Source organism: Perissodus microlepis, chromosome 17 (genome assembly GCF_051167445.1).
Source record: "Perissodus microlepis isolate ML-2025 ecotype Zambia chromosome 17, ASM5116744v1, whole genome shotgun sequence".
Taxonomy (NCBI): domain Eukaryota; kingdom Metazoa; phylum Chordata; class Actinopteri; order Cichliformes; family Cichlidae; genus Perissodus; species Perissodus microlepis.
In genome coordinates this window covers 26,242,476-26,364,450 of record NC_140477.1, presented here as the reverse complement: position 1 = coordinate 26,364,450, position 121,975 = coordinate 26,242,476, and the positions used below count along the sequence as shown (strand labels likewise).

Genomic DNA, 121,975 nt, shown 5'->3' with positions numbered 1-121,975 from the left:
ATTTTAAAGAGGTCTGTTGACTTCCAGAAAGACTTTCGTGTGTAGAATACATTTTTTCAAGCATAAAAGTTGACATTTTGGGTTTTGCTTGGTTATTTTTTTGGAAATGCCCTGCTGTTATCAGCCAATACTATCAGACTTGGTTAGCATAAACTGAACAGGTGTAGCATTCATAACTGCCACCTAGTACTAAGTAAGAAGACAGGTAAAAATACTACAGGATATAATTTGTGGACAGGCTGTACCTCACAGATCACAGTGTCAACTAACTGAGTTGGTGAGCCAGCAGCACAGTAGCAATATAAGCTCTGGAGATTTGGTCTCAGGACTTGTCAGAATTTCTTTTAACTGATTGTTACTAAAAGTGGATAAACTCTGTTAGTTAATTCACTCAAGACGCAGAAAGTATTTATGTATTAGAATCATCAACACTGGTAGACGACCTGCTTCCAAAAGAAAACAAGTTTGCTGTTGGTGCACTGCAAATGCATATTTAATAGCTCAGCATGCACACACAAAATGTGAGGCTTTACCTGTCTTCCACAAACAAATCCACCAATTTCCACTGAAATTAAATTCTATAAAATTATATTAAAAAAATAATAAGGGTTGGGCCGCCCAGCCCTTATTTTATTTGATAATTTTATACAATAGGCAGCTGCTTTGAGTTTAAGGGTTGGGCACACGTGTGCCCAACCCTTAAACTCAAAGCAGACTCATCACTTACATAAAGATGAATGGAAACACAGAAGAGCATCTGTCTCCTTTCCTGTTAGATGGCCCCCTTACTCACTTTCAAATTTCTAACTTTGGCATTTGTGGCCCTTGATGTTTACGAGAGATTGTTTTCTGTAAAATTAACCATGCCGTAAATATCTAAAATATTTCAATGTTTTAGTTAAAAAAAAAACAACCCAACATTTTAAATAATGGAATTCAGCAGCAAAATACACCTGATGTTTAGGCTCATCATACTGTGGAAAATACATGTTGCATTGCCCCAGGACCTAAAGGTGAATGTTGGGTTGTGGAGAGGTTAAAAGAGCAGCAATGCAGGGAAGGAGCAACACTGACAGTGAAAGGGACAGATAGGAAACTCTGAGAAATTGGAAGGTTGAAATATGAAGTTTATGAAGTGAGAGTCAGGATTTTTTTCAGCTTGAATGTCCTGAACTAGATGAGGTCCCACCAGGAGAATAAAGATCAGTGGAGTTGTTATGGTTTTAAAAATGACAACATGAATAAGTTTCTCAGGTCAGACTAATTACTGAAAACGAAGTGTCTGCTCTTTGAATCTTATTCAGATTTAAGCATCTTTATTCTTTTTTTAATGTTTGAGCTGCACTGACTCGTTTTCTAGGATTACACCTTTTTTTTAACATGCTTCTACATATTTTGGCTACCGTAGAAACTTTTTATGCAAGCCTTGTCCTGTCTCCAGAAATATGGAATGAAAGGAGATAGAGGAGGGTGGAAATTCTCACCACGCCTCAGAAACATGCCCTAAAATGATTTCACTGATTCACCCAGAGGACAAAAAAGGATCAAACGCTCACACAAAACAAATGCGGAGAATTTAGTGGCTGACTTACAGAATCTTACATGCCTTTCTTTTTTAAGAAAATTACCATGGTCACGCACACCTGGGGTTCTATGAATTATCATTATCAGTCAGGACTTCTTTTCTCTCTTTTCCTTTATCCTCACCCACAGAGGTGAGGCTGATGACAGTGTTTCCTGAGCCTGGTTCTGTAGATGGTGTTCTTTTTTTTAATACTGTCACCAAAGAAAATCTAGTTTCTCTCTATAATATTGTAGGGAATCTTCAGATTACTGTTCTTGTGAATTAGACCTACACAAATAAAGTTAATTCACACTAAATAAGTGACAAATGAACTTTCAGGGCTGAAAAGGGTTAGCTTTAAAGATAGGGGAAGGGTAGTGCAGGAATGTCATTTTGGCAAATCTGTGTTTATGTGCAGGCAAAGGTGTGCTCTTGAATGTCATTCGCCAAAGGGAATAACATGAAGTTAAGGTGGGACTTCTTTCTTTTTTTTCCCAGAGAAAATGTTAGACCAGTTCATTACCTTTGAGTCACTCACAGAAAGGCAAGCGCACATAAGCTCTGGGAGTTGTAAGACCATCCTGGTGTGTCATTGGTTCCCAAAAATTCTTTTCCACTCTATCATCAGCACCAAGTCTGCAATTAGACTTGAGCTAATGGAAAACAAGTCTTTGTAATAAATCATACCAGCAAACAAACACTACTGTTCGCTCTCGCTTGCACTTTCCCTCCTGTTTGCTCGTACATAACTCACAATCCCACACATTTCCAAACACATACATGCTACATTCCGCAAAGGTTGCTGAGTTTATAAGTTAGTGTAGGGAGACTCTCCTCAGGCTGTAGGGTGCCAGTCCATATCATCAGTATTTATGCTTGCAGACAGCCTTAGGTCAAAGTCATTAGGATGTTCTTTCCTATGAGTGAGCTCCTTATGCACAAAGACATATTTCTGAAACATGATTGTCGTGGCTCAAAAACTGCAAACCCACTAAGTGGCTCTCTCTTCATTGTTGGTATTTCTGGCTTTGAAGAGAGTTTTTTGGTCATCATTTCTATCTCATACTAAATTTTCCTTAATGCATAAGATTTTTGCTGCTGGCTAGGCCTCCCTTTAAAAGACTGTGATCTGGACAACCTTAATTTAATCAGGGGAAACTGAATCTGAGGAAAGAGCACTTTTATTTTAGTGTCATGTGACTAGATTACAGAAACACACACATATATATATGAAGTCTATAAAGTGACACTGTGTCGTTACATTAGCAGAAAAGCAATGCAAAGGCATTAAGAAAAACAAGAGCATTCAGTATGTAAAACATCTTTAAACAGAAATTTTAAATGTTTCAAGGTAACACAAAACCTGTGGTGACCCAGGACAGTTGTTAAGCCTGCTTCATGTGTCAGGTACAAAATTATTAAATACAATTTCCAAAATAATGAATTTAAAGTAAAGCAGTTTAGCCAGATGAATAGACAATAGAATAGAAAGCCTTTGCTGCTATTAGATTACACAGAAAACAATTAAATCAGGCGTGCTACACTTGATTGTATTAAAACACACAGTAACTTTACACAAATTCTATGTAAAAATTAGATAAGTATATAAACTAAGAAATATATGCAAAAAGTCTCAAAAAACAAAATAGGCATCTGCAGAGCTACAAAAACATATTATAGTGTTTATTCTATAAAAATAAAAAGGGAGAGGAATGCTTTAACACTCTTGATTAGTTTATAAATGAAAGTCTATGATTTAAGAAATTTCTTTGCATTTATTCACAATTTTCCACTTTGCTAACACATTTAAAGCCAAGGCAGGTCACACCGCCTACTTTTGAACAAAGACTGTACATTAGTAAAGAAAGAAAACGTGAGCAATGAGAGCAATTTGTATCTCTGCTGAAACTCCACAGCAAAGAGTTCAAAAGGCTTTAAGCTGAGCTGGTGAGTCATTTTGAAAGAAAAGAAACTTACAAAACCAAAGTAAGCAGCTTTGTGGAGCACTGGCGATTGTGCAGATAGACTGGGACTCAAAGTGACCTGTAATTCACTGTGAATGCATCTTTAAAATGGGGAAATGTGGGTATTGCTTGAAAAAAAAAAATATTAGTATATTACCAATAACAGCAAATAAGTGACTTGTTGGGAAAAGAAGTACACAAGGTGGTCCGACTGTGATTATGGACATCCCAAACACTGATAATAAAATTTAGTGTTACTGTCGTTACTGAGTGGCTGCTAAACCTGTTTTTCCAGTGAGTCCCACCCATTGCCTGCAGGCAGTTGTGTGAGCAATGTTAAAGTGTGTGTGAGAAAGAGTGAGTTTCTTCTCAGTTGAGGACGCAGACTGAAAGCAGATGGGAGGGGCATGTAAAGACTTAAAGACACCTGTGGAGAAGAGGAGTGAGCGATACCCCGGCAGCTGTTTTAATTTAAATTTCAAAAGATGCATCACCTGGTGTACTGGATGTATTATCTGTACTTTAAGCAGTTTGCCTTTAAGGCCTTTGATTATTACAGCCATTACTTTACTAGTTTCTGCTTAATATGACAGATGTTGTTAAACTAGGAATGTAACTAAAAGCAGTTGTTTTTATATCCTAGGCACATCTGTCAAGGGAAAACCATACTTAAAAAAAATAAAAATCTAAGCACTGATCGCATTAGTATATAGTCCTATCTAGTCCTTTTACTGAATCATGTATTGTATGTTGAGCATATTGTATATACAATACTTTTTTTTTTTTTTTTCAAATAATCAGTGTGTACATTTGAGCTATCCTGGCAAATACAAGCATTTCCTTCTTCTGCTTTATAATTGTGAGGATGCAATCGACTTCATTCCTTAACTAGAACTGCCACCATGAGTAATCCATCACCTTGACACTAACTAACAAGTTGTAAGTTTCCAGCTTCCAATTTGGGATGATCTCTAACTCGCTCTCATAATCAGTCACTTTAAAAATATCCCCACTTTACTAAAGCACACACATAACCTGACTTTTCAGAAACATCGTTATTTTAAAAAAGAAAGAACTGCATCACTTTCCAAATGCTGATCGCCTTCTGTTCAAATGCTATCTGATCCGCTTTCTCAAACTGTGCTTTTAAAACTGTCGCTGTTTGCCAAATGCTCCTCTCAGACTCTGATTTCCATAACCGACCCATGCTTTCCAAAAATGAGCTGTCTTTATTGAAGCCTCCTCATCATGTAAAAATGTCATAATGTTTCAAAACGTCCTGCATTTGCGAGGTGTTCAAACCTGTGGACCTTAGGGTCTCACACACACACACACACACACACACACACACACACACACACACACACACACACACACACACGCACACTGTCTCCAGCTGAGTAGACAGGGGAGTGGCAGAAAGAGAGATAGAGAAAGAAAAAAGTTTTTGGCTGACAGACGGAGAGGTGTGGTCACAAGGCTCCAAAAACGGTCCCGTCCTGCTCTCGGTTTGCAGTCTGCACCGGAGGGACCAGGGCGGACAGGGTGGAGAGAGAGAGAGAGAGAGGGCGGCAACCTGTCAGGTTGTTTCCGTCCACTTAGTTTCGTCCACTAACTTCTGTGGAGCCGCCGAGGCTGCCGTTCTCTGGTCACCATGTCAGCGGACGGGTCTCAGCAGGCCCTGAACATGCTCCGCAGGGCCAACTCCAGGGCAGAGTTGACTGGAGAAACCACCTACCAGTACGCACGGAGCGACGGCTTCCACGGAGGGGGTAACGGATACGACCAGTACGGATACGACGGACACAAAACCTCCACCCATTCAAAGTCCGCGAAGGGAGATGGGACCACGATAGGACTGACGTGGCTTGAGGCCAGCATGGTTGGGGGGGCGATGAGCGGCGCCGGCCGGGGGACGACCAGCGGAATGGGGTATGAATTTAAACTCTATCTTCCACAAGTTTTGGGTTTCTTTTTGCACCTGTGGCCAATGTGTGAACTGCAGGGCACGATAGCTTATTAAATATTAACCGTGACAGCCTGTGTTGTTTTTTTGGGCCCTGCAAACACTAAAAACACCCGATACTCACTGGGCTTTAAAAAAGTGAACAAAGCAATTAAATGCACATCAGCCCGCAAGAGTATAATTGCAGGGAAATGTTCTTGTTCTGCAAAGTAACAGCATTTCCACTTGTTTTGTAACACTGAAGCAAAGCTGGTGGTAATTGTGTATAAAACAAAATAAAGTGACGTTTAATTCAGATTGGTTTGCAGAGTCACGTCAGTGACATAACTGATCATACACACTGATAATGCGCAGTGATACACGTCGTGATGCTGACATACAGCTGTTGTCTTTGGCACATCTTTTCAATTGTTCCTCAGCTTCTGCTCTGCACAGGAGTAAACCTCCCCGGGGAGAAACGAGATTTACAGTCCGCGTTAAATTGCCGCCTTCCCTCTGCTGCTTCACAGACCCACGGACACGCGTGTCGGTTTAACGCATGCAACTCTATCAGCAGCACAAGGATTGTGTTTCTGACCCTGCACTTTGAGGAACGTGCAGATTTATTTAATTCGCAAACATAAGTTGTGAGTCAAAGCAACTTCGTTTATGGCTTTGATAGTTTTATATCAGGGAGTGATGTTTGAGATAAGGTACTCATGTAAGCCCTGTGATTAAGGGAAAAGTGCCTGGGGCAGCTTATGGCAAATATAAGTACATTTATTACATTGTTTATTATAGCTGGTAGCACTTTTTTCTGGATGGTAAGTAAAACAAGAAATACAAGTGTAGAGATGACAGAGATATTACAGGTGTTATTTGGAAACAGTGCCCTCATTCATAGCTAGTTAAATAAGCCAATGTCAGCATAGATTTTTAGGGCAATAGTTATGATATATGTGATAACACAAGTATATCAAAACTGGTCAATAAAATTGATAATAGAGATACATAGAGTGGGTCTTTATGCATATTTTAGAATGAGGTTAACATTTTAGTTTATATTGTAGCGTCCCTCGACAGAAGACACAGACGATCAGCGTTCCAGTTACCGGTGTTTATTCAGAAGAGTAACACGGGCTACTGTGGGCCGTAGCCAACGCCAAAACAACAGCGAAAAAGTGCGCTCTCAGCAACAGCACAACCCCCGACTCTCTGTCATTGGTAGCTGATCTGATTGACAGGCCAACCGGCCTCTAGACTACTGCACATTCAAGGACACTCAGTAAATCACCATGCTGCGGGTGTGGTCCAACTATGCCATAAGTAACTGGCAATTCTGAACACAAAACACTGATAACACAACAGTCAACTAACTTGTAACCCAGTCCGTTACAATATGTTTGTTTGTGAAAACCAGAGCAGGTTCCAGGAAAAGTGTCTTTTGTAGAAATTTGGATGCTTATCTGAGTTTCAGCTCAGACTGTACAAAACATTTTGCCCATATACAGCCAGCATAAATAGTTTAGTACCTCAGAATTGAAAACACGTACGAAAAGCAGCAGTGATAGCTGGTTATCTGGGGTGATAGCTTTTTTCTGTCTCTATATCTTCTTGTTTCTAGGAAACAGAGAGATCTCTATGATAACAACACTTATTTTTCTAAATTTTTAGATTTGTGGCTGCTGCCACAGCTCGTGTGTTTGAGCCCATATACCAAAGGCCCCACTAAAGATCTGTGTTCAAGTCTGCTCCAGACTTTTGCCCTCACTTTCCTGCGTGCCTGAAGTGTTTTCCTATCAAATTAAGCCTAAAATAATATTAAAAGAAAATTGTAATGTTTATAATAGCAGTGAAAAGAGTTTCTTTGGCACATTGTGTATGAATGTTGACTATACATACCAGCTGTTGAGCCCGTACTGATGTAATCCGTTGCAGTGTATTTTTTTTAGCTAATGTATTTGAAAAATCTAGCCATAACCATGACCATATCTTTTCAGTTTGTGGATTATGATGATATACATATACAAGGTTCCACACCTGCATGATGATACAATCACAATTCCCAGATTGCTTGTAAATGAAATGCATGTCTGCAAACTTGCAACAGAAATGAAGTTAAAGGTTAACAGAATTCCCTGTCTTGTCTTTTTTTTTTTCAGTTTTCTAAATTAAAACAGGTGGAAAGAGAGGCGGGAGTCTTTGCCCCTACTTAGACTGGGGTTAGGACTTATCCATGAAAAACTTTAACATTTATTTAAATAACTAATGTACAGTTTTATCTTTTCCTAAAAACAGCTACATTCAAATGAAACAATCTGAGAAGGGAAATTCACTCTTTGATGATATTTTGACAAAAAGGGCAAAAGGAGACACTGCTTTGTTTTAGGGGAACACACGGTGAAAAAAACTGGGAACCGCTGTGGTAACTGGGAATATTTTGGTAATAGTTAAAGCTGAAGATCTTAATGTTAATGAGTTTACTTCACTGCCCTCCACAGTGGCTCTATACTTACTTCTACCAACCAGAAGGCCGCTATCCTGCAGAGCCAGTGCAACGAGTACCTGCAGAAAGCCGAGTACTACATTCAAGTTGTGAGTTGTGTTTTCTTTTCTTATTTGTGTTACTTATTGCGCTTTTACTGCTAGAAGTGCAGATAAAAGTCAGTTAGCCGAGTCAGGAGGGTTTTTATTTCACATGAAGAGTGTAGTGTTGTAGGCTGTCCTCTGAGGCAAAAAGAAACAGAAAGAATGACAGAAATGTTGTGTGGCTGTAATTGGAGTAGCTGGATGTGTAGGCTTTTGGTGTACGGTCAGAATCTGTGACAGACACCAGATAGATAATGTTTAATTTTTGTTTAGCTCCCTGTTGGATGTGATTTTTAGAACTGGCCCCTTGAGCAGTATTGCAACTGTCAGTCCACTTTAAATTTACACCCTTCCTTAGTTTAGCTGTTAAGCAACCTATCATGAATTATTTATGTTACTGTGAAGTTCATCGCAAGTGCAAAACTCAGCTTAAAATTTGTGGGCGTGTGATTTATTGTCTTGTTGACTACTTATATCGGCAGACTATCACAACCGCGTTGTCCTTGTCATAAATCATCTTCTTCCGTGGGTTGTAAAAGTTGTTTTTCTGAAGTTTTAACATTTTTTGGCACTTCTAAATGGAAATAATTCAATCTAAAGCACAGCAAGGACAAAAGACATCTATACTCCAAATGTGCCCATTCAGTTTTCTGGATTTGTACACCTCCCTCGGGGTTGTGTCTGTGTATTGCAGGGTGGAAACCCGAGTGAGGCTGAGTACTTCATGGGGAAGGCCAAAGACGCCATTCAAAATCTGAAGAGCTGCGGGGCCGACCTGAGGCAGATGGGACAGCCTAATGAGAACGTAATGAGAAGGTAAGGAAGGCCAGATTTCTCTCTCTGTCTTAATGATCTGTGTTCTTTTACTAGAACAGTGCCCATCCGAGGTCAGTGTTAACCATGATTTTGACGCTGAAATGTAACTGTCTCTTAAATGCGTCATATGCAGGTAATTAAGTAATTCAGTTGCTGTTCAAAAGGATAGTGAATGTATCTCAAGCTTTAAACTTAGTCCAAATTTCCTCAGGCAGTCAGTAATTAATCTCCCATTTTTAAAGCAGATTGGATGAATGTTTGTTGACCGGACAGATGGATGGACAAACAGAGATTTCATGAATTTTTATAAAAATATATTCTTTGTATAGCATATGCTGTTCATTCCAAGTCTCATCTTTTTCTTTTTTCTAATCCATAGTGTGGAGATGTACAATAGCCAGCTGAAGGGGGTCCACATGGCCATCTCAGGCACCACGCAGAGAAGGAAGAGCACCAGGGGGGGCTCCGTTGGCTGGGAGGAACCTGGAAGGAGCTATCATGATGCTATGGGCTGGATTGCACAGCAAAAGGCGTGTATAGACACACCCAACTTAATACCTAACGTGCACCTGCAGCTGCTTTTGAAGATCAGTCTTCTGACATTCATGAGCCCTTTAAGGAAACCTGTGTTAAGGTGTCTTGGTAAAGCTTGAGGGGCATTACTACAGTGTGCATTAAACTGTGCGTTACCTGCAGTAGATGGTGGTCAAGCACAACCCCAACTTGGGGGAGTCGAGAAGAATATACTTAAAGGCTAAGAAATCTACTAAAAATCAATATTTGGTGAAATTTAGGCAACATTTACATTTTAAAAGATTTGTTGGAGGCTTGTTTTTTTTTCTTTTACATTTTTTACAGGGTTTTTTGCGCATTTATTTCAGTCTTAAATACCCTAAAATTGTTGCATTTTAATCACCTGATTTCGGTTAACACCAGCCTTCATTCTTTCAGATTAAGAGAAGTTGATGTAATTTGTCACATTCGTAAGTCAGAGACGTTTGTTACACACAACAGATAATCAGCTCATTTCATATCATAGCACATTTAAACACAACGGAAGTTAAAATGCTCCACAGTATATTTAATATATTATAGTTCTTTAAACACACTAAAAATGTGAACAACTACATTAAAATAATTAAAATTGTTAAACAGTTCAAGAAAAAGTTTTTTTTATGTTTAACTGGAGAAACAGACACTTTACACAAAAGAAATCTTTGTGAAATAAACCTAAAGTGAAAGAAAGACCTACTTCTTCAACAACAAAAGTGACATTAATACCCACTAACTAGATGGTTAAGTGCCGTGTCACTTTATGACAGTGTAATAAAAGGTGCCAGTAAACCAAATGACAGATCTCGCTGAACCATGATCGCTATGATAACACAACATTCACAGCATTTAACACAGAGCATAGAGAAGAATGCTCTGCTATGTTGGTGTAGACACAGTATTAAGGGATCATGTGGTCATTGTGGTTAAGTACAAATAGAAGCTAAAATGAGCTATTGTTTTACACTCAGTGCTAAATAATTTCTTTCTGAGTGGATTGCTGATCTTTGACCCCAAGTGGTGCATGAATTTACCAGCAAATTGCTGGTTTAACTTGTATCTCTGCCGCCACCTGCTGGTGACATGAAGTGCCTGTGTCTGAAGTCCTCTCTAAAACTCGATCTACTCCGTGCAGCGTCTGATTGAAACAGCTTCATGGGGAGACGATCCTGCAGCCATCGAGCAGCAGCTCATGAGCCACCAGAGGTTTCACAGCTCCATCCAGAGGAGCGTCGTGTTCGATCGAGCCAGAGATGACCTGGTGGGTTCAGTCAGCAGGTTCAGTATCAATGCTGTGATGATGAGACGATGCTGAGATTCACTGTTGCTTCAAACAGAAGCTCCGTTGATCTATTGTTTGGGATATACAAAGTCACAAAACTAAACCAGTGTTAAAGAAGATCACAGGGTAAAGAGATAAATAACCTAAACAAATAAAAATGATCCGCTATTGGTCAAATAGCAATTTGTTATTATTGGTATCTGTTTTAATTATTAGCATTTGCAAATATTGACACATCACTTTATTTTGAAACACATAATTTGACTCATTCTCTTCCCCCAGATGAAGACAGGAGACAAAGCCAATCTTAAGGCTCTGGAGCAGGAATGGGACAATCTCCAGGTGAAGAAACTAAATATTATCTCTGTGTAGTGTATTTTCCTGTTAATCGCTAGAGATTTGTATTAAATTGATTCACTTTAACCCTGTTTAACCCTGCTAGAAAAAGTCCCATGGTCGGACCCAGCAGCTGCGAGAGTTCCAGCAGATCATTCAGGAAATATCCAAAGAGATCATGTGGGTGAATGAGAAGGAGGAAGAGGAACTGGTGTTTGACTGGGGAGACAAGAACATCGACCAGTATATCCCCAGAAAGCAGGAGAGCTACTCGGTTAGTCAAACATCAGATCACAAGGGAACAAGAATAGAGCTGGATTCAGTAGATGCTGCAAAAAATCCACTTTTTAATTTCCAATTTTACGAGCTTCACTTTAGGCAATAAACATTCTTGGCAATCCCTTGAGCCTAAATGGCGCTGATGTCTTTTATGTAGTAATCTGCATCTCATAAGGGAGCAATCATCTGGGGTAGATTGGATTTTGGCAGCTGCAATTAGTCATCCACTTACAGCGAAGCCACAGAACTTCCCTCTTGCTGCATCCTGATGTTTTTCCTGTGTCCCCTGTGATTATCCACCTCTTCTTATATAACAGAAACTGATGAGTGCCCTGGAAGTAAAAGAAAAGGATCTGAATAGGCTGAAGGCCAAAGTGGACAACCTCCTGAAGAATGACCACCCTGCATCGGACAAGATCGAGGTCTGGAGCGATCACAAGTAGAAATCTCAGTCCAAAAACAACTATTTATAAACCTGCAAATGTAAAGCTTGACTTTTTTCGTCTTTGTGTGCTTGTGCATTCTCTACAGGCTTATAGTGACACCCTGCAGACTCAGTGGAGCTGGCTCCTTCAAATAACAAAATGCATCGACACTCACCTGAAGGAGAATTTAGCGTACAGCCAGGTAACTTAAAGCTACTCTAATAAACATGAACCTGCAGGAGTCAGTCACACTGACGGACACTGTGAATAAGAGTGCATGGAAAAGATGCACCATGACACCTCTGTTCCTCTGATTTGTTGTTGCTACATTAGCATTTTGATTCGCTTTCAGCTTTTCAGTTGTTATGTACACATAAAAAATGCTTGTTTACTTATCATAATGAGACTGGGAAACTACAATTAACTTCATGCTAGATTTCACTCAGTATTTCACAAATTGTGTGTGTTTTCTCCTGAAACTCATATCACGTATGCTTACACACGTGTGCATTTAGTTTTTCAAGGAGGCCAACGAGACGTACAGTGCTCTGCAGAAGGAACACGAGACGGTTCGTAAGAATTTCATCTGCGACAAGAACACTTCTCTGGAGACCCTGCAGGAGCTCCTCAGAAACCTGGAGGTACGACAGCGTCATTACAGCAGTAACACATCAGCTGGGCATCAGGAGCTTGATCACGTGTTTAGACGTTTAGCATAGCGAGATAAAACTGATTAGACTGAACATACAATAGATCTTTCATGTAGGATGAGCTTTTGAAAATTTCATGTCTCAGGCACTACAGTAAACAACAACACAAAGCCTGAAATATATAAAGTTAGTGGATTATTTAGCCAGATAACTCATCAGGAGAGTGTGCTCGGAATAAATTGAATGTAAAAAAAGTTTTCTTTGAATTTAACATTTTACTTATTGTACTTATGTTATAAAATCACATAATTGCTAATAGTGAAGCAACTCCAATACCATTGGATAATACCTTCGAATGATCATCCAAATGTTTCTTTTACTCATTCTGGACCAAACCCCCAGTTTTTACAGTCCAGAAGAAACACGCATCTTAGCCTTCAAACTTTTGCCAAACAATAGAAAGTACTATTCTGTTGGTGGCATCTTGTTACGGACATGCTCAAATTCAGCCCATTCTTTTAAAAGAAACATTATTTGTACTGTAAAGGCAGACTGCATGCCTAGTAGTTATGGCGTTAGTTACAAAAATGGAAACAGAAGTCTCAAAACTAAAGTTTTGTAACGTTGGCATCATTAAATCAACTAATCTTGGTCTAGAAATATCTTCCACTCTTGTATAATAATGTTATTGTTATTGTACCCAAACCAGTTCTGGATTGCAGGTCATATGTTTCATACAGGACAGGCCATTCTGTGTGACTTCATTATTTACAGAGAGACAAAAATGTTGGCGAATTAGAAAAGTAAAGCAGTTGTTAATGGCTAAACAGTGGCAGGTTGACTGAAACCTTTTTTGTCTTCAGAGGGAAAAGGAGAAGATTGTGGAAAATAGGAGGCAGGTTAAACACCTGGTCAGCAAGTCCAAGGAGATCGTGAGACTGAAACCCAGAAACCCTGAAGAGAAGAACACCAGCGGTGTCATTGTCAAGGCTCTGTGTGACTTCAAGCAGGACCAGGTCAGTTTTCAGATGTCAAAGTTAAACACATAATATTATTTTTATTTTTTACTTTACGTTGCACCGACATTCTCTCTTCCTTGTATTCTAACTTGTGTTTCATGTGTTTTATGTGTTTTATGTGACCTTTGGGCTCACAGAAGGTGATCCTTAAGGGCAATGAGGCTATCCTAAAGGACAACAACCAGCGCAGTAAGTGGCTGCTGACTGGCCCGGGGGGTCTGGATATGTTGGTGCCCTCTGTGTGCCTGATTGTACCGCCACCTAATCCAATCAGCATCAGTCTTGCCAACAAGTAAGAAACAAAAAATGCTTTGATTTGGACATATACTGTTAAAGATGATTGTATAACTCTTGCTCTGGCTGGAAAGATAATCCTGAAACCTTTAAATTTCACGTGCAAAGAAACGAGCAGTACTACGAAGCAATCCTGTCAATCTGGAGCCAGCTTTATATCAACGTCAAGAGTCTCATGTCCTGGCAGTACTGCGTCATGGATATCCAACGCATCAACTCCCTCACCATCCCCATGGTAAGCACCGACGAGGTCTTGGAAGTCGGCCTCTGCTGTCTGTAAAAAAATATTTAGTCATACGTCAAAGTCAAACTTTTGCTCTCTTGCAAGGTATCAAAGGAGAAAATGAATGGTCATAATAAAAGTTGTGACATAGTGTTAATTAACTTGTAATTATTTGGTTTTAAAGGTGGGTTTTTGCTTTTACAGTTTGTTCTAAGCCAACAGCTGTAGTCTTCCATTTAATATGGGCTTAAAAAGTGTGTAAACGTCTCTCATCCTGAGCCACCTCCAGATGCTGGGAAACAGCTCCCATAATTGCACACTTTGGAGTGCTGCATAACTCTGTGGCATTCAAACAGACATTTAAGCATCTCTCAAAACCAGCTGCTCCAAACCAAAGTCCCTTTTGCAACTTTTTACTGCTCCAGTTTGTACTTTGTGTTAAAAAACACACACAATCATTTTACTGCACTGTTATTCTTCTAACATTTGATGATTTATTGGTGGAAAATTAATTTATAAACATAGCCTTAGAACTTAGAAACTATGGTTCTTACAAGTGTGGTGAGTATCGTCAACATAAAGAAGGTACCAAAGATTTAAAATATCATGTCACATTTGACCTCTGACCTCTCCTTTTCGGTGAAAAGATCTGTTTGGGTCCAAATTAAACTTAATGTTTCTGTGTCTTTTCAGTTGGCCAAGATGCGCCCAGAGGAGTACCGGAAAATGATCAAGAGCATGGAGACTCACTATAATGAGTTTATATTGAACAGTGTAAATTCCCAGATGTTTGCTGATGAGGACAAGAGAAGCATAGAGAACCAGGTCAATGATGCCCAGTCCCGCTATGAACAGCTAGTGGTGCAGATACCTACTTACAGTAAGTGTTTGTAGTAATGATCACCTCGCAAGTACACGTTCTGTTTGTTCTGTACATTTCTATTCAGTCTCATATATCAGATGGACCTCTTGCGCTCATTTTCAGCTCCATATGTTTATTCTTGCACTTCTTGGCTTTTGTTTTTTTAGCCGGATGTCTCTTAGACTTGTCTATCACTTTGATAAACAGGGTTGTAAAATGTCCATCCAGAGAATGCATTTATGGGAGCATGAAAGAAAAGATAAAATTTCCCAATTACTGTATTTGTATAGTACTGTATAAAGATTTAAATGCTACACTTTACCAGTTATAGTGTTTGAGCAATATGAACATTGCTCAAATTCAATATTTTTAGTACGTATTTCAGTATATTACAGTAAAGTACAGTATACAGTATGCATTTGAGTCTGTATGCTTGATAATGGAATAATTGAATTGAATAAGTGAATCTAGTGAACTTTTGAAAAAACTTTTATCTGTTTTTTAAAAATCGTTTTGTCCACAGTTGTCCAGCAGAAACAATCACAGCAAACAGCTGGGCAACAACACCAGCTGATTATATTACAGCAAGTACAAGCTGCTGCTGCAGAAGACACAAGGAGGCTTGAAGAAGAGGCCAGGATGCGCCAAGAGGAGGCCTGGAGGCTTGAAGAAGAAAGACGGAGAGCAGAGCTCAGAAGACAGGCAGAGAAGAAAGCGGAGGCAAAGAAAGAGGTGGTGAAGAAGGAAGTGACAAAAGTGACCAAGACAGATGCAGGAAAGAGGAAGGTATCCACATCATCATCATCATCTCATAGCTTATTAGAGCTGCACTCGCTCAGATTGAGGCTGGAGGCCGCTGAAGACATGCTGAGTCAGCACATCCATGTCTGCTTCAGAGACAACGGCGTGCAGGACTGTAGCCTCAAGATCTCTCAGTTAGAGGTGAAAGCATAAAATATAAGAATAACAGAAATGCATGTAGAATGAAAACAAAAACGACCCTGTATTTATCGTGACACATATATGTGCATCTTTCAGACTGTGCAGCGTGATGTGGACTCGATGGGTGCTGAGTACTTACTTTTGAAGGAGCGCATTCTAAACGAGCTGGAAAGCGTGAATGATTCAGACAAAGCTCAGTTCCTCCGCAGCGAGATTGGAGTGATTAACCAAAGACTGGGCAGCCTGGAGAGCAGCTCATCAGCTTATGTTCAGCGGTACGTAACACAAGGCAAAACCTCAAAACGATGGCGTAAAGCTTAGTGTGTTCTTCTGATTAATTTAAAAGTACAGTTAATAACTGTGCACTGTAAGATCAATTATTATCTGCAAAAAAATATACTTTTACATACAGATAATCTACATTATGACAAACACACATATGCCTTGCATATTTGCATATTTGATTATTCCATATGCTGGTTTTAGGCTACGAGCTCTAAGGGACATGCTGGAGAGTGTGGCACGAGCCGAGGACATTGTGAAAGTTTATGAAGCAAGAATGACAGAAAAGGAGACCACTTCTCTGTCTCCTGAGGAAGTGGAGGAATATATGTCGACTCTGAAGGTATTTTTGCAAGATAATGGTGTTTTCCTACTCTTTGATAATAGTAGACAAATCATTTGTGAATACTGCCCTATTTTTCTTATATCCTTTGTGCTGTGACATATGCTTTAATTCCACTTATCAGGCTGATTTTTATTATACGGTGGATCCAGTCGTATGATTGATGTTGTGTCGTGTGTCGATGTGCAGAACATCAAAGCAGAGCTGGTTCAGAAGAAAGATATTCTAAATGCTATGGAGGCAGAGTTGTCCAAGGCGAGCCACTGGAACAGCCAGGTGGGCGGATCCTCCCACAGGTGTGACCTGATGCTAACAAAATACACAGAAGATGTGAACATGCTGTCAGACCGCTGGAGACGAATCCAATTACAGCTCGATACGAGGTATGCTGCTCTGTCAGTTTTTAATAATAACTGTCTGTTAATGTCAAATTGAAGACTTTGCAGTCATGCAGTAAATAACTCATTCCATATTCAACCATATGAATATGAGGCTGCCAGTACACATGTGAATCTATTTTTAAAACATCTTATTCACATACACATATGTCAATTTGTGATTGGCAGAAAATGATCAAGCAAAGCACAAAACATTTGTTGCTTCAGTATTTTAAATGTTATAATAAATAATATAATAAAAAAACAATATTAATCTGTAAACTTTGCATGAGAGCGTTTGAGTAAAAGTGACATAACTCACTTATGCTGGTGGCCTCTTCCACTTGCTCAGAATGCAGGACCTTCGATCATATCTGCCTCAGCTGCAACACTACAAGCAAACCAGCACTTCCATTCTTGAATGGATTGAAGCCACTCGGAGAAAACAGGTGGCTCTACAGGCCACCAAGATAGAAAATGTTCAAGCACTGGAAGACCTCATTAACAACCAGAAGGTAATATGCTGAACTTTTGCTATTATTAGAGCTACTTCCAATAATTTTCTGTGAAGGCATCAGATACCTGACATCTGTACTTTGTGGGTTTCTCTAGGCTCTGAATGCAGAAATCAAGGTGAGGAGGGAGACAGTAGATAGTGTGCTGAAGGACAATGAGGCCTGTGTGAACGCTATCAAGGTAAGTAGGTCAATAATCGAGTGCATTTGGCCTCAGATTCATTAAAAGATCAACTTCCTCTATTTATTTATTTATTTTTATTTTTAACAGGACTATGAAACAGACCTTGCAGCTTACACCTCTGGTTTAGAAACTTTGCTCAACATCCCAGTGAAGAGGACAATGCTGAAGTCGCCGTCAGTGGATCTCAATCATGAAGTAATGCAACTGTAGTAAAAACATTAGACATGTAGTAAACCATTAGTATATGACATGTTTTTTCTTGTAGGTTAGAGTTGATTTTTCGGATGTTTTTTTAAAATTAAATTTAAATTTGTCTCTGTTCCAGGCTACCCAACTGCAGACTCGTTATATGGAGTTGCTTACCCTTTCTGATGACTACTACAGATTCCTAGGAATCTGTAGTAGAAACATGGAGGAGCTCAAGGTACGGATCTCCAATGCTGAACATCCAAAAATATCTTGTTGGATGTAATCATGGTTTTCTTTCTTTTTTCTTCTTCTTTTTCTTTCTTTCTGTTTATGACATCTTATCATCAAACTGCCCAGGGATTATGAATGAGAATTTGGGGTAAATCTGTCACCTAATCTTTGATATAACGTTAAAGTTAGAGGAACTCCTTTATACCTTCCACCATTGTTGTTAATAACATCACCTGCAGTGAGCATTGTGTTGCTCCCATTTACATGCGTCTTTTGCTCATGAACTCTGTGTATTAATATCCATCAGCTAAAAGAGTATTAAGACACACATTGCATGCAATGCAATGTTACTGACTGTCCAAGAACTGACAGACTACAGATGCTATATACATGAGTTTCAGTATAAAGAGAGTAAAGTTCACTTAGATATTTTAGATATGACCAATGCCAAGGACATATGTTGTGACTAAGTTGCAACTACCCATAATAAGCAACTAACTATCCACAAGGAGGGTTGGGTCTTACTGTGAAACCACACAACCACACGTCTTATGATTGATAACCTGTTAGCCAAGTGTGTGGTTTCATATGGATAACCTTCTATAGTATGATCAAGATTTTGAAAAAGCAGTTTTTTGTTCAATAAGACCTAAAAGACAGAAAAGTTGGTGGAGAACGCAAGAGACGTGAGATAACTATAGTTTTTTTTTTTAAAATTCAATTAATTATAATGGCAAATGAAACTCTACAATAACACAGAAAAACCAAACGATCCGATGAGATGACAACATCTCGCCCCCTCCCCCACTCCCCATAAACAAGCATTTGGTGACAGTGGGAAGGAAAAACTCCCTTTTAACAGGAAGGCATAGGTATCTGTCAGAACTGGTTGGGGGTTTTCGATTTGCCTCAAACTGAATGGAATGTTTCTTCATGGCAACACGATATGAATGTGGTGTTAATAGGGTTGTGCTAAGCAAATGTTATGCTGGATACTTGTTAACCACAACACAAGTGGGTAAAAAATAATAATGAAAGCTTAATTTATCATTTTTAAAAACACATTTGTCTTTGTCTTTCCTCCAGATTCGTAACACCAGGATTGACCTGTTAGAAGAAGAACTTCGCCTTCTGAGAGACGATATGAGAGACCGCAACGCCAAGAACAAATCACTGGAAGATGCTCTTACTCAGTATCAATGGGAGCTGAACCAGTCAAAAGAACAGTTGCTGTCAATGGAGGCGGTGAAACAAACTGCATCGCATGCCACCAAGGAGAACCTAGATAACACACAGAGCCAGCTGGCAGGCCTCAGAGATCAGGTGGAACGTCTCAACTACTTGCTGGATGAAGAAAAGAGGAAGAGGAAGCTAGCAGAAGAGCGCTACACTCAGCAGCAAGAAGAGTATGAAGCAGTGCTGAGAAAGAGGCAGAACGAGCTGGAGATAGTCAGTTGGTCCAAGGTGGAGGTGGAGAAGACTTTGTCAAATAAAGAGCTTGAGATTGAACAGCTCCGGCGACAGCTTGCTGACGAGACAGCAAGGTTCATGGAGCTGCAGAAGGAGATATCAAAGGTAAGGAGCCAATACAGTACGGAGATCAATAACTTAAAGCTCAGCTACGAATCTCAGATCCACGTCAGCCATGCAGACATGCAAAGGCTGGCAGCTGAGAGGGACGAGGATACAGTGGAGCTCCAGCTGCAGTATGACAGGATGGAGGCAGAGAGGAGGAATCTTGAGGAGGAGCTACGGAGACTCCGAATATCTATCAGCCAGGTTGAGGAACAAAGGAAGGCAGCAGATGAGGAAGCTCACACTCAGCGGGCTGTAATCATCGAGGAAGGCCGCAAGAGAAGAGAATTGGAAAGTCAGGTGGAACTGTTGATGAGGCAGAGAGACGAGCAAAGTAGTCAGTATAGAGCAGAGCTGGCTGAGGTTAGGAAGGACCTGCAGGAGACGAGTGACCGACTGGCTTATGTCACACACAGTCTAGAGGAGGAGACCCGCAGAAGACAAACTGCAGAAGAAGGTCAGGGTGTGCTTGAACAGACTCTGTCCCAGCTGCAAGTGAAGCTAACTAATTCATCAGTGGCTGTAACCCAGGGGCGGGAGTACAAGGAGGAGCTTCAGAAACTGCGATTGGAGCTGGAGAGAGAAAGCAGGGAGCGAAGCAGAGTTGAGCAAAATACGAAAAGCTTACAGGGACGCATCAAGGACCTCCAAGCTGTAAGAGATGGACTTGAGAGCCAGGTGGAGAATTTGCGGCAAGCTAACCAAGAAGAAGTAGCCAGAAGAAGGCAGATCGAGTCAGAGCTAGAGAAGACCAATATGACCCTGGCAGAACACAGCAGCACTATCGTTGCACTACGCCAAAGCCAAGAACAAGCCAGCAATTCCGAAAAGAGAGGTGAAGAAGAGCGTCTTCAGTTGCAGGAGGAGCTAGAGAAAAGCTTGAGACAGAAGAAGACCTCTGCAGAGCACATCACACAGCTGAGCTCTGACCTGAAAGCCCTTCAGCAGCAGCTGCTTGAGGAGCAGCTCAAAGTCAAAGAGGCAAACCTCAGGAATGAAGGTCTTTATAAATCTATAGAGGAGAAGAGCAAGATACTGAATGCGAACTCAGTTGAGCTTCAAAGGCTGAAGGAGCTGACAGAAGCTCAGACCAAAGAGAGGCTGAGCCTGGATGAGGAGCTAAGGACAACACGACATGAGAAAGATGAACTCTTGAGGGCCAAACAGGGAAGTGATGATGAGCTCTCCTCGCAGATTACTGCGCTGGAGCTGCAGCTACAGGCCAGTGAGCGCGGTAATTTAGACTACCGCAACCTGGTCTCCGAGCTCTCCTCTGAGAGGGAGAAACTCAAAGTGGAGACTGAGAAAATACAAACGCAGGCCACCGAGGTACATGGAAGTTTGGTGCTTAGTCCTGGACTGTTCTCGTCTTTCCAAATCAGAGTCTTCACCACTTGAAGCATTCAAGTAGCAACTGTAGCTCTAGCTAGTCTGAAGCAAACCCTTTCCTTGCATGCTGGAGTGCCTCTTGTAGATGCAACTCTGATTTGAACACATACCGTCTGTATGTGTTTGAATAAACTTGCATGTGTATAAACTCGCATGCAAACATAATCTGCGCCTCTCTACCTGACAGCCTTCCTATTCCACTGTCTCCCTGTACACACTGTGGAAAGATGGGGAGTTAAGGGTTAGAGTTAGTGCAGTTCGCTTGCTTTTTTGGGGTCACTTTATTTGCCCAGAATGATCAGCACCATCACTGCCGCTGGTTTCCTGGTCTACTAGATTCTGATCATTGTTTCTTATATTTTTAGTACATCTTAATGGGCTTAAAGACACCTTTTGGAATCTTGTAAAACAGCACTGGCATGACTTCAGAAATTTACAGTTTCCAAAAATGCTTATGACAACTCCTCTTGCAAACTAAAATCAGGTGATCACGATTGGCCCACATCTATTGGTTTTATGTATCTGTGCTGTTTTGCAAATTAGTCTTGCTTTCTGGTTGTTAAATAGAATTAGCCATTTTTTGTTATATCACTAGTATAGCAAACCAAATGACAATTTGGCAGAACAGGCACAGACTTGCTTTTTATATTTCAACTTTTAACACTATTGCCAGCTGTTTTTCTTTTACAAAAACGTAAAAAGGCTTGAGTTGTAACGACAACAAAAAACTTTTTTTTGAGAAAATGCTTTTATTGTTTCTAAATAAGCTGTGCACCCAAATATTCTTTCCGCAGAAAGAATTCTTGCACTGTGAAAGATTGAAAAGAGCAAGAATGTGCGCTGTCCTCAATAACCACTGGTTGTATACAAAAAATGAAAAAGAAATAAATGAGGTTCCTCATCTATACTGTTAATATAGGAGTATTTTTGAGTTGAGTAACTTCTCGTCTCTTTTCTCTCTCTTTATTTCCTGCAGATAAGAGCCACCATGCAATCCCGTCAGTCCCAGTATAATGAAATTGTAACCGAGAGAGACACTCTGTTGCTGAAATTGCAGTTGTCAGAAAAGGACAAAGACCACATCTCAAGACTAGAGGAGGAACTCAGCCGCATTAAACTGTCCTTAGAATCTGAGTATCGCAATAAGCAGCGTCTACAGGAGGAGAACGAAAGAGTGAAGAGGGATTTAAGTCACTGGACGGACCAGTGTGATAGCAAACATGGCCTGATTAGGCAGTATGAGACAGACAAAGATATTTCGGAGAGGGAAAAGAAATCTTTGAAAAGTGAGATAGAAAGGCTGATGAGAGAGTTACGTGAGCTTGAAGAATCATATAAAATTAAACTGTCAGCCACCCAGAAAGAATTACATGAGGTCACCATTGTCAGAAAGAACATAGAAACTGAACTGAAGACTGCCAGAGAACCCCCAACCTTGGATCCTTCCACTCTGATTTTTGATGGAGTCCGTAAGACAGTGACAGCAGACCAGTTGCTCAATTGTGGTGTTTTGGATAAACAAACATGTAACCAGCTGGTGAAGGGACATAGGACTGTCCCTGAAGTGTCTGTTGACAAAAAAGTCAATTTAAAAGGTACAGGCCCAATAGCCGGGGTGGTAGTTGAAGGTCTAAAAGGTCCAGGCTCCATTTCTGGACCTCAGTTTGCAAAACTGACTTTCACTGAAGCCAAGAATGAAAATCTCCTCCCAGCAGATGCCGTCAATTTGCTTCTGGATGCTCAAGCCGCTACAGGACACATCATTGACCCCAGAACTAATCAAAAGTTGACAGTTGAAGAAGCATGTAATCATGGTGTGATTGATGATAAGGACAGAGAGAGGTTGCTAGCAGCAGAAGCTGCAGCTGTAGGATATAATGGACCTGGGACAAATAAACCTCTTTCAGTATTTCAGGCCATGAAGATGGGACTAATTGACAGAAACACAACACTGCGTCTTTTACAAGCTCAGGAGTCTGTGGGGGGCATTCTAGATCCAGTTCTCAGTGTGTTCCTTCCCAAAGACACAGCCATTGAGCGTGGCCTAATTGATGACAACTTATGCCGTGCTTTGAGTCAAAGACCTGAGCTCTACCTGGACCCAGAAAATGAGGACGGTGTAACTTATATGTCAATGAAGAGAAGATGTAAGGTAGAACCACACACGGGCCTTCTTCTTCTTCCTGTCACTGAGAAGATAGATCCCTCCAAACTTATTTTTGATGGTGTTCGAAAACCTGTCACAGCCAAGCAGCTGCTGGATTGCAGTGTCCTGGACAAGCCAACATTTAAAGATCTAGAAAAGGGGAAGAAAACCATCCCAGAAGTGTCTGTTGATAAAAATGTCAATCTGAAGGGGACTGGGCCAATTGCTGGGGTGGTAGCTGGGAAGCAAGGCAAAATGTCCTTGTCAGAAGCCAAGAGACAAATGTTGCTACCTGAGGATACTGCAGATTTGCTACTGGAAGCGCAGGCTGCAACTGGTCATATAATTGACCCTCAAACAAATCAGAAGTTGACTGTAGAAGAGGCATGCACCAGAGGAGTAGTGGATATAAGAGATAGAGACAAATTATTGGCAGCTGAGGCCGCTGCTGTTGGCTACAAGGATCCTAAAGTTGCCAAGCCTCTCTCAGTGTTTGAGGCCATGAAGAAAGGATTGATTGACAATAAGACTGCACTGCGTCTACTGCAGGCCCAAGAATCAGTGGGAGGAATTCTAGATCCCAATCTCAGTGTGTTCCTGCCTAAAGACACAGCTATCAGGCGCAACCTTTTAGATGAAAACCTTCGCCATGCTCTGAAACAAGATCCTGAATGTTACATTGACCCGGAAACTGAGCATGATGCCAGCTATGAGACTTTGAAAAAAAGATGCAAGATAGAGCCTCATACTGGTCTGCTACTTTTGCCAGTCTCAGAGAAACTAGATCCTACTAAACTGGTCTTTGATGGTGTACGTAAACCAGTAACAGCAAAGGACTTGCTTGATTGTGGGGTGCTGGACAAACCAACATTTAACCAACTACTGAAGGGGGAGAAGACTGTCCCAGAGGTGTCTGCAGACAAGAAGATCTCTCTAAAGGGGACAGGAGTGATTGCTGGTGTGGTGGCTGGACCTTTAGGGAAACTGTCTTTATCAGAGGCCAAGAAACAGATGCTCATGCCCTTAGACAGTGTAGATTTACTACTGGAGGCCCAGGCAGCGACAGGTCACATCATTGATCCCATATCCAATCAGAAGCTGACAGTAGAAGAGGCATGTGCAAGAGGAGTAGTGGACAGTAGAGATCGAGACAAACTCTTGGCAGCAGAGGCTGCTGCTGTTGGCTACAGAGACCCTTACACAACCAAGCCTCTTTCAGTGTTTGAGGCGATGAAGAAGGGAATAATTGACAAAAAAACAGGACTACGTCTGCTGCAGGCCCAGGAATCTGCAGGTGGGATTCTAGATCCAAACCTTAGCGTGTTCCTTCCGAGAGACACAGCTATAAAGCGTAACCTTGTGGATCAGGAACTCTGTCGTGCATTAAATCAGAACCCCGATTGTTACCTTGATCCAGACACAGAACGTGATGCCAGCTATGGGGCTTTAAAGAGAAGATGCAAATCAGAGCCTCACACAGGCCTGATACTTTTACCAGTCACCGAGAGGAAGGACCCTTCCAAACTCATGTTTGATGGTGTTCGCAAACCAGTCTCAGCACAGCAGTTGCTTGATTGTGGGGTTCTTGACAGGGAAACATTTAACCAGCTAGTAAAAGGGCAGAAAACTGTCCCAGAGGTCTCTGTGGATAAAAAGATCTTTCTAAAAGGGACTGGTTCAATTGCTGGTGCAATAACTGGGCCTTTAGGCAAGATTTCTTTAGCAGAAGCCAAGAAACAGATGATCATGCCCCCAGATAGTGCAGATTTACTTCTGGAAGCCCAGGCTGCTACAGGTCACATTATCGAGCCTACATCAAATCAGAAGTTGACAGTAGAGGAGGCATGTGCAAGGGGAGTAGTGGACAGTAAAGATCGAGAGAAACTCCTAGCAGCAGAAGCTGCTGCCGTGGGCTACCAAGATCCTAACACAGCCAAGCCTCTTTCAGTGTTTGAAGCAATGAAGAAGGGAATAATTGACAAAAAGACAGGACTTCGTCTGCTGCAAGCCCAGGAATCTGCAGGTGGCATTCTAGATCCAGTCCTTAGTGTGTTTCTACCTAGAGACACAGCTATAAAGCGTAATCTTCTGGATCAAGATCTGCTTCGTGCATTAAACCAGAACCCTGATTGTTACCTTGATCCAGACACAGAACGTGATGTCAGCTATGGGTCTTTAAAGAGAAGATGCAAATCAGAGCCTCACACAGGCCTGATACTTTTACCAGTCACCGAGAGGAAGGACCCTTCCAAACTCATGTTTGATGGTGTTCGCAAACCAGTCTCAGCACAGCAGTTGCTTGATTGTGGGGTCCTGGACAAATCAACGTTTGACCAACTACTGAAGGGAAAGAAAACAGTCCCAGAGGTCTCTGTGGATAAGAAGGTCTTTCTAAAAGGGACTGGATCCATTGCTGGTGTGGCAGTTGGGCCTTCAAGGAAAATGTCCTTTACAGAGGCAAAGAAAATGAAAATTCTGTCATCTGATAGTGCTGACATGCTACTGGAAGCTCAGGCTGCCACAGGTCACATCATTGACCCCAGAACTAACCAGAAACTAACAGTCAAAGAAGCATGTGCCAGAGGAGTAGTGGATAAAGAGGATGAATCAAAATTGTTTGCAGCGGAAGCTGCTGCTATAGGCTACAAAGACCTTACTACTGGCAAACTTCTGTCAGCTGGCCAGGCCATGAAGAAGGGGTTAATTGACAAGGACACAGCTCTGCGTGTGCTTCAAGCTCAAGAGTCTGTAGGGGGTATATTGGACCCTGACCTCAGTATATTCCTACCCAAAAACATTGCACTAAATAGGAATCTCATAGATCAGGATCTATACCATGCCTTGAGTCAGGGTCCTGACTGTTATCTGGACCCAGACACCAAGCAAGGAACTCCTTATATATCCCTGAAGAAAAAATGTAAAACTGATCCAAGCACAGGTCTTTTGCTTCTCCCTGAACCTAAAAAGCCAGCAACTGTCCAGGGGCTTAGAGGCCAGGTGTCTGTTGTGGATCTAGTGGATGCAAACTTGCTGCAGCGGTCTGATATTGACAAGTTGAATCAAGGTAGACTGACTAGCCAACAGGTTGAAGAGCGTCTACGCTCCTATCTGAGAGGTTCCACCTGCATAGCAGGAGTTTATGATCAGGCCAGTGATAAAGTACTGACAATTTATCAGGCAATGAAAGATGGACTGTTGAAATCTGGGACCACTCTTGAACTGCTTGAAGCTCAGGCTGCCTCAGGTTTTATAGTTGATCCTGTGAACAATCTCTATCTAACTGTTAGTGAAGCCTACAATAGAAGACTGTTTGGGCCAGAGTTTAAAGATAACCTGCTAGCGGCAGAAAGGGCTGTGACTGGTTACAGACTGCCTGGTACAGACAAGACTATCTCTCTCTTTCAGGCCATTGAGAAAGGTCTAGTGGAGAAAGGCCATGGCATTCGTCTACTAGAGGCCCAAATTGCCAGTGGTGGTATCATTGATCCGGAACACAGTCATCGTATTGATGTGAATGTAGCCTACAAAAGAGGCTACCTGGATGACGGAATGATTAAGATCCTCTCTGATCAGAATGCTGATACTAAAGGTTTCTTTGACCCTAACACGGAAGAAAACCTAACGTACACGGAGCTTAAGAACCGCTGTATCCCAGATAAGAAGACCGGCCTCATGCTTTTGCCTATAATCGACAAGAAAAGTCAAGAGTCAACACAGAAGAACACTCTGAGGAAGAGGAGAGTATTGATCGTGGACCCAGACACCAATAAAGAGATGACAGTCCAAGAAGCATATGACAAAGGGTTTATTGACTACGAGACCTTCCTGGAGCTGTCCGACCAAGAGTGTGAATGGGAAGAGGTCACTATTACTGCTCCAGATGGTTCTGTAAAGTTTCTTATTAATGACAAGAAAACTGGAAGACAGTATGACATTACAGAACTGCTTGAAAAGCGATTAATTGATGAATCAGTTGTAGCTCAGTATCGTGCACGAGCCATCACCATTAATGAATTTGCTGATATCATCACCAGTAAGACCAAACATAGCTCATCGTTTGGACAACCAGCTGCCTTGGGCACATCTTCAGTGAAATCATCATCATCATCAACAACTTCAAGAACACCTTTGGGAATATCTTCAGTAACATCATCATCAACAACTACAAAAACATCTTCATCATTAAATTTAAGAACATCAGAAGCCTCAGTTCCCTCTTTGTTGACATCATCCTCACGATCATCCTCACTGGTGTCAAGACCCTTATCTCCCACTCTCGCTAAAATGACCACAACAAAGATGACCACTGTCACAGAGCGAAGCGCCAAGCTTAGCAGTGTTTCGCAAGATTCACCTGATTTCCATAAACATATGTCCAGTGTATCTTTCACTCTGTCCTCTCCTGTTGAAATAGTGGGTGAACAGGAACCTATTGGTGCCATTTTTGACACAGACAACGTAGAGAAGATATCTGTCACAGAGGCATTAAATCGTGATCTAGTGGATTCCATCACTGCCCAGAGACTGCTTGAGGCCCAGGCGTGCACTGGAGGAATTGTTGATCCTGCAAGTGGCAGAAGGGTCAGCATCCAAGAGGCATGTCGTATGGGCATAATAACTGAAGACATGGCCACTAAACTTAAGCCTGCTCAAAAAGCCTATATTGGCTTTGAAGATGTAAAAATGAAGAGAAAAATGTCAGTTCCTGAGGCAGTTAAGGAGCTGTGGCTGCCATATGAAGCAGGACAGAGATTCATGGAGTTCCAAGTTGTAACAGGAGGTCTGTATGACCCAGAAATGGGTGGTAGAAGAACCATAGAAGATGCCTTGAAAATGGGTTGGCTGGATGGGAGAGCAGGCCAGAAGCTCCAAGATACAAAATACCACACAAAGAACCTAACATGCCCCAAAAGTAAACTTAAGATCTCTTACAAAGAGGCTCTGGATAACTGCCTGACAGAGGAAAGCACTGGCGTTAAAATGCTCCAGGCGTCATCTGTGTCTTCGAGAGGCATCAGTAGTCCATACAATGTTGCCTCTGCCCCAGGATCCACCACAGGCTCCCGGAGTGGCTCACGACGAAGCTCCCGCAGGAACAGTTTAGACTTAGGCTCTCCCATATCCTCATCAGTCAGTCGCTACAGTATTTCCAGCTTCAACTCCTTCCAAACCAAAAGCTAAATTGATAAAAGAAAAAAGCTGAGTTTGTGCTTTTCTTGCACACAAATCAGAATTTGTCAAAACTATTTTCAGTGTTTTGGAAAAAAGTTGTGGAAAAAATGAGTGTTCTGTGTGAGGAGAAAATTTATATTTAGCAGTCTGAATTGTTAAATGTTCGCATATTTTTAGAGTAAGCTTTGGTGTTGATGTGCTTAAAAATCTATAGTTCAAATTATACAGAAAAACTGCAAGATGTTTGTTTGTTTGTTTGTTTTTTAATGGACAAAAGTATTAATGGTTTCTAAAATAAGGTGTGTGGATTAAAAATATAGTTCATGTCATTTAATTTGTTTTTCAAAAATTAATGAAAATGTCATTTTGTATGCTTTGCATTTGAAAAATGATAGAATAGTGTTTACAGTTATTTGACATGTTGTGTGTTTGGTTTACAGGGAGGGATTTATAGTTGGGTTGCATTGGCTTAACTGCTGTTTTTCATCATTTTCATAAAGTCATCATTTATTCATTCATTGGTTTCTTGCCCAGTAGTGCTTCCACTTTTGTAACGTTTTTTTTTTCAGTATCTTAAAATAAAAACTTGAGTTTTTTGCTCATTACTGACTGTTCTTATTTGTGTTCATCTAAAATACCCTTTGTTGCTGCCATGTAAGATATGTTTGTTCATTTTATTTGTTGTTTTTTTTTTGTTTGATTTTCAATTTGCAGCACAATACATTTGTGCTGTGGTAATTTCATCTATATAAAATGCTAAATGAAAGATTAAAAATTAGAGATATTTGTATTTTATTGCTTCAGCCTTGGCATTATCACAAGTAATCAAATGCATTTTTCAGATTAAGGTTTGATTTGAAAGAAATAAAACTGAGCAACTGGTGTTAGGGCACCCAAAACAGTTAACACAGCCAATAACATGGTAGATGCATAAAGTAGAATAGTATGATAGAATCTGACAAAACAAAATGGCTCGAAAAGGCAAAAATGTCTCAGAAAAGTTCAATAAAATAAAATAAATATAGGAAGTCTAAAAAGTAGCAATCTAAATCTAAATAGTATTCTAAGTGGGTTATGAAAGCTGTGACACACCTTTCCCTTAAAGAAAGAAGCTTGTTGATTTTTCTTTATTAGTTATTTGTTTATAAATAATGTAGTATAAATAATGTAGTATAAATAACCTGCAAGATAAAGATCAAGAAATGCAAGGCAAGCAGAGTTGAAAGTGCAATCGTATATGAGGCGTAGCATGGTAATATATATTTGCAAAATAAAATTATTTTCATATTTGGAACGTTGCTACGGATTTTATTTTGATAGTATCACCCGGAAGGGTTTTCATAACAACATTGTATGGCATCCGGAGGAGGTTGTCAATATATCTGTAGAATTTTTATCTGTTTAAATTGTTCTCATCACTAATTGTGACGGCCACTTTAATACTATTTAGTAGTATCTCAGATAATTTTTACTTTAGAGTAGTTATGCTTTTAGCTGGTTATCTGTTCCTAAGCTAACACTAGCTTGTTTGCTGACGTTATGTAGGAAATAGCTGTGGGGCAGCTGTCTCAGGGTCGCGGGAGCCCGAAACGCTTTGAAACGTCAAGGCAGGAGTCTTTGTGTTCACTGTGTTTGTGTTCCAGCAAACTGCAGGGCGTCGTAATTAACTTTTTTAGTCAGCCAAATTAAAAACATTCTTCTGTTTTCCCCCAAGCTGCACGTCTGGACGAGAAACTTTGTCTTATGTCCATGCAGGCTAAAACGGGCTAATACTTAAAGTTTGCTTTTCTTTAGTTTGAAATGCACATGTTTAACTGTCCAGGCGGCACCATGGCTGACGACCCACAGAGAAATTTTCGCTCTGCATACTACGAGAAAGTGGGTTTCAGAGGAGTGGAGGAGAAGAAGTCCCTGGAGATACTACTCAAAGACAATCCTCTGGGTGGGTAACGGAAATTATATCGTGCTAGCATAGGTAGCATAAGTGTAAAGTCTCTTGCTAGCTAAGCGTCCGCACTACCATGACAATAACAATATACCTGTAAGCCAATGCTATGCTATAATGTAATCTTACGAACACTTTATTAAAGACACCTGTTCAGCTACTCATTACCGCAAAGATCTCATCAGCCAATCACGTGATAGCAACTGAATGCATTTAGGCATGTAAACATAATCAAGATTACCTGCCGAAGTTCAAACTGAGTCTTGCAAAATGAAGAAAGGTGGTTTAAGTGATTTTTGAATGCGGCATGGTTGTTTGCATCATCTGATTTGTCATCATCGGAGTGGCACAGGTCACTCAGGGGTTTGCAGAGAAAATATGCACTGTGCAGCAGTTCTCTTGGTGAAAATGCCTTGTTGATGGCAGAAGTCAGAGGAGGATTGCCAGGCTGCTTGAGCTGATAGGGAGGCAATAGTAGCTTAAAGAACCACCCATTGGAACTAGTTATGCAGAAGTGCCGATATGAATGCACGGCATGTAAAACGTAGAAGCAGATTGGCTACAGCATTAGAAGGTGCCACTCCTGTCAATTGATAACAGAAAACGGAGACTCTAATCGTCATGGGCTGATTGGAATTGAACAGTAGAAAACATTGTCTGATCTGATAAGTCTTGATTTCTGCTGCAGAATTCAAATGGTAGACGGATGAATGGTTAAAATATGGTGCACATAACATGAAAGCATGCATCTTGCCATGTGTCAGTGGCTCAGGCTGGTGTTGATGGTGTGTAATGGCTTGAGATATATGTTCTTCGCACACTTTGGGTCCCTTACTAACAACTGAGGAACGTTTAAATGAAGGGCACCTTCTTGGTCATGTTGCAGGTTTCCAAGGAGGAAAAACATTCCAGTCTTAACATTTTCCTCTTTTACTGCCACAGATCTCAAACTTGAATGAATAACTGAGCAGGATTGTTTTCCCGAGTCATACACTGTAAAATGGAGTATATCTTTCTCCTTCTCCCTCTCCCTTATCTTTCCAGCTTGGCTTCTCGTGTCTTTTGTATAGTCTCGCTTATTCTCTAACCCTAAGAGAGTCTCCCAGACTTGTTCTCTAAAAACCTTACAGAAGAATTATGGATTTGGTCCCTTAACGAAACTGACAACTCCTGGGCCTGGGAGAGCCCGATTGTCCTGTGGAGACGTTTGCTGCCGGGTACTCGATGGTTGGTTGCATCATGTGTCTGACGACACTCTCGATGGAGGACATTGAACGACATCTACCAATTTGGAACCACAATAGCAGAGTTCTGGCTGATTGGAGCTGGCTCGGGCCTGGCTTATTGAAGAACAAGAAGCGGCTACAGCTGTTCAAAATCCCACAAGGCTGGTTGTAAAATTGGAAGCTGTTTGTTCCGCTAACCAAAACAACTACCATCTTTATCTCATGCGGCCCCCCCTGGCACCAGCTGGATGCTCAAGGCAAAAGCTGATGGAAATAAAAAAATTCTCCCTTAGATAACAAGACTGTGTTGTGACTGCCTCCCCCCTCATTCAAGACCACCTGTGTCGACCAAAGATTGCTGACTTTTGCCTAACTGAGTGAAGGGACACTTTCTCTTGGCTGAACACGGAACACACACACACGCACACATATGCATGTACACTGACACATTTTTCATGTTTTTTTGGTCTGGAAAAAGCCAGACCAAAAAAAAAAAAAAATGTATTTTTATATATATTTTTTTCAATTTCCCTTTTTTAAACTTCATACCTGAAGAGTTTTGCTCTCTTACAGATTTAGAAAAGCTAAGCACCTTCAGTCAGAGGTTCCCCCTTCCTTCCATGTACAGGATTCATGTGTGGAAGGTACTGCTGGGTAAGAATCACATGCGATCAGGTGTTCACCCTGTCACCCTCTTCAGTTGTGCAGATATGACTAGATGGGTAGAAACAAAAAATACGGGAGAGAATCACTTAGCTATTGTACTGCACTAGTCTTTAAAGATTTTTTTAAAAAACTATATTTAAAATATTCATTTTCAGTAATTGTGATTTGCAGTATAGACATATGCAGCCATGTGCAAGGCTAAGAGCTGCATGTAAACACATGTTTCGTTTACTTCGATTTCTCTTGTTTGGAACGTATTTATGCTAAATAGGTTAATCTGACCAATACAACTGAACACTGCACTCCTTTTTTAAAATTAACTCAGTTTTGTTAAATGTGTATGTATACATTTCTTAACTAGAAGTCATCTGTGCCTGCAGGCATCCTACCTCCACACAGTGACTCTCATGCTCTGGTTGGGGGCTACAGGAAGGAGCAGTATCAGGATATCCTGGAAGCTCTGGAAGTGATGAGATACATCAACTCCTCCACACCCTCCACCCATGTTTACTTGCGCATGTTCCAACTGGAGAGCCAGACCCTCCCACGATGCTCTGAGACTTCACCCCCGGTAAAATAAAGTATATCAGTCGATAATAAGCAAAAAGTATGGAAATTTGTGTTTTGTCACATATTTCTTTCTTGTAACAGTGAAGAAATAATTCTCACACTGTTCGAAAGCCTGTTGTTTCCCCTTAAATGGTGCCACATTTGTAAAGAAAATGCATTTGTGGGTTGAGCAGCAGAGTTCAAGATCAAACAAAAGATCATAGCAACAAAAAGTACATCAAGCAAGAATTCACAAGACAAAATAAGCAATTGAAATTATAATGTCATGCGTATAACATCTAAAAATTGGAAAATAAAAAAATGTGATGATATCAAACTACAGAAACAAAAGTCTGGATAGTGACTAAAACAACTGCCCAAGAACAGTCACAGGTATCACAGATGGTTTATTTAACTGTTTTTTTTTTTTGGGGGGGGGGTTTGGGTGTGTGGGGAGATGTTGACACGCGGAGTCTTGGTTTTGCAGTGAACGGGGCCAATCTACAGGGGTGGCATGGTGTGGTATGTGCCACCCTAAAATAATCTTTTGCCACCCTAGTTTTACTTATGACAATGCTGTTGATTAAAATAAGCTAGCGTTAACAATTTGAACTTAGCTACAGTTAACATTGAATATAAATTCTAAAACTGAATTTATTCCCTCTGGTAACTTTTTCCTACTAGGTTTTTATGGGGAGTTTTTTGTGTGTAATTTTTAGATCAGTTGTGTTAATACAGTATGTCAATGAAAAAATAGCTGTAAATTCAGACATGTGAGATTGAAAATAATGATACTAACCAAGGCATTGTCAATAGTATTACACACATTGTGTCACACACATTCCCTGAGTAGATACCCCTAAAACCTATGCCTATTTTTATCTTCTTCTCCTGTCCTTAAACAAACTGAATGTAAATCTACATGCTGCCAACGGAGAGATGCCAAACTGTGTTTCATTGTTCTTGTAACAGTGACAATAAAGATTCTGTTCTATTCAATGAAATTGTTGTTGTATAGCTGTTTGATCGTTAAGAAACAATGACCACATAAAAAGTACAGATTTTATTTTAAGTGGTTTTTTTTTCTTTTTCTTTTTGTTTCTTTTCTTTTTTTCTTCTTCACCAGGATGAAGAGAATGAAGACTTCCTCTCCATCAGCCGAGCCATGGAAGAGATTGTAGATGATCCTGTTGACTGCTACTGGCTCGTCAAGTGTTTTGTCAATCAGTACCATACAAAGTTTGGAGACTCAGTACCTCACCTTGTAAGTGTTTAATGTTTAGTTTTCATCATTTCACACACTGTACACCATGCCGAGATATGCCAAGTTTCCAGCTGCTAGCTCTTTGTGAAGCACCTTTTTGGGGCAAAAATACTATAAGCCTGTCAAACTGTTTGACATTGTTAATAGATTAACTAAAAGAACGGGAATAAATTGGCGTTAGTGCAGCTTTTAGATACGTTTTGTGATAAAGGTACATATGCAGACACTGCGTCGCTCACAGACACACCACAAGAAGATTGTTGAAAAATGACAAAGCAAAAACTATAACAACATAAGCCTCATTAAATGGTTACATGAAGGTGTTCAGTAGTCAAATGAAGTAACCCAGGCTTTAGCTATCTAAGTGAGCCCATAGTTTAAATTGGAAAAATATGAAGAGCTTTAATGCACAATGCAGGTGATACAATAAATCTAAATCCCTAATCCTGCTTCATAGTACAGGCCTCAGATGTTGACCAGAAAAAAGACAATGGTTAGAAAAATTTCTTCAGTTAAACTAAATCATTTTCTGGATAGTTTTGGTCACAGAAAGGATAAATTGCAGTAAGAATTGAGGACAAATGATAAGAACTAGGTGATGAAAGTGTGTTTATGTAATTTCTTTTCCTGTACGTCAGTTTTTAATGAGCAGTGTGAATAAAAGACTGCTCATCTTTGTGAAGTTTAATAATGTTGGAGATAATGCTGCACTGATAATGTTGTTATAAATAACCCTCGCAGCTGTGTGCATACAGACAGCTGTTCTGCTGAGTCTAATGAGTTTTTTTAAAGGCTGCTTACTTTCTATTTAAGGCGAACTGTCAAAGTAGAGCTGAGGCCCATGCACGTGTGCTCCGTTTCACACAGTTGAGGATTTTAAAACAGTGACAGCTGTACTTACATGCAGTGTTGGGGAGTAACAGAATACATGTAACGCCTTTACGTATTTAAAATACAAAATATGAGTAACTGTATTCCGTTACAGTTACCTTTTAAAAAGGTGGTATTCAGAATACAGTTGAAATAAAGGGATTACACGGCGGTCTTTTCCTGTTTCATATGTTAGGCTATATCCTCTCTATTTTTGGTAATTCCACGCTGGTGGAAACGCAAACAAAACACCCATTAAGAGGCTCTAATGCCTGTGTCTCAATCTCGTGGCTCACGTCATCTCTACTTGCAGCCCACATAATGACGTGAAGAAATATTGTTAAAAATTATTGTTCAAAAAATTATTCAATATGAAGGCAATAGACAGAGTGTTACAGGCATAGGCCTAAAGAATGTAGCCTCATGGGCAGTGTAGCCCAGTTGTAAGTAAGCTATTAAGAGTCGACTGTAGACTCGCCTCTCTCTGTCTCTCAATAGCAAAGTTGACCTAGACAACAAAGTAAAGCTAGTTTTCGGCTACGAGCCCGACACGAACCCGACGTATTAGCCAGAGGTCCCTTTACTACGGTTCGGAGCTGTGGACCTGTTTTATATCCGCGCGATTAGTTTTCTATACGAGATCGCTGCAAAAAGTGCAGCCTTACCTAATGTCCACCTACTGTTACTCATTTATATTAAGATTTAAACATCTAGTTGGTATTGGTATGGTGAGTAACCTTCAGTAATAGTAATAAATCACACAGCAATAGTACATTCATGTAGTTGTAAAAAGCATGATAATATATTAAGTAATCCAAAGTATTCAGAATACATTCCTCTCATTGAGTAACGTAATGGAATACGTTACAAAATACATTTTGGGGCATGTATTCTGTAATCATGTAATCTGTAGTGGAATACATACACCTTCCCAACACTGCTTATATGTTTATAAATTTGTGAATCTACATATTTTGATCTATTTTTGACAGAACGCTGAGACACTGAGTGAGAGTGTATCTTGGTGTAACTTCAATTTGTACAATCTGTATAATGCATAATGGTAAAGTTCTCATGATCCAACAATCTGGATCACAAAGATCTTAAAATAAAGACTTTGTTATTTTCCTCCCGGGGTAGCCAAAGAGCCTGGAGCATTATCTGAGTCAGGAGGAACCTCGACTGCTAAACCATCTGAAGAACAGCGGAGCCCTGCATCAGCTACCCTACAATCTCTGGTTCAGATGCTGCTTTGCTGGCTGCTTGCCTGAATCCAGTCTGCAAAGGTCAGTTAACTGTTCACTCCCGAAGCTGCTCATTTCACCATCTTTGGATTGAGCCAACAAAACAAGGATAGCTGCATTCTCATAAGCTAAAGGGCATTCTTGCATTTCTTTAGCATGAAGTCATGGCAGCATGGCAGAAAACTTTTATATAGGGTTCCACATTGTGTCTTACTCAGAAGGCTGGCGGCCATCTTTTCTTCATCAACCAAAGCCACAATTTACAAAGAATGGCATGGCTCAACAAGCCGTGTAGCAACAGCTGACTCTACCCAAATGTCCATCTACAGGAACTGTTGAGTTTGTCGATTTCAGTGTTAATGAATAAGCAAACATTGTCAGCATAAAGGTGCATGAAAGCGGCACTTTGTCCAGATTGTCTTAACTGTTTGTCAAAGCGCACAGTTACTGTGTCATAGAGGTCACCTGAAGGCCAATTCATGGTTTCCACATTCTCAAGGGTTTGTGGAGTGTAGCCCAAAATTTACTTCCAGCATAAAATGGATTTTTGTGTTGAGGACAGATTACACAGATTTTGGAGGTACTTTCTCATTTATATACAATTTATTTACAGACCCAGAGAATAATGAAACACATCGAACAAATTCCCAAATTCCATAGCTCTTGGCTCACCTTGGGAATAATCTCCACTATCCTACAGCCTTAATTAGTAAATGTGAAGTGACAGCCAGTCTTTTTAAAGCATGTGAAGTATTAAAAAAAAATTCTAGTAATTGTATTAAATTTATGTTTATCAAACTTTAACTTTAAGTGTGCTCTAGGACGTGCTGGGTGGTATGTTGTTAGATAATTGGGAATTTGGGGGGGGGGGACCGATGTAAATTCAAATTCAGGCTCTTTTATTGGTCTGATTGTGGTCTTCCCTTGTCTTTAGGGTGTGGGACAAGGTGATCAGTGGCTCGTGTAAGATCCTGGTATTTGTGGCCCTGGAGATCCTGCTCAGCTACAAAATTATTTTGATGGGCATCAACCGGCCAGAGGGCATGGTCAAATTCTTGTGCAATGTAAGTATAAGAGACAACTGTGTCTCACAGTATGGGTCCAACAATACCTGGATTCTGATAAACAATAAACAATCCAGCCTTGGTTTTTGAGTTAGTACAGTAAATCAGATGCAGATACAGCAGTTACAGTTGGCAGGATTTGTAGGCTTTTTTCTGATGATATAATTTTGGATGAAATAACATTAAGATAAAAAGAATGTACAGGCGATTAGTTGTTCCTAGTTAATATTGTGCTAGCCTAATTTGGCCTCAATTAACATGCCCAAAATCTGCAAATTCATTTTTGGATAATTAACCAACATGTTTTAAATACACAAGTGAATTTGATTGATGTGCACTAATACAATTTAGTTAGTTTTTTTTTTTTTTAATATCTTACTTTATAAAAATGCAGTTCTGCAAGTGTGTGTTGCTAACTTCCAGCTCTGTGATCCATTATTTCTGTAAAACAAAACAAAACAAACAAACAAGAAAACTGTCCACTGGAGTCAATGGAGATGATCGGACTCTTACCAATCGGGTGCTCTGATTCAACCCATTCAAGCAGACGTTGCAGGTTCTGGTTGTTACTGAATGACACTTAGAATGTATCGAATGAGTGAACACATTTTTTAATAAATCTGTGTTTCCTTGTGCTGTAGTTCAGATAGGTGAGAGACATCAACTGGTGCACTGCCAAAACACCTGCTGCAGTGTCAGAATGTAGATGTAAGACTAAACTGATAGCACTTGTTTGGGTCACTGGGTGTATTAAACTGAACGAGTCTCATGGTGAACTGGACGTCCTTGACCTAACAGGACAGATAGATGTACAGTTGGACCCCTACGTTGTAGCTTTTCAAGTCCAGACACATATTCTCTCCTAGCATGTTCTTTGTATGATCTTTCCCTTCAATCTCTCTTCCAGATACCGCAGGAGAACACAGATGCCATTGTCACTAAAGCCATTGATTTGTGGCATAAGTACTCCGGCACCCTGATCCATGCTATATAGCAACACTGAGCCAGACAAGGAAAATATCTGGAACCAGAAGTAATCTTCTTTCCTGAAATCCACCTGGACTCGCAATGCTTCACTAAGACACTGCGGCACTCGCCGTCCACGGGGCTTTGTCTCTGCATAACTGAACTGAACTGAAAACTCATCATGGCTGCTTTTGATAAACCAGGGGACCCTTTTCATACTGTTGATTTTCCAGGTTTCCCCTGCGACTCTGGCAAACCATTCTGGTGAAAGAGACTTGAGTTGGTGGTGGGTGGGGGGGGAAAAAACAGACGAGGCTGTAACTTATTATTTTTTTAATAAGTTTCTTTCTTTAAGAAACTGCATACATCATAGAAGACTCACAATAAATTAATACCCACATGCAGGTCTTTCTGCTTTACAAAAGAACATTTGAAAATCCTTTTAATTTATGTACATCCTCTTAGAATTCTGAGAAGAGTTTTCTCAAAACATTTTTTTAAACACGTACAAGCGACAGTAATATTACTGACTCTTGCATACGCACACACTCAGATACACAATCATAACCCACGCAGCTCGTTCTCACCAATAACATGGTAAAAACCTCCAATTTATGGACCCAATCTTAAGTGTAAACCATTAAAAAGGGAGAGAAAAAAAGGCAAATCGTAAGGTGGCAGGATTGACACGTTTCGTACCAAAAAGGCTCATGTCAGACAATAAAAGGTGAAATGCAAACACAGTCCTTCTTGTAATTCAGCAGAGAGCTCAGTAACGTTTTACTGTGTCTACAGATAATATTCTGTATCAAATAAACAAGGTTATTTGGCAACTTTGAAATCCCTGTAAACACGCCTGTAGGCACAGCGACACAGTGGGTTACTGAACTCTCGATACTCGTCACTCCAGAATTCTCCATTCAAGGTCACGGCTTTCACAACAGGTCAAGTTGCTTTGGTTTAAAATGGGAATCTGAAGTTTGAAAAGTGTTTGAACACTCGAACGCAGCCCACAATTAGATTGATGTAAAAGAGAGAAACTGACATTATTGCTCAGTGGATTGATGTGAAAGTGTTTGGAGACAGGAATTTCCTTTTGTTGTAGAGAGCACTCTTGGACTTTGATTAGAATTTTAGGGCAATTTGGCTTAAGCTTCAGCTGCCTGCAATAGTACACTTGTGGAATGTTTTCATGCCTCTGGCAAAGAGAAATGATTACTGAGATGTCATACGTGGAGTAAAATCAAGCTAACACAAGCATACTCAAAGGAAAAATTCTGCCCGATGAGAATATGGTACAGGCATGAAAACAGTGAGAGTGAAATAAAGACCCTGTGTTTCATCTTTTACCGTCCCCATCCTGTAAAATTGGCACAGATTCTGTGTTGGACCTCCAGGAGCCTTGTTTAAAAAAAAAAAAAAAAGTGCTGCAAAGTAAAGATATCACCACCTCTTCATCATAAAAAAAATACAATTAAAAGCTTTTGAATATCAAGAAGTCACCAAAATCTCCACAGAGGGGAGACAGTCATAGATCCGTCCATCTCAGTGTTTTTCTCCTGTTTCCTGTAATGGCTCAAACTCGTGTGATGAAGCCAACCTATCAGTTCGAAGTTGATGTTGGAAATCTGTAGCAGTCTGAACACTTGAGACTTCTAAGGGATTTTAAAAACATGGCTGAGGTCTCTGAGCCGACTTACGGCCTGTGAAACCTGTAGGAAGAAACCAGGAAGAGAAAATGAGCATGTTTGAAGAAATGTTCTTTATTCTGACACAATGAAATGATCTAAAAGGAGACAAAGCAGTCAGGACATCCTCATCTGACCTCCAGCATCAACAAGGCCTTTTCTTCCAGAGCACTGCTGCTCACTGGATATTTTCGCTTTCTCAGACCATTCTGTGTAAACTACAGAGATGATTGTGCAGGAAAATCCCTGAAAATCTGAACTACTCATAGCAGCCTGTCTGGCACCAACCATTTAAAGTTACTTAAACTACTTCATTCATGAGCCTGGAAGTTCAATCTTCAACGTCCTTTGTCCAACGTATCCACTATCCCTCCTATGAAGATGTCAAAACCATCTCAGCTGCAGAGTAATTTGTCGATATCCTGCTAGGTAGACTAAAATTCAAAGCTAGGTTCTACCCCTAGGTGCAGATAACTAGAAAAGCATTTATACAAAGGGCCGAAGGAAGACTCAAGGGATTTGGCTGATCGTACCCCGGGTTCAGATCGTAAGCGACGAGACTCAATCGGGATGTTTGATGGCTATGACAGCTGCAGCGAGGAGTCCACCAGCAGCGCTGGGTCAGATGACAGTGAGGATGAGGTGGCACCCTCCATCCCTGCCAGTCCGCCCATCAAGAACGTTGGACAAGTCCACACCTACCCTGATGGAAAGGCTGGAATGGCTTTTTACTCCGAAACCATGAGTTTGTACAGTGTCCCCTGTTCTAGGGAGTTATTCTTCAAATTTGTAAGAAGCTAGCATCTTGGCAAGACTCCAGGCCAAACCAGCAACAAAAAAGGCCAACATGGTGAAGGCCCCTGTCAACTTTTTCAAGCATGGCCCAATGGGAAGCCTTGCCTCCAATTTTGTCTCCAAGAAACTCAGCTTGAGCTTTCCCTCTGATATGCTCGCTTCTAATCCTGTCCAGTCTGGCCACTCCCAAAGAAAACCTCAACATATTTAACTCTGACACCTCCAACTCAGCCTCCTGTCTTTTTGTCAGCGCCACCATCTCCAAACCACACATCATAGCAGATCTCACAGTGTGTAAGAGCACAGCTCCCCCTCTTTTCTGCCATTGCTCTCGAAAACTGAGAGTAGGGAGACAAAAGAAGAAGCCAAAAAACCCAAATGACGAATTAGAATTTTTCACTGAGCAAATATTTGACAGGATACCCTGAAAGGAAAACCTTTACTTCCTTCCACTCAGCCTATATTTTTAATGGGAACACCAGATTTTAGCACCTGTGACTTCAGCATGATTCTACCAGTATGTTAACACCTCTGCTGGTTTACTTGCAAAGTAGGAGATATTGCATTTGCGTCAAAAAAACAACAACTAGGAAAGTAATTTGAAGATTTCACACTTGGCTGCTCATAATTATGGGCTTAACAATCTGGAGGCAGCGCAGCATGGTACAGCTACAGCTGACAACGTGATGCTTTAGCTGATAAAGGCTGAGGCAGCTATAAAAGTGTAATCAGACTTCTTAAAACTACTGCTGTCCATAGCAGAACTCCACCATGACCTTTACTTTGGCACCTTCCCCAACACACATCATTTAACAAAAAAGCAAAACAAAGAGTGCTTTGCTGTTTCGTAAGGCAGCTCATTAGCTGTTCTGTGCAACTTTTCCATACCTGGTCAAATGACGGCTCGACTCATGCACCTCCATCTCTGTGCTTTTAAACTCATTTAGTTCCTTTCTAATGGCAGCCTGAACAAAGAAACACACACTTAGATAAAGCACACTAGTACAGATTACTTGAATCCAGTCTTTGTGAGAAATGAACCTTATCTGTAGCTGTTAGCCGAGTCCACGGCTTGTCTGCTCTCCTGTCGTAGTCCTGAGCCTCGGCGACCTCCACGTAGTCACTGAAGCGGATGAGGATCTTCGCCTCTCTCAGCTCCTCGACTGTGGGTCTCTGGCTGAGCTGAAAGGTGGATGAACAGATGGGTGCTGTCCAATCAGCATTAAGTAACTTGTGCTCCTCAGTACAGTTAACTTTGTCTTTTGTACAGTTTTGTACAATTTTATAAAAAACTTTCCCTTTTTTTAATACCAGACCTTACATTCTTACGAACCAGGAGGGTAAGTGGCAGCCAGGTGCTGCTAATCAGATGCACCCGATTAATTAATTATCAGTAAGTGTAAGGATGTCTACAAAAGCAGAAGTTTTCGTAGTTTGCTGGTCTGGACTTTCAGGTGTGTACAAACAAGGACAAAATGATTAGCCCCAACTTACAGATTTCAATTTTTTGATGTTCTTTAACTTCATAATTCTTAAAACACATAAAATCATTAAAACTGCGGGTTGCTGTCCAATTTACACACAGTATAAAAACTTCAGCCAACTTGGGAAAGCATCATGCATCAAAAGAAATCAGTTTACACGAGAAAAAAATGTTTATGCTTACTAAGGAGCAGATAGACATACAAAGTTATCACAGTGTCAAGAACTGGAGTGAGAAATTTACTGAAATTGAAAGCCACACAGCACATAGCAAGCCTGGCAGAGGTAGGAAGTGAACGACTTTAAAGACTCTGGAAAGAAAACTAGTGAGAGATCTGCCTGATCCTCAGAACAACTGCCAACAAGTGACCGACTTAGCCAAGTGAGGAACTGTTGATACTTCAGTGCGTCTGGAACTGGGAGTCTAGTCAAGGAATCATGAGGAAAGAAGGATATATGAAGATTTTCAAAGAAAACCTCAAACAGCAGCAAAACTGGATCTGCACCAGTGCTTTGTTTTCCAACACAACAACAACCCAAAATACATGTCACTCCTGTGAAGATCTACCTCCAGAAGACTGAAATAAAAATTACTGACTGGCCTGCACAAAGCCCTGACTTGAATCTCATTGAAAATCTGTGTGGTAAACTGAAGACCAACAAATCTGGAGGAGCTTGAGAGATTCACCAAAGAAGAATGACCTGGGATTGCTCAGAAGATGTGTGAGACTTGTTGAAAACTACAACTCAGTTCAATTTTATTTATATTCACCAAATCACAACAAATGTTGCTTCAAGGTGCTCTACATTGTCGAGGAAAGACCCTACAAGAATACAAAGAAAACAGAAAACCCCAACAATCATGCGGCCCCCTGTAAGCAAGTGCCTTGGCTACAGTGGGAAGGAAAAACTCCCTTTTAAGAGGAAGAAATCTCCAGCAGAAACAGGCTAAGGGAGGGAGTGGCCATCTGCCACAGCAGGTTGTGGTCAGGAGAGAAAGACATGACAAAGATGATTAAATGATTAAACACAGAGTGGTGTATAACCACGTAGTGAGTGAATGACTGTAGGCTGTTTTTAAAAGGATACACAGCTGATTGTTAGCATCAGCTAATAACTTTCAAATTCAAATTCACCCCCAGCTCAGATGGTGAAATACTTAGATACATTGTCAAAAACCCTAGAGCTACATCTCAGACTCTACAGGCCTCAATTAGCATGATAATGCTAATTATGCTAAAATGCTAAATGCTAAAATGTATGTCAGAAGAAAAAACCTGAACAAGTATGGCTTGTTTGGAAGGGTTGCTGGGAGAAAACCTCTCCTCTCTTTAAAAGAACTTGTGGAACAATGTAAGTAGAGATGTTTGGAGAAAAGCAAACACATATCAGTACACACCAACAGACCAGGACTTCAGTCCATGGAGGTCACACTAAAACAAACCCACAGATTTATGTGCTCGATAATCAGAATGACTGTTGCTGTATGGTGGATCATCAGATATACTCTAATTTGACGTTTACTGTGTCAGGTGTTCTTTATTATTCAGTAACAGAGTTGTGAGATGTGACTGCGATGGAGATGATCTAAGACACACACAAAAACTACTTCTCAAAGGGTTGCAGTCTGAAGAGCGGTAGGTTAGTCTCCAAGGCAACCATGTTCATATTTCTAGTTGGGGTTATGAACCATCTCAGCACTGATTGATCAAAGACACGCTGTCCACATCTTCTTTGCCTTTACCTTTCTCGACAGATGCCTCTTGATCTCCCTCTTCTCCTCCTGCTCCTCCAGATCATTTCGAGCTGCAGGAAACCGCACAGAAAGCACACACACTCACACACAAATCATTTTTATCTGTAGTTTTTTTTCTCCTTTTCCTTCATGTTATGCAAAGTGACTTACGTTTCAGAATGTTCCTCTGTTCTAGCTCCTCTGCTGTCGGCCTTTGACTCAACCGTCTGAATAAAGGGAAGGAAAGCATCTATTTTAGGAAGGCTATTTTTATATGATTTTAATGTTTATCCGTGCAAGCTTTCAGATCATGCTTATTGCTCTCGACATATGCAAAAAGAGATTTTACTCTTGTGGACAGAAGAGCTGGCTGTGCACGGGAAGTCTTTTTTTTCTTATGAAGCAGTATTTTGTGAATTTATTGAGTAGGTACTGACTCAGAGGCACTGGAATAGCAGGATGACAGATAGTGACTGAGAACAGGAGGATAAGAAGCAGAAAAGTTGCCAAAAACCCTCCAAAAAAAACAAAACAAAAAAAAGAGGTGGACAGTGCAGAGAGGCTCAAAACATCAGCCAGAGGAAGATAAAGATAAAGATGATTCCTCCAGAACAATACCAACTAATGTTAAGATGTGGAGTTCATTAAGTAATACAAGCAGTTGCACACTACAAGTTGTCCTAATATTGTAAAAACCTATTAAGTGGGACCAAAGAGCACAATGAATATGTAGGGTAATGGCCCCGGCCATATATTACAGCGAGTGGTTATATAAGATGGATATTTACTGCAGTAATGATGTAGCTAAGTACTGTGTGTGTGCTTTAGATTTTAGATAAATTTCAGTACATTTCATATATAAAATATGGACTTGCCACTATGATATCAGACAATATTAGAGTAGAATTTTGCAACAGCATGGATTGCGATAGAAATATAACCAAGATGAACTCCTTTCTGCGACTGAAATTAGCTACACGGGCTGTAAACATGGTTAGTTTTGCTAGCGAGGCAACCTCTGGTCATGAAGGAAAAATGCTTGTTCCCAACTGGTTGGTGGAGGTTGATGTCAGTCACTGAGAAAATTACTTCTAACACAGACATACAGACCAATCAGTGAGCCCCTGGCCACCACCTGTCATTAGAGGAAAATGTGTAGTCCCCAGCCGGCTGGCAAAAGCCTCTTTATGATTACTTTGGTCACCAGCATATTGCTGCAGTCATAGTTTGAATGGAAGTGACGGACTTGTCTACAAAGACTGACAAGCTGCTCTTTGAGCCGTAGTGGAGCTGTGAAAACACAAACTGGAAATGAAAACTGGTAAAATAGGATTGTTTTCAGCTACAAGCTAAAGCGTTCTAAAAAATTTACAGGGCTCCTCTTGGCAAAGCAAAGTGTTTGGCACAACCTGATTCTGCTAGCTAAAGCTGTTGTACAGGACAGGGTAAAAAACAAGAAGAACTACAGGCAACCCTGGATATTTCCTAGCTACCAAAGTAATCACTCAGTTTTCTCACAGGTTTTTGCAACCGGAATAAACAGGAAGCACTACTAACGACTCAGGGAATACTCGCATTTCCCAAAAAACGGTGGTTGTGTGATGTGATATGATGGACAACTCTTGAGCAGTGGGCGTTTTTATTAGAAACCTCATTAAAAGTTTGGCACTTTAAAATAGGACTGTATGTGACCTCAAGTGGCCATTCATGGAACTGTAGCCTTTAGCATTTCTGCACTGGCTTAAGTTGCCACTTGGCACAGTAAGAATGATTCAAATGTTGTGTGATGATTTTGACAACATTTTGTTTCTGTACACATCTAATGTAGCCTGCACTCACCTTTACAGTCACGACACTATTCTCTTTTTTCCGTTTTATTTCGTTTTACACCCCCTGCTCTTCACCTTTAATCTTTCCCTCTCTGCTTTGCGTCATCCCTTCTTCTATCATCTGCTCCTTGCAGCAGCCAGGTCGCCTCTATCACACCTCGCATGGGTTGAAACACTTTGCAGGTGACTCGATGTGCATGTGATGAGCGATGTGGGCGTGTGTACCGCTCCTCCGAGTGGCTCGGTGCCACATCAGCATGTGTGCTCTTAAGTCGGAAGCTCACCTCGTCAGTTTGGTGGCCGTCTGTTGCCGGGATTCGAGCCGCTCCTGATCCGAATGCAGTGGCAGGATGTTCTTCTCCTCCAGCTCTCTTTTGGATGGACGGTTGCTCAGCTTGATGGCCAGAGAGTCTTTTCGTAAGACCTTCATGGCCAGTGTGCCTTTATTGAACATATTGGCAGAGGAAATCGTATCAAAGTTAAGCAGATTGAGGCTGTCGCAGCCTCCCAGTAAGAGGCACACAGTATAGATCTTCTTCTGCTGTAAATATTTTTGTAATTCTCATTAATGTACACGTCTCTGTCCTCTTTATTGTTTTTCAGGGTTTCAATGTGACCTTGAAGACCATGGTGGGTGTAAGCCAAATTTTAATAAAGACAAAAAGATGCTTACTTGTAAACAGTGTATCATCCTCATCCTCTTCTTCGTCTTCCTCTTCCTCCTCCTCCTCATCGTCCTCCTCGTCTTCCTCTTCCTCCTCTTCCTCATTCTTGTACATGCCCGGCAGGTCCTCGTAGTCTGCCTCGTTAGGGAGGTTCTCTTTGTCATCGTCGCACTCGATCATCACCGTGGGAACGGCGTGCATCATGGAGCTGCAGTTTCAGAATGAAATGGTAAACGTGTCACACAAACATATTCACATATACACGTTCACTGCTGTGTGAAGTGAGTTTAAGATGCAGAAAAACACATCGCATTTTTCAGCCACACAGTTTCAACAAAAGAATTGCCATCCAATCAGTGAAGAGAGATGATTCCAAAACAAAAGAAGGGTTACACAAAAAACAGGCACTTTCCAAAACAACAACAACAACAAACCCAAAAAACACACAGAACAAACCAGCCACCTGAAGCTAATGTTGCCTTAAGTTCTGTTAGCAAACCAACCAACAACCCCTGTAAACTGGAACAAATTCACTTAGATGTTTTCTTGGGTTTGGGACTCTTTAGTAGTCTTTTAGTCTTTACCTGCTCCTTTACCTGCTCCTGTTCCCTTCCTCCATGGTTATCAACTGTCTGTATGGCTGACTTATCAGTTCAGTTCAGTTGCCTTTATACAGGGTTATGGTTATGTCTGAAGGCCTCCACCATTATGGCATAGACAGTGTCAATGGAAAATTGTACTTATTAGTCAGTATAATCTTTCAGTGATATAAGTTCGCATATGGTAGAATACTGCATGTAGTTATTTGTATTAGGAAATATTTAACCATGTATGCTTAGAGGCGTATAATCAATTGTGCAGTGACAGGATGTGTGATCTCTAGCAGGCTGCAAAAGGCTTGGTGTGCATTCCAGGAATGCACACCTACATCCTGGGAGCATGGGAAGAGGTCGTACCTTGTTTTATTGTTTTAATGTAGCTATGTCTGTTTTAGTCTAAGTGCCTTTTGTTTAGATGAACTGCTCGACTTCCTCACTGTGTTATCTAGGGTGAACCATCTAGGGTGAGGGGGAGACTGCCCTCGTCCTGACCAAGGATGTTCCTTTTATGCTGTCATGTTATATGACCCTTTGATCAGCAGGACACACACACACACACACACACACACACACACACTGAAGTATAAATAAAGACCGGGGCAGTTTCTCAGTGCGAGTCTCAGTTCTGGAGGCTGCCCTTGCTAGCAAGAAGTTCTGTGTGTTTCTCTTCTCTGAGTCTCTACTGAAGAAGTGTTTTAGAGTATATTTCTTAACAGACAGCCTCAATGACTACAGACCTGTAGCCCTCTGTAGTCCTGAAGTACTTAGAGCAGATAGTGTCTCAGCACATCAGAGACTGCTATCCCCTGCTTTGACCCCCACCAGTTTGCTTACAGAGCAAATCCACATAGGATGTCATCACCATCACCCTTCACAGAGCGCTGAGCCATCTGGAGAACAGGAAGAGCTACGCAAAGATGCACTACAGCTCAGCATTCAACACCATAATGACAGACATCTTCATCCCCAAACTGGACCACCTTCAGATCCCCTATTGGAACCTGCACGATGGTTGGGCTCATCTCTGATATAGATGAGACAGCGTACAGGGTGGAGGTAGAAAACCTGTCCACTGGTGCTCAGAAAATAACCTGAAGCTGAACATCCTTAAAACGAAAGAACTCCTAATGGGCTTCAGGAAGCACAGACCGGTCCACTCCCCTCTTATTATAAAAGGAGAATGGGTGGAATCTGAGAAAGAATAACCTGAGGCTGATGCTGGTCTTCCTCCACTCCTGAGTGGAGGGCGCGCTCTGGATTTTTGGAACGCAGGAGCCACTACTGAGAACAGAAAGGCTGCGCAGAGGTTAATTAACACTGCCCAAAAAAATTATTGGCTGCCCTGTCCCTCCCCCATCGTCCGATCCTTCCCTCCTGCCCCTGGAAGATCGGGTGATGGTCTCTTGGGATGGGATCACCGGGCCATCACAGGTGACCCCTTGGACCCTGCTCACCACCTGTTTGACCAGTTGCCCTCTGGTCAGTGCCTCAGGCCAATCAGGTCACACACCTGATTGGCCTGAGGCACCTGTTAAAAAACATTCTCCCCCGACACCTCTCCCCTGCCCACCCACCTCACCAATCTGAGCCATGGTCTGAGTAACCCTCATCACTCAGTCCACTCACACACCGACTCTAATTCAGACTGTGAATAGACAGACTAAATGGTGATACTTAGACAGTGCAAAGACAAGTCTTTTCTTTGCACTACCTCCAAGCACTTTGCTCTCCAATGTGTGCCTCTCTATTGTTTTGTATATATTCCTCTAGACCAGGGGTAGGCAACCTTTTTGATGACGAGTGCCATCTAAAATTTCCTCAGAAGTCAATGTGCCATATAATTGCATTAGCAATAAATTTAATAACGATCTATATTAACAGTTGCTGTGCTGAGCGGAGAGCTCCTGAAGCATTTGAAGTGTCGGAACGTGGAAATTTCAACATCGCTTGAAAAAACTGACAGCTAGCAACGTCCCTCTCACCAGTAGGCTAAGTGATTTTTAGCCAATTACAAGTTGAATCTGGTAGTTGGGGTTGTTAGCTAAGATGCCGTCATTAAGAAGCGGTACAACTAATGTGTCTATGCGAGCTAATTTGCGATGTGCACCGCTGGCCCGGCCATTTATTTTTTAATGCACCCTCTCAGATTAATTCACTGCGTGTCGTGCCCAGGGCTGGACTGGGACAAAAAAATCGGCCCGAGCATTTTGACTAGAGACCGGCCCACCAGGTATTATAGGAAAAACCATAAAGCCTTTGAATGAAAACAAACGCTGTTGTGACAGTGATGTACACTGTCTTGTTGGTATGTGTATGATTTCTATACGTTGTACATCAGATAAAAACTTTGGTTGTAAAATTCAGATAATTATTTTTTAAAAGCTAGACATTTTAAATGAGAATAAGAAAGAAAAGTATTTCTTTGTGCCCCCCTTTCCCTGTTAATGCCCTGCCTGGCCCCCTGGCAAAGCTTTGCTAGACCCGCCCCTGCACAGTTACCAGCTGTCAGCTACTTAGAAAAGGATCCTGGTGTTATTTGTCTCTCAGAAACAGTTCATAACTTCCCTTCAAGTCATTCATGTCACCTAAAAGGTAAACCTGTTTCTCCATCACCTGTTCAGCTCTGATGATTCATCTTCATGTTTCCCTCTCACCACATATCCAAACCGATATCATGACCAGCAGCTTTTACAGCTGTGGCTCCAGCAAACATCAGCTGATACTAGAAATTAATAATAATAATAATAATAATAATAATAATAATAGATTGCATTTATATAGCGCTTTTCAAGGCACTCAAAGCACTTTACAATGCCACTATTCATTCACTCTCACATTCACACACTGGTGGAGGCAAGCTACAGTTGTAGCCACAGCTGCCCTGGGACAGACTGACAGAAGCGAGGCTGCCATATCGCGCCATCGGCCCCTCTGGCCAACAACAGATATCAAATACATTCTAACAACAGCTGATCAAGCTTAAACGCGCTGCTATTGTTTAGCGCGACATCCGCTGGTTTCCTCTTTCTGGCGCAAAGTCAGCGATAAACAAAGGAGAGACGGGATTTGCGTCAGAAATACCGATCAGCTGATCATTGATCAGTTTCATGATTGAATGAGAGAAGAAGAGGCAGCTGACAGCGTAAAGGCACAGGATAACTCCAGCTTTGTGTCCTTTTCCATCCTAGCTGAAGTACGGGACAAACCATGTTCCTTTTCAGCTCAATACGAATCGCGTGATATTTTCTCTGAATACGGGACGACTCTGTTTTTTACGGGATGGTTGGCAACTCTACTAACTAACCTTATGAATACAATAAAGTTCACTATCAGTAAAATCATAGCACCCACCCAGCTGTATAGAAACTCCGTCATGTAAAGAGCTACACCTACTTTGAAGAAAAACAACTTTTCACTGTGGACTACAGGCAACTATGGAAAGACCAGAACTCAATCTAATCTTTTCTGAATGTGAATCCTTAAAATGCCCATTCGGGTGGGAGCAGATAATACACACTATTCTGGAATCAGACACTCCATCCAAATCCAGAAAGACCTTTGAAAGCCAAACAGATGTTTCAATTTGTTTTTGTAAAAGGAAGGAAATACTCTGCCTTACTAAAAAAACAAATAAAAAAAACAAAACAAAACACAGCTCCTGTGGTCGTGTATGTGCTGCGCAGCCATATTCTTCCTAGACAACTGTTAAAAAAATAGGAATATTTCCCTATAAATTACACATTTGTGAATCTTAAAATGGCGTTGTGCTTTCCGTGGATGACTTTTGTGAGTTGGTGTGAAGGATTCCAACTCAGATCGTGATTCTATAGCAAAAGATCATCATAGTCACTGTATGAGTTCTTAAAACATTCGCATTACACGTCTCAGAGTATCACAACCTAGCCTGGATAAATGGGAGGTTATCTGGCTTCTGGGTCAGTTGGATCTGCTTGGATCCCTGTGATGTAAATTTCTTCATCAGACAGGGAGCGATGGTCCGTGTGGACATCAGCTTGCCTGTCTGTTTTTACATTACAACACACTACCTGTGTGCCCGGGCAGCGGACTTTAAAGAAGTATATAAGGAATGACAGCTGTCCATGTCCATGGTCAGAACAGAGTAGCATCTGAGCTTTCAACTTGGTGCCAAGTCAACATACAGAGCCATCTGCTTTTGAAATAAGGGGGCCAACACTCTTCCCTACTTTTTGTGGCACGGGGGTTGGTGCTTAGCAAAGTTGCCCAGGGCTGGATTTAGTACAGAGGGGACTGGTTGATTGATCAATTGGTCTTTCTCAGTTTTGTAAAACTACTATATAATCAAACAATATTTTTTTAATCATTTTTGTAATTTTTTGTTTAGTCAAAAATATGATTGTCCCAACTTCTTTATGTTACAGGCTCGTTCTAAACGATCAATTTAATGAGCCTTTTGACTTTTCTCTGATATTTTCTTGACTTTCTGGCGTCTGTGGTGTGATTCTCACCTCTCAAACCTCTGCATGGTGAGGGCCAGGGTTTTGTTCAGCTCCTCTATGATTCGGCTGGGCGGGTGGAGAGGAACAGGCAGGGTCCCGTACTGCAGTGAGTGTGCACCCATTGGAGCATGGCTGGGAGGGGCGGGGCACTTCTGGAAGGCAATAGAAGAGGGCTCCATGCTCCCTGTAGGTACGGAGATCATGAGCTTCTTCGGAGGTAGAGGAGGAGACAACTTAGCCGACATGCATGGCAACTTCACGGGGGCGCCGTCTGCACGAGGAGGTGGACGTGGGAGGATTAGGCACACGCGCACTAATGCGGTTGTGAGCACGCATGGAGACACACTCACCTGTAATGTGATTGGGTAGCCTGTTGAAAGGCTTGGGTGGCAGAGCGGGAGGTTGTTTGTGTAGCGTTGGAGGTCTGCAGAGGGTTGATTCAGCACCATCAGCCTGATATACAATAGACTTCTTTGTGGGCGGAGCCTGACTGGATTTCTGGGTGTGGTCCTGTTGAGCATCACTAGGCATTTGAAACTCCAGGGAGCCTGGGGGAAACAACAAAGGAGTCAGAGACCACTGTGAATCAAATACCTAAAGAGGTTTCAGTGGTTCTGAGGCTGTGCTGCCTACCTACAGCTGCTCCTGCTGCTCCCTCCATCAGCTCACTACCTTCAGACTCCGACAGGCTGGAGCCAAGCACCGAGGAACGACCATTCTCTATCTTCACCTCCTCCCGGATGGTCAGAGATGCACCATCTGCACAGAAAGATGCACATTGGTGTTCAAAAGTAGGTAAAAAAGGAAAAAACAGAGCAAAGGATCTCCTTATGTAGCATTTTTTAAAATTTTGCTTAGAGAAAATATGAATCACGTAACAGTGTAGTTTTCAAAGATAGATAGGGAGAATACACCCAGGTAGAGCAGCTGGATGTGAGGGAATGGTGGTAAGGATCAGACAGGCACACATATTCCTAAGCTCAGTCTTGTCATGATAAAGCTGACTGGTGTGCTGTAAGTAAACTTGTCACTGGATTTACTGACACTTAAAAAATGAGTTACAACTGTGCACAAGCTTGCGTGAGTCTTTGGTGCGCTGCAGCACTTAAACAGCACCACCCCACTGATGACAGAACAATGTGAGAGACTCAAACCAATCAAAGTGCAAGAGAAAAGGCATGAATCACAACTGAGAAGCTGCAACCGGAAAAATCTTACTTTACATTTTAATTTGAATCTAAAATCAAAATCAGGCCACAAACAAAGAGAATAACTACTACATATAATATAATACTACAACACTGGCCACTTTCTTTCTCACCTTCGCTGTGTGGAGCCTCACCTTTCTCATAGACCTCCTTTAGGAGTCCCTTCTTGATGAGCTCCTCTCTGCTCTGGCGAGTGGACATCTTCCTCTCCAACACTGAGGGAGCACAGAGGAGGAGACGTCAGAAACGACTAGAACAGGAAGAAAGCTGCTGCGCTGGATGCTAACAGAGTTATCAAGATCGAGGAACGAGTCAGCTGCAGCAGCTGTTTCTTTGGACTTGCTGCTGCTTCCATCACTGCTGCTGTGTGCCAAGGAAATATCATGTGACTGACCCTCTGAGCTGTGCGCACAAACACAACACTACCAGTTCACTGATCCTCTGACAGAGATGCCTACTCACCTCCTCACTCCTAAACATTTCCCGTAAATAACACTTTTTCATTTTCTAGCATATCCAGCATGAGCTGTGAAAACGTATCTTTTCCAATGCCATTTTGATTGGTAGGGTTTGAGACAATATCTGTAAAGTGTTAGGGTGGGGGAGTTAATAAAAGCAATATTACAATACTACAAGTCTTTTTTTTTTTTTTTTTAAACCCCGACATACAGTATATCTAATGAAGTCATTTAATGGCGTTTGTAATGCGTTTTTCTGTGTTGCTTTCTAACAGCTCAGTTTGGTAAACTGATATCTACACATCACCCACACACATAGTAATGCAGGATTATTGTCTAACTGATGCATTTTGTCTTATATAGCCTTTATCGAGCAAAAGTCTTGAACCACCCCGTGGAAAAGAGAATCAACAATTTATTAAAACGTGCACAAACACTCATGAAAATACAGAGTTTGTAAAATTCTAACGACCTTGAATGTCAGTATTTGGTAAAACCACCTTTATTCTTCAACAAAAGCTGAACTCTCTTAGGGCAGCTTTCTAGTGACTTCTCTTCTAGGAGTAACCCTTGAAGCTCTTTTCTGAGTGGTTTCTGTCATATTTCAGGCTGTATATCACAAAATCACTGGGTTTTCATTAGAAGTTAGCGAGCGTGGTCTCTGCCTATTCAGCTACCCATGAAAAAAAAACCCAAAACAATTCTAATGGTCGTCAAGCCACATCTTTATTTATGTATACACTGAGGTGTCGACACTCATTGTTAAGGGTACAGAGGCGCTGGTCTAATGTTGTCTTTATGGGAAAAAGCCTCGAGTAGTCTTCAAGAATAGTTCTTCAGGCTTTTTAAAGGACATTCAAAGCTCTTCTTTGGATGTTGCCCCCCCTTCTGTTCCGTTTCTGTTCCCACGTTGTTTGAGTCCAGGCTGTGGGGAGGCCAATCCATGACTGACAGTTCCATACAGGTATGCTTTTACTGGATTGGCAGTGTGTTTGGGATCGCTGTCATGCTGAAAATGAAGCTGTTGTAAAACAAATGCTCTCCATTCCAACGTTTCTTTGAGAATCACCTTGTTGATGCAATAATACTATTTTATGTCTGTCAAACTTTGTGAGATCTTTAATATGTTTCATAGATTCAGCTAAAGAAAGTGGAGAAAAAGTGCCCAGGGATACAATGTAAAACTGGTTCTGTATATGTTGCCCCAGTGTCAATGTATTGTAGTCATAACTGTCTGTGTTTCCTACAGTAAACCCTATTCAACCCCACAGCTATATTTTTACTTGAAGCACGAAAATCTGGATAATCCAATGCACCTTGACTGCATGACAGCAGGGTGCAGCAAAAGCACACGGTACACGCAACGTGTAGCACCTGTGCGCACGTACACATGCTATAAAACGTGTACTGTTCATTATCTGGGTGCAGAGAAGGGAGGAAGGTTTTCAGCAGGGTAAAAAAAATGTGTAACTGCTGTGACAGCTGGGGGAACAGCTTGGCTGCAGGAAGCCTCTCTTCACCCCTCTGCTGCGTGTTTGCGTCGCTCAGTGAGAACAGGATGTAAAATGATTCAGCCAGCTGAGAAACAACAACAACAGCGGCTATTTCGGCATCCAAATCCAACACTTTCCTTCGCTTCACAGCTTAGTACTCGCTGAATATTGTAGCCCCGAGCCAGACATATGAAACTACTTTCAAATTTGCTCACTGCTTTGAATGAAGTGTTAATTCCCTGTTAAAGAGACAACACGTCGGCTGGCAAACTCCATTTGAAGCTCACTTGTTGCTACGGCCAACATTAATGATCAATTCTTCCACAGCTGCTGTGTTGGCATCTCTGAACAGCAGTGGAATTAACAGCTTTCAGCAACAGCATTTAAAAAAAGTCAAGTATAAGTTCATTGTGTAAGAACACGAATACACTGATGTCTGGAATAGCAGTTTGGCTGATCCCAATGTTTATTGCATTTATGCATTTCATCACACCACCTGAGAAAAAGCACAAATTCAGTCATTCTGATTTATGAGGCTGGATCCCAAATATACAGGGGCACCAAAACTGAAATAATACAAATCAGTTACTATGTTTCCGCTGTGCTGACTATTCTTTATCTGTAGAAAAGTCTTTATGATGAAGACGGAGCCTGTAACAGCTCACGAATTTGACTAAACAAGTGGGAGGTGACGTTTACCTTCTTGCTTCCAGCTGTTAGCAGAAGTCTTTCTTCTGAGTTTATTACATACCTGCAGAATCAGAAAGCAGCAGGACCCTCTATTGAGTGGATACACATGTGAAAGAGCAGCCTCATTAATGACTGACAGAGATGGCACTACTGAGGATCTAACAGCAAATGGAGTTTTGCACTTTTCTTGACATGGATGGGCTGTCACACAGGTCAGCCCATCCATGTCACAGGTAGTCACAGGTCCAGTGAGCTCCATCACAGCTGTGAGGATGTTTAATTTTCAAAAACTCTTTTCTAAGGTCTACTAAAAAATGTATAGATAAAAACATGTATAATGTGGTCAGAGATGCACTGACCAAGCTCAAATATATGGCAAGTATCACAAAGGTCTGGCAGCAATCAGGACTGGGGGTGAAATTAAATCCACCTTTAACTGTGGTTAATTACAGTTAATTCATGAGAATAATTAATTCATAGGGCCAGGTAGGTTTGGATAACCTTTTCTCCCTTTATGAATGAAATCATCATCATGACTTAAAAATACTGGAGGCCATCAGTGCTGCCCCTCAGCTTCCCAGTAGAAGGACCTAAGCTATAAGTTTGAACATCCTAGGTGACTTCCTTCGTGAGTTATCGCATTCACAAGATTTTCAAAAAACTTGACCTCTGACTTGAGGTCAAGGTCACTGAACTTCAAACTCCAGAGTTTTAGTGGATGCACCTATGGTATCAATTTGAAAATTAATTATTCTTCACTTGGATTTTAGAGCTAAATAAAGATGCTGCATTCATGGTCTAATGGAAATGTCCAGGATTCCAATCCAGCTACAAACCTTTGCATTCACATTATGTATACTTCCAAAATTGAATTCAGTGGACAAATGAAGGTTAATATTACTTGTTCCTGCTTAATATCTACATACAGCCATTCTTTGCTTATATGACGTATCAGACTATAATGACTGGACTCATGAAATCTCCCTGTGCATAGCCAGACACAACCATGCACAGTAGACTTTTGGTGCTGACATTTTAAAGGACAGCGTCTCTCAAGGCTGTTGCTAGGTGTCAGAGATGGGAGTGAGGCAGAGAGGACAGAAAGGCGCAGAGCTGGCTGCCGACCTGCAGATGTGCTGTTTACAGAGATTTGGTTCTCACCTGCAGACGTCTGCTTAAACTTCTCACTCTTCTTCTTCCTCCACTTCCAGGGTTTGAACAGACGACCCAGGGTGGCGAATTTGCTCCGCCGCCGGATGGGGGGCGTGTGCGTACCCGGTACCAGCGAATCAGAGCGCATCGCTGCCAACCTCTCCACTTCCTCAGCTGAAAAGACAACATTAACAAGCAGATAAACAAAATGCATAAAAACATTGTTTTTGTGGTTTTGACTCACTTAATTATGCACTTTTTATTCCAACGCTTAGCATAACAATGTATTTGTTTGGATATTTGGCGTTATGACGACTGACAGTTGGCATCTCGGTGATTGATATAGTCTGAGTTCTTTTTTAGGAAGAGTGTAGCACAAATTTGAAAACCTGATGCCTTTTCTCATATAAACATCGCCATAAAAGGAAGAACTTTGGGTAATGACCCAAAAAATGTTTTTTCCAAGAAATCATTCTGGATAATGATCTGATTAATGACCATTTTATTAAAGCCTCAGCCAGGTGGGCACAAAGTAAATGAGCTATTATTTCTATAGCTTATTAACTGATAATGGGCCCCTTTTAACCCACAGTTAAGTAGAACAGATGATCGCTGCTCTCTGCTTCAAATGTCAGAGGACATTTTCTGCCAGGGGGGTTTTGCATAATCAAGTCAGGTAAAGCTTATTTGGATCGCTTTCAATCACAGCTAATGTGTCAGGTGGCCACAGCAGCAGAAACCTTATGTAACAAGGAGGAGAGAAAAACTTGGACAGAGAGGAGTTAGCCAGCTACAACACAGACCAAAAGGGGGGTTCGGTGGTGAAAATCTGATAGAATTATAACCTCTTCAACTGTGAGCCTTCCCTTTCCCATGTTTTCCATTAACCCTCTTCCTCTGAGCTACAATTCCCCCCACCCCACAGGGACTTTCCTCAAAGTATGCTGGAGGCCACTCTATACAGCATGCTCCGATTTTCCATTTGAAATTACACCTTTCCCATTACACACACACACACACACACACACACACACACACACACACACACACACACACACACACACACACACACACACAACATCCTCTACAAAACAAGGGCAGAGCCAGCAGCAATAGAGGGGGGAGGCAACATTTCAGCAGGCAGCAGAGGATGTAAACCTGCACACAAACACTGGCCGACAGAAGCATGCAGTGCAAGCAGATACTTGTCAGACAGATGAATGGAAAGATGGAAATGAATCCAAACACATGGAATGTTTCGAATTTGGGTGAAGTAAACTTAATTCAACTGGGAATGTTGTACAAGTAATTGAGGAATGACAGGGAAAATCTGGCAGTAAAACATAGGAATGTTTTGCAAAATCGTGTAAATATTTCATATCCAGATCGCGAAGAAGAAATCCAAGTGCGGCTCAGAGTCAAAGATGCTTGTTTTCCACATCAAAAGCAGACAGATGTGGAGGTTCTGGACGCCTCCTAGGTGAGGTGTTTCAGGCATGGCCAAATGGAGGCAGACTGAGGAGAGATTACATCTGTCAGCTGGCCTGGGAAAGCCTGACTGCTCCCCAGAATGAGGTGACTAAGGAGAGAGATGTTTGGACATGTGTGTTTAGATTGCTGTCCCTGTGATGTGGACCCCGATAAGCAGGAGACAATGGATGGATGGATAAAAGACTGTTGTATATTATCACTGCCTTCAGCTCTATTACAAAAATACAGTACGACTTGACCATCAGTCTACCTTTCAGTCAAAATCTTTGAAGCTGTGTTTTTGCCAGTGATTTCTCCTCTATTTGAAACATTATCAGCAGTTGATGGACAAACCAGCCATGTGTAAACTGGTAGGCAGCTGCAGACGGGAGGCGATGACATCCTTCAGGAGGCCTTGTTGGAAGAGAGATGTCAGTTCAAATCTGCACCAACACTGTACCTGCCATTGAGAGTTCCTTCAACAACATCCAGTCAGCCCCCCCCCCCCCATCCTCCCCTCCCTAACCCCTCAGTAGACACTCTGAGTCTGTGTAGCATCCCTGTGTGAACGTCAGAGCTCACGGAAACCTCCCTTGCACAAAGGCTCTCTCAATGAAGCGTCTCCAGCACCTAAAGTAAATTAGTGTTTCCAGGACAACAGTGACATCATTCGACTGCAAAAAAAACACCAAAACTATGCAGATTTTGAGGTGATGACATACTGTGTTTGTCTCATCTTTTGTCTCCTTACACAAAAGGTGTCCTCTCCCTCCTGGTGTAGTCCAAGCCCCCCTCGCCACAAGCAGTGGAGCGAGAGCAGCAGTGAGTCAGAGGGCTCAGACTCACACTGCAGGGAGACATTCTTTCAGTCTGACCTGGGGTCTGTTATCTCACTGATGCCTCAAAACACTGACTCACTGAACAACAAGCTCGAAAACAACTCGGTTCAGCCAAAACAACGATGCTGGAAGGCCCGTGTTACGACTGAATTTCTTAGCTGATTCATAGTTTTAGTTTTTGTTTCTTTCTCTCTCTTTTTTTAAATGGCCTTGTTACTCGGCATCAAGCAAAATAAGACTCGCCCCCCCAAACTGCAGTTCCTCTGATGGCCACTTGAGGCTGGCTCCAAAAGAGTGTCAGTCCCACAGACCATATAAAAGATGTGAGTAGCTGTTGTGATGCCATCCACTGGTTTCTTGACAGTGGATGGCATTAACATTTTCACCATCACTAACTTAGCCAATGAGCAAATGTTTTTGAAACTAACGGCTTGTTAATCACAAGGCATGAAATTCACTGACCAGCAGTAGCCACTGTCATCTTTTTATACAGTCTATGCTGGCACCAGCTGTTGCATCAATTGACTTAACTTGTGTTGATTTGTGGGGGAAAAACAAGAACGCCAACAGTCTGAAACATCTTCAAGTAAACAATAAATGAATAGGAAATGTTACCGTCGCTGTAAACCAGTTTCTTCATTACTGAGTTTACTGAAAAATGACGTTTTTCATCATCTGTTGAAGATCCTCTGTCAAGAAAACTCCAAACAAGTTCTGGTTATCTCTTCTCAAACAAATCGTGCCAGTAAAACCAGGTTTTGAAAGGGCTGCTCACTAAATCCCTGGTGGCTGATTAAGCAATTTAAATCAAGTGACTGGGTTTTATTAAAGAACAAAGCCTCCACTGATCCACACGCTAAGGTTTTCAAATAAAACCACAAGCTGATTAAATGAACAGATTCCATGATTAGCTATTGATCTCTGTTATTTAAGCCAGAGCAACTATTGACGTTGTGTGTGTTTGAGATTAACTGCTGCAGTGATGGCTCCATAAATTGATTTCTGTATTGACAGAAAATTCATCAGCATCAGTGCAGATAATAATCCACCGACAGTCTGAACTTGAAGTGATCGTTATAGCAGTTAATAAGGGAAAAGACTAAACCATACGATGATGTTTGGTTTGTGGAATCCAGTAAGACAAAACCAGAAAATTTCCCAGCTCTCTATATTAACTGAAACTATAGCGATCCGTGCGTGGAATGCCCTGAACTTCTGCTTTCACGATGCAAACAGGGAAGCAAAACAAAAACTGGACTTGAAATCATGCGCTTACAGTGAAGATCCCAGCCACACCACAGCCCCGTGACAGCGAAGAAGACTCAGCAGAGGCTTTCAAACAACATCAGCTATTGTTAACCTCACTGTAAAGTAAAACAGATTCAATACAGGGATCTGATCTGAGCGCTGACCTCGACCCCCACCAGCAGGCAGGGAGCGATGAGCACAATCATTTAAAAAGCAGGAGTACTCCTCCTCCTGCTCTCAAAGCAACCCGAAGCGTCTCACCGTCCAGCGGCTCGGCTCCTCGGCAGTTGCTGCAGATGTGTTTGATCTCCTTGCAGTGGATCATGAACGGCGTGTTGTTGTTGTTGTTCACGGCGGGCTCGTGATGATGCTGAAGCTGACGCTTCTCGGAGCTGTTACGGGACTTCATCCTGGTCAGGCAGAAAGCTCTCCTTCTCTTCCTCAGCTCCCCCTCTTCGGACGCCGGGGTTGAGGATGTGCCGTGGGTCTTAGGTCCGGACCACGAGCACATCACGTCTCCTCCACAGCCCGCCATGTTTGAGCTGGACTGCAGGAATAGACCCTCTCGCCCTCTGCTCCGCTAGAGGGGATTTCAAACGGTTTGCTGCTCTGTCCACCCCCCGCAAGTCAACCAACATACGACGCTGTTTCCCCTCAGTTCCTACAAAATAAAAGCCCACCAGCTGTGCTCTTCTTTTTCAGATCTGCAACCAAGCTGGTACCTTCACAAGACATGAAGCCACTCCCATGTCACCAGGTTACACGCGTCCCCGGCCACAAATCTTTCGGTGAACCCCAGCCAGCTAGTTTCTACGATCCCCCCCCCCCCTCTCTCTAATCAGACACATAAAGGAATGTGTACACAGGATGAAGAGTACTGACTGTATCCTACTGAAAAAAGTAACCCTCACAACACACCTTCACTCGCTTCTTCTGCTGGGAGCTGCAGCAGGTTGTCCTCTAGGGAGGGCAGCTTTTGGCACCTTCAAAGTCTTGTGATATAAATCCACTGTGATAGTGAGCTGCTGCTACTATGTTTTACCTCCCACTTAGCTTGAACATCTGAACGTCTCAAAAACTAACTGCAGTGTTTTCATCCTAAATTTGTTGAATAAAAAAATGCCAATTTTCTGGCAAAGTACTGGAAGTACCCAGCCCACACTAGCCTCAGCAGTGTAGGTGAGAAAGAGGCAGGAAAAATGAATGACTCCTGGTTGAACCAACTGCGCATGGGCCCCTGGACATGCCTACTGGATAATCCGGCCCAGGCCACTTCTTACACTTTATTTAAACAGCTGTAGCATCTAAACTTGTACTTGTTTTTGCCACAAGTTTGGGTCTTGTGGAATCTTATATTAGTCCATGTTTTATCCTTTGAATCCCCTCTTGCATTTGCCATTAAATTGGGAAGGGAGACACAGCAGTGTCAGAATGAGGCTCTCTGTGTTGTTGTACTTGTTTTTGCCACAAGTTTGGGTCTTGTCTATAGTCAGGCTAACAGAGAAAAAAAACTCCATTATGCCCTGACCATGCACCCCACCTGTATCATTTCCTATTCTTCCTAGGATAATCTCTCTCTCTCTAATCTTAAACAAACTGGAGCTTTCATGCAAAATATTACAGAAATCCCTGTTTACAACATGTACACTACAAAAAGCAATAAATCACTGAATGCAATTCAAGGTATCTGCAGAAAAATTGAATAGTGACATCAAATAGGCGTTACTGTAAGTTGTCATCTTTATGTGGAATATGTATTTGGTGACAACAAAAATGTTGCTCCACTTCAACCTAGAAAGACCAAGAAAAATAATCAGCCACATCGCCCCCTTTACCTATTAACTAAAAAAACAAACAAGCAAACAAAAAAGAGTGTTAAGTAGAAGGTGAGGTGGAGGTGAGCTGCAAAGGAGCTTGCAAGTTAAAGCTGGTTAAATAGCACTCCCTATATGGTATTTGTCAAATGGACGAGTAGAAGATTTGGAAGAGGAAAAGACGCATATCTACAGGCTGAAATGTTTGTGGCTCCACTGACTGATACTCAGTGTTCCATTTACTGTACCCACCAATGAACCATTATATGAAAATTCAAAATACAAGATGATTGTTAAAGCACATGATTAGCTTGTGTGGACAAAAAAAAGAAACAGCATTGACAGCATGCTTGCAAATGTCCATTGCTGGCTTACATAGCGTAATATGTATTAGTTTACTACTGATAAAAGAAGCCAGACTTTTAGCAAATAGGATTAAAGATCCAGGTAAAAATGGCTTACTACATTCTGAGAAACCTAATGCAAAATACATCTAAAGCTGCTTTTTTTGTTGCAGCTAATGAATTTCAAACAAAACTGATTGGTGGCGGAAAAATGACAAGGTACTCTGCATTTTTAAAAAAAAAACCACAATGTAGGCTTAGATGTGCTTTATTAACAAGAAAGCCTATAATCCTCTAGGCATCGTTAGTCTGGATATCATTCGTTTTTCATTATTTTATTTTGAAGGTCCACTTCCTTTCTGGGTTCCACCTATTTTTCCAGGCTTAGCTTTAAGTAGCTCCAGCCCCCATCTCCGCAGCCAATCACAGTCTGCACGCGGATCAATGACGCGCATTCGAGTCGCCGCTTTAGCCAATGAGGTTGAAGCACGGACATTAACGATGTAGTATTTTAAACCAAAGAAGGAAAACCTGGAAAACCAACCACTTTTTACATTCAGAAGCAAAGCCACGTAGTCTGCCTGAGTGTGACACGAACAGCTGTCCCTTTTATGTGTTTGAATATACGCTTACTGGCCATTTTATTAGACACACTTTGCCAGGACCGCGTTTGACCTCCTTTTCCATTCAGAACGGCCTCTGAGACAAAGACTTAAAGTGCTGGAAACATTCATCTGAGATTTCTGTTCATGTTGACATGACAGCATCACACAGTTGCTGCAGATTTGTCAGCTGTTATGCATGTAAGCCATGATTCACATCTTGCGCTTCATCACATCCCAAAGATATTGGATTGAGCGTCTAGTGCCTGTGGAGGCCACTGGAGTATAGTGAACTTATTGTTATTTGTTATGTCAAGATCAATCAATCAATCAATCAATCAATCAATCAATCAATCAATCAATCTTTATTGATTTAAACCAGTTTGAAATGATCTGAGCTTTGTCACATGGCATGTTATCCTGCTGGAAGGAGCCATTAGAAGATCAGTGAGCTGTGGTCATAAAGTGATGGAGATGGTTACTCAGGTCTGAATATTGCAACAGAAATCAAAACTCATCAGACCAGGCAACATTTTTCCAACCTGCTACATTCAAATTTTGGTGAACAAGTGCAAACTGTAGCCTCAAAATCGAATATATAGATATAATATAGTGCTATATTATCCCAATAGATCATTTCATCATACCAGTGCAGGGTACACTTAAAATGGAGTTCTGCGTTCCCACCATCACCTGATTATTGCATGTCTGATCATTGGGGTTTACCTCTATAATGTTGTAAGGTTGTTACTTTACAATATAACGGTCCTTTAGTCAGTGTTAATTTGTAAATAACACTGAATTTGAAGTGGTATGAAACAAAAATAAATCCACAGTTTTACTGGAAGCGACTAACCCTTCCAGGTTGCAGATTGAAATCTTGAAATGTTCTTGAGGTTCACAGCTGCATAGCTGTGTGTGAGTGTGTGGGTGGGTGGGTGGCTGATCAGTAAAAACAACAAGAAAAAATGACACACATAACAGATCCAAGATTTAAAAGATGAAAACAAAAGTTAAATTTAGAAAGCCTTTTAAAAATAAGCATGAAGAGAGAAATTTGCATATTCTCTGTGGAGGCCAAGCAAGGGTCACAGCCTGTAGCTGCGACTCTCTGCCAGCAGGTGGCGCTCATTTACAACAAATAGGTAAAATAAATTAATCCATCTCTTTCTGAAACAGTGACAGACTGAGCTGCAGGGTGCTGGCTGGTTAGGAGGAGTCACTGTCTAATCATCTGCTATCAACCTCATATTGCAACAGTCATCTGTGATGCACAGGAATACACTAGTAGGCCTTGGATGTGCGTTTGTGTTTGACTGACTAGACCTGTATTTATACAGTCAATCATTTCAGGCTATTTATTGTGTGAATTGTGTGCGGATGCTTACGTATTTATGTAACACTAAGATTAACAAAGCATATGCTCCATTTTCCTTGCTGCAAACGATGAGTCATGGAGGATTTCAAAATCAAAGTACAAGGCTGTGTATTACAAGATGAAAGGCGCACTGTTAATTGAACAAGCCTTGCATCTGGAGTGATCCCGCCTCCTTCAGTATCAGACCTACAGCTCGCACACTTAGCTGAGAGTAAAAACAAGGGCGTAAAATAAAAGAAATGTCCTTTAAGAAGACTTAGAGCAATGAAGTGGTCGGATGAAGTGGATGAGGCTCAATTTAGCAGGGATACAAGTGAGGACCACCATGACTCCTTAAGTGTCACACAGGTGTCTCCACAAGCTTATTCTGATGACTTGCCTGATTTAATACCTCTCTTCGGGTGCTGCTGCTTCCTCCAGTGAGGAGGAGATGGGATATTAGAGCAGCGGTGGGTGAGGACGATCAATAAATCTATGCCCCCAACTCACTTACACATACGCTAAGACTAAATATGGCTGGAAGGCAAGGTGGGTTCACTGTGCACTGGCAGAGCTCAGACTGTAGGTATGATTCACATTAAATATGCAAGTATAAACCAGTAATGTATTCAGATATAATGTATCAGCAGTGGGACTACTCATTATGCATTGAGTCATATTATCATTTATAGTGCCCTCAAAAAGAAAATAAAAAACATAAAAAGTGTTGCTCTATGCAGTAGTCTAAGCAGCAACATTAGTTTCCCTTATAAATGACATGCTTTTGGTAGAGTGTGTCATCTCTACAAACCATTTATTGTCACATTTGCAGATGTTGTAGTAGTGGTTCTATTATGCTTGTATTTATTTTCTTTTTTACTGTCATATATACACTCTACAACAAACTCCAGATTGATAAACTGCTATATGAGTCCAAGCATACAATACATGGAGCTTAAACTTAGCTTAGCAGTTCCACTTTGAAAGTCTACTTGTTGGCAGGAGACGAATGATTAAGTGCATAGATTAAAAACCAAAATGTGGGACTTCTTTTCTGAAACGTTTCCACTGTAAACAACAACATGAGGGCGAGTTACTGTGGAAAAACACTCTTGTGGAGCACTTTAAGCTGTACATAACTTTCTATTTTAATCACCAGGCCTGTGGTGCTTTTTCACATTCTTCATTCCGTATTTAGTGGTGATTCGGACACAATTCTCCTGCAGATACAAATTTTGGTTATGTATGGGTGACACATGTTGAATGTGACACATGAACCAAATGCGAATTGAGAATGTAACACGATGAAATGACCACAATCTATATGAAAAAATACAGATGTTAATGATTACTGTAAAGTTTGTTTGAGATTGTCCTGTCCGCTAAAGAGGAGATAGGGCAGACACATAAATACATACTCTACGATCATTACTGTATGATGTTAAGGCTAGTTATGCACTACTATGAAGTTGCAGGCCTTAAAATAGACACATTTGTAAAAAAAATAATTTAATAAAAAATAACTGTCACAGCGAAGCAACAGAAACTTAATGTGTTTTATCTTCTAAGTTTCACGATCAAAGTTTTTTAAATTGGGACGCTTCCAAAACTCACACTTGTGATATTTACGAGCAGTAATGTTAGTGTGGACATTTATCACACACGCACTCAGGAGCTAAAAGGAAGAACACAACAAGAAGGAGGAAGAATCTCCAAAAAGTTGATTCTGTTCATCTGGACGTCGCGTTTTTTGGGAGAAACGTTTCGTCACTCATCCAAGTGACTTCCTCAGTCTGAGCTGACTGCAGGTTTCCCCAAATCTTATAAACAGTACATTTGCATAATGACTGAAACCAGCCCACTGAAGGAACAATGGGCTGGGAGGTCAGTTGCTTCATCATTAATTATGCAAATTCTCATGACCATTGATCAACAACCACTGACCAAAACCCACTGATCAATAGCCATGAGTACCATTCACAGAGAGTTGGGGAATGGCTGTAATCACAGCATTGTAAGATGGCGAAAGATGTACCCTTAGGCCCCCTCCTCGACTCAGAGATGGTCTCTCCCTTTTCATGTAAATGGCCTCCTTGACTCCGCGCTCAAACCAGCGTTCCTCCCTGTCCAGGATGTGTACATCCTCATCCTTGAAAGAGTGTCCACTGGCCTGTAGGTGTACATAGACTGCAGAGTCCTGGCCTGACGAGGTAGCTCTTCTGTGTTGTGCCAACCGCTTCGCCAGAGGTTGTTTGGTTTCCCCAATGTATAAATCCTGGCAATCCTCCTGGCACTTAACAGCGTACACTATGTTACTCTGTTTGTGTTGAGGGACCCGATCCTTGGGGTGGACCAATTTTTGGCGCAGGGTGTTTTGGGGTTTAAAAGCCACAGAGACCTGGTGTTTAGAAAAAATGCGTCTCAACTGCTCCGATACTCCTGATACATATGGGATCACTACAGGTTTTCGCTTGGGCAGCGGTTGTCCTTCTCTCCTGGATCGGCTGGAGCTTTCTTTAGGTGCCTTTCCAGCTTTGACAAATGTCCAGCTGGGATAACCACACTGAAAAGAAAATGTGGTTAGAGAGCCCCACTTTGAGTCATTATCAGCCCAGTATTCCAATAGCACATTTAGCTAGAAGCTTATTGATCAGTAGAGGACAAAGAAATTCCATTTATGGTAGCACAGCTAAAACTGTTGCTCATTGACAAAGTGATGAATCTGGCTAGTTGATTGATAAAATGTCAGCCTTTGTGAGTTTGACTACAATCTTGACATGTCCAGCCCTAAACATGGGATGATGGTGCCATCATCCCATGAAAATTAATTTAAAACCAGAGGTGGGGAGAGAAGCAGTAAGACCCCAGCACCCCAAAGAGCACATATTATTGACAACAGGCACGACAGTGATTAAGTCAGCAATAGGATTAAAAAAATGGGGAGCTGGGATGGAAGTGGGTTGCAAAGCAGCCTGCAGAGTGCAGCAACCATTTTAAACAGTACACGTTATTTTAGCAAGCCAATTGGATTCACAGACAAATATCAACCGAATCATTAACTGATATAGGCTGGAACTAAGATCAGCTGATTTCATGTGATTGCAGTGTGATGCTACATGATTATTGAGAAGGCAAAAATAAAATACAAGATCTGCTTAGAACAGAATGATGTCCAGTCTGAATGCTGCATTTAGTTGCTGCTAAAGCCTCAGTCACATTTGAATAAGAATAGCCTCTTTGAGCTAAGAACATGTGTTTTCTGGGTGATTGCATTGAATGTTTTTACTGTTGGTGACCGATTAGATGGCCTGCCATACAGCAACCTTAGCTTCTGAGCGACCACTTTAAGTCTCAAGGCGATTGCTCAGGTCTCCTAGTAGGAGGCAATATATCTCCTAACAATTTTTCTCCAGTTGGTTTAGAAATAATTTTATTTTTTCCTCCTAGTGTGATTGGTGTCAATGTTGAAGCTACAGCAGTAAACACATAAAGCCTAGTAGCCGTTTCTATGAGTGCCATAGATCCATCACCCATCCACTGATCCATCCATTTTCATAGTTTTCATTGGTTAGTAACTAATCATTGGAACAGCCTGGTTGACCAGAAAATGAAAACATACACCTTTTGGAAATAACTATTTTTCTTTCACCAAAGAAAATTGACTTAAAGACACATAAGACATGTCCTTAATTATCTCATAACATAGTCTGTTATAAAATGGCTATTAGAATTATTAATCTCTCCAAACGAGGTGGAATTACGCTCACTGCAGTGTGGGGTAACTTTGTTTATCTGCATCCTGAAAAATGGAAAAACATGCACATTAGTACTTTAATCATCCAGCTTATCCCCAAATAAAAATGCTTACAGAGCCATCTAATTAGATACAATATTTTTTATTATTATTATTATGCCTGCAATGTCTTTTCCCTCCACAACCCTACCCCTTTATCTCATTTCATTCCATACTCTGCCTTGTTTGTCAGAATGTAAATTCCCTGAACCGCATAAAAAAGAAACACAAGTAACAGAACTGCAGCAGGGATTAAGGGGTGGGTGGACAGTAATTTAGTTTGAGGTCTCAGAAAGGGGCTCGCGGAGGGCACGGGGGTTTATCAGGTTACAGCTTACTGCGCTGTAGACAGCAACAGACTTCATGTCTCAATGTCTCTGATGAGTCACAAGAATCAAGAGTGTTTTCAGTTATAGGAAACGCTCACAAACATACCACCACACCCTGTACGTGTTTGTGTGAATTCACACACATGCTGTACATGAGAGGTGGTACAAGCAGCACATACTTTGACCACAGGTGTTCTTGTCACATCACAGGAGGCAGCCTGTGGCCTTCACAGCTGTCACATCATTGGCCATCAGTGAGGCGCTGAGCTCTTTACATCTGTCTTACTGTAAATCAGCATGCCCAACAGCATCTATTTTATGATGGTAGCAGTCTAAGCATTATTACTCAAGAGCTGCCAGAATCCCCACTCTTCAGCTCAGTATAAAGCCATCAGTCAGGACTACAGGAGCACAAAACAGACCATATCCAGGATAGAAGCTTCCTCATCTCTGTGCCTTCATGCTGTGATGGAGATCCACATGTGCATTTACTGAATCAGTCTCACCTTGACCTGCCTGAGCTGTGATTCATATCTCCTTGGTGCTGAGTTTGCCTGACAACTCTAATGAGATTCCAGCACACTCAGACTCTGAAGCTTGGTAACTAGCTTGTCAAACACTAGAAGGGTGTAAAAATAAATCAAAGAATTACTGAGCTTCACTATTGGTGCCGCTGTGGCTCTGGATTTTTCCATGCGCAAGTCATACTTTTGACTATGGTTTGTTTCTACCTTTGTTTTTATCTTTAGATCCAACATTGGTTGTTCAAAGCCTCAGAGATGCGAAATCCATTAAAATATTCATGAAAACCATTTGTTTAAGTGTCCTTGCCTGTTCATTTTTTTTTTTTGCTAAATAGAAAGATCATCCACTGGAAAAAAAAAGATTATTGATCAGATGTCCAGAGGTCATGTGTCTGGGTCTCTGTACTAACTGCCAAACAGCAATGCGAAGATCAATAGCAGCACTTTTGCTGCTGGCCTGCTGCTCATGGGTCACACTTTTAAACTACTGCTGTTAACTAACAAGTCAAGTATTCAGAGTTCACTTCACCAAAATTCCACAAAACATATCTTTTATATCATATAGCTTTCATACTTATGACACTAAGCATGCCTAATTTCAGTGTTCATGAGTTTGAACCTTGCCAAGCCTTTTCGGTTTGGAGCTTTGTCTCTGTGTATCTGCTCAGGTGTCATCCCACATCAAAAGCCATGCATACTGGGTTAATTATCAGGTTATTACGTTTATTAAAATGATCAGTTTATAAAGTCTTAAGCTGTCTGGAGAACTGCCTAAAGCTCATTACAACAACGTATGCAGAAGAGCACCTCTGAATACACAGTACATCAAACCTTGTAACAGATGGACTACAGTGGCAGAAGACCACGTCTTCCCTTGTCAGCTAAGAAGTGGACTCTGAGGCTATACACCAAAAGGCTCTGTACAACATAAGATTGTTGCCTGATCTGATGAGTCTGATGTTGTAAGCAAAGAATTGCTTACAACAATTCTTTCACGCAAAGAGTTGAGTGAAAACAACATGAAAGAATGGATCAATCCTGTTCAATCAACGGGTCAGGACTAAATACACACACCTTTGACAGCAACCGCAAGGCATGGACAGGACAATAATGAGAGAGGAAAAAAAGTAAAAAGGGCGAAAAAGCTCACATTAAACAGAAAGTAGGAAGTAAACTCATAGAAAGCACACGAAAAAGGAAAATACTCAAAATGCTACTAAAAACCAGGGTTAGAACAGTATAGATGATGACATGTGGGATGTTTTGGTGTCTTCAGGTATTCCCAGACTCATTGGGAGGGCAATGACATTTATTGCAGGATCTCTTGCTCTTCAGGTCACTGAAAACAGTTCTTTATCTCGTCTTTACTGGCTCAATATTTGGGCCCATTCCCAAGATACATTGTGAATTTAGGATGATTAGATGCCTCCCTGATGCTACCGCTTAAGAACCGAAACATCTCAAGCACTTTTAGTACTAGGAGAACCAACCCCGAATGAGTCAGTTGTGCTCTATACAGCCTTTATGATTTATGACATACTGGAAAACTAATAACCTTCCCTTCTCTCTACTGACCTCACTGTCTAGTCCTGATGAGCCAAGATATCACCTTCTTATCCCATCTGGGCTTCTTGTCTCTATCAGGCAAAAAAGTATTTATCATCCTCTGGCCTTCCATGGTGCTTCTGCTGCTAATTTGGGCCTCGAACTGAGGCTATTTGATCCTGACAGAAATTTAGTATGCAAAATTCATGTGCTGTTCTGCCACGGAAACAGTAAGGTGGAGACCTCCATTTCATAGTCAAAAATAGACTTTCTTTGTCATTTAGTCTCCGTCTCTCTCCGTCTATTCACCTCCACTTTCCAGGTAGTTCATCTGTCCACCCACTCTGATTAAGACGTCTGCTAGATGCGGCGCAGCAGAGGTATCGCCTTGTCAAGTGTGAGGGTGACAGACAAAAAACTCTGGTTATTTGTGGGTGACAGAACTTTTTTATAAGCGTTCCAAGCTGAGGGGATGGGGAGGCTTAATGCATAGTGCTTTGTAGATAATTAGGTGCACAGCAGGAACACTGGTCAGTTCACTGCTTTCCACAGGTTCACAACGCCGCTCCTCAGGTGAGTCAGGTGGAGCAAAGATAGTTTCCAGAGGGTAAACCATACAACATTGACAAAATTATTAGCAAGCACTCAACAGAACAAAACACTGTGATACGACATTTGGCCAGGCAATGTTATACAAAATGTTAATACATTGCAATTTAATGCATTTTTTATGGGTAAACGAATGGAAGAATGATAGAAAGCTATTAGGGACATAATGGCTTACAGTGACCCAGATAAGTGGCAGAAAATTTATGGATGGATGGTTTAACCAATTAAAATAATATTCAGTGTATTTTAATTAACTTGTGTTTTTTGCTGAATTTGACACTTTGCCCTTATGAGATAAAATGCTTTTAAGCTAAAGTGGCTGCAGTCACAGATGTTTTTGCAGTGTGTCAATAAATATGAAATTGAGATGAGTCAGTGAATAAAACAGAATATATTCTAAAGCCTTTTCATGATAAACAATTCAGTGTTTCTACAAATTTCTAGGTTCTGCAGATACCCTAATCAGCTTCAATACAAAAAAAAACTCCAATTGAATGATCTGAGATTTAGATTTGACACTGTCAAGTTCATATTCAGGTTGATTATAAGGTATATATTGCCCAAAATTATGAAAATCAAGTTGTATCTAATGCTGTCTGTCTGTAAAGGTTCTCAGTCATCCAGGTCATCGTAGTCTAAGGAGCTTGGAAAGAAAAGCGAAGTCCAGATGCTTTTCTTTCCAAGCTCCTTAGACTATCTAATGCTGTCTGTCACACTGGGGAAAACAGTGGTTAGAGATGTCAATGTGACCACTCACAGCCGGCTGCCATCTTCAAAGTGACTTTTGTGCAACAATTGTCATATTGTCATAAAACAGCAATAAGATGAAGTCAGTCTGCTATTGGGTTGCTATCAGTCTGTGATCAATAGATCCAGTCTGTGTACAGACACAGAAATGAAGATAATTTCAGAAACTTCTTCTGAAATAGTGAGTAGTTGCTGCTAAATGACAACTTAACTGCTAAATGACAGCTTGGCAATCTTTTATAAATGAATGTAACCAGTTGTCAGTCTGATGAGTCGAGTCCCTGATTGCAAAGAGACACATCCCAGAAGAGCAAGGATAGAACTTGAAGAGTATTCGTGATTCTGATTCCATTATCACTTATCAGTTTGATTCATTATTGATTTTCTTATCAATTGTCATTGGGTTCTCATTGGCTCTGCTTTGAGAGTCACCACCATCACTAAGCAGCATATCAAAGACATTACATTCATGGAAATGAATTGCATGCTGTGTGGTCAAATGTTTGTGCATGTTGGAGGTATTTCCTGTGTTTGTTGTGATCAGTGTTGGGGGTCCTTGCTCAAAAAAAGTAATGCATTACACTTTACTTGCTACTCTTCTTTAAAATAATGCAGTGCCTTCCTTGTTCACTCGCTTAGATGAAGCAGAAGTAATTTGTCACACAGCTGATTATGTTACTGTCTTATTTCTCTGTAAAATGACCTGAAACACATTGTCTCATAATTATCAGTTAACAATATAAACATGAGGCCACAGCCCCACACACCAACACAAACTTCTGTTGTTATGATGACGAGGACACACATATACACAAAGCAAAAATTAAAACCAGCCCACGGAGACTTTAAAGTGATCGCCACAGTGATTCTACTTTAGAAACACGAATAGGTATAAACAGAGACTGCAGCCTGAATGCTTATCAGTTTGTTACCTATTGAAGTTCAGGGTCTGGCTGCTGGGCCGGGGTCAGCATGCACTCTGTTCTAACATTACTGTGGGTCCTTGGCTAGCTTTACGTTAGCATGCTCTTTGTGCTTATGCTTGCAAAGAGCCAATGTACTCTTAGCAGCACATTGCAGTTGTTTCTCTTCGGGATGCAGTATACACTTCACCACAGTGCTTTTGTCCTTTTGTGTAATAGAAATAAAAGTAATATCCATAACCACACTGTAGACTGCACCACTATTTTCCTCTTCCGGCACACAAACTGAAATCAGCAGATTGTGGTGCAAGTGCAAAGGGAACTGATAAGCGGAATGGATAAGCAGTCAGACTAACAATTCCAAGGAATCGAACTACTGGGAACCGGTTCTGGTAGAGAACCAGTTCCCTACAGATGAGTTGTTCTCATCAGTGCAGATCAGTCTCAGATTGATTGTGACATGTTAGCAATCTGGCTGCATTTATAAATGAGACGACAATTATTTGCAAACCTTTACCAATCTGTCTGAAAGTAACTCTAAGTGTGAGTTAGAGACAGGTTGTCTCCCCACCAGGTGACCTGTGCAAACACCTTGCAATCTGAATTCATCCAGGTGGTCGCTGCGATTGCTTGCAAATAGCTGCAGAATTTGAAAAGATTCACTGCTACGAATGGGCAACTACCAGATTGTCATAAATGCAACGAGGCTGCTGGTCATTTTTTACTCTAGTGTGACTGAGGAGTAATTACAGGGAACGCCTTTCTTTCTTTCTTTTTTTAAATAACTCGATTTGATTGATATTTTTTGTTGTATTTGTACATTATTTTTGTGTTATTTTATTACTTCTGCTTTGGTCTATAGAACTGATTTTCACTTCATAGCACTAAATAAGTAGTTCAGTTTGCCAAGGCTTCAAGTTAGGAGTGAAAATCTTTAAAGTTCAACAAAGGGAACTATATTTAGCTGTCATCACCTGCACTAATTCAGTTCTCTGAACTGGACCACTCAACGTTGTTGGTACCATTTGAGCCATTTGAAGCATTTAAACTAATTTAAATGATAACTAATATTATGGCTTGCTTTGTGATACAGGCTGCCCCTTCTTCTATCTATCATCTGTCACTTAGCACTAATTAATATATATGTGTGCCTGTGTGATATCATTTACCAAGTTTTCTAACATTAACTGATAACTTAGCACTGCTCCCAAATATGGAAACTTCTGGCTCTAAAGATCTGGCAGTGATCTAAAACCAACATCAATGCAATCGAAGAGAAAAACACACACCGTCACAAACACAAACTGGCTACAACCATCCTTTATATACAGTCTACAGTTTAAAATATTTTTTCCAGGCTACAGGAAACTGCCACATGTAACCATCGGACTCAGCCTTCTAAAAGCTAAGAGATTTTTTGCTTGCACCCCTTTTTATGTATATCAGTGTAAAAACACTTGGTTAATAGATGGAATATACATGTAAAGAAACTGCAAACAACCTTTCATATAACGTTGATGAAGGCAAGAGAATGGGGTAGAATGGAGAAGATTTGTGTGACTTTGTTAATTTTAATTAGTTTTTTTTTTTTAAACAAAGAAACATGTGTCATTTTGGCTCACAAGGTAGAATCTGATCTCTTATAACCTTGTCCCTTCACTCAAGGTTTAAATTTGGAAACTCCAAAAGTTAAAGGCTTTCTTGTGACAACACAAGCTACTGACTTGGTCTCTGCTGGTTTTTCTTTCTCCATCTGTCTAGAAATGTGCTGGCATTAGCACAGCACCAAACGATGGGAACGGTGCTAAATAACATGCGATATGATGAGGAAGGACAAAGGAAGTCTGCCTGTACAAAGGCAACACAAAGTTCAATGGATTTTCCATCTTCTTACACTTTTTTTAATCATTTTCTTTCTCGCTGCCATTGACTGTTCAAAAGCCTCCACACACACCCCTTCTCTTCCTCTTCCCTTTGACTGGACTCACTGCGTGTGTATTAATACAAAGTGACAGAACAGCAGAGCCCGAAGAGGAGTGTGTGTGCTGTTGTTTGTGTGTGTGTGTGTGTGTGTGTGTGTGTATATGTGTGTGTGTGTGTGTGTGTGTGTGTGTGTGTGTGTGTGTGTGTGTGTGTGTACATCACTGTAAATGTGTGGCTTGGCATATCACAGGGATATGAGTCACCCCTCTCTCTTCCTGTATGCTGCTCATCTGTTTTAATAGGTGGCCTTCACCCATACAGACAACATACTTGCAGGGGGAAAAAAACACCTACTTGAGGCTCTGGTTTCCTTTTGCGATTTGGTTGTGTATTTTCCTTAAAGTGCCCAGGGATGAACCACAAAGAGCCACACTTAAAACTACCACAGGGGGGCAAAAATATCAAAGAGAAAGCCACAGGCAGTCTGTACAACAAGGCGGGGTAGACAACCACTGAGGCATTACTGAATTCACAGTAATGAATTCACAACATGTCACAGTCATTTACAAGAAATGGAACAGGATATTACAAAATTTAAGTAAAGAAAGTAAATGCACTGTGATGCACTGTTTGCTTTCTGTCAGAACCATTACGTTGGGTTTTTAAAAAAAAACTGAGCTACAGCAGCTCAACTGTTGAATCAGACCACACAGGCCAGCCTTCACTCCCCGCCTGCATCAGTAAACCTTGGTCGCCCATCACCCTGTTGTTGGTTCATCACCGTTGCTTCCTTGGACCACTTTTGAAGACAACATGTTAACTTATTCCCGAAAATGACATTTTGATATAACTACAGGCTCATCAATCACACAGCGAGACAGACTTTTTTTTCCTCTAATGGGAAGCAAAATTTACAAAATTAACATCATGTTGTATTCAGTAAGACGTAAAACTAATATCTGAGACCATAAAATCATCATGAAAGTGTTTTCTGATGTCACAGACAAGGAAGATGAAGGACTGTTTTCCACAGACTTCTTAACAATCCTGTGTATTCTTCAACCCCCTCTTTGGCTGTTGGGAAGAATGTAGGTTTAAGGCAGTTTATTCCAACGAAACACACAAACTACCAGTCATTTTGTTGTTTAAAATCCTGTAAAATGACGCCGCTTCAAGGGTTTATCCCTATGACTCAATTTCCAAACAATATCTTCATAATAAAAATAAAATAAAGCCTGAAAATGCTGCACTGATTTCTGTCTCAGGCTAAAGGCACTCGGCTATAATTAAAGCCACATCCACCACATTATAATCTGCAGGCCACACTGAATGTCACTGGTTGCAGCAACCCACAAACTGTCATGATCCGTGGTTCATCTGCAGAATATAAACAGTGTGAGAAACATTTTTGTACACACTTTACTTTATGAGCTCACAACGCAGCCACATTACACGATATTTTGAGCTACTTCTGCTTCATGTCAGCTCCTCTTTTGGTACAATGCAACGGGTATCACTGGCACCGTCACTGACATGTGGGTGATGAATGAAACAAGTTCAGACAAGCCATGTATGGGTTGTCAGAAAGCATCGTCCACAACAACAATCATCAAAAAGTAAGCTACATCTGGAATTCATACCATAAACTAAAGCTGGGCAGAAAGGAAGCTTTTTTTAAACTAAAAAAAATTCATGGCAACCTAAACTGCTATTGGAAATTTTTATTTTTTTGTACTATACTTTTTTATGAAATACGGCGAGTTGCACCAGATATACAATCTCTGTGAATGCTTTTTACCTATTTAAAGTTTTTTTTCTTGCTGTTTTCAATTAAGTAAAACAAAAAACCATTGCCTCCTCCCAGAAAATTAAAAAAGAAAGATACATTTACCTATAAATATTCTCCCATGCCAACTAATATGCCAGGCCAATAAACAGGAGATACACACACACACACACACACACACACACAAATCCAACATGGCAAAATGAGAACACACTCAGGGTCAACATCGAGCTCAGTCTGATGTGTGCAGTCGTACTTCTGGCTTCATGACTTTCACCTCTGCCAGGCGTCAGCCAATGAAATCACATTACAGAAATTACCTGATTAGAGGGTGGTGGCTACTTGTCCAGCAGAGCTGTGCAATACCGTAAATATTTGGTATGATCCAATACTAAGTAAATACAGGGCCAGTATTGCTAGTAGCAATATTTATGCTGATACGTTCAACTTATAAAGGCAGCTTAGGTAGGGGAGAACAGTGTGTCATGACTTATGAGATGAATCATCATCAATTTACAAATTCATTTTAATGATCACTAAAACACTGTTTTTTTTTTTACTTTCCACAATAATTAGTTGACACAACAAAACATCTTTTCATGTATTTTGAAACTGTTTTTTTTTTTTTGGAAGATTGTACAATCTAAATGTGCCTGTCTCTAAAGACTCTGGGTCATCTTCTGTTGTTTAAATGTGCTATAGGCTATAAATAAAATAGACCCGACAGTCAACCCAACAAGGTTCAAACATTTTTCATAGTGCATGTTAGGACATTTTTTTAATTTTCAAAAAAACTAAGTAATTTAACACAATTCAGTGGGCTACATACTGAATCAAAGCATTGATCCAATCATGCTAGTGTCTAGTATCCAATACCAATATCAGCACTGGTATCAAAACTGTTGATAGTTGGATCGATCGAGCCATCTCTACGTTCCAGTCTGGCAATGAAATGAAGGGCAAGTGGAGCACTGAGGCGAGTTATCACTCTTTTGTACATTAATGACGTTAATAAAAGGCAGCTAGCTTGGTTCATGCTAACTGCTAACTAAAGCCCTGTTAGCTTGCCCTGGGAATGTTGTTTATATGACGATTATGCTAGCAAAGATACCCTCCAAACTGCAAGCATAACCATCTTCACTGAAGCAACATATGTGAGTCCTGCCTAAAAATTCAACTATTTTTTTGAGCGTGCTATGAGTGCCGTCAGCAATGAGACTGCTATAATTTGTATAAGAAACAACTTTCAGAGTGTAAAAAACACTGTCTGTAGCCACAGATGCTAATGGGCAAGGTTAAGCTTTGAATGCACAACTCTTGCATGTGTGTTAAATGTCTCAGTGACACAGGCCCAGAAACCAGCTGGTGTACAGACAGTGTTTTTTACACTCTGAAAGTTGTTTCTTATACAAACTGGATCAATTTGAAATTTGAAATCAATCACACTTAATATATAATATAATGGAAAACCTTGCCTCAGCACTGCAACCAACACGTTTCATATGAAGCGCCTTGAGGCGACTTTTGTTGTGATTTGGCGCTATATAAATAAAATTGAATTGAATTGAATTGAAATGAAACAGTTTTTACTTTAAAGACAAATGGTCTCTATTTCTTGTTTGAGTCACGCTTTTCACAGTTTCCCTACCACTGAGAGAATAGTTAGTGTTTGCAGTCAAGTCAGTGCCTTCCGTGCTGCAGAAAACTGTGACAATCTAATAATCACAAGACACTTTTTGGTGCAAAACCGTATACCGCTTTGCAACTAATTTCGCCTAGTGACAGCAAGCAACCTCCTTCAACAACTTGCCAACTGCGTTTTTTGTTTCTCACACATGATTAGTAGTTGCCAGATGGTTGCTGACTGGTCTCTAGGCCTTTGTGAATGGGTCCTAAAGATACATTTAAAGCTTTTTATGCCAAACTTCCATTATCAAATCATACATTTGCTGAAAGGTTGTTGATGAAATGTATAGGTATTTGCACTGTGCAAAACAAGTGTAGCTAATGCTATCAATGCTAGCACCAGCAACCTTTCCTTTTATTTTGCCTTTATGCATCGCTCAGGTGAAGTGTTTATATGCCAGTGTACTCCACAATCAGTCATTAACTTTCTTTCTATAGTCCTGTAAGCTGCTGGATCCCAAGCTACAGCTGCATTTTTATCAAATAACTACACATATAAATGTGAGGGAAATCTGTTTGTTTTGTGTGTCTGAAAGAAAAAAAATATTGGCTCATGTACTGGACTTTTTTAAATCACCAAATACAGATATGAGTATCAATTTCGAAAAAAAAAGTTCTATATGTTGGGCTCGAATCATGAGTAACAACTTAGATCTGTGTCTGTCGCCTTCTTTGGCTCAAGATTTCGCTCCCGGCACAATAACCAGCTTGTCTGAGCTGAATGGACCGAACCACGTGCCAGCAGAGGAAGAGTGAAAGGTTTTGTGCACTGGGTGGAAGGCAGCAAGGCGGTGGAAGCACTCCTCTGCATTTAAAGCTCTTCCACTTCCTCCCTGTGCTTTTGTATTCTACCCAGGTAGGTTCAGCAGTCTGCTTCTCAAGGCCTTTTTAATGTATGCAGATAGCAGCGTTTATGTATGTATGTGAGACAGAAGCAGAGAGAATAAGAGCAACAAAAGGGTATTACTCAGATAGAGGGGAGGTGGTTTATTTGTGCACTGTTCTTACTATATTCAATGGACAACAGCCAACTCTGGTTCTTTCTCACCGTGCCAGTCTTTATGGTGCCACAATAGAAAGGCTTCATCCTCCTAGCCTGTCCTCTTGTCAGATCCTTCCTGCTCCTGCACCCCCTCGCATTTAAGCCCTCTCTGTCTCAGCCGTTCATTCAGATCTGTATTAGAACTCCATCTCTCTGCTTGAAAGACAGTATGGTAATGCTCTGGTCTTGGTCTTTGTGAGAAATACTAAGCTCTCACTGAGTTGACCTGGATTTCAATTGCTGAAGAAAGGTGATGCTGAACAGAATCTCGACTGGCCTGAGGCAACGGAAACCACAAGAAAAACTAAAATTTGAAATTGATCAGATCAGTCCATGGTTACCTCATTTATTACGAATGACTAATATTCCGACTTTAAAGCTGGTAAAGACATTGAAACAATTAGCGGTTTAAGATGTGTAAGAAGAAGAAAGGAGAATATTTGATTGAAATTCATCAGGCAGACACAAACACAGCTCCATTCGGTGCTTAGGTTGCTAGTGTAAGAAGACAAATGTTTGCCAACACATTAGCCATTACAACATCCAAAGGCGATAATTCATCACAGCTGTTTGCCTGCCAAATTGGTTTGGAGTTCCATGATTTCTTATGTCCACAAAGATTGATACAGCTTTCATTTCCCTACCTGAGAAAGCAACTAAACGGATGATTTGTCACTACCTACAAGTGTTTTCCAGTCTAGCACAGCTACAGTATTTGCAGAATGACACCGTTTGTCATTAGATTGTAAAAATCCTTTTCAAGCACCTGCGTCAGAAAATTCATATTCATATGAATGTGTTATGACCTGCTGTGGTGAAGTTTGATTAGGCTTGGGCACAAATAATATGATCAGGGTTAGGAAGCACCGAAACAAAACACAGCAGAAAAATGGTATAAAGGTTTGGAACAACAGCTGTGAAGATTATAACTTGTGAGCCCTTAAAGTGATACATCAGTGCAATGATCTTATCACATATGAACCAAAATGGAATGTATATATTCTAAGAAAATATGCACAGAATAAGGGAAGATAATGCTTTCTCTAAATGTATAAAACAGAGGTAACTGAGTAATCAGATTACTCACAACAAGTCACTATAAATGCCATCAACCTGCATGTATGAATAGATGCAAGAAATAGTGGAAACCAATAATCAGTGTTCTCTGAAAGCTTCTTTGCAACGCCCCTTGAACCCAGCTTCTCCGTTTTGTGCTATTCATAGCATACCTAACTTACTCTCATAATGTATTGTCCTCTGTTCTGTAAAGATAAAGGGCCTCTCTTTTCCCATAGACATGGATGCTGATGCCAAGCCACTTCTGTCTTGGTGTCTTTTGAGAACCAGCCTATTTAAACAGCTTCATGCAGTAAAAGGTCAGGCAGTTTTTGTGGTGAAAAAAAACTAAACACACCGTGCCAGTGGAAAATGCCACTCATATGACATATAACTGTTTGTTTCTAACTTTAAAGCTACTGATGGAGAAAGTTCAGGAAGACTTCAGAATACATGTTTTGTGGTTTAAAGTGGTCAAAATACTCTCCCAAAACCGCCTTTGATTCAAACAAAACCATATCAACAATGTCCTTAGGTACTACAAGGGACAGGACCTCATTGATGGGTTTTGCAGTGATGAGCATCTCAACCTGGATGTTTAATGGATGTGGCTGAAGAGGGTCAGGCTACAGAGAACAACAGCAAGCTGTCTGGCAGCAGCCACTGTGATAACCTCTTGTTTACTAATCCCGGTACTCACATAGCACAGCCTCCCACACATGCATGTGGACCAGACAGGCATGCACGTGAAAGCAAACACACACACACACACACACACACACACACACACACACACACACACACACACACACACACACACACACACACGCAGATGTGTGTGTGTACTCTGAAGTTGGCTTGAATATTTGTCACACGTGCATGGTGGCACACATCAAAGAAAATGAGTGGGTTAGATTTATGCAAAACACACAGCAGCCTAAACACAAAAACATGAAGTAAAATTGGGGGGGAATCAAATGAGTAAGTGGGCAGATGGTTTCAGTGGTGACAGGAAAAGAAAATGAGATTAAACCAAAGTAATGGGGGAAGAGACAATGAAAAGGGGGAAGAGGATATGGAATTTCCAGCAGAACGGGTGAAGAAAAATTGTGCTCTCCCTACATAGCTGGCAGTGCCCGCTAGATTCTTGATGATGCCACGCCAGTCTCATGCAGCTGCAGCCTGCCCAACTCTGTTTTCAACTAACAGCCAGGAGCAGCACTGTTAGCAAGACATGGCAGCCCCCCTCCTCCTTCACATTCAAGCCATGGCCCAATAGAAGGCTCCAGGATATATTTAAAACAGAAAAATAGTGTTATTTATAAAGTTGGAGAGTCAGTTAATCTGGCTCAGAGGAGGTGCTGCTTTTAATAGGAAACAAAATGGAGAGGAAGATGGTTGAGGGCAGAGAGAGGGCAGCTGTGAGAGATTATGAGTAGGTGGGTCTGAACAGCATGAGTCATAAAGGTTTAAGCAGGCTAAAAGGGGGCACATTACAGGGCGAGTTTTTGAGTAATTCCTGATCTCATTAAGATTTATTATGTAAGTCTGGCTTCTTCGCATACATTTCTCACATGTGCTGCAGGCAAAAACCAGATGTTACTGTACACCTTTGGATGAAAGCTGTGCTTCCTACTAAGAGCTCCGTGTTTGATAAGATCATTCAGGCAAAGCAGAACAACAACTGGGCAGGAGGGTAATTTTCCACAGTTCTTTCCTCCAAAATGGAAAATATAGGGTTGAATCTAGAGCCTAGTCTACCAGGCTATACCAGGCACACCATGTGACTGGGATTTGTCACATCGGAAAATTCTGGGGGAGGGTCGACCACAGGCAATCCGCATGCAATATCCCATTGTATATATATAGAGAGAGATACTAAAAAAAAAAAAAAGACCGATTATAAATGTGGGTTAACATCAGTGGAGACCTGCACATTCCTTGCATTTGGATTGGTGGCATTTCAGCACCAAGGGGCAGTGGACAGCTCTGCACTGATGTGTCATTAAAGCAGCCTCTCTCATGGGGGAGCTCAAGGCAGAAAGTGTCGAGAGAAGGAGCGCATATCTGCCCGTATACTCGCATCGACATGCTGCTAATCAAGCTTTCTTTGCGGCGTTATCATCGTGACCATGGCAACAAGGGAAACAACCTATCTCGCCCGTTTTCTCTCGCAGACAAACTGAGCTTGAGCATCCGCGCTTAGCACAGCACGGCGGACTATCCATTCCTTCACCCTTCACCAGAAGCGTGAACAACAATAGCATTTTAAGCGAGCAGCCCAAGTTCGCACAGCAGCTCACCGCAGCGGACAATCGAGGCGGAGTCCGGCAGGAGAGGCGGCGATCAATCCTTCTACAGGGCTAATTGTTATCTCCTGCTATACAGTATATCGCCCATGCTTAGGTGGGGAATTCTCCCCATTTCCCGGTGCATGAGTCACAGTGTGGTTACCGGCCACCCAGTGTGAAAGCCGAGCACTGTGGGTGCCGCGAAGGCTGCACAATGAAAGCCCAAAGTCATGCTGCTGCGGCGTGGGAACTGTCACTGGGCGATGAAGCAGTTTCTCTCACAGTGAGAACAGATTCACTACACTACACTATCCCTCCCCCCGTGGGAGCAGCTAATACACCCGGACACGAAGCGTAGAGGATCCGCGGCTCTGGCGAGCAGCCCTACCTGTCTCCAGGTGCAGAGAGATCCTCGCCTCGTTGATGTAAGGCGTGTCGCTCTTGGAGCGGACCCTCCGGATCGGTCTGCGGTCTACCTCCTCTTCCGGGGCCGCCGCCATGTTCCGCCAGCCGGGCAGCGTCCACTGGCGACCGGCGCGACTGCGAGAGATTCGGCGCCGCAGCAGCCACTCGTGCACCCGCGCGGGCAGGCGGTGTGGGGGGGGGGGGGGGGGGGGGGCTATTGTAACGGTGCTGGAGGGGAGGAGGGGGGGAGAGGGGAGAGAGAGAGAGACAGAGAGGGAGAGAAAGATTGGATCCTTGATGAGCTACTGTTCCAGTAAGTGAGCGCCACCTGCTCAAGTTCCGACTCCACCTTGGCCAATGAAAAGCAATAGACTGCACTGTCCTCAAACACACAATTTTAACGGTCACATGTTGTCTGGAGTTATCGACTCTTACAATAAAAGACGAGAAATTCAACAACAAAAACGTTGGTCACAGATTGCAAATGACATTCCCATAATAGAAAAATCCATTGTTACGATCCTCGTGTGTGTCTCATTGATGTGTCATCAATTATAAAGTGCTGAGAAATGTTTGGATACTGCTATGACCAATTATGGAACCACTCTTTATGGTAGAGCCTTATTACAAGGCAGTGCTGGCCCAGTAATATAATATGAAAATGGGCTTCCTGAAGACAAAATGTATTACTTTTATATTGGCCAGTATGATCATTCTAAATGGCAGAAGATGTGAATGTGAGCATGAGTACTATCTATCTTCACGTGTTGGACCTACGAGAGACTGGTGACTTGTCCAAGGTGTACCCTGGGCAGGTGGATGGGAAGAAGCATACAGACCTTATGCACGTTTGACAAGTTGAACAGACTGCTGTCATGCTGACGAAGCCAGGCTTTTTCGAATGACCAATTTTAATAGAAAAATAATTGTCAATGATGTAGAAAAACAAAACCACCTGGTTTCAGCTTTTCAAATAGAATTTGCAATACATGTACATATACCCCATTTTTAATAAAATACAGAAATTGAAAATAATAAATAATTATAAATAAATACATAAAGAATAATTCAACATAATTGATCTGAATTTTAAAAAGGATATCAATAAGGCACTTTAATTTAAAAAAAAAAATGCTGTTTGTATATTTTTTTGCTTTTTGTAAACTGTAAATGAATCAAGTTTGGGCAAAACAAGACATTTGAAGATGCTAATATATAGTTTGGGAACCAGATTTAACTACACTTGATAAATTCTTGATTCATAGATCAGTTGCCCTGGTAAATAAATGCTACCCAATTGATAAATAAAAGAAATATATTTTTGCAGTTCTAAATAATGAAATATTAAATAATGGCTGCTATGTTTTATAGGCTAAAGCAGTCAAATTTCAAATAGATCATTACTTAAAGAAAATGACTTACAGAGCTGGCTTTTTTAAACATATGAAAGCTACACGTTTGTTAAAAAAAAAAAAGTAAATGTGCTGCATTTGCATTAAAAGCAAAAACAAAATAAATAAAATCTTTACATCAGCTTGGATTATGGGATGCATGGACTGTATATGACCAATAATTATCCAATAAACCAGTCTTTTAACTCTACAAAATACAGCAGTAGTACAATGGAGAGAGACTTCAGCAGAAGGGATTTAACTAATCTGCTTTGCCTCTTTTTATTTGTGTTATGAATGATATTAATTGACTGCTATAACACTGCAGTTCCATCCATCCATCCATCCATCCATAATCACACAGGATTCATAATGTTAACTATTATTGTATATCACTGCTTTGGTATTCTGCTTAATATTCTTTTAATTCTACTAATTCATTGGTGACCTCTAGTGGAGATGACTGTAAACAGATTCACTGAGTTCACGATCACTACAGGGAGTGCAGAATTATTAGGCAAGTTGTATTTTTGAGGAATAATTTTATTATTGAACAACAACCATGTTCTCAATGAACCCAAAAAACTCATTAATATCAAAGCTGAATGTTTCTGGAAGTAGTTTTTAGTTTGTTTTTAGTTTTAGCTATTTTAGGGGGATATCTGTGTGTGCAGGTGACTATTACTGTGCATAATTATTAGGCAACTTAACAAAAAACAAATATATACCCATTCCAATTATTTATTTTTTGCCAGTGAAACCAATATAACATCTCCACATTCACAAATATACATTTCTGACATTCAAAAACAAAACAAAAACAAATCAGCGACCAATATAGCCACCTTTCTTTGCAAGGACACTCAAAAGCCTGCCATCCATGGATTCTGTCAGTGTTTTGATCTGTTCACCATCAACATTGCGTGCAGCAGCAACCACAGCCTCCCAGACACTGTTCAGAGAGGTGTACTGTTTTCCCTCCTTGTAAATCTCACATTTGATGATGGACCACAGGTTCTCAATGGGGTTCAGATCAGGTGAACAAGGAGGCCATGTCATTAGTTTTTCTTCTTTTATACCCTTTCTTGCCAGCCACGCTGTGGAGTACTTGGACGCGTGTGATGGAGCATTGTCCTGCATGAAAATCATGTTTTTCTTGAAGGATGCAGACTTCTTCCTGTACCACTGCTTGAAGAAGGTGTCTTCCAGAAACTGGCAGTAGGACTGGGAGTTGAGCTTGACTCCATCCTCAACCCGAAAAGGCCCCACAAGCTCATCTTTGATGATACCAGCCCAAACCAGTACTCCACCTCCACCTTGCTGGCGTCTGAGTCGGACTGGAGCTCTCTGCCCTTTACCAATCCAGCCACGGGCCCATCCATCTGGCCCATCAAGACTCACTCTCATTTCATCAGTCCATAAAACCTTAGAAAAATCAGTCTTGAGATATTTCTTGGCCCAGTCTTGACGTTTCAGCTTGTGTGTCTTGTTCAGTGGTGGTCGTCTTTCAGCCTTTCTTACCTTGGCCATGTCTCTGAGTATTGCACACCTTGTGCTTTTGGGCACTCCAGTGATGTTGCAGCTCTGAAATATGGCCAAACTGGTGGCAAGTGGCATCTTGGCAGCTGCACGCTTGACTTTTCTCAGTTCATGGGCAGTTATTTTGCGCCTTGGTTTTTCCACATGCTTCTTGCGATCCTGTTGACTATTTTGAATGAAACGCTTGATTGTTCGATGATCACGCTTCAGAAGCTTTGCAATTTTGAGACTGCTGCATCCCTCTGCAAGATATCTCACTATTTTTGACTTTTCTGAGCCTGTCAAGGCCTTCTTTTGACCCATTTTGCCAAAGGAAAGGACGTTGCCTAATAATTATGCACACCTGATATAGGGTGTTGATGTCATTAGACCACACCCCTTCTCATTACAGAGATGCGCATCACCTAATATGCTTAATTGGTAGTAGGCTTTCGAGCCTATACAGCTTGGAGTAAGACAACATGCATGAAGAGGATGATGTGGACAAAATACTCATTTGCCTAATAATTCTGCACTCCCTGTATACCAACAATAAGGTGTTTAAATGTAGTTCTTTTAAAGCACAAACTGAGTGCAACTTAGTCCACTCTTTTTTCAGGGCCATACTGATGTGTGGATAACAGTTGACAGGGCCTACAGTATGTGGTACATATACGTGCTACACAGTTTTTGAGGGACACACTCACCAGCCACTTTGTTAGATTCACCTGTTCAGTTGCTTGTTAATGCAAATATCTCTTTAGCCAATCACATGGCACTAACTAAATGCATTTAGACATATAGACAGGGTCAAGATGAGTTGTTACAGTTCAGAATAGGGAAGAAATGTGATTGAATTGACTTTGAACACAGCATGATTGTTGGCACCAGGCAGGTCTGTTTGTTTCAGAAACTGCAGGTCTGCTGGGATTTTCCTGCATAAACATCTCTAGTGTTTACACAAAACAGTTTAAAAAAGAAAAAACATCCAGAGAGCAGCAGTTCTCTAGGTTCAAATTCCTTCTTGATGCCAGAGGTCTGAACAGAATCAAATGTTTGATCATGTGGAGATTATAAACTGAAGTACAGCCCCAGAGGTTACATTTTCTACCCACAGTAAAACATCTCTTGAAGCCAAATACAAACAAACAAACAAACAAACAAAAATATTTGTTCAAATTGGTACACATTACACTTTTGTGTTTAGATTTCATCACATCTCATTGTAAGTGCATGAATGCATTAATATGGAGTTAGCCAGTAACATGTATAACAGCTTTCCCTTTTCTTGGAAGGCTTTCTACAGGATTTTGGAATGTGTCCGTGGGAATTTTTGCCCATTTATCCAGAAAAACATTTGTGAGATGAAACTCTGAGGCTGGCTCCCAGGGGCCGTTCCAGGTCATCCCAAAGGTGTTTGATAGTGTTGAAGCTGAGATTCTGTGCGGGCCAGTCAACTTCCACCACATTAAACCCATCCTTGCTTTGTGCACTGGGGCACAGTCAGCTTTATCCCTGCAAAATAGGAAGCATGGAATTATACAAAATGTCTTGGTTAGACAAGAGATTTCCCTCACTGCAAATAAGGGGCCGGAGACTACTCTAGAAATAATCATATAACTTTATTAAATGATTAGGCAGTGTAGCTGAATACCTTTGTCCAGTGTGTGAACACGCGTTCAGTGCAAAAAACAAGTGTAGTACAAATGCTCCCTCTGCTGGACAAGTGGATTAAATGGGTTGCTGTTAACCTCGCTGAGTTCCCTGACAGGTTCATGTCCTCACAGCGAAGCCAATCCAGTGCAGTTGCTGAGCCGAAGTAGAGGAAAAGACGCCTTCCCACTTCCTTAAAGCCCCAGCTAATTGTCCAAGCTCCGGTCTGCCAGGTAGTTAGTGTTGCGAAACCGTGTGTCTGACAGACAAACCCAGTTCATCGATGAACACAGACAAAGACATGCTATGCTGGCCTCACAAGCTAATGTTATGCTAGCTGTTGTTTCCTTGGTTACCAGCGCTAGCTTCTATGTCGTTAGCTTAGCCACCTAGCATACATGGTCAGCTATCAGTCTGTGCTCGAGTACACACCTTGATCGGTTAGTTAGGATAAACAATACCGTATCATTTGTTTCGCAACCTAAGTAAGTAGTATTGTGAATAATGAGCAGTGTTAAGGAAGCAGGAGGTGCATGTTTGTGTTGTGATAAACATGACCTTTGACTTAAGCAAAGCTACAATGACCTTTCAGCTAACAAAAGTGACAGCAGTGAAAAATGGTTCAGATACAACTAATGCTCAACCAATAAAAACGAGACAGTATAATACCACAGACGACAAACTTTTTAGTTTGCATGGACAGTATAAACATATTCATAATGCATGTGTATTTTATACAGTTTCCAGTGACTAAAAACAAGTACATTTCTTAGTTTATTATTATAGGTAAAATAACATTAAATACATGGTTTCTTCTAAATATGTGGATTTTCGGATATCATTTCTTAGCGCTCATATCCTATGTCAATGTCACACTTTTTTTTAGTAGCACAGATAATTCTACCTTAAAATGCAGTGATAGTGTCCATAAAGGAAAATGTTTCTGTTAACGTAACATCATTTATATTTGGCCATAATTACTTCCATGGTAACAGCACGTCTGCACCAAAAATACTGCGCATGTTTCTTGAAGTGACATCACTAAGAGTAAATAGTGTGGTATGAGGAAAAAGTACACAGATGGTGGTGAGTTTACACTTTGCCTTACAGCATTTTTTTTTTTTTGCTAAATATTCCTTCTGTAATCTACTCTGTTTAGCGTGATGGTCAAATAACAGAGGGAAAATGTTTTTTAATTATACGGTTACTGTGGTTGTGTGGTAGATCGAGTGATTACAGTGAACAGAACAAATGTGTTGATAGCTAAGAGTATGGGTAAATGAGCTTTGTAAGACTTGACACATGTATGCTATGAAATACAAATTTCTGTGTTTGTCTTTGATGATAAATAGTACAATTTTAATCAAGAGAGTCAATAGTTTCTATGGACTGACCCAGACAAAGCGTCACTTTAACAGTACCTTTGTTTCAAAGGCATTTCAGGATTGATCAATAAATCCATTAGACTGGAGCACAAAATAACGTCTGCTGCGCGAGACAAAACTTTCATATGTTTGTTTTAACAAACTCAATTTGTTAAACTTTGGCTTGCTAGTTGAAGGAGTATCAGATATAAAGCCATAGAGTCAGCTATAAATAGTGACAGGGTCTTGTCTTTCTTCCCCAGTTGCAATAACCTGATGATTGTGCGCCAGTTTACCTGCAGAGCTGTTTTATTTGCCCACTTGAGAAAACCTGGGGGCAGACAAGCCATGGCTAGACCAAGCTCAGGTAAAATTGATTATTTACAGTCTCTGCCACAAATCTGTTAGCAACAACTGTCATAGCATTTCACTGCCTCGCTGTGTTTATGTGCAGATCTGGCAGCATTCAGGGAGATTTTCTCCAAAGCCAAGAATATCGCCATCATCACTGGAGCAGGGGTGAGTGCGGAGAGCGGAGTTCCTACTTTCAGAGGAGCGGGAGGCTACTGGAGAAAATGGGAAGCACAGGTATGCACCTGCAGCTGTTGGTCCAGTACAACCAGCTCTCGTGCTTTGTTTTGAGTTTTTAAAAATATTTGCTTTAAAAATATTTCAGAGAGAATCATAGGTCATGATAAAAATCTAATTGCACAATTCAAAACTGTTAGGAACTGGCCTCGCCTGAGGCCTTTGCCAGAAATCCCTCACGTGTTTGGGAGTTCTACCACTACCGGCGTGAGGTCATGCTCACAAAAGATCCCAATCCCGCTCACCTGGCCATCGCTGAGTGTGAGGAGCGTCTGAGCAAACAAGGGCGCAAGGTCACCGTCATCACGCAGAACATCGACGAGCTCCACCACCGAGCTGGATCCAAAAACATCCTGGAGATCCACGGTGAGCAAAGATGTCTGAGGCGGGCAAACAAACTTTTCTGTATGATAATTGTTGGTTCATAATTTGTATGTGTTTTTTTTTGTTTTTGTGGAAATACAGGAAGTCTTTTTAAAACACGTTGCATGACCTGTGGCCATGAAGCAGCCAACTACAAGAGCCCTATTTGCGCTGCCCTCGAGGGCAAAGGGTAAGAGCGTCATCCAGTGCGGTTTGGTATATTGGACTGTGTTTTCCCAACAGTGTGAAAATGTGTTATAAGAGATATCGATCGCAGTCATTTGTGCCCCAAATGCCAGAGAAAGCGGGCTGTTTCAGTCAGTCAAATGTCAGTGAGCTAAATAACGCCTGATGACACGGTGAAAAAGGAAAATATGTGACACAAATCAAATGTCACTTTAGAAGCCGCCGTGCCACTTACCTGACATTTAAAATGGACGATGTTGATAGCTGACAAATATTCCTGTGGTGAATTCAGTCTCAGCTGCAGAGTGGATGAAGTCACGCGCTGAAATTCAGAATGAATAGCAGAACCGATCATGTCATGTTGAAACGTATCTGTACTGACTGTGCTGTTAGCGATTCAGATTAATTTAATTTTCTTTCCTATTGCTACTGCTCAAGGTGTGGAGACATACTGGTGTGCTTTATTACAGCACTGCAAATGGTTAATTAAAAACAACAACAACTAAAGAACTGAAAATATCATTTTGAGTTTAGATGTCTTTCTAGTCAAAAGTATGAAAATTGTTTTAAAAAATATTGTCAGAAATTCTTGAGCCACCCTTATTTCTTCACATTTTGTTTCCAAGGAGCCAGACTTTCTTGTAACTTTATAAACTGCTCTTGAGAAATACTTCTCTGGGCTTTCTGGAGGTCTTTCTGTCATTGTCAGTCCAGTTCATGTACTTGACCAATTTCAGAGGAATGTTTTGTTTGTTCAGCCACTTAACACTGACCTTTTAATCATTCGAGTATAAAAAAATGGCTAACTCAAGGGATGAACCTGTGTTGTGTCTACACATAAACAAGTTTAATTTGTATCTTTGGGCACTTTGTTGCTAGCAGCCTGCTGCAAAAACACATCATTTGTCCACATTTCTGTAGTCGATTCTAAAGGAAATGCGAGCACAGTTTGACAAGGATAAAAGTTGTATTTTTACAGCAAAAAAATAAAAATCCCAAAAAGCTAATATCTGAAAACTTGAATCTAAATCAAATAAACAACAAATCCCACTAAGATTAAGAGGCTGTGGAATGCTTTCATGCTCACGGAAACGCTCATAACAAGCAACCAGCTTTAAGCCAACATATTAGAACCACTCATCCAACGACATCAACGACACAGCCCTGCAATCACTTGGGTCACATGCATCCTAAAAAATAGACAAAGAATGGTCAAACAGATTCACATGGAAGAAGGCACAAGTGTATGAGGTTGTTGAGTTTTACCAGGATTTCAATTATATATCAGTAAAAGCGTACTTTATGGTCCTGCGATTGTCTGTCTCTCTGCTTATACGTTTGTGTTCGGACAAGGGGGAAGAGCAGTTTACGCTCGCCTCAAAAAGGTTCGCATGCAGCTCTCCAAGATCCTGATTCTTAGTCGTTGTAAGCAGCCAACTCAGAGGCAACTCCTCCAGAAAGGAAAAGTGACCTATTCCATGATTAAAATCCATGATCTGATTAGAAGCAGGAGTGTAACAGATCACAGAACTCCTGCTTCTAATCAGATCATGGATTTTAATCATGGAGCAGGTCACTTTTTCTTATCATCAAAATATAACTTTGCTTTTGATAAAAAAAATGAATTTAAGATAAGATAAGATAACTCTTTATCACCATTGCACAGTCATACCTAGTACAATAGTACAACAAAATTGGAAACTGTCCCACGTTGGCACTGGGCACAACTAAACACAACACCAAACAAATTTAAAGTGGATTTTACAGAAACCCTAAAGAGCTTTTGCTCCTGGTCTTCACTGAAATAACATAAACAAAAAATGATTTTGTGAAATGCAGTATAACCAAAGTAAGTTATGATACCTTTGTCTGCATTCTAAACAAGTAAAAAAAGACCACTCACAACAAAGTAAACAGCTCATAATGTCACTGTCCCCTGCTGTGGAGAACACCCTCTCACTATGAAGTGAGGTGCTAGGCACAGTGGGATAGCATCTTGCCATCATGGCAGTGTGACGGTATTAACACGTACTGCTTCTCCACCGTGCCAGTGCTGCTTTTGTAACATGCCACCTCCTCTTTGATAGTGTTGGCAGGTGTCTTGCCTGTGTCCTTCCCAGCTGACTCCTTGTGTGGAGGAGTTGTCTCTGAGTTGGCTGCTGTTGGTGTTGGTTTTGTGGCCCAGATATGACCTTGCAAAGAATAATGAATAACAAGCTATTAGACAATTATTGATTATGAAGCTATTTTTTTCTTAATTTATTATTTTTTAAGCACTTCCATGGCCACAGTCTCAGTGGTGCAATCACTGTAGGTCTTTGAGTCTTTAATGCAGTACATCTGTGAGGGCAGTGCTATACCTGAAAGTCAGTGTACTTGAGGCTCAGGTTCAGTTCAGTTTTATTTGTATAATGCCAAATGGGGGTGTGGCTGTAGCTCAGGAGGTAGAGTAGACCATCTACTGATTGAAAGGTTGGTCGTTCAATGATGTCAAATATCCTTGGGCAAGATACTAACCCCAAATTGCTCTCCGATGCATCCATCAGAGTGTGAATGTGTGAACGTTATCTAGTAAGCGCTAAAAGCATAGGAGAAAGTGCTTATGTGAATGGGTGTAAATGGATAATTGTGGGATATCTAGAAGAGTAGAATCGGTATATAAGAATCAGTCCATTTACCATTTAAATAACAACAACAGTCACCAAACGTACAATAACCATTGTCTCACTTGGCAACAGTGGGAAGGAAATAACTCCCTTTTAACAGGAAGAAACTTCTGGCAGAACCAGACTCAGTGAGGAGCAGGAATCTGCCCTGACTAGTTGGGGTGATGGGAGGAAGACAGGATAAAGACAGGTCACCAAAGACAAATTATGAGTCACACAAAGCTACTTAAGCAATATTCAGTAAGAATATGAAGTGAAAACTGAGCATAGACTCTTCATTTCTTTATCTGTGCCTAAAAAAATTATTTCTTTGAAATAAAGGTTATAGCCCCAATTTTCCAATTTTCTCCAAAGTCTGTTGAGAGTTTTGTTTTTTTAACTTGTTGGAATTCGTTTTTTCAAGTGAATGGGTAACAGTTACACCTGTAGCCCTGTGTCTGACCATGTCTGAGAAATATTAGGTGCATTTAGAAGTGGTTCACTTGGTAGTGGCAACTAACATCTCAAAGGCAACCTAACTGTCTCCTCAGAGCTCCGGACCCAGACACGCGAGATGCCGAGATCCCAGTCCAGAATTTGCCAAGGTAAAACACACTTACACTCTCTCTTTTAACACACAATTCTTTTCAAATGAATTTATTTGTTTTGACAAAGTGTGTGTGTGTGGGTGTGTATTTCAGGTGTGAGCAGACAGGCTGTCACGGTCTCCTTAGACCAGCTGTGGTTTGGTTTGGAGAGACTCTAGATGCTGACATCCTCACCCATGCAGAGAAAGTGTTGGACAGCTGTGACCTCTGCCTCGTGGTACGTGTGTTTGTTTGTTTGTGTGTGTGTGTGTGTGTGTGGGGTCACAGGACAGGTAGAGAATTTATAGAGGTGCTATAGGACCAGAGATTTCACACTGCATCTTTCCAGGTACAGCAGAGCTTCACAACCTACCTCAGCAACACAAAAAGCTGCTTTGTTTTTGGCGATGTTGGCAGGATATTCAAATTTTAAAAGTTACATTTTATTACAGCATGTAATTGCGGCCTGCTTAATTGACAGCACTCCAGTTTGTAGTAATCAGCAGAACCTTTCTCTCTGTTTCTTGGGTATCTCGCTTTGCAGGTCGGTACTTCATCCGTCGTGTATCCTGCAGCCATGTTTGCTCCTCAGGTGGCAGTCAGAGGCGTCCCTGTGGCCGAGTTCAACATGGAAAACACTCCCGCCACCATGCGCTTCAAGCACGTGTCATTTACTTTTGCACAATGACACACTCTTTAATTTCATTGCACTCTGTAGATAATTCTTTTTTTTCTCACCAGGTTCCACTTCCACGGCCCCTGTGGGACCACCTTACCCCCCGCACTGGCACGCCATGAGACTGAACAAGAATGAAAAAAACACGACTCCTGGAATGTTGGCTTTACAGAGACCGGGTTGTCTTAAACCAGAAAGGTTTACTGGTAGTGCCAAGAAAATTGGTTTCTGTGTGACGAGCAACAGGCGTGAAGGATGTGAAGACGAGGCCAACAAATTATCTGTCACACAGATAACACGTTTAAGAATTTGACTATATTATCAATATGTGCACACAGCTGTAAGAGTTTGCTGATTGAGTGGCTTCTGGTTTCTAATCATTAGGCTGTGATGAGAGTAACTGATTTAATTGTCATCAGGTTGCAGCAGATATTGCAATAATGCCAAATCACCCCTATTTGATGTCAGCAATGATTTGTGAGTTTGTTTGTTGTTGGGGTTTTTTTGGGTAAAAATGAGTTGCTGAAAAAGAAAATGAAGACAGTGGAAAGCAATGATAAATGATTAAATACCATAACCAACGTCATCACTCATTGGGCAACGAAAGGCTTTTGATTGCTTGACAATAGGGGGCAGTGTTTAGCTACCTCAGCTAAAGCCTGGTGGTTGGTCTCCAACGTGGAAAAAAAACGACTCCTAAAGGATTTTTGAGCTTTGCCTAGGATATGTGGGGCTTGCGTATGTTGATGCTGTGTGAATTTAGAGACTGTGAGGAATGGTGTGCATAATACCTTCCAGCGGCTACGAGTGTGCTCCTGTTAAAGCCGGGACAACGGGGACTGTGTGTTACCTCAAGCAGTCGTGGGGACACACAATGCACATGCGAGTGCTCATGAATGATTTGTCGCATGTATGTTAATATTTTCACACTATCAGAACAGCTTGTGGAAATTTGAATGATTCAAATATTGAAGTGTCTCACCAAAGCTTCCTGTGTGGATCTAACATACTGCAGGAGTTTCAAGTAATGCAGCAGTGTGAGTCGGAAAAGATCAGAGAGTTTATACTACCGCAGTGTAATGGGTGATGTTCTGCTTTCTGAAAACATCTCAAAGATGAGATTGTGCCTGACACTTGGCTGCTTGGCCACAGCTAGCACAACCTCTCTCCATTATCATCACTGAAGCATAAATACACAGTGTACACTAGTGGAGTCCAGTTTGAATTTCTGTGTATTATTACTGTATCACACCTGATCTTTGCAAGATCTGAAGATCATCAGCAAGCATTTGAAAGAAGTGAAATTACAAACATCAAGAAATTATTGATGTACATATTTATGTTCTATTATCAAAAATATCAACAAAAATAATATAATATGTACTCATTACAGCAATTTGGAATATATATATATATATATGTATATATATATATTACAGGGAAAATAAGACAAAAATAACAGCAGCAATAACTGAATTATAAATTTGTCACAAGTTCCAAAAAATGCTACACTGACTCCATAGAATACGCCCCACTCTAATGTGGATCATGGAAAATGTAGACCACACACACACAAACAGTCAAACTGGAAATGAACATCAACATCCAGTTTGTATGAAAATGTACAGTTCTGTGTAAAAGTCCTGCGCTATCTGCCATGTCTTTATATTTTGCTAGGAAAATGAAAAATGGGTGCAGCAAATTATTGAAATGTGCACAAAAATAAAGTGTGTATGCTTGTACATTTCTAACAACCTTTGAAGGTTAAACACAGTGTGAGCTCTCTTAGACAAGGTGATGATAAATGGAACTATATGGTGCTTTTCTACTCTGGTTGAGCAGAATAGAAAAGCCTTCTTCACACAAGCATTTGTTTCTCGTGTAAATAAAATGCGAAAATGTGGAGGGAAGGGACAGTGTGATTGACATGTGGATAAAATGTCTTTCTCCTCACCTCAAGCCTCATCTCCTGAACTGAAGTCAAGGCTTTCACACAAAAATGTGCATAAACAAGATGATTTATTGCTGATGTTTTTGCAGGTACTTACTGTCATTATATTAGACATGCGACCATACCATCTCTCTCTGACAATGAGCCAGATAAACAACAACTGGTTATAAGCTAAGCTAAGCTCCGGCTTATGTGTCTTAAAAATCCCACTTTCTCTCTGATAAACAGTTTAGTTTCTTTGTCACACCATATGAGATTTTATTCACTAAATGCGTGACTCCAACAATGTTAGATCCCATTCAAAGGAAGTTTCCCTAATGCCCGCTAACAGTAGCAAAAGCAGCAGTGCTTATCAACAGTAAAGCTCAGCATATTCTCAACAACAACATCAGAAATCCTGGAGTACTATTGGTCAAGATACTTATACTGTTATAGTACCTTTAGAGTGCTTCCATGCACTGAACGCCTCAGGAGTAGAAATTATAACAAAAAAGCATTTTGCACTAAATACACTGGTCTCTCACTAGTTTTTTTCTAACTCAGACTGCTGAAGCTTCAAGTTAGTTTCTCACGTTTTCACGTCTCCTGTTACTAACTTACTAACTAAAATGCAAGCATGTCTTTTCAGATTTCAGAGGTAGCTTTTGTGCAATCGACACATAACCAGTAATAACCAGAGATTATCAGTTGTAGTTCTTAATTACCATTACAATGGTGGATTTTGACAATAAATTCATGAGCATCTGCATGAGCAACCATTAACAATATCCCGCCATACTTGTTTTCCCTGTTGTAAGTTGAACATGCACAGAATTGTAAAATCCTCGAGTGTCTTGATGGAAGAGTATGCAAAACCAGTTTCAGAATTCAGATTGGCACCTACAATTTGCTGCTAAAACTGCTAATGAATTAAACACCACCATAATCTTCTGCCACTTCAAGACTGACCAGGTATGTACAACAAATAATGTTACAAAATTCCCCAAAAATCAAAGTTCCCATACTTGGAACATGGTGCCAGTGAAATAATTTCATACAGCTATTTCAATGTCCAAGTTCAGCCCTTGAAAATATGACAGTTAACGATCTAAGTACATAAATTTAATTTGATATCTTTCAACACCGTCATATGCTATTAATAAACATTGCATGGGTAATTTGCATTCTGTGAAGGCCCCCTTAATACTGAACACTGCAGCCTTTTCAGGGAAGTGTTGCGTAAGACAGTGCACATCCACATTCTACAACTGCACAAGTTTGTAGTAAGAGTTTGGGTGCTAAACTAGTCTCCTTGCAAACAAGTCATTGCTGTCAGTGAAAACATTTCCTGCATAGTGAAATATAAAATAAAACAAAAGAATTGCGAAGCTTTTGAACAACTAAAGTGTGATCAAGCAAGCATGGAACAAATTTTGCTTCCAAAAGTATAGCAGTTGTTTTTATTTTCACTTTCAGAGCTATGAAAAGAAGAGGTGACATTGCATTCGTGACATCTGGTTTCAAGAGCCAAAATTACAGACGCTTGAAAACAGTGCAAAACAAATGGATAACTTGATGGTGGCTTCATCAAACGTTAACTACAGTCTATATATTTTACACATCTGACAATTCTTTGGAATTGGGTTATAGTCAGTACACATTTCTATGCTACTCCCATTTAATTTAATTGGCACATAATCTGTGCAAACAAATAGAAAATCTGCAAAAGGCCATAGAACTGAACTGAACTCGTGACAGTTCTAGATGTTGAGAATAGAAATGTGGTTTATACCAAGATTACAGAGCATGTCTGTTGTTCACAATCTGATAGAAGCAGAATAAGAGTACAGAAAGACAAAATATAAAATAAGGACTATCAACATAGAATATGGAACTTTTTTTTTCAAGCAAGCACTGAGGACTCAAAATCCCAGTATTAAAAATGACAATTCAAAAATTACTTTAACTCAGGGGGAATCTTGGCTAGACAATGAGCCTGGACTCATAGTGTAGGTAAACAGGAGACCTTTCATGTGCTATGAGTTAAAAGTCACTTATCCCACGTGGTGATATCAACCTTTAAAGTTTTTACAAAAAGCATGTTTTCAGGTTTTCTCCAGTGAGTTTTTTGGAAAGTAGATAAAATCTAATGTACTAATGCTTTTTATGTGTTCACATTTTAGACAACAAATGCATGAATTTTGCTATTAAAACCTAAATGTCTAAGAAATTTTGATTTTGGCTTTAGACTGTGACACCTGGCGTACGTGTAAAACTGTTTTGGTCGCAGTTTTTCTTTCTTTTTTCTTTTCTTTTCTTTTTTCTTTTCTTTTTTTTTTTTTTTTACAGAACTCAAATGTGTTTTTCAGCCCTGAAAATTTTCTGTGACTGTCTCGCTTGAAAATTTAGTTAGTTCAAAATTGCTGGAAAAAGTAAGGCAGTTTGAAAAAGTGCCAAATATCAACTCACCCCATATATTAGAAGAACTGTAACTCAGACAGTTCATAGTAGGGAGGTAAAAATTTACATGGCTTAATTATGAATATTAAAGTTATTTTTCCCAAACCCAGGTGATTCTGGGAGCATCAAGTGGAAACTTCTCTCAGATTTGACTGGTTTTGCTACCTATCATTTACATTGGATTCCTTTTAGGAAGAGTAGTCAAGGCTGTATTAACATGAGTATGAAGTCCTATAAACAGTAACACTTCTGAAACTGAACAATCTGTATTGGCACTACTGTTATTATTTTAGGACAGGCTATAAAAATATAAACCTTTTCTCGTTCAACAATCTCAGGATTTCAGGTGCCAGAAAAGTCTGGAACCTCCTGCTGTTTATGTGCCTGACATTTCCCTTTCCTGCCCACAAAGAATCCAACATCCTAGACTGCTATTATCTCAGCATAAACACAAACTGTGCACGATCCAATCCCTGCTCTGTCAGCAGGCGTTATTAATATTTGGCTAATCTGATTTTCATATTAGCTCCAAGAAATCTCATCTCACCAATTCATTCCATCTTCCTCTGCTTTTACTCGGGTACCTTTCGCGGTGCTGTTTTCTCTCTCCCCTCTCATTGTACATCTGCCATGTGTGTGGTGTTTGAGACGCCATGCCTCCCTCCCTCCCTCTACAGCTACGCCTCCATCACCTGCTCATTAGAGAGAGGATGATGGTCCGACGGTCCCCCATGACTCTGCTCCAAAAATAACAGAGCCAATTTCCCGGCTGTTAGGCGGCGATTTCACACCAATCTCAGTTGTACTGCCCAGCGAGGCCTGTCAAGGAGAAAGAGAGGCAATGAAAGCTGACGAAAAAAGGTGGAATAGAAGACGATGGGAAAAAATATAGGTCAGACCTACAATATCTGAAAATATAAGCTCTATATCTTATAAACATACTGCCCTCATCAGTCAAAAGATTTTTTCACAAGCTTAGATACATTTTTTGGAACAAAATGTAGTTTTTATACATTTTGTACAATATGTGTTCATTTTATTTTTCACTTTTGACTGAGCCGAGCGAACAGCTCTCTCCTTCCTCCAGTCCCTGTGTCACAATTGAAGTCCTTCAGTATTAATTTAGCACAGTTTACAGTATCATCGTGGTTGTAATTCTAATATACATTGCTAAAAAAACATCAAAGGAACACTTTTTAATCAGAGTATAGCATTCATATTGATCTGGTCAGTTAAGTAGCACAGGGGCTGTTAATCAGTTTCAGCTGCTTTGATGTTAATGGAATGAACAACAGGTGCACTAGAGGTACAATAGTGATCAGTCGCCAAGGAGTGATGTTATAGGTGGAGGCTGCTGACATTTAACCCCCCCAACCTTTTCTGATTAGGTTTTCACTGGTTTTGCATTTGGCTGGGGTTAGTGTCACTGCTGGTAGCGCAAAGTGATACCTATAGAATCACAAGTAGTCCAATATGTGCCATTTGACAGAAGTTCTGCTGTGTCTCCCAGCACAGTCTCAAGACTATGGAGGAGAGTCCAAGAGAAAAGCAGGTACTCTAGGAGAGCTGGACATGGCCCTAGAAGGCTTTTATGCCATCAGCATTACCGGAATCTGCCCCTTTGTGCAAGAAGGAACATGACGAGGACTGCCACAGCCTGACAAAGTAACCTCTGGTGTGAAAGCCACTGATGTGAATGTCTCTGACCAACAATGAGAAACAGACTTCACAAGAGTGGCCTAAGGGCCCAGCGTCCTCTAATGCAGCGGTCCCCAACCCCCGGGCCTCGGACCGGTACCGGTCCGTGAGTCGTTTGGTACCGGGCCGCGAGAGTTGAGGCTCAGGTGTGAAATGTATGGTTTTCAGGGTTTTTATCGGTTTTCAGCGTTATTTTATTATCGTTTTTATCGTTAACTCGGTTTTCCTGGGTCTTTTCACGTGTGTTATGAATAAATCATCTTTTTTTTCGGTACCGGTACTAGTTTTATTTTGTTGTATTTATCCACGACACCTTAAAGGCCGGTCCGTGAAAATATTGTCGGGCATAAACCGGTCCGTGGCGCAAAAAAGGTTGGGGACCGCTGCTCTCATCAGATCATCCGTCTTCTAATAGGCCCTGTGCTCACTGCCCGGCACCGTGGAGCCTGACTGACACATGTGAAAGGGTCTGGAGAAGCCGTGGACGACATCATTCAGCATGTCTGGTTCAGTGGTGTGTCAGTGATGGTGGGGAGGAATGTCCGTGGACGGATGCACAGATGTCTACAGGCTTGGCATCAGCATCCTGACTTTCATTGGGTATTGGGATGAAACACGTTGTCAGACACCATGCTGCTGCAGTGGATCCTGGGTTCTTCTTGGGTGACAATACTTGGCCTCATGTGGTAATGTGCAGGTATTTCCTGAAGGATGAATGAACTGATACCATTAACTGGCTCACACACTTGCCTGACATAAATCCAATAGAACACGTCTGGGACATTATTTTTTGGTCCATCCAATGCTCCTCAAACTGTCCAGGAGCTCAGTGATGCCCTGGTTTAGATCTGGGAGAAGATCCTCAAGGACACCATCTGTCATCTCATTTGGAGACATTATGAGACATTCCTCCTGATCTGATGTGTTTTCAAAGTGTTGCTTTAAATTTTTTGATCAGTGTATTAAGTAGATTAATATTTTCCTTTCAAAACATTTTTTACAAATATCATTTAGTTCAATGGATTCCCAGAGTCGAATGAATAATTACGAATGAGCTCCTGCTTGACAGAGTACCATGAAAAGCATGACTACCTTTATATACTGTACACGCTTCATTGAGCCCCTGAAAACTTCAAAATCCCACTCAGAATTTTTCAAATTCACACATATAAAATTTCAAGCCCTCAGAGAAACAAAATTCTACTCTAATTGTCCTAATTACTTATTATGTCCATCTGTACTGTGAAGTTGCTTCATTTTCCAACTTTACACTTCTATAAAAATTAGCTCTAGAAGTACATGGAGTTACTTTGCCGCCATGAAACAGCAATTACAATAATAGCTGTGTATGACAATGTGCATTTCCTCTTGAAGCGAGATTGGATTTATATTTTGTTGCTGCCCAGTGTGGCGATCTCTACGGTACACTTCAACACAAACAACTCTGAATGTTATTTTTCAGTATCAAAGACACAGAAAGCAGCATATGTACTGAGCAGGTTTGTTAAAAAATATAACTATTAAACGTAACCATCGGATTAGACACTCATTTTCAGAAGTACCTACAGTGCTGTCTTTACCTCTTCTAGCTTACACACAACTTCATACTACAGTGCTGCATACAGGCAAGCACAAAACCCCTCCCCTTACTAGTTCCTCAACAGTAAATTTAAACAGTAGCAGAGCAAAGCTGGTGAAATATCTGAAAGAGTGATGCCCTGCTTCCAGGACAGAAACAACTGCATTATAGAGCTAACACAACTTTGGCGGATAGACCGTACAGTAACACGAAGCCCCCATGGTATCAAAAATGCTATACGTATTACGAAATTCTAGTATTGTGACAGCCCTAGCCTCTACTGTTGTTTTACAGCTTCCTTTGCGCTCAGTTTCAAGATTGTATATAGATGAATAGAAAAGCACCATTACATCATACACTGGTTTCCTGAGATCAAAAAGCTTCAGATCTGACAAGTTTCATGTCTACATCTGCAACTTCACCGTAGCCCTCAAACTTGTAATCCAGGAGCTCAGCGATGGCGATGAAAAACAGCTGTTCTCACTGGGAGTGTTTATCAGCTGATGAGCGTAACTGGGATTATTTTGAGGTATTTATTTTTGACATTGAGCAACTTGAATTTGTCCTACAGGACCAGACTGTCTGGAGACTGTGCTGAATAAAACAAAGTTGTTGGTTTTTTTTAAACTCAAGTGCTTTGTCTAACATTTATACATGTTATACTTGCAGACTGCAGTAGCTGGGGAATCAATCCACCAACCTCCTGACTGGGAAACAACCCACCCTAGCTCCAGAATCACAGCCATCCCAAGCAGGCCTTCAGCCCCTGAAAGAGAAAACTTAAAATCCTACTCAGACCTTTTTAAAATTACCATGTATTTTAAATCACATTGAAATGTTCAATAATTTTCCAACTTTACACTTTTATATAAAAAAACAAAAAAAACCCAAATCGTCTCCCGTAGTTGCATTTAAGAGGAAAGGACCCCTTTTGTACCATTTGATACACATGATCCTTTCTGCTACAAAGTTGGGCATTTTAACATGAGAGTGTATGAGAAGAGGCTCGCGTTGGAGCCAACTTTGAATAGCCACTGGCAGTTTTTGACTCTTTTGGCTTCTTTTCAGCTTCAATGGTTCACTGCTTGCATGTGCGTGTCTTCTCAAAAGCAGAGCGCAGAGCAGCGCACCAAAGCAGAAATCTCATCATGATGGGTTTGGCTCGGCATCAGCTGGCTTTGCGTAGAATATCTTAGCCATTCGTTTTCATTTAGTGTTTGTGACCTGACTTTTCTTTCTTGTGTACACATTTCTGATTGTAACTGGAACCAAAGTGTAGCTGCTAGTGCAACATCCAGTTTAAGTTCCAAAACTTTTCATCTGTTTTGTATCTTCTTTGCGTTTCTCCATGTTATAAACCTTTGCCCTGCGAAGGGTTACAGCACCTTCTGGGAGATGTCAGCAGGGCATTCTGGGACGTGGCTGCAGTTCTGAGGGTTGATTAATAAGAAAGGATCTGCGTGAATGTGCCACAGGTGTGGTCTTTTCAGCAGAAACCAGTGGAAGGATATCAGGTAGGCAGAAGAAAATAGAGTGTTAAAAATGTATGATAGTGTTTATTGGTCGGACATTGATCTCAATCACCAAGAGTACTACAAGCAAAATCTAAATTCTGTGATGTTTGCTGTTTCTGTTGTTGTTCTAACACCACGGTGTGCGTGCTAATCTCAAAACCCTTATCTGTAGGAAAATGGACTGAGCTTATTGACTCTCAGATATAACAAGTAAACACAGCATTCCTACCACAGTGCTAGAGCTCCTAGCTCCTGAGATGGAAGAGTTGAAATAAAAACACAGATTGCACCAGGATTATCTCTTTTTTCCACAAACAAAGACTTATACCCCTGGAATAATTTGAAAGATGCTATAATCCTATAAAAAGACTAAAGTTAGGGACTTTAAACCCTCTGAACACTCCCCCCTACACACACACACACACACACACACCAGAGCGACTTCCTTCAACAAATAACACAGGTTGCTCAACTAGAGCGAGCGTTACAACAAAGAGACGAATCACACTGTCCTCTCCTCTTGAGCCAAAGTCAGAGCGAGGTTACGGTAAATATCCGTCAATGTCAGCGTGTCACCAGCAGCCACGTCAGTATGGTTTCGTTCCTTCCCGCTGCAGCCCCTCTCGACACAGGTTTTATGAGCTATGTGCCCACATGTGACCTCTAATCACAGGGGCTTGTGTTAGTCTGTGTGGCTGAAGGATGGAAACAGTGCAGCAACTCAACTTTATTTTGTCCAAACATTTGAAAATATTTAACGATTATTTGTTCAGAATTATCGCCTCCAGCCGTGTGTTTGCCTTTCTGTATTTCTGTAGCCGCTAGGGTCATTAAAAGTACAGAACAGTAGATGCCAAGTAACAGTGGAGGACGGATTAGGCTGTGGAAATCTGTATATATAAAATAATATTTAAAAAGCAAATGATTGCACAAGGCAATTTTGTCCTGTTTTGATTGATGGAGATGTTCATATTCCCACATCCCCAAGGATGTAGCTTAATGCCAACCCTTTGGCTTACCTAATAGACTAACTTGATTAAATGTTCAGTGTGTGTGTGTGTGTGTGTGTGTGTGTGTGTTTGAATAATTTGTCTCCCCACAACTTCTCTTTCAGCGGACAGAAATTCCAATTAGAGAATCTTTCCTCTTTCTCCCCCTTCTTCGCAAACTGGAGCATCATATTTTATTCATTGGTTTGGCAAACTGTGAAAGTGAATTAACTTTGAGCCACGATTCCGCAGATGCCCAGCCCTCTATCCACTGACATACCTGCAAACTCTCTGAGCCATCGATTTTTAATTCACACTCAGGAAAACTTATACTTTATTCATTTTGAGGAAAAAAAACAGCCAGAGGATCTGCAGTAGGATATATACAGAGTGTGTATGGAACGTGGATTTATTCTTAGAGTTTTCTCCTCATGAAGACCTCAGGTGGATGTGCGCAGAAAGGAAGGAACGTGTGAGAGATATGTGGTTGTTTAACATTTTAAAAAACTTTAGAGCTGCAGTGTTATGCAAGATGTATCCTCAAAGCTAAAAATGAGTGCGTCGGCTTCCGTATGGCTGCATTGATATGTTGATAGGCAAACATGTCTGTACATGTAATGGAAATCAGGTTTTTGCGCGCGGAAAACACTCTTTGTATATAAAACTATGCTCATTCTTAAAAAAATGGCTTTTCATTACAAAAAGTGCAGATGTCGAGGGAGTTTTTAAAAGTTCATCCACAGATTGAATGCCTCAAAGAAACACACACATCCATTTTACCCTATTGATTTGTGTCCAGTTACAAACCCATTTGTAAAATGTTCCAACTGGAGGAGCATTTTGCAACTAATTAGGCTAATTGCCAACAGGTCAGTAATATGTCTGAATATAAAAAGAAACATCTTAGAGAGGCAGAGGTTTTTAGAAGTAAAATTTGGCAGAAGTTCCCCAATCTGCAAAAACTTGTGACGCATCCATGCATCCATGCATCAATCCATTTTCTTCTGCATTTATTAGAAAACAGCCATTTCAGATTAATGTTCCTCAATGTAAGATTGTGAAAACTTTGAGCATTTCCTAATCAATAGAACATAACACCAACAAATTCAGAGAATCTGAGGAAAAATCTGTGTGTACAAGTGACAAGGCTAAGAATCAATATTAGATGTCTTTTCGGGCTCTCGGGCAGCCCTGCATTAAAACAGACCAGATTCTGTCATGGAAACTGCATGGGCTCAGGAAGACTTCCCGAAATAATTTCCTGTGAAAACAGTTTGCTGTTTAATCCACAAATACAGGTCAAAGTTCTGTCATGCATTGAAGAAGCCATATGTGAGTATTATCCAGAAACTCTGCCATCTTCTCTGGGCCAAAGTGCATTTAAAATGGACTGAGGCAAAGTGAAAAACTTCTCTGTGATCAGCTGGATTGATATTCGAAATTCTTTTTGGAAAACATGGAAACTGTGTTCTCTGGACTTGGGAGGAGAAGTACCATATTAGTATGCAGTTCAAAAGCATACATTTCTGATGGTATGGGGGTGCATTTGCGCCTCTTTAGGTTCTTTAGCAGTTTGCACATTTGAAAAGGCACCATCAGTGCTGAAAGGTATTCACAGGTTTTAAAGCATGAAGTTTTATATATTCTATTGTGACTGAAAAATTTGCACATCATTGCATCTCCTTTTTATTTACATCCCAACATTGTTAGAACTGGGTTTGAACATCAAAGTTTTTCAAGCTTTGAAGAATTTAAAAACTGAACATTTTGAGACCAGAGGAGTGGAGCCAAGACCAAGTTTAAGAATTTAGAGATTTCTTTCATATTAATTTTCCCCTCCAAAACCCACCACCAACTGCCAACCACCTTTTGTTGGGATCTGCAGCATGCATGGAGGCACACACGACACCCCTGATTAGAACTTTTCTCCACAGCCCACAGGATCTCTTCCCTTTTAAAAGCAGCTAACATCCTATATTGCTATTAAAAAGAAGCTCTCACATTTGGTAATGTAAGCCAATGTTATCAGTCCTTAGAGAAAAAAGGTTTATCAACTAAACTCTACTAGGGCACTGTTAACTGGCTGAACAGGTTAACCTTATGATCTGTTACCATTATATGAATAAAGGGTAAAAGCCAAAAATAACTACTAGTTTTAAAGAAGCAACAATAAAACAGCTCATAGACTATTATATTTTATAGCCTACTGCAGCACAGATGATATATCGCTTTGAGCCAAATATCTTTCATACTGCCGTTCATCCTATATCTAAAGACATAAATATTGCCATATTAATGCCATGTAATTGAGAATTTCTTCTTAACCTAAAACCACTTTGTAAATGATATTTTTCATGCACAAGTGAGTTAATGATCTTTGTTACAAGTTGCTGTAAAAATATCTGTGCTATGTTTCCTACAGCCTGCAAGGCTTCTATTTCAGGAACTTCTATTCAACTGTATCACAGTAAAGAAACACAGTACAGCCAGTGTACAGTCATTCAAGATGGAACATTCCCATCAAGTTAAAGCTGTAACTTTACGAACACACCCTTGCTTCCCAACAATGTCTTCACTTTACAAACATGTCTATTGTTCAGCTAAAATGTCACCCTTTTCACTTTTTAGTGTTGATATTTCCAGATATTTACTCACTCCAACCACATTCCCGACAGTTTCCGATTCACATGACTAAAATGGTCCCTTTTAGAGATAGAAATAAAAAAACACATGCACACAGATATTTTGTTTACTATTTGGACCGTGGTAGAGTTGCTGCTAATGTGTTGCTGTGAGAACTATATGAGCTATATGTGGAGTACCTTAGCAGCTAAGGTACTCCACATATAGCTCATATTGTCTGCTAAGGCTTAGCAGAAGGAAGCCTGAAGCAATGTTGAGCAGCAAAGTACTAACATTAACTGCTTTCAAGGTTTTGGGCATGATTCAGAAATATTTCTGGAGGGTTTTACACCTTTTAATGTCTGAGCTGTTTTGGATTTACAGGACATTGACTACATGGTTTAGTCTCCAGTTCTCCATCGTCTGTTTTCAACAAACAAGCCGTTGTAAACCCACCCACACTACCTGGTCAGCACTTAATCAATGCAGTGTATGTATGTGTTATGCTTGCTTTCATCTGTTTGAAACCTGAACCCAGACAGAAGCTGAATTTACCCATCGGAGCTCACAACACACACACTACTGTGATGCAGTTTTTAGATTTTAGTCATGATCACTTAAAGCCACATCCTGTACTGGTTTCACCTATGTTAAAAAAGAAAAAAAAGAAAGAAAAGAAAATCATCACAAAAGAAAACAGGAGCGTTTTTGGGGAGACACTAACAGCAAGAACCATCTGACAGTGAGGAACTGTCAGATGGTTCTACCATAAAGTAATGCTTCAGTCTTAAATATGATCCTCCTATTTCTGTAAATTGGCAATGTACCACAGGCCTTCAAACTGGCAGTAGTTAAACCATTACTTTGAAAACCAGCTGTCTTTGCTAATTATAGGCCAAACTCCAACCTTCCATTTATCTCAAAAATTCTTAAAAGAGTCGTTATAAAACAGCTAAGTGATTGGCTGCAGAGGAACGGTTTATCTGAAGAATTTTAGTCAGGTTTCAGAACTCATCACAGTTTAACAACAGTAACACTGTAAGTGAAGGTTACAAATGATCTTCTTGTGGTGGCCTCTGACAGTGGAATCATCTCTGTGATTGTTCTCCTAGATGCTTCCCTTGGGCAGCATCATTAGAAGGCATACATTTTCACTACTATGCAGACGATACCCAACTTTATCTATCCTTGAAGCCAGATAACACACAATAATTCAGGAGACAGACACAGTCTCTGCTTTCTGGATGAGGCTTCAAATGTTCCTTTTTGATGAAACTTAGAGGTGGTACAGTGGCCTTGAATCCTACCTTAGTTATGGTGCAAGAGGCCTAGACTGCTGCGGGGCTGCCCATGATGCATTGACTCACCTTTGTTCACCCACTATGTGTTTATACACCACTGTGCATTTAATCATTAGTTATTATTAATCTCGTCCTCTCTTCCACACTATGTCTTTGTCTTGTCTTCCTTTACTCAACCCCCAACCAGTCGCAGCAGATGGCTGCCCCTCCCTGAGCCTGGTTCTGCCGGAGGTTTATTCCTGTTAAAAGGAAGTTTTCCCCTCCTATTGTCACCAAATAGCTTGCTAATAGTGGGTCATCTGATTGTTGGGGTTTTCTCTGTATTATTGTAGGGTCTTTACCTTACAATATAAAGTACCTCGAGGGAAATTTGTTACTAATATAAATAAAATTTAACTGAACTGAACTAAACTAAACGGAAAAGCTGCAGAAGTGACAAGCTAACAGTAAATGGTTTGGTTAATAGCAAACATGTAGCTATAGTACTATACCAATCATCCTTAGCATTATTTGGTTTCTGTCATTTCCACTACTGGTGTATCATGTTATTGTGTCCCCAGAAACACTTCTGTTGTGTTTTGTGAGGTTGATCTTGACCTCTTAAGATCACCATACAGTACATTTCATGTATTTCAATGAGATCAGGTTGAATCTGGGAGGTTTTTCAAGCTGTCGTGACCTGTATTTTCTTATAAAATCCTTCAGCACATCTATCCATGGAGACATTTAAAGCATTATTTGCTTGGGGTTAGTATTACCAAGGGACTTTATGTAAATTAAAAATGCACCTCCTTCATCTGCACAGAATGAACAAAGTCCGTTTTACATGGATTTACTGATATTATCTCCAGATACGATGACAAATAATGACTGGAATGTGTCTGGCTGCTGGACACTATTAATGTGCTATTAATATTGAGCCTGTTGAAAGACACCAAACTGTTCCTTAAATGCTGCCAATTATGTCATCCAACTTCTCATCCTCTCTTGGTGAATTTGAGCTTGCTGTGAATATAAATGGGTGTCCATGCGTTGTAGCAAAAGGAGCCTTATAATTTCCCTATACCAGGCTACTTTGTTGCTGTGAAATTTGTTGCTGTGAAAAGAAGAGGCGACAACTGGCAAAGCAGATATCGCTACACTATGGAGTCACTCTAATAGGCTTGTTTTGGTGTTTCAGCCTAAGGAGGGCATTCTTAACTTTCATCCAGACTTCTCTGAATCTCATACTGAGAGTTCTAGAAAAAGGTTACCAAATACATGTTCAACATGGATATTTGTCCCCTTAATATGTCATGGAGTAATAGAGGACTAGTTGACGTAACTGAGGTCTGAAAATGGGAACTATTTATAAAAATGGCTGTAATGCCTAAGCTACAAATTTTTCTTAAACCCCTTGAGTTAAAACTCGAAATTGGTGCTCAAATCACATCTTGATTGTGGTTTGTGGTTTACCGAGTTAAAATTCCAAAAACAGTGTAGTTCTACTAAGGTATATGTTAACAACTTGCACATATAAAACATATTCCCACAGGAGAGAATCTATTGGTAGCTGCTTCAGTTGCTCCTCTCTAAGTTGAGAGAAATCTATCTCGGTTCCCACCCACTTCCCATCACCAGTGGTTATTTTTCCTGTTGTAGCTTGAAGTTGCCACAGTGTCAGCCACAGTCTATCTGGTCTGCGCATCTGTCATGGTACCTGGGCCTGTGACCCAGTGTTTTGAGTTAGTAGATGTCCTAGTTTCGTTTATTATGAATTCTGCGGTTGGTTAATGTTTATATAGTTTGATTCATTCCTTTGGTAGATTTAGTCTTGTTGTTATTCCTTGTATTGAGTAATTCCTCCCTCAGTGTTCCCCATACTCTTGTGTCTAGTTTCCTGTGTTAGTTATTGATGTGTCTTTGTGAAGTCAGTTTCACCCTCTCTCTCTCCGTCCCTCGCTCTAGCTTGATGTCTCTGTCCTTCAGCTCTGCCTGCCTGTCTGCCCAGTGGTCTGTCTGTCTGGTTTCTCTCGCCCTCTCTGTCCCTCGCTTTTGCGCCCTCGTTCTGTGTCTTCCTAGTCTTGTCTCTGTCTCTTCTCTCTGTACCCTGTATTTAGTCAGTGTGCATCATGTTCAGCTTTGCTTTCCCTGTCTTGTCAGTTAGATTATGTACAGCCGTGTTCCCTGGGTGTTTCCTCTCTGCTCTGATTCCATATTGTTTGTGTCTCCCTCCGCCCAGTGTCGCGATCTCCTTCTTGTGTCCTGTTTGATCAAAGCCTTCAGTGTTTGAATACATGTGTCCTTGGCAGTTTCTTCAGTAATAAAGCTATTGTTAAATTCAGTCCAGCCTGAGTCCTTCATTTGGGCCCAGTCTGCCTGCTCCACACAGCATCATATCATGACAGAAGATTGTGACATCGTGAAAGGAAAGAGGAAAAAAACCCCTCTAGATCCAGACATGTCAACAAAGGTGAAGTGTCTGAAGATACTGATGCACAGGACATGTGAGACCTCACTCTGCTTCAGTCCTTCGCCCTGTCCATGTACAGTTACACAAGCTCTCCACCTCTGTGGTGAGTAATCCCGTAACTTTTCCTAGACTCTTCCCTGAGCCTGAGTGCTCCGTTTCCAAAGACATTATTTCTAGTGACTCTTCTGTTGTAGTGTCTGCCAGTGTTTATGAAAGGTGTTTAACGACCCATCGTCATTCCAAATGAATCTTTAGTTTCAATGTTAGTAAATCTTTTGTTTCTGAGCTGTTTGATTAATCATCTTCAATTTCTGTTCCTGAAATATGCAATATTGCTGAACGGCCTAATAATGCAAGTAAACTTATTCTTGAACTAGCTAATATAAAGGAGATGTTTAGTGTTTCGGTGCCGACTTGTTCTAAAACCATAACCTACTCTCAGGTGGCCTCTTTAAAGACTCCACTCACAAGTCCAGCAGTATGCTGCTTGTTTCTGAAATCTGTAAATCTGCAAATTCTGGTAATGATTTGGACATTTCTGTTCCCTAGAGGAGGGGTCCAAGTTTTCTATTCTGCTGTCAAGTTAACTAGCAATGAGTTAAAGTCCTCTGTTTCCAAACATGATTATTGTAAGCCTGTCCATTTTTCTCCAAGAGAGTAAGTGCTGTGATTTGTTTCTGAGACAGACAGTTTTAAGTGTATGTTTACTTTTGATCAACCACATCAAGGAATTTAGGGAATTTCAACCAGGTAACACTGTGACTGCTTATCACAAACCTCATTCTGATTGTGTTTTTCAGTCAGCTCGGTCAGTTTCAAACAATAAACTAGCCCCCTCAGAGATTGTTTATTGTACTGCTGTGAAAGTCTTTCCAAAGACACCTTACTTTGCACTGCCTTCACCCACTGGAACTGTTTTTAGTACTTCTAAGCAAAGACTTCCGAAACTGTTTTTGCACCACATTCTGTCCTCTCCAAGACTGTCCACTTATCACCACCTGCTCCACTTAAGTTCATTCTCAAGTTACCCCTGAGCCTTCTCCTATGCCTGTTCCTGCTTCCAGGGTGGCTAGGGGTCAGCCCATCCCTGTCCCTGTTGCCAGGGCAGCTAAAGCTCCGTTGGTTCCTGCACACGTACCTGTTCCGACTGTGACCCAGCCAACTTCTGCATCTGTACCTATTCCTCGGGTAGGAGTGACTGGTACCCGGTCTGCTCCAGTACCCATTCCAGTTCCCAGGGTGAGGCCAGCGAAGACACAGTCAACCGCCGCACTCGTACCAGTTCCTTGGGTGAGGTCTCTGTGCCTTAAACAACAAAACAAAACAAAAAAACCCCCCAAAACACTTGTAGGGTGTTGTTTATTGACCAAGTCTCAGAACATGGTTGTGGTCTGACCTGATGATGTTTAAAAAGATCCACAGTCAGATGTTAGAGGCCAGACTCAATAAATCAGACTATCACATAAATGAAGTAAATACCACAGGTAGTCAGGAATTTTAACATAGACTAAGTTTACAAATGTTGGAACTATTTTCTTCTTCTCTAATTTTTATCTCCCAAAATGCTGTTTTCGAGTGTTCTTTTGCAGAAATTCGACTCTTGGTATACTAAAGACCCTAATTTCTCTCGAGTGCATTTGGTGTACTGTATAACATTTAAGACTTTACAAACATTTCAGGCATCTTTTGAAATACACTGCTCTCCAAGCATGTCAGCGGTTGATTACAGGGTCGGGTGCTGAGTAATCTTCTCTCACTGTACTGGTTGAACCTTTTCTGCCTTTTACTTAAAATATATACATTGTCCTTTTTAAAAACAAAAAACAAAACAACACTCCCTTTCTTTGCTGTTTTGCTACAGTGTGCGTATTCGTATTTACAATATGTCTTCATGAATGCATTTGCGTACAAACATAGATAGATCTATGTTTCTATCTGTGTTGGGTAGGGTTTAACTGAATTAAGATGACTGAGGCTGGTGCTCTTCCCAATCGCCCCAGATTGGGCTTTCGGAGTCAAAATCCTCCAGGGAAGCACTAATCCCTGACTGTCGGGAGCAATTTTTATTCCGTAAGCAAAGCTTTCTCGCTCTATCTCACTCTTGCTTGCTCTCTCTCTTGCTTCATTGCTCTATTTATAGCCCTCCTAAGCTGCTCTGTGTTGTACTGTTTACATTTAGAGCCCCGACTCTTTAGATTTAGAGCACCCCCGCCTCCTTTTGCTTGCGGTCTTCCCTTGGTTCTTCAGCTGTAGAAATAAAAGCAAGAAAATCTCTACTGACTAGCATTCTCCCAAAAAAGTAGGGGATGAGATGGACAGAGAGATTATGAGAAAGCGTGCTAGACAGATAGAAGTTGAGAGAGGAGAAGGAAAGACAAAGACGAGGAAGATGTGAAGTGACAAGCAGATCTGAATGTGTATTCAAGGCGGTTAGGCAAGCTGTCTGTGTTTGAGTAGACGGATTGTTATAGAAAGGAGGAAGAGGCTATGTTTTGAAGGAGAAGGGAGGCAGAGATTGTTTATGTGTTTATGGAGCGACAGGATATATAAAAAAATGACGACAAGTGATTGCATCTTTTATGTTTTCCAGCAATTGGAGAGTTTTATAGGAATAGTTTCAACAATTTTTAAAATGCTCATTTGCTTTTGGACTAACACAGATTGATATCAAACACTGATTACATTTGCAGGATCTGTCATGGAGTACATTAATATAGCTATTAATATAGCTATAAGGACTTGGGAAAGATCTAGAACACACTGGAGAGATTAGCTTTCTCAGCTGACTTGGAAACACCTTGGTGTCTCCCCAGATGAGCTGGAGGATATGGCTGAGAGAGGGAGGCCTTGGTTTCTGTGCTCTGGGTGTTGATGGATGCACGGATGGATAGAATTATTGTAAATATGCATCTTTTGTTATTTTAAAAAACAAGATTAGGCAAACCTGTTTGAATTTAGGGCATGGTGATTAGCACTGTTGCTCACAGCACAGAGGTCCTGACCTCGATTTCACCACCTGGCCGGGCCTCTCTGTGTGGAGTTTGTATGTTCTCCCCGTGTTTGGATGGGTTCTCTCCAGGTAATCTGGCTTCCTCCCACAGTCTAAAGACATGCAATTAATGGGGTTAGGTTAATTGGTAATTCTAAATAACCCATATGTGTGAGTGGCCCATGGTTGTCTGTCTATATGTGTCCAGGGTGTACCCTACCTCTTGCCCAATGGTAGTTGGGATAGGCTCCAGGCCCCCTGCGACCCTGACAAGGATAAGTGGAAGAGAATGGATGTTTGAATTTTTATTTCGATTTTTCTCTAATACACACGGGATCAAAAGCATATATACAGGAGCATGCTGATGGCTACTGAAAGTGTCTGGCTGAGGTGCAACTTCATAATGATATGAATGATGATTAGACATGTGATGTTTAAATCGGACTTAGCACTACTCCTGCACAAGATAATGTCCACACAGTAATACCAAAAGATACATGTGATGGAAACAAGGAAATCAATGACGATGATGATGATGTAGTATAAATAAAATTGAATTGACCTGAATTGAAATTAACTGAATTAAATGTCTATTCCTGATATTTGCCTGTACACAGATGCTGAACAAAGAATGAACTTTAATGGTCCATCTATCATAGGATTTATTTATTTTTTCTGTTAAACAAATATCTGTACTTTGTAATCTTACATTTTCAAAACAGGCTTGTTACTTTTGGTTTAAGGCATTTAATGGGAACCATTATGTCACGTCACTGTGGACCTTCAAACATCAAGCCGTTTTGAGCCCAAAGAGTAACACATTAAAGACCGTCCTGTTTGAATATTAATCATCAGCAGTCGCATAAATAGAGTGCCGAAGTCAGGGGTTGCGGATGTGATACTTTAGCATCTAGCTAGCCCTACAGAAGATGAGCAGGCATAGATGGAGTAATATTTTTTAAGTTGCCGGTAATTTTCAATGCAGTGTTTCTATCAGCTCAACAAACATCAGAAAACACACAAACTGTTTATGTGGAGTTTGTCTCACAGTGTATTGCTAACAAAAGGCCCAGCTGCTGTATTTCACAGGGAGAGAAGTGAAAGAGAGCTAACTTCACTCAGAGATGGAGAAAGATAAGAAAGACAGGACAGGAAGAAGAGAGGTGATATTTAAATGCTCAGTTGTATTTGATACACTGGGTCTGCACATGTGACATGTGATATGGTTTTTTTTTTATATTGTGAAACCTGCTGCAAAAGAAACTGAGGCAGACTAACGGTGTTATTTAAAGGTTGCATGAAAATACTCTGCCAGTTACTGCAGGATAAACGGGTTAGTTTGCTGTACTGTGACGGATTTAAAATAAAAAACAGTGTGTGACTGGTACACAGTGGCTGTGGTGCTCATGGTTTGGTTCAGAGGGTTACATCAAGTTACATTCACTGAATTCCACCTTCTTACCAGCTGTATACTGTCTAGTATGAAGACACCATAAACAGTGTACTGCCAATGTAAAGGATGGAAATCAGCCAGGAAAACTCATGAAACATCTGCTGACATCTGGTTGAATTCAGTTGTGTACATCCACAGAGAGCAGCAGGTCAGCTGATCACACCATGTGTGAAAATCTGCTGAGCTCTCAATAGAAAATATTCCCACACTGAACCATTACATGTGATTTAAGTGTCCCCCACCTGCTGAATCCGACTTTAACCTCTTCCCTACTCATTTTCCTGTTTAGAGGCAATGTCACCCTCTACAATGTAGGCAACAGAAAATAGAGCTATCTATAAAAATGTCCTTTTTCTGACCACCTGTTTGAGCACTAAGGATTTAGTCAGTGGCCTTTAAACCTCACCCACACACCAGTTAGCGACTGGATGACAAAACCTCAAAACAATAGGTTCACCTACTGGTCTTTTAAGGACTTTCAAGCACATTGAATGATAATTCTGAAGATTAACTCTAGATATATCAATTTGAGTTAATCTCAAATTTTTGATAATTCTTGTCATTGGAGGCCTTCAAATAATACTTTTCCCCCGTTTTAGCAATTTTACTGTTACCTTGTGAAAAAAATGTGTATTAAAAAAACAAATATAAAATTATGACATATATTTGACATATGTTTAGTCTAGGTAGGAATTTAACCACCAGAAATTTTAGATAAAACTTATATTCTCATTGAAATTTGGGTTATTCTAAAAAAAGCACCGTTGCACAAGAAACACTTCCTTTATCGGTTGTGATCTACTGGATGAGAGTGGCTATGTTCAATATTTTTTGTTGTTGTGGTCAACAAACCTCACAAAAACACCAAAATGACAAATGTGTGCACTGACCTCCCAAATCTGTCTATATGGCTCTGAGCTGATAGCTTTAGTTCTTTATAAAGCTCTACTCAGACAGTCAAACACCAATTTGGGGAATATGAGCAGAGTAATCAACATTCATACTCTATTAAAGTATCTGGGGCAACAAGATTGTACATGTGAGACTAACTTAAATACGCTTCAGTGTGTGGTCACTGAAATAAAGGGAACCAGAGCAATAAGTAGCGCTTTAATGTATTTTTTATATTTTGTATTCCCCTGTGACACAAAGCACTGAGATCATCAGGCTTTAGTTGTTAGAATTTCTTTGATGGTCTTGGTCTCTCCCTGAAATTTGCTAACAATAAAATAAACATGGTATATATTTAGATACATTACTGTCAAAAAATGCTTCCCTAAGGACATCCAGATTGAATACAAAGGCTTCTGGAGCCTTTGTATTCAATCTTGTGGAGGTCAGATTGCCCCCCACAGCTAAGAAGTAGCAGTTTAAGGCAGCAGCTAACATTTAGCTCATTATGTAAATGCTAATCATCAGTTGTAGCACCGACCCCGGGGCTTTAGAGATGCTCAGACACAACTAAGGCTGGCAAACAACACGCTGCATTAACAATTCTCGTGCACAAACAAACTGATTTATGGATTGCAAGGATTCGCTGTGCTAATCTGTCAGTTTTGTTCCCCGCACACAGAAAAGCAGCGGTGATGTAAACCAGTTATGTCATTTAATATGATGGAGCAGCCTCGTCCTCTGTGTATTTTACACTCAGCTGAGGCACGCTTCCACTTGTGTTTCTTGCCCAGTGTCAATAACGTAATTAGATGTGGTGCTCGCAGCTGCTCTACCTGTGAGGTTGTAAGTGTGTGTGTGTCCGTTCAGAGAACAGGCAAAAGGACATGATGCAGTATTTGGGCATGGAAATGGCTCTGTTAGCTCCAGTGCGATAGACTTGAGTGAAGCTGCTTTTCTGTGAAGACGTTGTGCTCACATTAGCTAAACTGTTTGAGAACTGCAGAGCTGATACGTTTTGAATATGGGAATATGTAGCCATAAAACCTTCATAAGAAAGATCATTAGAGGTGAGGACATAATTTTGTCTTTGCAAGAGGTTTTAAATTAAATATTTTTATGTAGCGTTTTGTAAAACAGAGTGAGAAAACATAAATACAGCCAGCATGAAAAGCTAAAATAGATCTGCAGTTCCTTTAGTAGCCACTTTAGTCGACACCGGCTGCCAAAGTGAGTGAGTCCTTGCAGACTCACATATTAAAATGAAGTGGAAAGTCATTTCAGTTACAAGTGAAAAATTGTTTGTTGCTTGACCTAAACTGGTTCTCATGAGCATGTTTGTTTTGTTGGAATGTTTTTAACCCTTTAAGACCTACCATAGAACCAAGTCTGCCAGAGCTTATGTTATATTTTTACATGCTGTAGTGCCATTTTTGGGAGCATTTCACGTTGCTATACATCACCATTATAGCCCAGATTTTAATGATATGTATGCATTAAGTGCATAGTAACTACATAAATTGCAGAAAAGTGCAATAAACTACAAAAAAAATTAAAATCGTTTTTGTTTTTTTTAACATATATTTCTAGTTAGAGAAATTTAAGAGGCTTATCCCTCAAAACTGTAAATACAAAAAAGTTGCACAAAATAGTTTCCCACCACAGGAAATTTATTTTAAGTGTCTTCATAGTTTTATTTTTGAAATACACCAATTTTTATATACTGCAGGAAAAACGAAAATAAATATTATAATGCAAATTTGCAAAAAAACAGCATATGCATCAAAATAAACTATTTCCAGCAGTGCAATATGAGTCCTAAGCATCCCAGAAATGACACAGAAACTTATAAAGTCAAACATAACTTTTAAAAACACCAGTATAGGCTCATAAGGCCCTGATGGTAAAAAAACACCCTACATTTCCACAAAATGACGTCACTTCCGGTTTCAGGCAGGACATGACGGACATGTGATAGTTCGTGCTGATGGACATAGGAAGTGTTACAAACAGCTGATCGGATCCGCAAAGCGTGTTTCTGGAATATTATGTTTTTGTTGCTGCAAGTGCTTTTTATGCAGTTTTTGCAAAGCTATATGTGGAAGGAAACTGTGACCTAGATCAAGCTGATGGCACAAGATGTAAGTACAACTCCTCTGGTTTCATATGCAAAAAAAATTATTGCGCTAGCTTACGTGGTTGCAGTGCTACCGGGATTTAAAAATAGTTATGCAAAACAGAGCGTGCCCGCTCCGACCGGCTTTAAAGGGTTAATGTGATTGTCTGAAGAACAATATCAGAATAAGAATCATCTTTATCTGGCCAAGTTTCTGTAAACAAACAAGGAATTTCACCTTGTGCATGGAAAAAAAAAAAACAATACAAAAAAAAAATAGAAATAAAAGTAAGAAAAAATAAGTTACAGAAAGTCTTAAGATACTATTCAAACTTTAAGTGCAAAACTGAGTAGTCAGTGTACATATGGGCATTTGACCTGAATGATAACAGTGGGTTGTTTTCATTTTGGTAGATGTGTGTGTCTGTGTGTTGCACCATTACGAACAAGCTTGCTAGTCTTAGCTGGTGTCCCCACATTCTTGTCCATATATGGTCACGTCTGACTAAAAACCAACACAGCACCAACCAAAATGCAAACATTAAGACTCAAAATTGAGTTCCAGAAGCAGTGCATGACATCACGACGTCCATGTCCATCTTTTAAATACAGTCTTTGTAGAAAAACTGATTTTAAATAAGTCAAGGACTGGCTGACTTCTAAGCTAACTCTTGTAGTCTGATGACCACAAATGCACTAATACATTGTACATAAATTAAATCTGGTGGTTGCAAGCCTAAAATGTGTCAGCACAGGTTAAATGTATTAAAGGTTAAATGTCTCAGCACCTCTGTACAGCAGCAGTGTATCCGAGGCTCCACAGTTCAACTCAGCTGCCTGTGTAGCACGCACTCATTAGTTCCTCCTCTGCCAGCTGAGAGCTCTGATCTGCAATCATTGATTGGAATCAATAATTCACACTGCCGCTTTAATATTTGATGTATGGAGCTATAATCTGCTGGGGATAAGTGTCAGCGTTAAGTGTGAAACACATAGCTCCTGGTGATAATGAGTATTTGTGATTATGTCCCTCACTCTCTCTCCTCCAGTGCGAGTGGTTTCAGAGTGGCACCAAGGCGCTGCTGAATATTTGATGTGTCAGGCTGATTGTGAAGTTGACCCCAGATCACGGTCAACGCGAGTTTCTCCAGCTCCTGCATTGATCCGACTGTCCACCCGCCACTCCCTCAACCAAAAAAATAATTAAACTGTTGAACTGCACTCTCTGAACAGTAACAGCAAATAATACTTTCAACTCATGTAAAGATCAGGACTGTAAAATTTGAACTACTATTGCAGTCATTACAGCTTTATTAATTCTGAGCAGTTTTGGGGGAGAACTTTTCCACGTGCACCTCTGAATGTCAGGGTTCCTGGGTCGTTGACCCAATGTTTTCAGTTTTGTCATGTTCGGTTTATTTCCCACGTTCATGTTTTTCACTTCCTGTTTTCTGTGCCAGCCTATCGCCTGTGTATTGTGTTCCAGTTATTTCCATGTATCATTAGTCAGACTAAGTTCAGCTGTGTACTCACCGGTTTCTAATCACTCATCATCCAGCGTATATTTAAGTCCTCAGTTTCCATCAGTTCATTGTCGTGTCATTGATGTTGATGTTGTCTTTTCCGCATGTGTGTTCAGTCATCCAGTCAGTCGTTTCAGTTCATGTTCAGTTCATCCAGCCTACAATAAAACACCATTATCCTGCACCGTGAGTCCAGCGTTTGGGTCATCTCTTCCTCGCCCGCACACAACAACCTGACACTGGACAGCTTCCAGAACTGGTGGAAGATCAGTTTAGACCACCACTGGACTTCACCCTGGATATCAAACTTTTTCTGGGAGAAAACATCAACTTTGATGCCAAACTGACCACAGCTTCATGTTGGACATCTTCACTGCTGATGAGAGCTGGGTTTGAACATAACACATAACAGTTTGGGTCATTTAGGAAATAACCTCAACTGAGATGTTTGATGTTGTACAGTAAAAGTACGCTGAAAATATGTTTTGTTTTGTGGTTTGTAGTTATAGAAATAAATAGAATATTTGCTTTAGCTCTGTGTGACTTTGTGTTCTTCTCTAAAATTAAATTCAAATCAAATTTCATAGGGTGGCCCTGAGGTCCCCTTCAAGACCTTCAAGGTCATGACATGGTAAATGGCCTGGTTCTTATATAGCGCTTTTCTACTCAAGCACTTTATACAACATGCCTTACTCACCCAAGCACTTCTTTCTCTAAGTGTTTTCTATCTAACATTCACACTCCAATGAATTCATTTTGAGCAACTTGGGGTTCAGCATTTGCCAAAGATACTTTGACAGCTGGGGATCAAACCACCAACCTTGTGCTTAGTAGATGACCTGCTCTACCTGAGCCAAAGACACCGCATCTTGCCTTTTATTCCTTTTTAAGTATTAAAACCCCCCCCCAGCTGACTAAAAGACTGGACATAAGGACATAATATTTTCTGTTATTTCTACATGTTAAGATTTCCACAAATTAATTTTAAAATCAGAGGCGACCACACTTTTGAACTTGTAGCTCCTAAATGTTGGAACAGCCTCCCACAGCCAGTCAGGCTGACTGAGCTTGTGATTTATTTTGAACGACTGATGAAAAAACATTTCTATTGGAGGTTGGTTTCTATAATATTTCTCGCATAATTTTTGTCTGCATGCTAGAACATGTATACTTACCTTCAGTGTGTAGTTTTTATTCAAACTGTGAAGCACTTTGTAACTGTGTATTGTAAGTGGTACTATACAAATAAAGCATTAGTTTAGTTTATATTAACATCCTTAAAGTTCTCCTTACACTGCAACAAAAGTAGTTGCTTAGGTTTCTGTTGTAAATCTGCAAATATTAAGTCATAAGAGCCACTGGGACAAATCTGAAAAGCTGAAATCAGATTCCAGAAACATACTTCACCTTCCTCCGAGCGGTCTCTGTTTGTTGTTCTGTCTGTATACATGAGATTCTGACCCATACAGCTCCAGTAGTCCACAGAAAATGACAGTTAACTTGTCTGATGTCTTACTGATGCCACCATGGGTAAATTTGTGTCAGTTTGCCTCTTTGCATAGATTTTGTAATAATGCTGCATGAAAACTTTTCTTTGTATTTGGTGCGAACACACTGTACAGTAATATAGCATGATTTATTAATCTGCTTCTTGTTTTTGTTTGTATTAGGAGGAAGAAATCATTACTTGGTAACAGGTTTAACACTCAACAAGTCAACGTGTTTGAAAGGAGAGAACCTACAGCGAGCTCTTGGTGACATGCCTGTGTCAGCTGTTGTTTCTGTTCGTATTTTCCCATGTCTCCTCTCTGGGATTCATCCTAAGCATTCAGCTCTGATACAGTGGGCTTCTGCATTAACAAACAGCAGAAAATGCCCTCATACATGGCGAGTATTGGGGATTTTATGCAGATTTTGGAATGCAGATACTGTGTTACAAGTCTGGATAGTCAAATAGAACAGGATGTCTTTCCTGCTAAGGGAGAGGGGGAGTCACATGAAGTGAGTATGCATCCTGCTGTGCTCTGTGTGATTGAGACAATTGTGCTGTTTCACAAGCTTCACTGAAAATAGGAGTGTGAGCAAAATCCATTTACCTTCTACTTGAGAGAAATCCTGCAGCGTATTCCACCAGGATGACCTTAATCCTACTTTGGAGTCCGCTGCGGTTTCACATGCACCTAAAAGCAATAGCATGGAAGAAAGTCATTAGGCCGCTGACGGCTGCTCCACAGGGAATTATTATTGCCATCATCTGCCGTATGGTGAAGCATTATTTAGTCACCGGGCCTCGGAGGTGTCAGGACAACTGAAAAACCTTACTTGTCTTTCTACACAGCAGTTGTTGATTTCTTTTTATGGGCGGCGAGGAACAGTTAGTCTGTTTAATCTTTTAACACCTTCAGTATCAGATTGAAGTGGGTTTTTTTGTGTGTGTGTGTGTGTAGCTTGACAGGGAGATTGTAGCATTCACTTGGATTCACGAGGAGATGTATCCATCCGGGATCACATTCATGTTTTAATCTTGTTCATGTAAAAATTCCCTCACAAGCACTTGGAGGGGAAATTCAGAAAAAAACCCACTGACAATCTGGCAGGCTTTTTTTTAACTTTCAAAAACACAACTGGTGCCATATGAAAGACTTCTGAAACTGTATGTGTTTGCACCAGTGTGTATGTGTGTGTGTGTGTGTGTGCGTGTGTGTGCAGGAGTGTGTGTATTTAAATGATAGTTGCATTGGAAATGTTTTTCTGCTTCCCTCCGACGTCTCTAGCTGAGGGAGATGAGAGGAGCTGACACACAGAATTAAAAATATCTCTCAATAACACTCCCACACACACACTGTAGCCCAAGAGACCACACACGCACACACACACACACACTTTTACAATCGTACACACACACACACTCTCTAACACACAGCCTACTGCTGAGGACTCTTT

The 121,975-nt window shown here is 40.8% G+C and overlaps 4 protein-coding genes across 10 annotated transcripts; 3 read left to right on the top strand and 1 right to left on the bottom strand.

Moving 5' to 3' along the window:
• Positions 1 to 5,050: 5,050 nt before the first annotated feature.
• On the top strand, positions 5,051 to 28,773 carry dspb (desmoplakin b). 2 transcript variants are annotated; one of them, XM_084910781.1, is made up of 24 exons: positions 5,051 to 5,460; positions 7,975 to 8,068; positions 8,757 to 8,878; positions 9,258 to 9,408; positions 10,566 to 10,691; positions 10,995 to 11,054; positions 11,155 to 11,322; positions 11,645 to 11,749; positions 11,859 to 11,954; positions 12,268 to 12,393; positions 13,266 to 13,418; positions 13,559 to 13,713; positions 13,824 to 13,950; positions 14,632 to 14,818; positions 15,324 to 15,742; positions 15,839 to 16,017; positions 16,229 to 16,367; positions 16,557 to 16,750; positions 17,097 to 17,259; positions 17,357 to 17,440; positions 17,531 to 17,638; positions 17,769 to 17,867; positions 18,950 to 20,767; positions 21,804 to 28,773. In XM_084910781.1, the coding sequence occupies exons 1-24, from the start codon at positions 5,183 to 5,185 to the stop codon at positions 28,152 to 28,154; spliced, it is 11,502 nt and encodes a 3,833-aa protein (XP_084766907.1). In that variant the 5' UTR covers positions 5,051 to 5,182; the 3' UTR covers positions 28,155 to 28,773. The 2 variants fall into 2 exon arrangements, with proteins under 2 accessions (XP_084766907.1, XP_084766908.1); XM_084910782.1 differs by having other exon boundaries at positions 18,950 to 19,438; positions 21,804 to 28,770.
• A 689-nt stretch (positions 28,774 to 29,462) lies between these two features.
• tbc1d7 (TBC1 domain family, member 7) lies at positions 29,463 to 39,286 on the top strand. Of its 2 annotated transcripts, XM_084910787.1 has the most exons (8): positions 29,463 to 29,514; positions 29,968 to 30,087; positions 31,890 to 31,970; positions 32,363 to 32,553; positions 33,658 to 33,795; positions 35,806 to 35,951; positions 36,844 to 36,973; positions 37,881 to 39,286. In XM_084910787.1, exons 1-8 carry the CDS (start codon positions 29,499 to 29,501, stop codon positions 37,965 to 37,967), a joined length of 909 nt encoding a protein of 302 aa, XP_084766913.1. In that variant the 5' UTR covers positions 29,463 to 29,498; the 3' UTR covers positions 37,968 to 39,286. The 2 variants fall into 2 exon arrangements, with proteins under 2 accessions (XP_084766913.1, XP_084766912.1); XM_084910786.1 differs by having other exon boundaries at positions 29,477 to 30,087.
• On the bottom strand, positions 38,256 to 82,742 carry phactr1 (phosphatase and actin regulator 1). 3 transcript variants are annotated; one of them, XM_084910785.1, is made up of 13 exons: positions 82,528 to 82,742; positions 56,221 to 56,385; positions 52,553 to 52,633; positions 51,844 to 51,969; positions 51,561 to 51,758; positions 51,220 to 51,481; positions 46,142 to 46,341; positions 45,753 to 45,909; positions 43,811 to 43,866; positions 43,649 to 43,710; positions 41,464 to 41,604; positions 41,311 to 41,387; positions 38,256 to 39,651 (listed from the first exon to the last, which is right to left on the bottom strand). In XM_084910785.1, exons 1-13 carry the CDS (start codon positions 82,637 to 82,639, stop codon positions 39,636 to 39,638), a joined length of 1,653 nt encoding a protein of 550 aa, XP_084766911.1. In that variant the 5' UTR covers positions 82,640 to 82,742; the 3' UTR covers positions 38,256 to 39,635. The 3 variants fall into 3 exon arrangements, with proteins under 3 accessions (XP_084766911.1, XP_084766910.1, XP_084766909.1); XM_084910784.1 differs by lacking the exon at positions 82,528 to 82,742 and adding an exon at positions 60,030 to 60,396 and having other exon boundaries at positions 51,220 to 51,394; XM_084910783.1 differs by lacking the exon at positions 82,528 to 82,742 and adding an exon at positions 60,030 to 60,395.
• A 4,471-nt stretch (positions 82,743 to 87,213) lies between these two features.
• Positions 87,214 to 97,675, top strand: sirt5 (sirtuin 5). Of its 3 annotated transcripts, none has more exons than XM_084910788.1 (9): positions 87,214 to 87,339; positions 88,734 to 88,837; positions 88,925 to 89,058; positions 89,199 to 89,424; positions 89,524 to 89,611; positions 92,804 to 92,857; positions 92,954 to 93,077; positions 93,384 to 93,499; positions 93,581 to 97,675. In XM_084910788.1, the coding sequence occupies exons 2-9, from the start codon at positions 88,747 to 88,749 to the stop codon at positions 93,651 to 93,653; spliced, it is 906 nt and encodes a 301-aa protein (XP_084766914.1). In that variant the 5' UTR covers positions 87,214 to 87,339; positions 88,734 to 88,746; the 3' UTR covers positions 93,654 to 97,675. The 3 variants fall into 3 exon arrangements, with proteins under 3 accessions (XP_084766914.1, XP_084766917.1, XP_084766915.1); XM_084910791.1 differs by lacking the exon at positions 87,214 to 87,339 and adding an exon at positions 87,483 to 87,591; XM_084910789.1 differs by lacking the exon at positions 87,214 to 87,339 and adding an exon at positions 87,877 to 88,192.
• The last annotated feature ends 24,300 nt before the right edge of the window (positions 97,676 to 121,975 follow it).

Bases quoted from the DNA above. Each gene is read 5' to 3' on its own strand.
- dspb (XM_084910781.1), top strand. From the start codon at position 5,183: ATGTCAGCGGACGGGTCTCAGCAGGCCCTGAACATGCTCCGCAGGGCC. The intron at 13,951-14,631 runs GTAAGCACCGAC...GTGTCTTTTCAG, and splicing joins ACTCCCTCACCATCCCCATG to TTGGCCAAGATGCGCCCAGA. The intron at 17,441-17,530 runs GTAAGTAGGTCA...TATTTTTAACAG, and splicing joins CCTGTGTGAACGCTATCAAG to GACTATGAAACAGACCTTGC.
- tbc1d7 (XM_084910786.1), top strand. From the start codon at position 29,946: ATGCACATGTTTAACTGTCCAGGCGGCACCATGGCTGACGACCCACAG. The intron at 30,088-31,889 runs GTGGGTAACGGA...GCTCTCTTACAG, and splicing joins ACTCAAAGACAATCCTCTGG to ATTTAGAAAAGCTAAGCACC. The intron at 36,974-37,880 runs GTAAGTATAAGA...TCTCTCTTCCAG, and splicing joins TGGTCAAATTCTTGTGCAAT to ATACCGCAGGAGAACACAGA.
- phactr1 (XM_084910783.1), bottom strand. From the start codon at position 60,303: ATGGCGGGCTGTGGAGGAGACGTGATGTGCTCGTGGTCCGGACCTAAG. The intron at 46,342-51,219 runs GTGAGAATCACA...CTGAAACTGCAG, and splicing joins ACCATGCAGAGGTTTGAGAG to CTCCATGATGCACGCCGTTC. The intron at 43,711-43,810 runs GTAAGTCACTTT...GGTTTCCTGCAG, and splicing joins ACAGAGGAACATTCTGAAAC to CTCGAAATGATCTGGAGGAG.
- sirt5 (XM_084910788.1), top strand. From the start codon at position 88,747: ATGATTGTGCGCCAGTTTACCTGCAGAGCTGTTTTATTTGCCCACTTG. The intron at 89,612-92,803 runs GTAAGAGCGTCA...CTGTCTCCTCAG, and splicing joins GCTGCCCTCGAGGGCAAAGG to AGCTCCGGACCCAGACACGC. The intron at 93,078-93,383 runs GTACGTGTGTTT...CTCGCTTTGCAG, and splicing joins GCTGTGACCTCTGCCTCGTG to GTCGGTACTTCATCCGTCGT.